Raw genomic sequence first — 117,038 nt, forward strand, 5'->3', positions numbered from 1 at the left:
GCAGAGGCGGTGAATCGTGGTTTGGTGCCCTGCTGGCTGAGACGATATACGGGGCGGCCTGAAGTTCACCAATCACACTGCGGCTGGAATCACGTGAGATGTCAGGCAGTGAGCCGATTCTACTAGGAGTGTACTTGCCTGAAGATGGTTGCCGGAAGACCCTCTCTCCTGATTCATACACATGACCGGGACTACTGTTGGACGTACGGTTTGAGCCTCTGCATTCACTCTGCAACTAGAATCAGAGGAGGTATCAGGAAGTGATCTGTTTGAGCTGAACAAGTACTTGCCTGAGGATGGTTGGCGGAAGACCCTCTCTTCTGATTCATACACAGGACCGGGACGGCTGATGAGCGTGGACTGGAATGGCTCGACTGTGATGAACGGATAAGGGTGTTCCTCACGGCCAGCGGCAAATATGCGTCCCGGTGTCCGATTGCACCAAACAGGCCGACTCTTTATCGTTCAAAACAACGCCTGCTTTGATGCGCATAGATCAGGGAAGACGATGCATTAATCGTAAAAGGCAAGATACAGTGGTCTAAGGTCCATGGATTTGTTGGAGAACCTTAATACAATCGTTTATGAGGCGCATGGTTTGCTTTTAATAAAATTGGCCAGCTTCCTCCACATGGCTGTTTAGCGTGTTTGACGCATTAAATCGTCTCCATAGATCTGTGCAGGAGCTCATCAAATTCATTCACCTAATGGATTTTGACTCTTGAGCGGGGTATTCACTCGAACAAAAGTTCATTTTGCGTTTGTTCTACGACCCGCTCAAACGTCACAATTGCATTTTGCATTGGTCTATTTAAGACACCTTGGACAAAGGAGCGTAGGATACCTTCCTAGCGGATAAAAGCTAAATTGCAACAACTGAGAAATCTCGTGACGCAGTTGATCAGTTTTTGGCCATAGCCCAGCTAAAACGCTGATTTTGATCCGTAACGCTGGGTAGTCACCTTTACGTGATATACCACGGTTGCATTGCCAGCTACAGGCAAATCCTGACCCAACGAATACCTTCCACATTATCCAACTACGTGGTACTTATGAGGGTGTTGCTAAGTCGGTGGCCTCTCGTTAAATAAGTACCACATCAACACTTCCTTCCTCTCCCTAGTTACGGTGAAGATGGGCGTGGACAGGAGTAGTAATCCTCATGCTTTTGTTATTTTTGTCTAAGACTGGAATCAAGGACCACTCCCCTTCTTGATTTCTGATAGCATTCTAGATAAGAATCTCAAAAGTAAAACATGAATATCACTAGGGTCCAATCTACGAATAACACCGTAACAATGCTAATGCTAATAGCCCAGCTAAAACGCTGATTAATCGAAATATCAATTAGGCATAGACCACTATTCCAACTGTGAGAAACCGGCACCAGTGGCTCCGTACCTTTCCCCGGATCGAACCAGTGAGCAAACTTGCTCCCGGAAAACTATCTCGTGCAAATCAAAAACAGTAGCCCTGGGTCGCTCGGGTTTTCTCCAACTGTGAAAACTCAGCACCTGTAGTTTTCCCTTGCCCAGTAAAGGAAGATCCATTAATTACGTAACGCAAAAATTGGGCATTTTTAACTTGGAATTCTTGGAAATTCTCTTTCAACTTGGGCTCTTGGAATTCAGGAACCTGCTCCAGTGGAGCGTGAAAATATGGTTTTCACATGATCTTTCGGACGGATCCCACTTGCTGCCTTCCGAGAGTTGTGTCTATCTTCCCCTGTATCTGAATTAAGATCACTTTGCACAGCACTGTGGTTTTGTCACGTTACTTATCTTCACTGATTTGAAAAATACAATTTGAAAATTGCTCAACAAATATTGTAACCGGTAGTAACGGATCTGCATTAAAGCACGTGGCTTTAGCGCCACTCCATTGAGGAGACCACGACCCAATTTAATTTGCCCGGATGAAACTCTCCAAAGTGCGAGTCCATTTAAATTTTTTCCAATGAGGATTCATGGATTGGTCCAGCCTGCAACAGCCTAACGAAGAGCATATTTGTTGTCCTAATTCTAACAGGGACTCATGTTTGTTTGGGGAATCTGTGTCAAAAGGTCGAAGGACAAAAGGTCGAAAGGACGAAAGGTCGACAGGACGAAAGGTCGGAAGGACGAAAGGTAGGGAGGACGAAAGGTCGACAGGACAAAAGGTCGAAAAAACAAAAGGTCGAAAGGGCAAAATGTCGAGAGGACAAAAGGTCGAAAGGACAAAGCATCGAAAGGACAAAAGGTCGAAAGGACAGAAGGTCGAAAAGACAAAACATCGAAAGGACAAAAGGTCGAAAGTACAAAAGGTCGAAAGGACAATAGATCAAAAGGACATAATGACGAAAGGACAAAAGGATGAAAGGACAAAAGGTCGAAGGGATAAAAGGTCGAAAGTACAAAAGGAATTAAAATTAAAGTTAATAAATCCTGGCAATACTTTGGTAAAAATATTGATTTGACAATACACCTCTAAAGAATACCCTGTGTTTTAACAAAAGAAAAATTCTAGAATGAAATGTTTTCAAGAGTTTTTGGTATTTCTTATGCGGTATAAAAATGCGAAACTTGAAAGAAAAGGTTATGAAAAAAACAAAGAAATATATCTACAATGAAAATAAGGTTCAACACAAATAAATAATAATGTGCGAAGCTCGAATGACAAGCCTTTGATTAAAAGAAGGAAAAATTCAACAATAAAATATAATCAGGTGAAACACAAATAAATATAAGTACGCTAATCTCGGCCTATGACTAAAAGAAGGAAAAATTCAACAATGAAATATTATCAGGTAAAACATAAATGTTCAAAATAATGGTTGATTAACTCTCGACGTTTTGCCTAATTTTTTCGACCTTCGACCTTTTGACCTTCGAGTTTTTGATCTTCGACTTTTTGGTCTTCGACCTTTTGTCCTTTGACCTTTTTACTTTCAACCTTTTGTCCTTCGACGTTTTTGACGTAAACTACGTCTAAGGAGAAGCCTCGGATACAGGGTGCAAAATGAAAATTTCCAAATTGGGGACCGTCACGAAATCATGTAAGATTTCAAACGGTAATAGCGTCTTTATCTTTCGATGGATTTTCGACATTTGCTTATCAATCGATTCGGAAACTCTCAAGCAATTTTTCAATTTTATTGATACTATTGATTATCAACGTTAAACTATTGAAAATGTTATTTCTTTCCAAACCGGGTGAAAAATTCAATCCCGTTCATAAATCCCCAACACGGACATCAGATTGCAGTAACGTACGGGCCTTTTGATCCACTGCTTCGTTTTCCCTGTGTATAAAAAGCCACGTGTTTCGCGTGCGCGCGTCATTTTCATTCTGCATGTCACGGAGAACGGACGATTTCGTTCGCACGGGAGGGCTCGTTGATTGAGATTTATGGTGGTGGTGGTGGTGGCGGTCGTGGCAACAGCAGTACATCTTTACATCCGTGTTCCCAACAGCATCGTTGAATCTGGCAATCAACGTCGTGCTGTTGATGAAGCACATAAGTGGAAATGAATCGGTTCTTTTCAGGACCATCATTATGTTTCGGAGGAAGGTTAAGTTGATATAATTTTTTGACGTAAACTACGTCTAAGGGGAAGACTCAGATACAGGGTGTAAAACCGAAATTTCCAAATTCGAGACCGTCGCGAAACTAGGATAGATTTCAAACGCTAATAGCATCTTTATTTTTCGATGGATTTTTAATCACTCACTCTGCAGAAGTCGAACGATGGATTGAATCTTATGAATTTTTGCGTTACTGCTGCCGATTTATTGCAATAATCTCATGAATTTACTCTCAGTCAAACCAAATTCCTCCAATGAAAAATTTAATGCCCTGAAAAGGACAGGTTTCAGATCATGCGGATTTCTAATCACCAACACAACAGCAACCATTCGATAGTCAGAATATCACAAGAGTATTTCACTCAAATGCAGATGCTGGTTCTATGGTTTTACCGCTACACTGCAACAGATTGCCATCGTTGGATTCTCTGTCGCAACGATCCTGTTACGAGCGCTACCTACGCCATCGGTGGGAACGAAGAGCGTGCGTCAGAAGGAGAAGCTGCAAAACTGAATTCGCATGGATGGAGATTTAACCTGAAACAAGTAGCAGTCTATCTACTAAAATAATAATCTTGAGGGGAAATTTCACTGGTATTGATGCTATTCATGCGAATAAATTTTTGTAGCGTTCCTAACGCACGGTCGTGATTCCGCCACCGACGGAAACTATCAGCCATCACCAAGTGATTAATATGAACTTCGATCAAAATTCGTCTCGCCTCAAATTATGGGCTTAAGAGCTGCTTTCACTGATGACACTTCAGACGCAACCGTTGCAGAAATAAACACCACCATAGCCGCCATCGTAGAGAAACACGCAAGAAAATTCCACCTGAGTGCTGTTGATGCTGACGACGACGACCGCGCGACCCACACCATCGCCGGGAATAAAATTTCCGGTAGGAGCGCCGCCGATGCCGAAGGTGGTACCATGGTCTGGTCTCCGCAACTAGAGATGTCGCAAATTAATCGATTACTTCGATTAATCGATTCATCGTTGTGATAATCGATTAATTTTGAATCGATTATTACCCAACGATTAATCGATTCAATAATCGAAAGGAATCGTGAGTAATCGATTAGTTACTAATCGATTAATCAGAATTTTACGACATCATAAGGATGTCGAAAATTAATTGATTATTTCGATTAATCGATTCATCGTTGTGATAATCGATTAATTTTGAATCGATTACTATACAATGATTAATCGATTCAATAATCGACAAGAATCAAGAGTAATCGATTAGTAACTAATCGATTAATCGGGATTTTACGACATCTCTATCCGCAACATCTCGAACGAAATGGCTCGCGCGCGCGGAAGAGCTGCTTTCTTGTAATCAATAAAGTTGAACCTGTAGCCACACCCCTTTGGTGAGTGTTTGACGGTTACACAATATTTGCAGTCATACCGGACAACAAAGAGGAGGGACTAATGAGCCATGTTTATTGGAAATAAGAAAACTGCTCTCCCCCGCGTGCGTGGCAGCATCCCCCAGTTCGAGACAGCAGCACGTACGGACGTGTTTTCTGCTCGCGCATTTTTGACGTAAACTACGTCTAAGGGGAAGTCTCGGATACAGGGTGTAAAATGAAAATTTCCAAATTGGGGACCGTCACGAAATCATGTAAGATTTCAAACGGTAATAGCGACTTTATCTTTCGACGGATTTTCGAGATTTTCTTATTAATAGATTCCGAAACTTTCCACCAATTTGCTAATTGTATTAAAACTATTCATTATCAACGGCAAACTATAGAAAATTTAAGTTCTTTCACGTTTGGTGAAAAATTTCAGAACCAACCAATTCCGTACATGCATCCCCAACACGGACATCAGATTGCTGTAACGTACGGACCTTTTGGCTCATCGCTTCATTTTCTCTGTACATAAAAAGAGTCGTGTTTTGCGCGCGCGCGTCATTTTCGTTCGAAATTCACGTCTGGTAGCGGTCTGGTAACAACGGCTCTTTGGCATTGGCGTTTGGTGGTGTATTTGGCAGCAGCAGCACGTCATTCACGGTTGAGATTCCACGGAGCGTGTACCATTCGGCGTCCGTAACAACGAATCATAGGACGGTGGTCGTGGTACAATTAAAATAATTCGGTCCTTTGTTAGGACCACCGTTATACACAGTAGAGAATTTGGTTTACCGAAAATGTCCATCAAAGTGAAATTTCATACAACAATGGCGACCAAAAAAGAAAACTCGTCGTCAGTAAGAACATCACTCGAGTGAATTCGTTGCTCACATGCTGTTAGTAATTGCAAAGGTGCACAATTAAAAAATCGGTCCTTTATCAGGACCATTTACTATACAATGAGAAGGGTTTGATTTGCCGTGTTTGAATTTTATGTTTGAATTTGCGATACAGACGATAGCGCGGCAAATATTTTTGACATAAAGGATTTTTCAAAAGAGCAACAGCTAGTGACCAGAAAATTCTTGAAGTCCAGTAAAAGTTTTTAGCATGATTTGAGTTCTTCATGTATCAACTATTAGTCGTACGCAATAATGAAAAACAAATTGGTTCTTTTCAGGACAATCATTTTATAAAAAAAAAAGATTGAGCGGAGACGAATAGTCTTCAAATCGCAAATCATAATCGCTTGGCGATGGAAGTAAGTTTCCTTTGGTAGCAGAATCAGAATCTCTGGCAAGGTTCGATAGTTTGATTATTGATTATGGTTGCGCATTTATAAATATAAACTCCCTTATATTTGACCTAACATTTTGCTATAGAGAGAATTGATTGATTTAAATGCAAAAAATTTATGCTTGGTTACTGGACAATTTAATCGCAAAGATAGCATCGATAGCGCCGTAATCGTGTAATTGACTCTTATAAATGTCTCTCTGAGAATTCATCTTTAAAAGATACGGTCCTTTGCAGTTAACACCAACAATGGAAGAAAATAACTCGGAAATAGGGGAAATGTTCCGATCTCCATCTCATTGTACATATATCCATCTCATCGCTAAACAAAGAAATACGGCACCAAATTCGTTGCTTCTTTTTGTCAACATGCGTGCTCACTGCTAAAAAAAATCACAAAAATAATAAACAAACCAAATTCCTTACCATTGCTTTGTTTTTGATGGGATGGAAATAGGAGCTATGAGATGAAGTGGCGAATCGTTCCCCTACATCAAAACCTCTCTCTCGGAATTATTGTGGCCCTGAAAGTGGCCCTACACTGCAACATATTGCCATCGTTGGATTTTATGTTTTGAATATTGCTCGAAACCAGTGTTGTCTCAAAAGTAACCAAAAGAACAATTTTGTAATAATCATGAATGATGAGACTTGCTAGGTTCTTCCTTTCACCAAACGGTTTTACGTAGTTTACGTCGGGCGGTCGTGTCTTGTACACAACCCTTAGGATTTTTATTTTCGACCTTCGACCTTTTGACTCAGATTTTTTGTATAGACCTTTTGTCCCTTCGGCCTTTTTTCCTTCGACCTTTTGTCCTACAACCCCTTTTGGCTTAGATTTTTTTGTTTCGACCTTTTGACCTGTCGACCTTTTCACCTTTCGACCTTGCGACTTTTGTCCTTTCGACCTTTTGACCTTCGACCTTTTGGCTCAGATTTTTTGTTTCGACCTTTTGACTCTTCGACCTTTCGTCCTTTCGACCTTTTGACCCTTCGACCTTGTGACTCAGATTTTGTGTTTCGACCTTTTGTCCCTTCGACCTTTTGACCCTTCGACCTTTTGTCCTTTCGACCTTTTGACCTTCGACCTTTTGTCCTTCGACCTTTTGACCTTCGACTTTTTGTCCTACAACCTGTTTGGGGATTGCGTTTCGTTCGTTTTACTGTTTGTTTTTATTCATTTCTTTCTATCTCCTATATGAACCATTGCATCATGACGTCCTATGACATCATATGAGGGCATTTTTTACCCGTATTCAAATGGCGAGTGAAGTTTCATAAGGGTAATGTTTACATTTTTTATATGGAGTTTTTGGTTCGTGCAATCGTCTTTAGTGTGCGGTTTCTCTTCCCTAGCTCTCTTCTCACTTGTGTGTCTGCACATTATCTCTTACGTGATGTCACGTTTTTCAGTCTCAGCTCCATGAAGGTATGCATTCCTGTTACGTGGGAAATTTTCATTGGTGGCGAAACGGATTCATGCACGCATTTTCACGGGTTAGTGATGGCGGACCCAAGCGGTAGTCGGCAGGAATTCCGACTCGCGAAATATAATGTGGCGACTCTAGTAGCACATTCGATGGCTCTTCATCCGAAATTTGTCAGAAAAATTCTTACGAGAATTTATTTACAAATTCCTTCAGAAATTCCCCGAAGATTCTTAAAAAAATACTCCACAAATTCATTAGGAATTCTTAAAGGAGTTCTTCCAGGAATTCCCCAGAAATGCACCCAGGAATAGAACCAGGAGTTCCTTCAGCTTTCCCCAAGAAATTTCTAACGGAATTCTCCCAACAAAGGTTCCAAGAACTCAGCCCGGAAATTCCCCATAAAATCACTAAGAAATTCGCCCGGAAATTCCTCCAACTTGGAGGCTCCAAGAACCCACCAGGAATTTCCCAACACTCCTGGAGAAAATCTCGGAGGAACGCCTGTAGAAAATTTATGAAGATTCCATGAAGTAAATCCGGGAGAAAACCCAAGAAGAAAACTTACAGATATAAGATACAAGAGGAAATCCTGAAATGCCTATAGATTCTTTTTCAAGAGTTACCGGATTCATTGTCGAATAATTGCTTTGATTCTTCCGAATTCCGAAAAAAAATCCTGGAGGTTATTTTCGAAGATTCTCTTAAAATCCTACCGATTATTTTATAGACCCTTTATTTATTTTTTTTGCCCATGCTAGATTTACTTTACTCTATATGATAAATCCTGCACATTTTTTGCTTGTCAATTTATGTCAAATTGCAAGCCGTAAGTGATCGAAACTGCATTCTCTCTTATAGTGCCTGCAAGGTGAAAGCAAAATTTCTACCATTTATATAATTGCAACCTCTCAACCAACTCTCAATGTTGAAAAAACGCCACTAAATTTTTATCACGAAATTACTTTTGCATATTTTCCGCCCAAAAGTGCAGCAACAACAACGCAACAAACCCGCAGGGCATCTTTATTCAGGCGCCTTCCATAGAACCGAGTGAGAGGAAGAAAAAAAGCACCACAGCCATTTCTGCACTTGCACTCCATGCCAAAGTTACTGGGGATACCCACCTCCTGCCAAGGACGCGGTCGGTGGACGATGTAAGTCACCCGCGAAAATGGCAGCGGTTTGCGATAAAAAAATCGATTCGCCACCACCTTTTGCCGTCGCGTCGCGTCACGCTACGGCGCGCGCTCTCGCTGTTACGACGGGTTCGCCTAAAGTTATGCTAATACCGAAATCTTTGAGGTCGTTCGCGCTCGATGGGGCGGCGACGTAGGAATCCGCGCGGGACAGCACGCGGTTTGCGATGGGGTAATTTTTCCGGCGAACGGGCGGGGGCAGGAAGGAAGCGCAAGGGCAAAAACGGAACTCTCAAGCCACACGCCATTATATGGCTCAATTTCAGGCTACCGCCCGTTGGCATTGGCGTCGTTGACTATTGGCGCGAGGTGGAACACAAAGCTAGTGGAAGGTGGCCGGGTATTTTGCTACCCACTATAGGTCATGTTCCGAGAAATTGCTTCTCATTCAAGCAACTGGAAGCCCGCTAATGAAAGTTTAATGCGTCGTCGTCGTTTTCTTCGATGTCGATGATGGCTAGGTGTGCAGATTGTGAGAAAATTTTACATAATTTGGTTGTCACCAATCGAAGTATGATGAAAATTGCTTTTAAATTTGTTTTATTATACTCGTTTTGAGCTGATGGTGTCGTTTAAATTGGAATAGAAATACTAATGTTATTGCCATGTACAATTGGGCAAAGTGGAGATGCCTTTCAAATCTTTAACAAAATTATGGTGAAAATTAGTAAAAGTGTCTTTATATTTTTCACCGTTATGAGTATTTTGAATGGAATAATGTTCTACCATATCAAACAGACACAAAAAAAAACTCCTTCAGTCGATTAATATATTTCTACCGCTCCAAATCAAGAACCTCTTGTCAACGTTCAATCCTTTGCATTCGTTCTCCATTCGAAACCACTTGCTGTCACAGCCAACCGACCAGCTGAGTGCCATCAAGTTAATTGGCTTGTCCTGTAGCTTCTGTACGTACATCTACTTGTCAGCATCATACGCACGCACCCTGCGACAGAACTGGCATTGTCACTATTGTTCCTGCCTCGAGAGAGCGAGACTGTCAGCTACGATTGATCACACAGCTAATTATCGTTATATTGAGTGGATATTGCTACTGATGGTCAACTACAAGTGTAGGATGCCGCCGTCAAGTTTTTGCATATTTAACCGATTGATGAAATAGAGTTACCAAATTATTTGCCACAAGAATATTCCAGCAATTCGAACTACGGCCGCACGGAACACGCTGGAAGCATCTATAGAAAAAACTCCCATTCAAAGCTAAATGACAAAGTTCCGTATTACAAAAAAAAATATGAATAATGACCTCCGCTGCGTCGCCGGCGACCCTGCTCGACCCCACTGGTGGACTTAACTACACCATTGGCCCGATTCTTGCTCGTACGAGTGCATGTACGACAATAGCCATCAATCAATTGATTTTCGTTGGCTACGCCTCTTCCACACTGAACATACGGATAGACACATAGATATGCTAAACTCATTTTCCGGAATGAGAGCCGCGATTGGTATTATGGAATTTTCGCACGTTGTCTGACTAGGTCAAAGTGGAATTAGCCGATGATCTATGCTAAAGTAATGGAAACGGATTACATCATACGCGGTATGGCATGATATCTAGCCAAGGATTTGTGATTACCACTTACCCGCCATTAGATTATAATAACTTATCCAATTAATTAAACCCTGCAGGACATAAGCGGTGTGCAGTTGGCCTTGGTAGGAAAGACACTGCAGTAACAATTCATGGGTGGCGAGTTGGATTCTCGGTCAGCTATGCTATTAGGAGCACTATGCTGCAAAAAAGACTTAGTTTAGGATGGAATGTACTGCCACAAGAACTCCATTTCTCTATCAGAATCCTTTTTATGTGGCGCCAGAGGTACAAACAGACGTAGGACCTGTTTTTTCTTGTATATTTAACATACGATACAATCCACGTTTACCTTCGGACGTATGCCAGTCCATGGAAAATTTTTTGGAATCTCTACGACGGATACTTTAAACTTACAGCAGGAAAATTATCAAACAAACCAATTTCAAACAAACGCCTAAATATACGAGACGCTCTTACTTATTGGATAATTGAAGGGCTATAGCTCCTACTTAGGGCTTGGAGGAATAAAGCAATAAAGATGAGGACAGATGCTTCAGCACCACACGGACAGATAAATCAACCCAAACTTTGAGTTCAATATACGCGCACTATTGAGAATATCGCAGAAAAAATTTACCCAAATTTGGGTAGTTTTCCCTTTTTTCCCATGATTGTTGTCAAAACTAGAGCAAGATGTAAACACCTCACCGGGGTTGCTCAGCCCAATAACCCAAATTTGAGTAAATTCAATATTCTCTATTTTGGGTTGATCAAGGTCCGCTTTGGATAAATTAAACTCAGCTTTGGGTAAATTGTTTACATGGGATTAAAGGCAAACTACCTAGTGCCAGAAAAGTCATTTTACTCAAATATGGGTTATTGGCCCAAACCACGGTTTTGAGTGCAAACAACCCACTTTTGGGTAGTTTTGGTTTTCAGTGCAGCATTATCACGAAGTGAAGAATTGTTCCGCACGCCATATGGCCATACTTGCGCATTCCTGTTGCCAGGCTGTTGGATTGGAATGAAAGTGGAAGAGAGAGGTATCTAGTTCTGACTCTCTTTTTCTCACTAACTTTTGTATTTACGCAAAGCACACTCGCGTCTGAAACACTGCCGATGATCGAAGGATGCTAGGCTCGCGACGTTGGGCATAAGTACGTTAGGCATAATGTACGTTAGGCATAATGAACGGTTGGCATAATTCGGCCTTCTTCATGTCATGAGCTGTTCTTTGGGTCATTTTATGCCTAGCGTCCTTTATACCGAACGTACATTTTGCCTTACGTCCGTTATGCCTAACGTACTTATGCCAAACGTCTTTATGCCTAACGTACTGATGCCTCACGGGGTGCCATCATGCCATCCTACTGAACGATGCCTTCTCGCCACTGGCTAGGATCTTGAAGATGCTACAACAAATACTTCGTGTTTTCTTCTTCCGATTATACCTACGACAATTCTCCGAAACCCAATTCTTCGAATGCAATTTCACACCGAATGTAACATTTTCGCGAATGAAACAATTCCTAGAAAACAAAGTATCTCTTGCGAATCATCAATGCAATCGACTGTATGCGCTCTCGTTGAAGATATCACACGCTGTGAAAAAATGGATTATTATCGAATTTTTATGTTGGGGAAATGACGGCTTTGGCAGGTTTTGTTCTATTATGGTCAGGAGGGTTTTTGCTGACCATATTTTATGAAATTTGGCCACAATATTCTTTGATATGCAAAGAATGTTGAGGCCAAATTTGAGCATAATTAGTTATAGAAAACCCCTCTGACAATATTAGAACAAAACCTGCCAAAGCCGTCATTTCCCCTACCTCTGATTTTTTTTTCACAGAAAGTTATGCCAGATCATTATAAATGAGGCACGGGGTGTTTTAAAATATTTCATAGGCGATTTTTTTTTAAATGAAAAGATGATTTTTATTGTTTTCTTCTCCAATATTCGATATAAGAAGGCAATTGATTCTTTCATTCTTGAGTTTATTTGTTTACCTCCAACTAACCTTTAGTGGTATACACTAAGCGATAATTTTCGACATCACACTACGAGCAATAATTTCAAGCCCACATCTCACAATCATCTTATTTTATACATAGGCTTCACAGATACAAAAATTGAAACAGACAGTAATTACATATGACAAATTAAAAACATAAATTATCACGGATTTAAATAATGGAAATATTAAAACAAACGATGAAACAGTATACAAATACAATGAAGTTAAATTCTAGTTGGCTTCCATGTTTTTCTGGGCTTTTCGACAAATTTTCGATACTTTATTTCAGTCGGCCACATATCTGACTGCAATGCAATTTGCTTATATCTATTGTCAAGCATGACTTTAAATGATACATAGTCTACGGTATCGTATTCTTTCCATTTGGGAACGAGTTTTTTCACTTTAATCAAATTATTATTTGCTATCCCGAGTGATTGCGCTACTAATAAATTGATCTCTTGCTCCGTTACTTGTCCATCGATGTTTGTCATAAATAATGAGAAACTGTCGTTTGCACTAATCACTTCAGAGTTAGGCTGCATTTCGGTATGCATTGCACTTGAACTTGTTTCACCTTCCTGGAGTATCGGTGATCGAATCGGGGTGGAATGAGGTGGCTTTGATTCATCTAATCGGAAGCCTCCTTTCAAGAGGCTCGGAAGCCTCCTTTCAAGAGGCTCGGAAGCCTCCTTTCAAGAGGCTCGGAAGCCTCCTTTCAAGAGGCTCGGAAGCCTCCTTTCAAGAGGCTCGGAAGCCTCCTTTCAAGAGGCTCGGAAGCCTCCTTTTAAGAGGCTCAGAAGCCTCCTTTCAAAGGCTCGGAAGCCTCCTTTCAAGAGGCTCGGAAGCCTCCTTTCAAGAGGCTCGGAAGCCTCCTTTCAAGAGGCTCGGAAGCCTCCTTTCAAGAGGCTCGGAAGCCTTCTTTCAAAAGGCTTGAGAGCCTCCTTTCAAGAGGCTCGGAAGCCTCCTTTCAAAACGCTCGGTAGCCTCCTTTCAAGAGGGCTCGGAAGCCTCCTTTCAAGAGGGCTCGGAAGCCTCCTTTCAAGAGGGCTCGGAAGCCTCATTTCAAGAGGGCTCAGAAGCCTCCTTGCAAAATGGCTCGGAAGCCTCTATTCAAAAGGGCTCAGAAGCCTCCTTTCAAGAGACTTGGAAGCCTCCTTTCAAGAGGGCCCGGAACCCTCCTTTCAAGAGGCTCGGAAGCCTCCTTCCAAGAGGCTCGGAAGCCTCCTTCCAAGAGGCTCGGAAGCCTCCTTTCAAGAGGCTCGGAAGCCTCCTTTCAAGAGGTTCGGAACCCTCCTTTAAGAGGCTTGGAAGCCCCCTTCGAGGGGCTCGGAAGCCTCCTTTCAAGAGGCTCGAAAAACACTTTTCAAGAGTTTCGGGAGCCTTCTTTCAAGTGACTCAAAAGCTTCCTATCGAAAAACTTGGAATCCTACTTTCAAGAGGCTCGGAAGCCTCCTTTCAAGAGGCTCGGAAGCCCCCTTTCAAGAGACTCGGAATCCTCCTTTCAAGAGGCTCGGAAGCCTCCTTTCAAAAGGGCTCGGAAGCCTCCTTTCAAGAGGGCTCGGAAGCCTCCTTTCAAGAGGGCTCGGAAGCCTCCTTTCAAGACGCTCGGAAGCCTCCTTTCAAGAAGGCTCGGAAGCCTCCTTTCAAGAGGGCTCGGAAGCCTCCTTTCAAGAGGGCTCGGAAGGCTCCTTTCAAGAGGGCTCGGAAGCCTCCTTTCAAGAGGGCTCGGAAGCCTTCTTTCAAGAGGGCTCGGAAGCCTCCTTCCAAGAGGCTCGGAAGCCTCCTCTAAAGAGGCTTGTAAGCCTGCTCTAAAGAGGCTCGGAAGCCTCCTTTCAAGAGGCTCGGAAGCCTCCTCTCCTTTCAAGAGGCTTGGAAGGATCCTTTCAAAAGGCTCGGAAGCCTCCTTCCAAAAGGCTCGGAAGCCTCCTTCCAAGAGGCTCGGAAGCCTCTTTCAAGAGGCTCGGAAGCCTCCTTTCAAGAGGCTCAAAAGCCTCCTTTCAAGATGCTCGGAAGCCTCCTTTCAAGAGGCCCGAATGCCTCCTTTCAAGCGGCTCGGAAGCCTCCTTTCAAGATGCTCAAGAGCCTTCTTTCAAGTGACTCAAAAAGGCTTCGAATCTTACTTTCAGGAGTCTCGGGAGCCTCTAAAAGTCCTAAATATATTGGAGGAAGCTTGATGTATAAACTTGTATAAATTTTAATTGGACAGTTCCACGGAATAACGAAAATTTCAGTCAACTTTTTGGAGAGCCATATATCTCGTTAGTTTTTAGGTTCGTTTCTAATATATCTAATATATCTGATCTACCCGATCAACCAAGATCTGAAACATGTTTTCGTGCATCGCTAAACATCCTAGCCAATCCATCAAGCTGATAGAATTGATTGCCCGGCACCAACGCCTCCTTAGTCACAGTCCATTCCCAACAAACATTCACTAGTTGAACTAACATCAGTGTGATGATTTAATTCAGCGCTGTGTTGAATAATGTCTGTACTATTTCTTATCACAACTTCTGTTCAAGCTTGGTTCACACAATTTTGGCAAAGTTATACAACTACAACATCTCATTTTGAAAAACAATTTTATTAACTGATTCGTTAAACCTTTAATAAGCACTTTACTAAGCCTCAATTCAGCTACATGTGAATTCTTCGAAAATAATAACGCATAGAAGGTAACATCAGTAAGATCTCCAATGAACGTATTTTGAAGCAATTGCTATTTTCATATATGTAATCATTTTAAAATTTTCCTAAATCGGGTCTCGAACTGCTGTCATTTGATCATCCGCCGGTAACGTTGTCATCCGCGCCATCCTTGATTTGTTAGATATGGTTCACTCAGTGCATAACATAAATAATCTTATTGCAGAATATGAATCACAATTGGACTCTTATTCAATAAGTCGATCTGTCAAACTACAGTTTGTTAATAACTGTACAAGATTTTTATTTCAACCATTGTTCAGCCAGTCATAACCATCGCACACTAGGAAAAATACGTAAAAATAATGTCGATAAACGATAAAATAAAATCCGTCTCTAATGCTATTTATGGATTTATGAAAATAAAATCAATGTATCTTCGGCCTTCCTCAGAATCTCTTGATAATCGGTTGCGATATGATTGTCAAATGCTAAGATTATTCCAATTTCGCAGCAATAAAGATCAACATCCATGCGATAATATTGGGATTCCACACATCAAAGATTCAATAATTTTCCGATGTTATTCAACGGCGTTATGTCCGGCTTTTAGTAAATTTAGTTTCGCATTAATGCATGATTTTTTTTATTGCTCTAGCAGTTTCATTCGTTATAATCTATGACAGTTTAATAAATCACGAAAATAAAAAGCATGTCTTGAAAATAAATCATTATTTTTCTATAAATTAAAAGATCTAGAATCCAGATTTTCTCTCAAACTGAAAAAGCATGTTTTTTTCCACTGTGCGATAGATCAGGTAAATGTGAAATCCAATGGTTAAGAAGGACAAAGGTAAAGAAGGATGTCTAATGCCTGCTTATTAACTTACTTTTCAAACTCAATTCGACCACCCTTTCAGAGCATCACATCATAGTCGAACAGAGAACTTTAAAAATCATTAGTTCAGTACATTGTTAAACTTCCCCAATGTGCTGAAATGTGATTAAACTAAAACGTAAGTTCGACTTCAAATAAAGAAAGTGAACAAATAAATAGGCCATGTCGAATATTAGTTAGATTAAATACTGAAATAAAATCTGTCTAGCAAATTATTCAGCATCCATTTTATTCAGCTACAAAGATCACAAATAAACAATAATTCAACCTAGATGCTTGTTTGTAGCTTGTCGTTGTTTGTTGGGTTGGTAGATAACTTGATATCAACTCAAGATCATTTTGGTGGACGTTGGATAGCTCATGATCATGGATATTAGGATCATATGCTGATTGATCCGGATGTATATGCCGATATTGAAGACATTACAAACGCCTTGGATGATCTGGTGGAAACCCTGGACTGAACTCGTCAACGTTTTGGAGAATCTTGAGCATCTTGTATTTCTGAAAATTGATCACTGGCTTAACGTATAGGGTAACAAAACAAAAAGTCAAGACAAAATTTTCAAAACGACTTATCTGAAAAATATAGCTATATAGCTCTTTTAGTGGAATGTATTCAACCGTCTAAGAGGAATTAAGTACTGTTCATTTAATTTCACCAGTTAATTTTCGTTATCTTTGCAGATACGTATTTCGACCACAACTGTGTGGTCGAAATACGTATCTGCAAAGTTAACGAAAATTAACTGGTGGAATTAAATGGACAGTACTTAATTCGTCTTAGACGGTCGACTTATCTGCTTTTGTAAACAAAGATTCAAGCGACGATTTGACGAATCTGATTGCTCTCCCACTCAAACCAACACCACCAATAGGTTGGTGAAGGTTTTCGCTACCTGTTGATGGTGTTGGTTTGTGTGGGAGAGCTATCAGATTCGTCAAATCGCCGTTTGAATCTTTGTTTACAAAAGCAGATAAGTCGTTTTGAAAATTTTGTCTAGAAGTTTTCAGAATGTTTAATTAATGCGGTATAGGATCCGAGCATTTCAGATTTATTTGCATGGTTTCAGAAGGGAATATTCCCATCGTCAAGGTTCAAACTTGACTTTCGATATTTTTCCGGTAAATCCAACATATTGAAGGACAATTTTGCTGTCAAAAGTGGGACCTAACTCTTTTCCGTGATTTTAAACGACCAATCTAAAACGCTGGGCGTATATGACCTAGAGGCTTTGATAAGAGAAACGCGGATAGAAAATGTAGCTCTGCCAACACTTCAGTTCATTAAATAACACACTTCATTAAATAACAACACATGAAAATGAGTGTGGGTGAGTAGGTGACGTGAACACGCGTTTTCTGGTGCTGTTTAGTTTTTGGTGATTTTTTGTGTTTTTGGAGTGCATAAATTCGGAAATATATAAAAAGTGGAAGAGTGTTGTCGTATATTTGAGAGGTCAATGAAGGATCGGGGCTTTTATCAAGTTGGGGTTACAGTCGCCTCTCCACATCTCGATATTGAAGGGACCATCGAGATAGGGAGAGATCGAGGAATGGAAGGAAGCCCTTACCTATTTCACTCACACCGCCACCACACAATACATATGGAAAAGGAAAATGCACTTTGTCGGCCACTTTCGGGTCAGCTTCAATTCGTTTAAAAATACAGTCGACTCTCTTCATCTCGATGTTCTATATCTCGATATCTCTCCTTATGTCGATGGTTTCTTTAGTCCCTTCGATCTACATACATTTGGGCTTTCTACATCTCGATAACCTCCCTATCTCGATATCTCTCTATCTCGATGGGTTCTAATCATATTTTGTTCAGGAATCACTCTCCTTATGTCGATATGTTCAAAATTTTAGGCTACTAGACCATCTTTGGACAATAACAAACACATCAGCAACAGGAAGCGACATTTGTTTCGTTGTCGTTTTTCATTGCAACGAACTTTTTTGGATCTAGTTTCCCATTTCAATTTTCCTTCCATTCCTCGATCTCTCCCTATCTCGATGGTCCCTTCAATATCGAGATGTGGAGAGGCGACTGTACGATCTTTTTATGGCTCGTAGGAAAGCTTCCAAACGCCAAACGTCATCTCAATAAACGTTCCAAGGCTCTGACATAACTTTGACATGAGCGTAGTAAAGGGAAACATTATAATATACCCAAAAGATTAATAATAGAACGAACATTGAATTTTTTTTCTAGATTTTTCTAGATATCAACCATACAATAGGAATAAATGAAATACTCTAAATATAATTAGCAATATAGCACCCTGTCCTACTACAAAGTAGAAAGCAGGATGTTTTGAAATAGAAGACTGGTCAAGGAACGGATTGCTTGTTATGAAAAGCTTTTTCGACTCATTCAACTGGAGGAAGCTTATATATTATTTCCTTTTCACTTTGCACTTTCTCTGAGCCTCGATGTTTTGCGCAAGCATAGACGTATTCAGGACTAATAATGTTATGACTAAGCAGTTATAATATTTCATTTCAAACAAGATTTCAAAGCTGTTTTATGTATCAATACAATACGTGTCATGAAGTTTATAAATGGACGGAATTTGTACACTACGGTTAAAGACAAGCAGCGGAAGGGGTGAATACTGGTTGATTTCGGCGCATTTACTCAGCTTGCGACGTGATTTCTGAAACGGAAATACTACTACGATATTCAAATAATGATACTATAAAACTTACCCCAGTCACTGCAGTCAGATTACTCCTGGTCATAGATATCTAACAGCTTCTTATTGAAACTATTCTTATCTAGTGCCAGCTCCTTCCACTGCTCGTAGGGCAGATCTACATACCGTTGCATGTTTTGCTGTATGGAGTCCCACCAAGTGAAGCTAGGTCGACAGGATCGCAGTTTCCGGGCCCTAAGCCGGGCAGCACAACGTAACGCCTCCGTACATGCCCCCACCATCGCATCTGGTACATGCGAGCTTTCTTGGTAATCCGACGTTTCTGCAGAAGTAGATACACCGATCGAGGAAGAGCGGAGTCATCGGTGCTCCTACACAAAGACGACATGCCTCTAACAATCTGAGTCTCATGTCCACGAAGGGAGCGGTGGCTGTACTTCGTCAATACTGCAACCTGCGTTCCATACAGTATGGCTGGCGCAATAACTGACTCATAAATTACTCTTCCCAGCTGCCAGGTTGGTCGATGTTTCTTTAGGAAGTCCATCACGGCCTGGGAAACCCGAATAGCGTTCCTACAGCGGGTCCTCACAGTCAGTGGCCTTTCCAAACACCCAAATAACGCAAAGGCTCGGTAGTTTTATAAGTTGTCCCACAGAGGGTTATCTCGGAGACAGACTCACCATTAGGATTACGAACCAGAACTTTACACTTAGATTTGTTCAAAGTAAGACCCACATAGGACAAATACTCTACTAGCTTCTCCAAAATCAACTCCAACTCTGCAGGATCTTCAACAACTATTATGAGATCGTCCGCAAATGCGAGAATTAGGGGCAGCGTGATACGGCTCGTCTGGTTTAGGCGCAGAGTATTTACTTCATCCGCAACAGATTCCAAGACCGATTCCATTATAAGATTAAACAAAAAAGGGGAAAGAGGACAACCCTGCTTAATCCCGCGAGTTCGCCTAAATGGACGCGACAGCTGTCCCCTCCAGATTATTTGTTGTTGCTCTCCTCTTAAACATTCTAGAATCCGATTGATAAAGTGATCAGGCACTCCTTTTCCTATAAAACAAATATAGTTTAGATAAAGTAGTAGTAAGCAAATATACTGGTTACCTCACCTCTCAAAATGGCAGACAATGAATCCAGAGACACCCGATCAAACGCTTTCTCGATATCTAAGGACATCAGGAGAAGCGATTTTCCACCATTCCACCGCTCTTGCAAGAGGCGCTGTTTTCAGGCATCCTGTTTTCCTCCCACACTTTTACCAATTAGGCTATCCATGAGGACATTCTGCGATGGGACTGACAATCGAAATCAAAACAAAATGTGTATGCAGTTGAATGCAACTCACTTCTGGTGTAAACCGCGTGTTCACGCCAAACGTAAACCATTTTTTGATCACACTGGAATCCCGACATAGCCCATAGTGCAATGTGTATCATTATTACCTCTCAGGATGAGGCATCGAATCTATAGGACACCGGCAACAACGAGACAATAGTTTTGTGAGTTTATTACTTCTCCACTGTATTCATTATTCACACCAATCATATATGGATATTGGATATATGAGGCAGAATAGTTAGATGCCTACTTCTGGCCGATCGTCTGCAGAGACATTGTGTCCCTCTCAACACAAACCTTTCCTCGCAAGCAACAGTCCTGGTAGCAGTAGAAACAACAGCAGTACTATAGTTGACCGCCGGCCAGTACGGTCCATTCGCATAGGCGAACCTCGCGCCGCGCGCGCTCGCTCGTCCCTAGTACCTTTAACCCATGGATCGGTATGGGTAAAGGTGCAGAATTGTGTACATTTATAAATATCGTCAGATGTGTAAATAAATTGTAAATGTGTAAATAGAATTCAAGAACTGTTTCCTTAAATTGTGCTTATTCCTGGCCATGAGTACGACCACACCATTTCGGCGTCAACACCGCGCTTAACATTTTTCTTTGGATTGTTCTGTCAGACCGGTCAGAATCTGTCAAAAAATCAAAGTAAACAAAAATGGTCAGCTGATCGCTGCTGTCTCATAGATTGCCTTATAGTTGATGTACATAGCTCGCAAATGGTTGTCTCGTCGCTATACTTCAGAAACTCAGCATGCACTGTATCGATTCCTGGAGCTTTGCCATTCTTCAGTCCGGCCAGTATCTTCTGCACTTCAGAAAGGGTCGGGGGGCAAGGAAGTTCAGACACGAGCGGTTCTGGCAAAGGAGGTATATTCAACAAGTCATCTTCGTTAGCGGGAATCCAGTCACCGAGACGAATAGAATTCCCACTCAACCTGGGTTGCTTCTTTTTCTTATATCTTTTCAAATATTTGAATGTTCGGTTCATTCGCCGGCGGGATACTGATGCAAGTCTTTAAAAAATGCCTCAATCTCCTTCTCTTCAAACTCCCTTCAAACGGTGTTTCCACTTTCGATGAGCAATTCGGCTGGCCCAGAATGTCATCTTCTTTAGCTTAGCATAAGCAAGACGACTCCTTCTATCCGGAAGATATGGTGAGGGTTTCGAAAGGACAGCACTAGCGGAAACCTGCACTTTGCTCTTAAGCGTTCGCCAGACATCCTCGACGTTATATCCAACATCCACAACCGTAGCGTGATCACGTAGTGCATCGTGGAACCTCTTCTGTACATCGACGTGTTGCAGAAGAGATGGGTTCACGTTTCTTTTCAGATGCGAATACACACGATTTGTTGGAACTGATTCCGTGGGTACTCGGTTCACAACAATATTGCACAACAGTAACTTATGGTCAGAGATATTTGCAGGCATATAACATTGCATTTTCCGTAGATATAATCCAGAATGAAGACGTGTTAAAATGTGGTCGACCTGACTCTGAATTCTCCCATTAGTCCAGGTCCACAGAAAGCTGTTGTTGGAGTTGAACTGGGTTGAGCGCACAGCCATAGCGTACAATCGCAGGAATAGTCTCATTTGATTACCATTTTCGTTGAATTGCTGGTGGCCAGCATATGGTCCAATAAACTGGGCTTCATCAGCGGACAATGAAACGCAGCTTAAGTGACTGTTGAAATCCCCAGCAATTAACAATCGCTGTTGATTTGGAACCTGTGACAAAAGCCGACCAAGACTTGAAAAAAATCTATCGGCATTGGAGTTCGGTCCGTGTACGTTGATAAGCGTCAAGCTTTAAGTCTGAGAATTGACCTATTAAAATATCAATATAAATTAGAGATTTTTTTTTATTTCTTGAAATAGCCACTTATATCAATTTTCTGCGCCTAGGGGCCATAATTACTAACTTGTTGTAGCTTTATATCGGACCCAAGCCGAATCAAAACCGCTAATCCACGCTTCCTCCTAGAGGCAGCATTTCCTCCCATAAACCAGCTATAATTCGAAGTGGTCGTTGACTGGCACCTAAGGTTTACCTCCTGTAATACAGTCAAATATACACACAACCGGCGGTTGTTAGATTTTCCAACAATTATGTATAAGAATCTACCAAAACCTGTATAAGAATTGGGCATATGCGAAATTGCTAGATTCTTATACAAATATTGTATAAGAATCTAACAATGTTGTAAGCTTTTCTTACATTTTTTATATAAGAATCTAACAATTTCTCATATGCCCAGTTCTTATACATGTTTTGGTAGATTCTTATACAAAACTGTTAAAAAATCAAACAATCGCTGATTGGGTGTACTCCCTTTTCCAATAGAACAGTGTCGATAGAGTCGCGTTTCATATCGTTCCTACATCCGTTGACGTTCCATGATGCAAAACGTAGTCCTTGAGATGCGGCGATTAACACACGTGGATTTTCGGTCATCTGGGAAACAGTCTGCATAAGTCAAGCTACACGCTGCGCAGCCGACAACTGTGCAGCTTCATCTATACCGCAAACGGGAACGGGTTGAGGGAGCTGCAAGGGAAGGAGTACACTTCCGTACGATATGTGCGCTGTCATAATTGGAATGCGATTCACGGGTCCGTAAAAACGGGAGCCTTCGACGACATTGTGTAAATGAATTTCAACATCCAACAAAGAAGAAAGCGTTGTGTATGTAAGCATAGCCTGATCAATGCGTCCCAGTTTCAGAAGGAATGTAATATGAGCCACTTCTTCTTCGGAATCATGGGGAAGTCCGCACTTAGAAAGTAAATAGGGTGTTATATACTGCACGTCGGCTACCAAGCAACGGAAAATATGCAACACTTCAATGGAAAGAATAGTACCACATATCTGTTTTACCAACGTACATATCGAGGCACTAAGCATATCAAACCTTACAACTTTACTTCCAGCAGGTAGGCTTACCAGAGCCATAGGATCAGTTAAGTACTCGTGTTAGCAGTTCAGCTCAACTGGACGAATGCATATTACACTGTCATAATGGGTCCTATTACACCCATTATCATCATCCAGATCGCGATAGTATACATGATAACGCGGCGGTGGATGGATTTCGGAATTAGCAGGCAGAAATTCGAATTCAGCATCGTTCCGGTGAACAGCAATAATTACTCCATAGTGATTAGAAAGAGCAGCCAATGATTCAGAGCCTCCCCAGTAGCCAGGCTGCTTCAAGCTCTCTAAATACATTCCTATTTTTCTTTCAACAGGTACATCCAAACGGATTAGCTCACACGCCATTGAGGTTAGGGTCGGACGATAAAAGTCTAGATCCGACAGCATGGCATCAACTGCAAACTACATATAGGGTTTGAACAGAGGATTTTGAGGTGTAATACCAAAAATTTTATGAACTAATGAACCAAACAAACAGTCTCCATCGAGTGGTATTTTCAACAACCAATATTGGGCACCTTTTCTATCTCGAATCGCGTCCATTGTTAACAAATTTCTGCACAACACGGTACTTTTCCACTAAACACATGATTGTAAAAATGAAAATTAGAGGTACATAAGTATGTGTGTGTAAGACACAATGAGAGATGGTGTATGTTACGCATTATGTTAATATTAGTTGAAGGCATGATTAGGTGAGGGAGGGGAATAGAATGATAAGGTTAGGACAGATAGACTGTATTTAAACGCATGATGGAATAAGCTCTATCATCCCCTCGTAATATTTCCAAGTGGATTCTCATTACACTCTCTTAGTTTGTATACACCTTTGCTGGGAAATTGCCCTTAAAATATATCTATATTTATTTTTATTGAATATATTTTGAACAATCGATGTTTCTTAAACCGACAATTATTTATTCTATCTAGTTCCACAACAAAGAGTGGGTTCAAATAGAGTAGTGAGTGGAATAACAGATGAAGATATTTCAATGACCACGCTTATTATAGCTTTCTTATCGCTTAAACCTTTTCCTATTTTATTTTTCACTCCACTGTTCCAATAATCACCACTGATATAGTTCTATTATATTGGTTCTAACACTCGCTAAACCGGAAACGGACGCGAAATCGTTTCCATACTCATTCCATCGCCTTTAATCCCTATCCTAACTTCAACAGTCTTTAAGCGGCAATCCGTTAACCAAGACGAACCTTTGCCATAAAATACCAACTTCCAAATCCATAAAAATCCGCATGAGTCCGCACTAGTGCAGAGGTATATTCGGCTAGTGGCCGCGGGCAAATGCATCATCAATTCCTTCCTTTTCCCTACATTGATCTGCATTCTGACGTGGCAGGCGCCAGCATTGTCAAACAATTGAGATCACCAGTACTTGTACATTGAAGATGAATGTTAATCCCAAGCAATCATCTGTTGGTTCCCTGTACAAATACAGCTGGTCTGGCAATAATGGAGTAGTAACTACGGGCGATCAATCAAGCTCAAGCTCTCAAGCTTCATTAAATAACAACACATGAAAAGGAAGGAAAGGTTTATCCAGGTCTTCTTCTTCTTCTTCTTCTTATTGGCATTACATCCCCACACTGGGACAGAGCCGCCTCGCAGCTTAGTGTTCATTAAGCACTTCCACAGTTATTAACTGCGAGGTTTCTAAGCCAAGTTACCATTTTGCATTCGTATATCATGAGGCTAACACAATGATACTTTTATGCCCAGGGAAGTCGAGACAATTTCCAAGCCGAAAATTGCCTAGACCGGCACCGGGAATCGAACCCAGCCACCCTCAGCATGGTCTTGTTTGGAGCCGCCACATGACAATATAATCCAATAAACAATGCAATTGCAATTCATAATCCATCATTGTTTTACATATATTATTAAAAACAAATGTAAAATGCATTCAAAGTTTGTTCATTTTTTTTTTTTTTTGTGTTTTAAAATTCAGTTTATTTGTCAGATTGATATTAGTATTTTACAAAATTTCGTTTTGGAAGCAATTCAAAAATCTAATTCTAAGTGAAAAACTAAAGCATCAACATCGATTCTATTGTTACAGCTATTAACAAAGCGGATGTAGTTAATAAAATATTTTAGTATTTTCACACGTGTAGTTTTCCGTATGCCTGGAAGAACAGGTTTCACGAGATCTTCAAATGACAGCCGTCTCCATCCGTCCATGACTTCCGTGAGCTTCTGCTGAAAAACCGTCCAAGCCGGTTCGACACGAGCACAGGAAGAGAATTTGTGTTGGAGAGTTTCCGTTGCTTGTATGCCGCAGTGTTGGCATTTTTCGTCCTCTACTCGTTGCATTACGTGCAGCAATCTTCGGTGTTCGATTTTACCATTTACCAGCAAAAAAAGTTGCGATCGCTGCGCAGACGACAGCTCCTTCATTGCAATGTTACGCCACGCGCGTGGCCAGTCAACTTCTGGACTGTTTCGTTCCACCTTTGGTAACTCCGTTTGGTGGACAAAGTGCTGGTGGATTTGATCGGCGGAGGGGTTTTGTCAGTTTGGATTGGAATTTGGGAAATGTTTGCAAGGATTGATTTTAGGTCGGGATTATCTATGGTAACAGGGCGGGGTATTGCGTGGAGTAGGAAGGATTTATAATAGGGAATGGAATCGATCTCCTTGATGTGCCTATTGGTGGCTAAACTGCGACTTTCCAGCGCCAGTGTATGTAATTCAAGCCGCCGTGCTCCTGCTTCCGAACCATCTGCATAATAGGAACGTGGGCTGGTATTCTCGCCATAGGAACGTTCCCATAGTTGTAGTGATCTTCTTCGCCGTGTGGATACCAAATGGAGGCAGCACAGATGAAAGGTACCACAGTTTTGATGTGCCGAATGTATTCAGCATTTGCACCTTTTGATGCAAAGTCAGCATGCGCAAGGATTGTTGTAGCCACATTTGCTGCGCAAACTTTCCAACCAATGCGTTCCAATTAATCGTTGTCATTAGCCGTATAGAGTTTGTGAAGCTAACACCCAGTATTTTGACTACATTTGCTGTTTGCAGCCACTGGGTGTTAATTTGATTTCCTTCGAAAACCCCAACATCCGCCGCAATGGTTTTGCGCAAATTTAATTTCGCACCGGCGGCAAGTCCAAAGCGACGAAACACTTCCCTCATTGCCTCGATTTGCCACGGTGACGTCACGATCCCGCTGATGTCGTCGGCGTAGGTAACGAAGGTCATCCCCACACACTTGCTCGAGCCTGCATACCAGAGGATGGAGATAGATGACGAAAAGGTGCATTGACAATGGGTCCCCTTGCCGCACCGAACGAGTAATTTCAAACGAACGAGAGAGGCGTCCATTCACAAGTAGCCGGGAAGTGGACCGACTTGCGATGCGCGCGAGAAGAGCGATGAGTTCCTCGTTGAACCCGAGCGACCGCATGGTTTCGAAGAGAAACGAGTGACGCACCCGATCGAAAGCATTCTCCAGATCAAAGCTGATTAGTTTGCCGGCGCGACGGTGATGGCGGAGACTGGCAATTCGCACGCTTAAAGTCAAGTACACATCGCATGAATAGCTTTCACACATCACGGCGACGCCTTGGCCAACTCTCACTATGAGTGAAAATTTTGTGTGAAACATAAGCAGTCGCTGTGTACTGTCTCACATGTGCATGATATGTGTAAGTGAGTTTGCCTCGAACTGTCAAAGTCCCTTCGGGTCGCTATGATGGTGAACGTGTGCAGAATGTGCTGCAAGAAATCGAACTTTTTCGGAGGTTTTTCATTTTGTTTTGATGGCGAAACAATGGAAATGTGCGAATATAATCATCGCACTTTGTTTTGTTCATCGAAACAATTGGAGAAACCTCCGAATAAGTTTGGAAAAATTGGTTTCTTTTAACATTAACTTGAGAACATACAATTGAGATTAGGTCCGATTTCCGACTGCTCTCTCACTGTGTGAAATGAACTCACCGAAAATCATCGGCCATCAGTTACACAAAATGAGTAACATCGTAGTTACTCATAATATGAGTTGTTCAGGAGAGGCCCGTTTTGTGTGAACGGAACACAAAAATATGTAAGTCATTTTAAGCGTGTGTTCTTCAGGATGCGAGAGAGTAATTTGTAGTCGCTGTTGAGCAGCGTTATGGGCCGGTACGCTCGTGCCGTGTTGTCTCCACCTTTCTTTTTAGCCAGCACGATGATGCCCTCCACGAAGGCATTGGGCAGATTGCCGGTGAGTGCTTCATTGAGAAGCAGGTTCAACTCACGGTGGATGACGTTGAACATTCGAAGGTAAAACTCTCGTGGAATCCCATCGCTACCGGGGATCGTTTCAGTGCGCTCGCTCTGATCGCAGACAAAATCTCTGCTGTCGTGATCTCCTCTGTGCATGCTTCATTCAGTGGATCGTCCGGTGGGATAACCCTCTCACAAACAAACCGTCCTCGTTGTTGTTTGTTGCTTCTTCCGAATATAGATTCGAGAAAAAAGCAAACAAATTGGTTTCTATTGCTTCTGGATGATCTGCAATCTCGTTTTCAGCCGTTTGCAGCTGCGCGATGATTGTTTTTTTACGTCGTCTTTCCCCCAGCTGGAATATCGACAAGGGTTCTCCCGCAAGGTGCGTCTCGTTGATACGCATGAACGCATGGGAAAAATTTCTCTGCAGAGCCAGCATTTCACCTCTTAGACGGTTTATGGTGGCCAACATTTCGGGATGTTGATAGTATCCGTCGTACGCTAGCCTCAGTTGTGCATAAAGATGCTGGTGCGCATCGTGAAATTCATCGTAAACGGCTCGTGATTTCCACTTGAAAAACGATTTTATCTTTGGCTTAGCGTACGACAGCCACCATTCCATCCACGACCCGCAATTTCTGCGCTGCCGAGTCCAATATTGCCACTTATAATGGAACTCGGCAACGTTTTCTTCTGTTAGAAGATGGGGCCGTAGGGCCCAAAAGCCGCGCCCAGGCTCATGTCCTAGTGGGAAGAGACAGAGTCTTACCGTCAACGCCTTGTGATCGGTAAAGCAACAGACGTGCGTGTATGCAGACTGTAGGTTATTTCGTAGGCTAGTGCTAACGTACATGCGGTCAAGTCGGGATTGTGCGTTCCGATTGACGTACGTGAATCCGGGGTCACGCGGGCACAGCTTTTCCCACGCGTCATGCAACTGCAGTTGTTGGATGGCTGTTTTGAGGGACGGGCTTGTGTTTGGGCTGGATGAGTCGCATGACCGCAGTACACAATTGAAGTCACCAGCTAGGATGACGTTTGCGGTGGAGTGACGGAGGTAGTAGGCCAGCGTGCCATTGAAAAGCTTCTCTTGCTGCTCGCTGCGCAGTGCCGGAGGGAGCGTAGACATTGCAGATGGTTGTGTCTTGCACTCTCAGTGCGATCAGCCGGCTGTCCAAACTCTTCTCGACGTGGGTTACCTGGATGTGTTCCTTCACTGCAACAGCTGTGCCTCTTCTCGTGTGGTCTACATTCGCGAAAACAACATAGCCTGGCAAGGAAAGCTGTTCGTTCTCTACTTCCTGCAGACACACGATATCGAGACTTTGGCTACTGATGAAGGTTCGGAGTGCGTTCAGTTTCGTTTGGTTCGTGATAGTTCCGATGTTTATCGACGCGAGGTTGTAGGACGTGAGAGCCATTTATGGATTTTCGTTCTCGTCCCGCTCGTCGTCGCCGTCGTCGCATCGTTGTTTCTTACCCGGCGGGCGGCCTCGGCTTCGGCTACTTCTAGTCGATGTAGACGATTCGTCCGTATCGTTGCCGGCGGTTCGGCTTTGCGATCGCATCGCATTTGCAGGTTTTTTAAAAATGTCAACCAAGACCACTTCAGCGCTCTGTGGTTGTGTGCGTGACGATGAACTGCGTGCACTTTGTTTTTGCAACTGGCTGGGGGACACCGTACGTGTGATGCTCACGGTCGGTTGGCTTGTTGCTTGATTTAGTGAGCCACGCGGTTCGGTCTGATACGTCGGCTGTGGCAGCTCGGGGAAAGCATCTAGTGATGTTGGTGGTGGAACGACAGAGCGCTGGCCGACCGGTTTGGCGTTCGGTGGTTTCACACCGTTCGCCTTATTCGGTGGTTGTCGTGGCGTAGTTTGCTTCGCTACGTTTGCGTAGCTCTTTTGGACCAGCAGCTTCTTGTTCTGCACACAAGAAATGCCTGTGTGAGTCTGCTCTTTGCAGTGTTTGCAGGAAGAAATCTGTCCCTTGTACTGGATATACGCTTGTTGACTATCGATCGTGACCCACGAATCGATGTTGCGTTTGATCAGCATACGAGCCGACCAGATCCCGAGCGGAATTCCACCAAACTCAAATCCATCACCCCACGTCAATTCGCGCAGCGAGATCACTTCCCCGAACGCACTGAGGAACTCAACGATCTTCTCTTCGGAAACGTTTTCCGGCAAATCGTGCACCTTCACTTCAACACTTCCATCTTCCATGGTTATTCGCAACTTGTGCTTCTTCCCGCAATATCCACTTCATGTTTTCGTCGTATTCGTCCACGATTTTTGTGCGAGCGTCAGATCATTGACCTTGACGAACGCACATTGTTCACCGCGGTGGCACTGGAGTCTCACAACATCTTCTTTCTTCAACCCAAGAACTGTGCGACAAAAGCCATGCACCTTTTCGAAAGACGGCTTCACCGGGAAGCGCGAGTAGTCTATACGAAAAGTGTTTTCGCGCCTCATCGCAGTACACTAAAAGCGCGCGATGCGGCACGAGCGGACGAAAAATAAACCACCGGATTTAATTCGCTTGACTTTCGGAGAGCGCAATCGAAAACACGTCTGCTCGTCTCATAAGCTGAGCGGTAACTCTCATTCATAAATGGTACTAACTCGTTTTTAGCCGTTTTCAGTATTTGAGCCAAAGTTTTGGCTGCTTTGTTCTAATTATCGTTTGAAACGTCTCTGTCCTCTCTGTCCGTGACTTTTTTTGAAATGCCTTTCACTAAGCGGCTAAGCGGCCACTGTGACCGACTCACAGAGCATGAACTTTATCTGCTTAATATCTCGACTGTGGTTATTTTGGGTAGTGAGGCGCGGCCACGTTCCGAGACGTGAGTAGGACAAAACTGGATTATTAAAACTATAGAATATTTTAATAGAATTTCAGTGGCTTTCTGCAGATCCTCTCGAATTTCAAAAGATTTTTTCGGACATCCTCAGATGAGTTATAAAACTCCCTATTAAGACAGTTATTGGATGGTTTTAAGCAATTGTCGCCTACTGTTTTTCTCCGAATTTCGGACCTTTTTCTTTCTAACTTCTAAGATTTCATCCAAACGTAGGTATATTTGTGCTTCCTACAGATTCCCATAAACTCTTAGAATATATTTATATTTCTGCGATTGTTCTCCCATATTCTTGTTTAGTCTTTCAACTTTTGGAGACGAGCTCGGCAGTCTAGTGACTACCGCTTCTGCCTTATAGACAGGAGGTCTGGCAAAAACTACAACACATAATGACTACATATACTACATCACTTTTCTAAGTGAATCCTCGATCTATACTTCTGTTCACCTACCTTACCGCGTTAACGAAATTTCTTTTCTGTGGTATTGTGAGGATGTAGGGGTTTTCCTGGTATCTGGAGCAATCATTGACAAGTACACCTAGTCTTAGCCAAGTTAAGCTAAGCTACATCCTTGTTGAGATATTCAACTTTTGATTAATCACCTGTCAGTATGTCAATTCTTATAAAATTTCAGAAATTCTGTGATCCTCCCTGGACCAGCAGAAATAATTACGTACTTTCAAAAAATGTTCAAAAATTTTATGGAAGAACAGAAACTATTAGAAGCCTCAATACTTCTTGGAGAATCCCAATACATACTTGAGCACTTTTTGGAATGAAAAAAAAAATCCTCATAGACACTGAGAAGCCTTTCGAAATAGATTTATAATTAACAATCCCGGAAGCCTCCACGATTGTCAGTCCAACCGCTGATAAGCTTTCAAACCTCTGATTAGTTTCGGAACGTTTTAATGATATTTTTTTAGATCTTGAAATTGAAATAGTATTAATAGTATTTGATCTTTTATTTATTCATTTATCTTTCAGTAATCCATAGGGTATGTTCTTAGCAGAATCATGGGTAGGACAATGCTTCGACTGTCCTACCCAGGCATTTTCATGCATAGGACATGTCCTACTTGTCCCACCCACTCCCGGCGCCACTGTTGGGTACCCAAAAACGTCATGATTACGAAACTCAGTTTCATATTCATTTTAATTTTCATCTGGCCAACTTACTTTTACTACGTTTTAATGACTTTAGAATGTTCCACATCTTCCAACTTATCTTCATTTCACGTGATTTTTTTATGTTTTTCAGTAATACTCAGAACATTAATGTTAGTTTATCCTCTGATTTTATTCGTGTCATGCGGAATGGAGAGGAATGTTTCTTTTTGTTGGAGAATCAATGCAGATTATCCAGTGTGACCAAACTTCGAGGGATCTTTTCCGATATCAACCTTTGGAGAGCTTTCGGTGGAATGTTTCATCAGAACCAAAACGTATACGGCAGTGATTGCATGTTTGTGATCCTGCTCATAATGATGCAATTTTTACTAAATAAAACTTCCTTCCTTCCTTCCTTATGTAGGTACATTATAATGCATCATAATGTATACTGCTCGCCTGAGATTGCCTAGTTGATGAACGCACGGCATCAAACAACCGGTGGTAATGAAGGTCTGTTCGAAATGGGGGGATTAGATTTTTGTTTTAAATATTATCAAATGGTTTCAAAACGACTTTTCGGATTTTGGCCTCGGTTAGAAAAATCTTTCAATACGAACATCATGTATGTCTTTACATTGTTGTTGAAATCTCAATCGATAGTCGAAGAAGAGCATCTACAGCACTTAACTAAAAGCCAACCAGAATCCTATAAGCCATTAACAAAATGGATGTAAATGCCGAGGAAAAGATGAAGAACATTGCATCCATTACCTACATTACCACCGCACTATCAACCCCACCAAACACGCTTCCTGGTGGTGATTTCTCGCTCGGCATGCACGGTTTGATAAATAAACCCCGACGTTAATTACTGCACCTCATTCCGTCGACGAGCACCGCCGCACAGACTTCACATCGTAATGCAGCCCATTCCTGACAGGTTCAATTACAGTATGTGCCATAAAAAGTTCGAGGGATTTCCGTTGTCGATTTTGACATATATAAAATGGCCCTTTTCATCCAGTTTTCCGTCCCATCCTTTGTACACTCAGAAATAGAACAAACCATTGTTAGTATAGGATCAAATCTTTTTATATATAAACGAAACTTATACTTAGCCTAGTTTAAGAAGTATTCTATGCAAGATTACCATTTAATCTATTATAGAATTTTGCGAAACTATATTTCAAAAGTATATTTGCGGCTCTGAAATTTGCTGGCGGTTACGTTTTTTGTGCTATGTGCTTTTTTAAATAGGTGCTCAGATCTCTGTCTTTTCGACGCTACGGAAACTACGGAATCTTTAAGAATATGCAGAGTTATATACGGTGGAGTAGGAAACGAAAGTTTGATGGTAGGTTTTTGAATTAATTTTCCGATGAAAATAATGCTTATGTGGTTTTGATTTTAGTACCGATACGATTCCGGTGGCTCTTATGATAAAGAAAAATGCCAACATTTCAAAGATGGAATGCCGGCAATCATCCCGCTTTAGCAAAAAAAGGTATCGGCAAAATTTGAATTTGTTTTTCTGACGTCAGAATAAAGGAAATGTGTTCGGATCGAATAGCAGCACAAGCTGTTGTCCCACAAAATCTGATAAAAGCAAATTATCGTGATCCAGAATCAAACTTTGATCGCTCAACAGCTCAGTTTGGGTACGGCAGCTGCATCACGTGATCTGTATAGTCGGATAATTAGGTCAAGCAATAACAGCTCTGTTGTGCGTAAATGACGACCGTCAGATAGAGCCGGCAACAAAGTATGGATGCCTTGATGGATGCGCTTTCCAATCAGTTGGAAGAATTTGGCAAAGCGGGTAGCCTACCCGCAAACAATGTCCCACGTCCGCGGGGCAACTTTAGACATTGACATACTAGAGCAACCAGACAAGGACATCGGCAGTACTGCTCAATGCTCAGTATCGTTTGTTACATTATGCTTAAATTAAATGAAATGAATAAAATAAAAAGTTTGACAAAAATATTTTCCTGCTTTCGTTTGTAAACACTGAATAATTCTAATCAACATTATATAAACTCAACCAATACTATTTTCAATAGTTTCGCTTAATACTATTTCCATATACATGAAAGTTATACTAACCAAGTATAACTGGCACTTAAACGAAGCTGGGGTCAACCAGGCGAATAGCCGATTAGAATGACTTTTAATCTATTTAGTATAGATTTTTCTCAGAGTGTAGTTTTTTGGTACACCCTAAATGTAGAGAAAGGCAAAATTGTGTTACTAAAATCCAACTTTGCAAGAAATGTTGGAAAACTTTTCAACAAAGCCACGTGGAAAAGTTCTGATTACAACAGCCACATGGATTTACTTTTCATGTGGCACACATTGTTGAGTGGTGCCAAATTCGCCAAACAGCCGCGCCGAGCCGGGTACTGTTGTGGCGGTGAATCGTGACAGCATGAAATTAACTGGCGTGACGCGACTCGACGTCGATGCCAATGGTGTCGTCGTGGGGCTCAAGCCAACTAGGCAAACTGAATTCGATGAAATGTTTGGGGACATATTGGGAGAGCTTTGCATGGGGCGGCATCCAACAGTGCGCCGGGAGCGGCCTCAAAAGTACTTATACTGAACGCTTATACTTACTTCATCCACGAAATTAACCGGGGCCGGGCCGGGATCCGGCGTGTAGGTAGAACGACTAACGTTTTCACTCGGGGGCTCATTCTCCACTTCATTTCAAAGCCATTCGACGGTGAAATAGCGAAGGTCACGCCTGTGAGAGAATGTGAAATGATTAGGCATATGGTATTAGGAATAGGTACGTGTTTGTTTATGATTACAGCGGGTCACGAAGTCATGGGAACCTGAGTCGTACTGGTAATCGAAAAGTCACGATGGAATATAGTACTGCGAAAGCAACTGATTATTGAAACGATCAATTTAAAGACGATTGAATATAAAAAGAACTTAGCTTAGCTTAGGCCCGTGATTGTTCAAAATAAGTGAAATTACCCAATTAATCAACTGCCAGCAGCTTCAGTGGTTCAGCAGCATAATTTTCATCCGGGTTTGGATTTACTACACAGTTCCCCTTTTCGTATTCGGGCTATTCCTGCCTTTGACACCACAGATGACTGCCTGTTGCTCCCCCTCCCCGAACAGACGTTGATCGTCAGATTACTATGCTGCCGTAATCTGAAAAAGTTCATTTTTCTGTTAAAGAGCTCGATAAGTACAACTCGTTAACACCATTTTTTTGAAAATGGCGTATACGTCACTTTATCAGATTACGGTAGTATGGGCCTGATTCATTTTTTGCGGGTGCGACTAGAACGTTGTCTGCAGAAATCTGAACCAACATCTCCTCTGTAAGCTGATTAACATTTCACAACAATAATTGGAGATATGCAGGGAGAGATCGAAGGCTACGGCATCGTTCATCAACGGCTCCGACAGCATACAATCAGGTGAGAATAAAGAATGTGGAAGCGACAATTGGAAACCGTGATGACCCAACAAATCCCAATTCAGATCTCTAGTGCAACAGCATATGGTGCATTCGTCTCCAGTGCAACAGCTTTCAGTGCAGCAGCCCGCAGTCATCGGTGAAGCAGTATTCGATGCAGCAATGTATGATACTTCAGCCTTCAGTACAGCAGCTTCCAGTGCAGCAGCCTTCGGTACGGCAGCCTAAAGTGCAGCAAACTTCGGTGCAGCGGCTTTCGGTACCGCAGCCTCCAGTCACTAGAGCAGCGGGCCACAACACTCAGTGTAGCAGCCGCACGAGAGTTATTAATAAACTTTTTTTTTTTGCAGACGGTTAGAATGGAGAAGGGTCGTTTGGCCGAATACCGTTCGGCCGAATGCCAAATATACCATTTGGTCGGACAGACCATTAGGAAAGGGTCAATTAGCCGAATAGGACATTTCACCGAATAGAACATTTGGCCACATTGAACATTTCGCTGAATAAGACATTGTTCGGCCAAATGACCAATTCGGTCAAATGTCCTATTCAACCAAATGTCCTATTCGGCCAAATGTCATATTCGGTCAAATGTCCTATACGGCCAAATGTATCAGTCGAGATGCTCAAAGCTGACCCCATGACATCTGCTCAACTACTGCATCGTTTATTTCGTAATATCTGGGACACCCCAACTTTCCTGGTCGGCTGGATGCAAGGTATCTTAGTGAAGGTGTCCAGAAAGGGTGACCTGACTGTATGCGATATCTGGCGAGGCATTATGTTGCTGTGTACCGTTCTCAAAGTTCTATGCAAAGTTGTCCTAGCCCGGATTCAGGAGAAGATCGATGCGACTCTCCGGCGGCAGCAGGCCGGATTCCGTGCCGGAAGATCCTGTGTCGACCATATTGTTACGCTCCGTATCATTGTGGACTAGGTCCAGGACCGTATTCATACGGGAGCTTGGCAGAAGGAAGGTCGTGTGATATGTGCCATCACAAATATTGCCCTCCGCTCGCTTTCAAATCGACTTCTATAAAAAACATTATTCATGCCTGCCGTATCCTAACGGAACTATCAATTCTATACTTTCGCCTCTAATTCTATCATGAACATGTGCGTCTAAGTTTGGAAGATGATATTAGCATTTCCATATCATTGTTAATAGTTGAAATTGAGAGTATTGCTAAGCCGAGGCCTTTGACATACCTACCGTTGGACTCCACGGAATCGGAAGCTTTGACGCCGAGTAATTGTCTGTTTGGAACCTCTAGTGAAGCGATGCAAGCCATTGTCAACGTTAGCGGATCCACGGCAAACTGAGGGATACGTTGAGCGGAATCCAGCGTAAGCTCGATTAGTTCTGGGAACGTTTTTTGGTGGAGCACCTACTCGTTTAAAGGAGGCAACCGAAATGGTTCAAGTCGGCGATCTTGTCTTGGTCGTTGTCGGAGGAAGACGCAGTGAATGAGTACGAGGTTGGTTGAGGTTGCCAAAGTCTTAGAAGGAGCCGATGATCGAGTCCCTCAAGCAAGTGCTTGCAGACTATACAAGAAATCTTCAAGTGTCCTACGACAAGGCTCGACATAGATGTGCTAGGTGCTTCACCCTAATAAATAGAGGGAAGCACCGGGGAGAGATTGCTAACACAGGTACCGTCGAGTTGGTCGCCCTGTCGCAAACGGTTCTTCCGCTTGACTGAAAAGACGTCATCTCCTATTCTATCGAAGTCCTTCAATCGACGTCATCGCTGATAAGCTTCCATCAGAGAAAAACCATTACATTTTTCCAACGTGGATTTCTTGGAATTTACTCAACTAGTAGAAAGTGACTTTATCCCATCAATATTAATCTAGTTTCTTAGCATGATTACAAACTAGAGCAGGTAATAGGATTGAATTAAATCCAAAACTGGATTCTAACTAATTAAAACTACAACAACTTAACTATAACCTAGAAAAGCTGACAGTGAACAAAGGCTAACAATTAGAAGGGCCACTGAATTGCAATGAGAACATAACATAATTTACTTTTTTTTAAAAGATGTTTAATTTTTATACACATAGTCAAGTTTGCCATTTTAAGGTGTTTTTATGAGACATTGCGAAAAAAAGATTTCGCTGCCGGTGGGACTTGAACTCACGCTATTCCATTAAGTACACGTACGTATTACCAATTATACAACAGCTGCCCTTGCGAGAAGTTGTTCCATAACCAGCTAATAACGATGGGATATCTTAATTTACAGTTTGGAGAAAATACAAATTTGACTACAAAGCTAATGTGTCGCCTTCTGTTCTGTTACTGTCGCAACAACATGAAAAAAATGATAGTTTTTGAAAAAAACAAAATGAATAATTTAATATAATATATAATAATATTGTCATTGGCGTAACTACCTCGGATGCCTAGGGGGGGGGGGCTATAGTCCCTTTATATTTTTTCTCGAAATTGACCCTCTTTTTGAACATTTTAACATCTCATCAAGTTATCAGCGATAATGTGACAAATGCAGTCCAAACACCTAAGACAATTGTGGATCCATCACACTCATTCATATTATTCTCTTTTCTCAAGCACGTGCACGTGTCTCACAGTCTATATTTAATTGGGCTCGACTAGCGTCAGACAGTGGATATATTTGCATACTTCATAAATATTCTATCTATCTCAAATGAAAAAAATAGTGCAACTTTCCATGGATTCCGCCGAGAATCTTCCAAGAATTCTGATGAGAATCCTTTAGTGATCCTGACTGGAATGTTCCAGGGACTCCGACGGGAATCTCTAGATATTTCGACATGAATCCTTCAATAATACCGTTGGGAGCTAGGGATTATGAAGGGAATCCACCAGAGATTTCGGAGGGAATGTTTCAGGTATTTGAAGGGGAATATTCCAAGGATTTCGTCGAAAACCCTCCAGGAATTCCAATATGATGGTTCCAGGTATTTCATGAGCAATGTTCCAGGGATGAAGACGCATATCGTCGAAGGATTCCGAAGCAATCCGTCGAAGGACTTCGAAGCAAATCGTCGAGCGACTTCGAATTAATCCTTCAGTTATTTCGAAAAGAATCCTCCAGCGATCCCGAAGGGAATCCTCCAAGCATGTTGAAGCAAATCCGAGGGATTCCGATGCAAATCATCAAAGGATTTCGAAGCAAATCGTCGAATGGTTCCAAAAAATTCGTTAAGGGACTCTGAACAACATCTATGAGAAATTCTGAAGCAAACCGTCGATGTATTCCGAAACGGAACGTCGAATGATTCTGAAGCAATTCTTCGCGGGATTCCGAAGCTAATCGTCAGCCAGATTCCTTATCGTCTAGAGATCCTAACGCAGATCATTTGCAAAACGTCGAGAGACTCCGAATTAAATCTTCAAATCGCCGAAGGATTTTGATTTGTCAAGGAATTCCTAAACCAATCTTAAAACGAATCTGGAGATATTCCGGAACAAATCAACGAGAGGAGAGATTCTAAAGCAAATCCTCCATGGATTTTAAAGGGTATTTTTCACAGATTCCCAAGGGTATTGCTTAACAATACTGGAGAGAATCCAGTAGGAATTCTTCTGGATTACGATTGCAATACTTCGATGAATCCGAAAAGAATTCTTTAGAGATTGAAGTGAGAATTCTTCTCGGATTCTGATGAGAATCCTTCTCGGATGCTAATGGGAATCTTTCTCAGAATTCAGAAACAAGCTAATTTTTCTTCCACTCATTTCATTAAATATGATAGAATGAATATGAGAGATAACTCTTTAGTCTTCAAACTTTTTCGGTAATTCATTATGCTATATGTTGCTAACTAACTTATCAAATCCTAGGGGGGGCTAATTTTTTTCTAGGGAGGGCTAAGCCCCTCCTAGCCCCCCCCCTTATTTACGCCAATGAATATTGTCCACAGTTATTAGCGACAAGATTGTCATGCAAATTGTTGAGACCAAAAAGAATCTAAATGCATCCGACTTGAACTGATTCAATTCCTCGTATCTTATTGATTAGGTACGGAGCGAAAGGACTCACTCCGTCCCACTCCACTATTTTAGTCATGCGCAACATATGCAGCAATCACTATTAAGCCCTACTATAATTTTGACCAGTACCCATCTCACAAACTAAAATATTCCTACGTTTTATATTCCTTTTTTCACCATAGGACACGGAACGGACTACCTGAATTTGGCCCTCCGAGACGGTGGTGTTTCGCTGACGATGGGCCTCTCGAACGGCAAACAAGAGATGCATATCAAACCGGCTCGGGTTCGCTTCGATGATCACCAGTGGCACAAGGTCACTGTCCACCGACGGATTCAAGAGGTAACAAAAAAAAAGCGGAAATCCATATCTCTCTATTCGGTGAAACGTGAATAAAATAATGATTTCAATTTCATCCCCACGCTGCTGCTCTCCACGATTCCGGAACCCCCTTTTCGAAAAACGCAGATCTCATCAATAACCAGCTTCTGCCGGGTAAGTTTTTAGTGCAAAGTGCAAATTATCTCTTTTTCTAGCGTCGTACGCCTACTACAGGAGTGTGTCTATAGTGTCTACCTACGATCGAAGATGATGGCACGGTAGTTGAAACGGCAGATAATGAGTTCGTAGAATAGAAGGGCAGAAACTTTCCTTAATTGCAACGATGAGTTGTTTTACTGCATTCACTGCGGCATAGGTAGTTAGCTTTGCAGCTCAACGGGGAAAACTTTCAGCACGGAAAATGGTTTTCTGTTTGCTGCATTTGTTGAAGACGTGGCAATTACAGGAAAACTCGAACCTGATCACGGCATTTTATTTGTTAATGATGACTGTTGATTTATTAGACACGAACATATTAAATTGGAGATGTTCTAATCATGCATTAATATTTCATTCGATCACATAGGTCCGAAGTATTTTGCAAATTATGTAGGTACACTCCGGAAGCTAATTCTTATCAAAATAGGATTACATAGGATTACAATTCTTTGTCTATGTATATAATGTGATGATTAACTGGAAAAAATAAATTGTGGCGTAAGAGCTTTTCTAATTTTGGTCTAAATAACAAGAATAGCATTCCGAAGAATATATGTTGGATGTCTGTTCTCTGTGTTTGAACTTTGTCACAGCAGCTGTCGTTCGACACCGCATTATTTGCCGAATCATAAGTTATCCCCATTAATCTTACTCGCAGGACATAATTTATCCCATTCTCTTGGATCCCACGTCAGCATCTTTCTGTCGAACCTAACCACCGGAACAATGCCATCCCTATACCTGCCCTACCCCGTTCGGCATCCGTCCTCACATTGAAGCATCATCATTATTAAGTCCTCGTTGGCAGCAGAAGCAGCAGCAGCGATGGCAGGCAACTACTCACTCAACGAAAATAATGAGTAAACTTAATTCCAATTAGCGTCTCATTAATTGCAAACTTCTTCGTCGCAGAGCTATTACCGGGCCCAAGAGCTTGACCCCCCTGACACCCTTGAGGTTCTAACATCGCTGCTATCGTTAAGGATGGTGGAAAACACATATCTGTTACACACGTGTACTCTGCCGGAAAGGAAATAAAACTGATAGATGCTGTTTCGATGCTGACAGCGATGCTGATAGATGATGAATATCATCTATAATGCAACTCAAACCGGTTGGAGAAGAGTGGCTTCTTTATTAGAAATTTGATATTTGACATCAGATCATCTAAAACAGTTCTGTGCTTATGCTCAGTGAAGTAGTAAAGCATTGTTGATTGTCCTTCAATTATCATAAATATTTATCTATTTACTTGTCTTCAAACTAATTGTACAGACAAATACTACTAGCTAACTATGCTACTTTTAAACATACACGTGGTCATATTATAATCAAAATAAACGCCGTCCACAAGTATCAAATGGGTTGGTTTGTCCAAAAACGGTGCGGTATGCTGGCAGACGTTGGAAATCTGTATGTCGGGTTGATCTAGCAGGAACGTTGATGTTGACATTACTTAGCAGGGTTGGATAGTCAATGTTGTGGGACAGAGTATCGAACATGACTATGAACAACCGTTGCTAGCCAGAGATGACAAATGAATTAATCCACAGCTATGCTCATAATGGGGGATGCGGGCGAGGTCATTCCACGGTAGTCGACGAAGCGCAAATCGAATGAAATTTCGCTGAATTCATTCGATCCGATTACTCTGCACTACATGATAAGGAGCCCCCACAAGGACAGCGTATTCCAGTGTACTGCAGACCCGGACACAGTAGAAAGTTTTCGAGCAGTATTATATGGCAGCAAAATAAAATTTCCATTAAAAATTAGAAATTTTCCATAAATAATTAGGAAATTGCCAATAAAGAGAGTAGAGAGAGGGTATGGGTATGAGCAATAAATAAATATAAAATTTCCACAAATAAAACAAAATTTCCATAAACAATTAAGAATTTTCCACAAAACAAAAATAAATATGCAAAAGCAAAATAGCAAATTATAAAAGAATAATTTTCCATAAATAAATTAAAAATTTTCCACGAAATAATCAATAAAGAGCAATAAAAAATAAGAAACGGTGCTTACCCTTGTGACACTGGCGGCAGACATATTATAATCGAAGACAGACGAACTTCTCGATCTCCTGAGCGATATTACGTTGCATTTTTTGACGTTGATTTCCATTCCATTGCACCGTGTACCAGTTTATCAAGGTGTCGATGTTAGCTTGAAGGGCACAGTATTCTACTAAAGACACATTCCAGCGGAACGCGACACCATGGGGAGCCGACTTTCAGCGAGAAATTAGGTCTGCACTTGAAAATTAGCTTCGGGACATAAAATTTAACAGGTATGAAATTATCCGTCCATGGCTTAAGCGTTGTGAGATATCGTAAAGGAGGCGAATGTCCCCGGTTGCGGCGGCTCTCTCTCATTCGTCGGCCAGAGAGTCTGCCCACGCTCGCTTATCCCGTCGACATGAGCGTTTTAATTCCTTCTCAAGAGCCGGGTATCGTTGACGGGCTAAGACTTTGGCTCCTCTGGTTCTCGATCGCTCTATCGCGACTTTGGCTTCTTTTCGCTCCTCTATCTTTCTCCAGGTCTCATCGGTGATCCATTGTTTTCTCTGGGTGCGTAGTTCGCCCAGATTGTTCTCGCTGGTTGCGATGAAGGCATTCTTGATGGCGGTCCATTGGTCTTCCACGCTGCCACCTTCCGGAATATCTGCAGCACGCGTCTCCAGTTCTTCAACGAAGGACCGTTTCACCGTGGCATCTTCCAGTCGGCGTGTGTTGAATCGTCGTCCAACTCTTTCCTCCTGCCGACGAATCCGCGCAATGCGCAGGCGTATTTCGCCGATGAGAAGGTGATGATCAGATGCGATATCGGCACTACGTTTATTCCGTACATCAAGAAGGCTCCGTTTCCATTTTCGGCTGATGCAGATGTGGTCGATTTGATTTTCTGTAAAGCCGTCACGGGAGTCTCACGTCCCATAATGCGCTCATGAATCGAGTTGTCGGATCCGATCTTCGCATTGAAGTCTCCCAAACAGATCTTGATATCACCCTTCGGAATTCTATCTACGACGGCATTGAGTTGACTGTAGAAGTTCTCTTTGTCTTGCAGATCGACAGCATCGGTTGGCGCATAACATTGGATTATAGTAAGGTTTCGGACCCGTGTTCTAAATCTGGCAACGATTATCCTTTCACTTATAGGTTCCCACTTCATAAGCGCAGAGTGTGCCTGAGCGCTTAGTAGGAAGCCAACTCCGCGATGCCGGGGAGCGTGTTCACCTCGTAAACCAGAGTACAGCAGAACTTGTCCCGACGGCGTTCTGTGTTCTCCAAAGTTTGGCCAACGGACTTCACTCAGTCCCAGGATCTCAAGCTTCATGCGGCGTGCCTCATTGGCAAGTTGTGTAGATTTACCCTGCTGGGCTAGGGTTAAAACGCTCCATGTTCCTATTCGTGTCCGTTGTTTCGCGCTAAGAGTCGTCGCCGTAAAATCAGTCCGTATTCTTTCATTATCGGATTCTCGAACAAATTGATGTTTCGGGAACAGTAGGTTGTTGGCCCAAGGTTCCCTATCCATCGGAATGGGGCTGCCACCTTAGGTATAGCTTCCGGGGAATAGCATTTCATACTCAGCCGCTGGATGCCAGAACAGACGCTGTTGGAGCCGCACCTCCTTGGTGGACAGACGCTCGATCAGTCGGGTCAAATTTGTTTAAAGTCCCACCCAACACCAGGACTAGGCTAGCGCGCTTTGAGCGGCACACGGTCGCTTTGATAGGGCTTGTTTGGGGACACACGCAGCTTTTTATAGAAGTTCAACAGAGCCCACTGTCGAACCCCATCACATCCTAGGCAGACCCCACAGGACGCATCCTCTCACTCTAGCTGATGTCAGAAGGACAACAGTGCCCAGGCTGCACTACCAGCTAAGTACGCAACCCTTAGCTGGCGGTCAATTGTCATCGGAAGACCCGTGGAAGCGTGAGTATTGGAACTTGTGAGGACCAGAGCTATGTTAGGCGCCCCTTCCCGGATGTCAACTCACCATTTCACAGCCCAACAACTTCTTACACCAACTTCTTACGGCCAACGACACTTTCGTCAAATGACCCTTTCGGCCAAACGACCCTTTCGGCCAAACGACCCATTCGGCCAAATGACTTTCAGGCTAATGGTCTGTTCGGCCAAATGGATAAATATAACGCGATTTATTTCGTAACGCGACACCATCGCTGAATTGCACTTTTTCGCGTTTTGCACTGGTATGTGGTTTGAAGTCTCAATTTGTTTTTATTTATTGAACGGCTACTCAGTCTTGCAATTATTAAAACGAGTTTTTTACTTACCCGACGTTTCGACACGGGGATTGTGTCAGTAGTCAGAAACCCCTCCCCCTTCTGGAAAGGGAGACTCCCATACAAATGTAACAGAAATTTCTGCATAACTCGAGATCTAATCAGAGAATAAACCAATTCCAGGCGAAACGAAGTTCGTCGGGTCTGCTAGTATTACATAATTAAAACCAGAAACGCAAACGTGTGCATCGTTTTGTTACAGAATGGACTTCTGTTGTATTATTGTTTGTTAAACAAGATTTTCTCAGAAATAGTTATTCATGCAACTGTTTTCTCAAAATTTCCAAAAAGTAGGACATTTTACTGCAAAAGGAGGACATCTAGTTTCTAATAAAAAAGGAGGACATTTCCTCCTTTAGGATACCATATGGTCACCGTAACTGAAGGATTTCTCCGGACATTCTTCAAAGAATTCCTCTGGATATTCCTCCATAAATTCAACCAGATATTCCTCCCAGAATTCCCCTAGATATTCCTCCAAGAACTCCTCCAGACAGTCCTCCAGGAATTTCTCCGGATATTTCTCCAGGAGTTCCAACGAATGTTCATCCGGATATTCCTCCAGGATTTCGTCAAGATATTTCTCTGGATATTCCTCCAGGAATGCCTCCGGATATTCTTCCCGTAATTCCTCAGGAAATTCCTCCAGGAATTCGTCCAGATAGTCTGCCAGGAATTCCTCTCGGTGTTCCTCCGGAAATTCGTCTAGATATTCCTCCAGACATTCGTCCAGATATTCCTCCAAGAACTCCTCCGAATATTCCTACAGGAATATGTCAATACATTACTCCAGGAATTCGTCAAGATATTCTTCCAATAATTCCTCTGAAAATTCATCAAAGAATTATTCTGGATATTCCACCAGAAAATCATCCAGATATTACCCAAGAAATTCCGCCAAATATTCCTCCAGGAATTCTTCCGGTTATTTCACTAGAAATTCATCCGGATATTCCTCCAGGAATTCCTCTAAATATTCCTCCGGATATTCCTCAAGGATTTTGTCCAGATATTACTCAAGGAATTTCTCCGGATATTCATCCAGGAATTCTTCCGGACATTCCACCATAAATTCATCCGGATATTCCTCCAGATATTCCTCCAGTAGGGTGGCTCAAATTAGTATGGGAACAACTTTTTTCATTTTTTTTTATGGGCCTTCTTATTCAGTTTTATTTGATGCCCTTATGCTCTGGACAAAATTTCAGCCAAATTGGTCAACGTTTGGGCGGTGCTAAACTCGTTGGAAGTTAATATGCAAAAATGTATGCAGAAACATCCAAAAACAGTGAATTGCAGTTGGACGGCACAACTTACGATGAAGAACTATGATACTCATTCAGATCTTGAAGAATTTAATACAGAATGTTATGCAGAAAACCGCGAGAAGATTAAAGTTTGCCCGGCTAAGTTATTAGCATTTCTCTGAAGTGGGTTTTGAGCAAATTTCGTTTCTTTTATCTTTGAAAAGAAATAAATTCACCCCTCTCCAGTAAAATGCTAATATCTTTGCCTAATAAACTCTTATCTTCTCGCGGTTTTCAGCATAACATTCTGTATTTAATTCTACATGAACTGAATGAGTATCATGGTTCTTGATCGTAAATTGTGCCGTCCAACTGCAAATCATTTTGATAAGAAAATTATTTTGAGCTTTTTAGTGGAAGTGGTGGAATTCAATGGGATGGTATAAACTCGTCTTAGGACAAGTGCAAATCACTGTTTTTGGATGTTTCTGCATACATTTTTCCATATAAACTTCCAACGAGTTTAGCACCGCCCAAACGTTAACCGATTTGGCTGAAATTTTGTCCAGAGCATCAGGGCATCAAATAGAACCGAATAAGAGGGCGGCCCATCAAAAAATTGAAAAAGTGTTTTTTGAGCCACTCTAACCTCCAGGGATTCGTCAAGATATTCCTCCAGGATTTCCTCAGGATGTTCCTCCAGGAATTCCTTCGGATATTCCTCCCGAAGATTGTCCAGATATTATTCTAGGAATTTCTCCGGATTTTTCTACAAGAGTTCCTCCGGGTATTCCTCCAGGAATTCTTCCCGATATTCCCCAAGAAATTTGTCCAGATATTACTGCAGGACTTTCTCCGGATATTTCTCCAAGAATTCCTCCGGGTATTCCTCCAGGAGTGCTTCAAATAATCCTGCAGGAATTCGAGCGGATATTCATCCAGGAATGCTTCCGGATATTCCACCAGAAATGGAGTTTCCGGTCCCTCCTTAGCCGTGCGGTAAGACGCACGGCTACAAAGCAAGACCATGCTGAGGGTGGCTGGGTTCGATTCCTGGTGCCGGTCTAGGCAATTTTCGGATTGGAAATTGTCTCGATTTCCCTGGGCATAAAAGTATCATCGTGCTAGCCTCATGATATACGAATGCAAAAATGGTAACCTGGCTTAGAAACCTCGCAGTTAATAACTGTGGAGTGCTTAATGAACACTAAGCTGCGAGGCGGCTCTGTCCCAGTGTGGGGATGTGATGCCAATAAGAAGAAGGATGTTTCGGATGTTTCTCCAGGAATTCGTCCAGATATTCCTTCAGGTTTCTGTATAGATATTCCTCCCGGAATTTCTCTTGATATTTCTCGAATAATTCCTCCAGGAGTTCCTAAGAATATTTTTCCAGGCATTCATCCGGATATACCTCCAAGAAATTGTCCATGTAATAGTCCTGAAATCTCTCCAGATGTTTCTCCAGTAATTCCTCTGGATATTCCTCCAGGAGTTCCTCCGGACAATCCTCCAGGAATTCTTCTGGATATTCCACTAGAAGTCGTCCAGATATCTTCCAGCTTCCAAGCCTCCTGAAACTAGGATCACGACATACGTGTCTCTTGCTAGGGAGTAGGTTCGTCTTGAAAGAAGGCTTCCGCGCCTCTTGCAAGAAGGCTTCCGAGCCTCTTGCAAGAAGGCTTCCGAGCCTCTTGCAAGAAGGCTTCCGAGCCTCTTGAAAGGAGGTTTCCGAGCCTCTTGAAAGGAGGCTTCCGAGCCTCTTGAAAGGAGGCTTCCGAGCCTCTTGAAAGGAGGCTTCCGAGCCTCTTGAAAGGAGGCTTGAGCCTCTTGAAAGGGAGGCTTCCAGGCCTCTTGAAAGGAGGCTTCCTGAGGCCTCTTGAAAGGAGGCTTCGAGGCCTCTTGAAAGGAGGCTGAGCCTCTTGAAAGGAGGCTTCCAGGCCTCTTGAAAGGGAGGCTTCCAAGCCTCTTGAAAGGAGGCTTCCTGAGCCTCTTGAAAGGAGGCTCTGAGCCTCTTGAAAGGAGGCCTGAGGCCTCTTGAAAGGATGCTTCTGAGCCTCTTGAAGGAGGCTCTGAGCCTCTTGAAAGGAGGCTTCCTGAGCTCTTGAAAGGTGGCTTCTGAGCCTCTTGAAAGGAGGCTTGAGGCCTCTTGAAAGGAGGCTTCGAGCCTCTTGAAAGGAGGCTTCTGAGCCTCTTGAAGGAGGCTTGAGCCTCTTGAAGGAGGCTCTGAGCCTCTTGAAAGGAGGCTGAGCCTCTTGAAAGGAGGCTTCCTGAGCTCTTGAAAGGAGGCCTGAGCCTCTTGAAAGGAGGCTTCGAGCCTCTTGAAAGGGAGGCTTCCAGGCCTCTTGAAGGGAGGCCTGAGCCTCTTGAAGGAGGCCTGAGCCTCTTGAAGGAGGCTTCCTGAGCCTCTTGAAAGGGGAGGCTCTGAGCCTCTTGAAAGGAGGCTGAGCCTCTTGAAAGGAGGCTTCTGAGCCCTCTTGAAGGAGGCTTCCTGAGCCTCTTGAAAGGGAGGCCTGAGCCTCTTGGAAAGGAGGCTTCTGAGCCTCTTGAAAGGAGGCCTGAGGCCTCTTGAAAGGAGGCTGGAGCCTCTTGAAGGAGGCTCTGAGCCTCTTGAAAGGAGGCTTCCGGAGCCTCTTGAAAGGAGGCTCTGAGCCTCTTGAAAGGGAGGCTTCCTGAGCCTCTTGAAAGGAGGCCTGAGCCTCTTGAAGGAGGCCGAGCCTCTTGAAGGAGGCTTCTGAGCCTCTTGAAGGAGGCTTCTGGAGGCCTCTTGAAAGGAGGCTTCCTGAGCCTCTTGAAAGGAGGCTCTGAGCCTCTTGAAAGGAGGCTTCTGAGCCTCTTGAAAGGAGGCTTCGAGCCTCTTGAAAGGAGGCTTCCTGAGCCTCTTGAAAGGAGGCTTCCTGAGCCTCTTGAAAGGAGGCTGAGGCCTCTTGAAAGGAGGCTTCTGAGCCTCTTGAAAGGAGGCTTCCTGAGCCTCTTGAAAGGAGGCTTCTGAGGCCTCTTGAAAGGAGGCTTCCGAGCCTCTTGAAAGGAGGCTTCCTGAGCCTCTTGAAAGGAGGCCTGAGCCTCTTGAAAGGAGGCCTGAGCCTCTTGAAGGAGGCTTTGAGCCTCTTGAAAGTGCTGGAGCCTCTTGAAAGGAGGCTTCCGAGGCCTCTTGAAAGGAGGCTTCCGGGCCTCTTGAAAGGAGGCTTGAGCCTCTTGAAAGGAGGCTGAGCCTCTTGAAAGGAGGCTTCTGGGCCTCTTGAAAGGAGGCTTGAGCCTCTTGAAAGGAGGCTTCTGAGCCTCTTGAAAGGAGGCTGGAGCCTCTTGAAAGGAGGCTTCTGAGCCTCTTGAAAGGAGGCTTCTGAGCCTCTTGAAAGGAGGCCTGAGCCTCTTGAAAGGAGGCTGAGGCCCTCTTGAAAGGAGGCTTCCGGAGCCTCTTGAAAGGAGGCTTCCTGAGCCTCTTGAAAGGAGGCTGGAGCCTCTTGAAAGGAGGCCTGAGCCTCTTGAAAGGAGGCTGAGGCCTCTTGAAGGAGGCCTGAGCCTCTTGAAGGAGGCCTGAGCCTCTTGAAGGAGGCTTCTGAGCCTCTTGAAGGAGGCTTCTGAGCCTCTTGAAAGGAGGCTTGAGCCTCTTGAAAGGAGGCTTCTGAGCCTCTTGAAAGGAGGCTTCCTGAGCCTCTTGAAGGAGGCTTCTGAGCCTCTTGAAAGGAGGCCTGAGGCCTCTTGAAAGGAGGCTTCTGAGCCTCTTGAAGGAGGCTGAGCCTCTTGAAAGGAGGCCTGAGCCTCTTGAAGGAGGCTTCTGAGCCTCTTGAAGGAGGCTTGAGCCTCTTGAAAGGAGGCCTGAGCCTCTTGAAAGGAGGCTTCTGAGCCTCTTGAAGGAGGCTTCTGAGCCTCTTGAAGGAGGCTCTGAGCCTCTTGAAAGGAGGCTTCTGAGCCTCTTGAAAGGAGGCTTCCTGAGGCCTCTTGAAAGGAGGCTTCCTGAGCCTCTTGAAAGGAGGCTCTGAGGCCTCTTGAAAGGAGGCTCTGAGCCTCTTGAAGGAGGCCTGAGCCTCTTGAAGGAGGCTTCTGAGCCTCTTGAAAGGAGGCCTGAGCCTCTTGAAAGGAGGCTTCCTGAGCCTCTTGAAAGGGAGGCTTCTGAGCCTCTTGAAGGAGGCTCTGAGGCCTCTTGAAAGGAGGCTTCCGAGCCTCTTGAAGGAGGCTTCTGAGCCTCTCTTGAAAGGAGGCTCTGAGGCCTCTTGAAAGGAGGCTCTGAGCCTCTTGAAAGGAGGCCTGAGCCTCTTGAAGGAGGCTCTGGAGCCTCTTGAAAGGAGGCTTCTGAGCCTCTTGAAGGAGGCCTGAGCCTCTTGAAAGGAGGCTTCTGAGGCCTCTTGAAAGGAGGCTTGAGCCTCTTGAAGGAGGCCTGAGCCTCTTGAAAGGAGGCTGAGCCTCTTGAAAGGGAGGCTTCCTGAGCCTCTTGAAAGGAGGCCTGAGGCCTCTTGAAAGGAGGCTTCTGAGCCTCTTGAAAGGGAGGCCTGAGCGTCTTGAAAGGAGGCTTGAGGCCTCTTGAAAGGAGGCTTCTGAGCCTCTTGAAAGGAGGCTCTGAGCCTCTTGAAAGGAGGCTTCTGAGCCTCTTGAAAGGAGGCTTCTGAGCCTCTTGAAAGGAGGCTTGAGCCTCTTGAAAGAAGGCCTGAGGCCTCTTGAAAGGAGGCCTGAGCCTCTTGAAGGAGGCTGAGGCCTCTTGAAAGGAGGCTTCCGAGCCTCTTAAAAGGAGGCTTCCGAGCCTCTTGAAAGGAGGCTTCCGATCCTCTTGAAAGGAGGCTTCCGAGCCTCTTGAAAGGAGGCTCCCGAGCCTTTTGTCGAGCCGTTTTGTCCTTATGATCTTCTGTCCCACAGCTATTCATACACTGCTCTGCTTGGGGTAGATAGAATTCAAAAGTCTTTGAACTACTGAGCATATTATGTATAAAAAAAAGTTTTGGAATAAGAATTTTTTTTTTGAATAAGTTTTTATTGGAATTGTAATACATCCGCCATTATGCATTTTTGTTCGAGGTACCCCCTGGGGTACATGTACCCCAGGTTGAGAACCGCTTATCTAATATATGCTTTCATCTCATAGACTAGGTGTTCCGTGTTTTCTTAACACTATCATCCTTATTTGCTATGTTACATATTTGTTATTATTAATACATTCCAATTGCCTCCGGCAATTAGGATACTTCCGCAAACAACAATGGTTTTCATGAAATAACTTTCACTGCGTGTGATTTATTATGAATCATTTCTGAGTACTTGTTAAGAATTTTGTAAACCTTCTAGACAATAAATTACGGGTTCTGTTCATGTATTTTAAAATTCAAAATAAATTTAAAATTGAAAATTATTGTTTTTCTGATTTTGTCACATTTCCTATTTTATCACCAAAATTCACCAGGGCAGTGATAAAATCAAAATATTACTGTATTTCGCAGAAAAATAAACTTGTCATTCCAATTAAATAAACTCTTTATCTTACATCTAGACATGACAATAAACCAACACCTACTTCAACAATGACCTCCTGGCAGCCATTATTGTCCATTGATCCTGTACGAAACGTGTGGTAGCGCAATACAATGTCCCATTTCCTTTAGCTTATGAAAGGATAAAGGAGTTGTTCAAGAACAAGAGCGAACACGACTGCTTCCAGTTGTGAATGCCATCATACTACTTCCAGCAGCATGAGTATATGTTGTATGTAACTATAGAACCACTCAACCGCCAAAGTCAAAGACCTTTCCGGACAAACAAGTGGCGATGATGGGATGTCATTCGACAACGACGTCCCCACATTTGGCATGAGGAAAATTGGTCTCATTTGTCGTTGCCTCCTATCCTATACTGGATAATGGGAGAACTATAGAAGGGACCTCTGAATATATGTCTCACTATGTGCAAAAGTTGTAACGAAAATCAACAATGAAAGCATAATTTTATTTGATAATACATATGTAGGAAATACAACCGATGGTCAAAAATATCTCTGTTACCCTATGAGCAAAGGATGTGCAAAGTGGTGGCTTACCCTAACAAATCGAACAATCGAATGCTTCTGCTGAGGCTGTATCTGAGCTCAGCTGATGAGAGCCGAAGGTTAAACTAATTTTCCAAATTCTCTTTTTCTGTGTGTTACCTCCCTAGGTGGGAGGGTGGCGTAAAAGCGAATTTGTCAGTTGTGCCACATTGAAATTTGGGACTCGGAAAACAATCCAATTTAGTTGTCAATTTCAGAAATGTTCAAGTTGATATCTCCAATCTAAACGATAATAGCGGATGGATAGAATTTGGAGATAGAAGTCTTCGTAATTACTAGGTGCCAGATTTAGCTTCCCGATTCAGGGTTATCAAATTTTATGTAGCGTGAAAGTGATTGACATTGCTAGTCAGCATTCGTTGCCAAAAAAGCATTTCTTCCTATGTCCAAAGTAAATGTCATGTTAAACTATGAGTCATATGCAAGTTCCTCTTTATTTGCCTTACAAAATGGACAAATCGGGTTTCCTTTCATGGTATAACGAATTGCGGGATGCCAACAGTTTGTGAAATGCGATTACTGCATGCCTCCTAAGTCACCACATCACACAGCACAGTCAGAGAAAAATATAGAAAAAAACGGCCGGAAACTGCAAATATAGTTAAAATCCAACTAGACCACCATCTGGGATCGGAACACTCCCGTCCCGGCTACCAGCTAGCCATCGTTCTCGTAAACCGAGTTAAATTACTCGGAAAAGATCCCGAAAGCGTTTGCAGCAGCGGCAGTGGCAAAGCCAAAGTTTGCTACTGCCTCTCTTACACAATGCTTCTGCTACACTTTGGACATTGCAACACACTCCCCGCGCACACATTTTCTATGATAAAGTGAACAAAAATGCAAATAGCGCCATAAATTTTCAAGAGGAGAAACGGGCGGAACAGTAGCAGAAACGCACAAATTGGCGAAACTTTCTGCGCTTCATGTATTCTAGTCCGGGGGTGCCGGGAGCTCTGCGTCGCTATGTAGGTTCTTGCGTGGAATAAGTATGGGTAAAAGGAAATAAGCTTTCCATAATGGGCCAGCTCGCATCATCGAAGGAAATCGAGGAATGCTAGTTTTGAAAAGTTTCAACTGAGATGGAGAGGCAAAAGTAACAATCACATTCACATGAAGTTTTTTCTTCCATCAAATGGCAAACAGCATCAAATCAGCATTTTTTAACTCTACGTTAGGTACGATTTTTACGAGATCTGTGGCAATGCATATACAAAATTTGTTGATTATTTTGCGAAAGAGTGTTATTTTTTCAACTGGCTTCGCATCCTGAAACTTCTGCTCACATAGTAAAAAGTGGGATTTTACCATGAAACGAATAAAAACATTCCTTTTAGACCGACGAAAGAAGGGAATGTGAGACTTTTTAGACAGAAGGTGTGGCAATGAGTTCTTGGTCACGTCGTTTTAGGCCAGATGTTAACTATGATAGTTTAATACATTCTAGTTCTACCGAAATTGCAGTCATTATCAAGTGGACATTTTTTCTAAAATACTATGTTCTTTCTTATCATTCCAGCTGGTTGCCGTCGTGGACGATGTCTACACCGACCATTCGCACATTGCCGGAAAGTTCACAATGCTTTCGTCATCCCGAGTCTACGTCGGTGGAGCCGTCAACCCTCGAGCCCTACTCGGCGCCCGAGTGCACAACAATTTCGTCGGATGTCTACGGAAGGTAAACTGCACCTTAGAACCGTTTGGTACATACGCAACTTATCTGATTATCATAACTTTTCATTTATCCAGGTGGAATTTTCGGCCGATACTCTTCGGCTGAATCTCATCGATTTGGCCCGAACGGGCTCCAAGCTGATACAGGTGGCAGGAAGGGTGGATTATCAATGCCCAAGCGGTGATCCACAGGATCCTGTCACCTTCACCACGCGGGAGTCATACTTGGTAAGTACACATGAGCATCGTCTAATTAAGGAGTCCTGGCAAAAAGTTGTTTATATTTTTGAACAGAAATTTTGAAAGTTGGAAAGCGTTGTTGTCTTTCACTGCATTTATATATTAACGAGTCGTGGCTCGATTTAATTCAAAAAAATATATTTATTTAAACACTTTTATACATCTTAACACTACGCGTACACGAACTGAACTGAATTTAATTAATAATTGTATAGACCTCGAAACCTCACAGCCTATTCTAAATCTGCTGACTCCAAAGGGTCCGAAGTTCGATGGTCGATGGTCATTCGATCCACTTGCTGACGCGGCATCCGTCCACTGGTTGCGTGGTGTAGATTGTTGTCAAGCTTAAGTTCTGGGTCAGCACATTGGTAATTGGTGCCAACGTAACTCCTCCGGGGGGTGAAAAAGCGTGTCCTCACGCGTCCTGGTTCTGCGTGTTGTTTGTAGGTGATGGCATCTTGGCTTTCTTTTTCCTTGATAGTTTAGATAAGACTTTGAAAAGAGATTGCCTATAATTTAGAAAAGAAAAATTGATATTGTAATGGTCAGTATCATTGATATGGAGATTCCTCCGAGAAGACTCCAATCCCATAATTTGTTACTGAATTGCATGAGATAGACGTGATCAATTTTCTTCCTGTTAGCTATCGTTAAATTGTTCATTGTTTCCAAGGCATCCTCTTCCGGATGTTGACTTAAGATCAGGTTATGCATAGCTCCTTGTATGATAGTTGTTTCCATCTCTCTGACATTCGACGAAAATGTTTGGTTTCTCCAGTGGATAGTGCAGTTGAAAAATGTTATTACAATATTTCCAGTTAGGTTACGATCATCTGGACCACAGTCGGAATGTAACAAGTCATTCTTAGCGTTGTTGATGAGTAGCATATTATCCGTTACAAGTTGTATTTTTGGTAAAATAGATGGCTTTGTTGTACACTTGCTTGTTTTTCCTTCTATTAGAGGCTCTACGCAGTCATCTGAGAATGATGTAAGGTACGTGCTTCTTTGGATATATTCATGTGGTTGTGTTGTTGAAAACAGTTTTTCTCTGATTTTATCAGAAAGTTTGGATATTCCGAAATAATTTGTCCTTTCTTAGATATTGGGATTAGCCGAAGAATTGAGGCTTCCGTTTGTTGCACTTGTGGTACTTTTATGATGTATAGAAGGCTTTTTCCATTCACTGCTATACTTGGTTTCACTAAGTTGATCATTTCGTCAGGGAGATCCGTGATTATTCCCTGGTCTTCGAGAATGGTTTTGATGACGGATATCTCGTTTGGTGCAAGTATTTTTTTTACTCAATAATGACATTTTTGATAGTGTGATAGCTTCTGCAATATGTTCTAGAAGTTTGTTGATAATGTCTATCTTCATGATGGTTGCTATAGTATCCATTCCGTTGCGTAAAATTTTGTTTTTGCTTTTATTTTCTATAATCTCGTTGATGGTTTTCGTGATTGCCTGTAATCGGTTGCCAATTTGCTCATTCACTTTGTATTGTTGGTTATTGTTGATGATTAGCTCGTTCATCGTTTGGTTGATTATTCTGAGGTCGGTGGCGTCCGGGCTACCACCTATCCACTTCCATGCAGTGCCAATCGACTCGATACTTCTTCGTCCACGGTGATCCCTAGGCCTAATTTCTACTAGGTTGGAATAAAGTTCCTTAATTTTGTGTTTTGCAATCTGAGTTAGGTAATTATTAGTTAGGTAAACTACATTAGTCAAAAGATTTACAGTAAGTTCAATATCGGTTATATTGATAGGATGAATTATGGTAATTGTACCTGTTTGTATCCTACATTTTCCTGCTAAAATGGTTAATAATGGTTGATCGTTTAAGTTTGATATTTCCAATTTTTGGCAATGTATATAATTCAATAGGAAGGTTGTTAAGATAATTTTCAAATACATTTTTCTTCTAAAGTTTTGACTTTCAGTTCGTGTTTTTACGAATTATGTTAATAGAATATGAGAATGTGATATGTAGTTCTCCTAATTGGTTTAGCTGGGGATGAAAAGAGCATAGGGTTTTTGTATTAGAGGATTTTCAAAAAAAAAATTGTTGTTTTTATTATTATTAGTTGATAGGTATCCAAGAGTTTTCCGTGAAAGGGTTTTCCTGAAAAAAGAAAGGTAATAGATTAGTGTGTGCTTCTTATACGTTTCATGTTATTTTGATTGCGTGTAACATTCGTGTGTTTTATAAAAGTTCGTTCCATATTTTTCAGACATTTTGTTTCTGAGAATCCCGGCTCTAGCTTTTTCTTGTATTTCGTTTTATGTAAACTTTACTATTTTCGTTCACTTGTGGAGGTTCCTCTTTAGATTGGTTATATTTTTGCATTTTGTTAGCGGCTTCTTGAAGATGTTCGACACATCGTTTTCAAAGATTCGATTTGTAACTACTGCAATTCCATCTGGGCTAATAGAGTTTCTCTGATTGAAGATAACTTCGTTAGGAGTGAAGGTTGTTGCAGAATGTATCGTGTCATTGTAAAGAGAAGTCATTATTTGGACAATTTCTGGGAGGAAATTTCGTTGAATCTGTGTTTATTTGTATTGTACAATTCAATTATTGTGCTATGCGCTTTCTCTATCTGACCATTTGACTCTGAAGAGGATGCAAATTCGATGTTTGTACCAAAGTTGGCCAAAAATCTCGAAGTTGGATACTAGTAAACGAAGCTTCATGGTCGCAAATAATTTTCTTGGGTGATCTGAACGTTCTGAAATATTGTGAGAGTGCATTTTAACGTCAGTTAGGTTCCTAGAATCAATTTGTATAAGCTGTAGGTGTTTCGAAAAGGCGCATATAAGAGACAAAAAGTAAAACTTGTTCATACTAAAGATATCCATGTGTACTCTATGGAATGGTCCATTCTCAATCGGACGAGGTGAAATCTTAATGTTATAGGGTTTGCGTTCATACTTATGTTGAGCGCAAATTGGACAAGAATTTATAAATTTTCGAATTTTCATTGCCATTCTGGGGAAAAAATACGAACGTTTAATTTGATTTTCTACTTCAGAAATTCCACGATGAGCCCGTTCGTGTTCCTTTTTAATGATCATATCTTGTCTTATTTCTAGGGCAACATCCTCTACCAAGTTTTGGGTAATTACGAAGTGACCTGCATCCGAAAAATGTTCTTTATAGACGTCCTGAATTAGTTGTAGCATATTCTCTGGAGCGAGAATTGCTGTCTGTTTTCCATTTGTATATGTTTTTAGGTTATTGGTTATGGATTCGAATGAATGTTGTGGGGAACAAATAGTTATTCTTCGGAAATTTTCGAAAGGGTGTTCGGTAAGAATACTATTAAAATTTGTTGTTCTAAATATAATTTGGTTTCTATAATTATTTATCGATCTCTCTGTGAAGTGTATGAAAAAATCATCTGATGATACTGCTGAATGGACAGTATCGTCATCGGATTGATTGTTATCATGGGATGTATTGGCATGTACCTCCAGGTTGTTATCGTTATCTTCGGTTTCTCGACTTAAAGCATCAGCGGCAACATTCGCTTTTCCAGGCTTATACGAAATATCGAAGTCGTATGTACCAATTCGAGGCGCCAGCGAAGTACTTTTGAATTTTTGGTAGCTGTTTGTATAAATGTTAACGGTTTGTGGTCCGTTACCAATTGAAATTTGTTTCCATGTAGATAGGGTTTAAATTTATCCACTGCCCACATGATTGCAAGTGCTTCTTTTTCGGTTGTTGAATAATTTATTTCAGTTTTATTTAACGTCCGACTAGCAAAGGCTATTGGTTTCTCCACTTTGTCCTGTATTTGTGATAATACAGCACCGAGTGCATAGTTGCTTGCGTCCGTGGTGAGGATGAATGGTAATTCGAAATCGGGGTATGTTAAAATTTGATCTGACGCGATAATTTCTTTTAATTTTTTGAATGCGTTTTGATACTCTACATTTTCTATGTCAACCGTGCTTTCTAATTTAAGACACTTAGAAAGGGGTTTTGTTATTTTGGAGTAGTCTTTGATAAATCTCCTATAGTACCCTGTCAGTCCAAGGAACTGTTTGATTTCCTTTTGGTTTCTGGGGATAGGCCATTCCTGGATTTTTTTCACTTTCTCTGGGTTGGGTTTAACTCCCTCAGGTGTGATAATATGCCCAAGGAATTCCGTTTCTCGCTTGAGGAATTCGCACTTATCTAACTGAATTTTCAGATTAAATTCAGAAAGACGAGCTAATATTTTGGATAAATTTTCAAGATGATTTTGAAGATTGTATCCTATGACAATGATATCGTCCAGGTATACGTAGCAAATGACTCCGATATAACCAGATAGTACATTGTTCATCACCCGCTGGAAGGTTGCGGGAGCATTCTTAAGGCCAAACGGTATATGGGTAAATTCGAAGTGACCCTATGCTGTTGAGGATGCTGTTTTTTTCCATATGGTCAGGATCCATCTCAATCTGGTGGAAACCTGATTTCAAATCGAGTGTTGTGAAATATGCAGATTTGCCAAGACTGTCCAATATTTCTTCGATTTGGGGAATCGGATACTTGTCGTCTATCGTTTTCTCATTGAGTTTACGATAGTCGATTACCACTCTTACTTTACGTTTTCCCGATGCGTCCATTTTCTTTGGGACAACCCAAACGGGGGAGGAGTATGGACTGATGGAATTTTGAATTATGCCATGATCTAGCATTTCTGCGATCTGTTCTTCTACATCTTCTACATCTCATCATGAGGATATCTGTATGACTTTGAATAGACTGGCTGATTGTTATGAGTAAGGATTTTGTGTTTGATTGCTGTTGTAGAAGTAAGTTTTTCATCAGATTTCAACAAGGTCTGTTTGTGTTGTAAGATCAATTGAGTTAGTTGGTCTCTTTCAAACTTGGATAAATGATTGGTTCTAATGAGGTTATTAATGGTATCAACAGAGAGCGCTTCGTGTTTATTTGTAGGGATTGAGCTTAATGTTTCGAAATTGTTCACATGAAGTTTCAAATTCTTGGTTCCAAGGTTAGGAGTTTCGTTACTGTTCGTTGTTACTCGTACAGTAGTTTTATTATCCGAAGCTTTATAGAGACCTGGGCATATTGTGATACTGTTGGACAATTTTGAAAAATTTGGTACGAACCAATCTCCGTTATTTTGAGTGGGTAAGGTTATGACGTGGTAGAAATTTTGTATTTTGTTTGGGTAGTACTTTTTGAATAATGTTTCTATGCCTGAAATAGTTATAGTTCCTTTTTGATAATTTATTTCCGACTTTGTTTTGGCGAGAAATTCTGATCCCAATAATCCATCAAAAAAGTCATGGAAATTAAGTTCGTAATAAGTTTGAGCTGGGATACCTAATCCAAGAAGATTGTATTTTCCTTTCCTATTGACTATATGACATCCTGTAACGTTCTTGATTCTTGTTTCAGAAGTTTCTTTGCGGTTTCTAAGAAGTCCTGGTTTGATTAGATTTTTATTAGCTCCCGTGTCAATGAGTAGCCGGATTTTTTCCTTATTTTCTTTGTTAAAACATTCTAAGTAGGGCAGAAAGTTCAGGTTGCTTGTGGTTTTGATGTTACAAGTTGAAAATTTGGGTCTATTTCAGATTCTGACTCGGACTCTGATTCCTGTTGATCGTCTTCTGTATCTGGGTTCTTGTAAGTTTCATTGTTGTGGATTATACGTCTATTCAGAGTTAGTCTTGAGTTTGTTGATTTCGTGTCCATCGGTTCAACAGTATTTTCCGTTTTCGGTTGATAGTTCTGATTGCTTTGTTTGTTCGAATAATGGGGTTTTTGTTGGAAGTGTTCATTTTCATGTCCTGTTTTCGAGAAAAATTTGGTTCTGTTTTGAATTTTGGTTGTGTAGAAGGGTTTTGAGTCAAGCTCCTGTTGGACTCATTTGAGGAGAATTTGCATAAGAAAGCGTAAGCGCTTTCTATGTTCTTAGGCTCCGCAGCTTGAACATATCCAAAATACGGTTTCTGTAGGCCGCTGACATAGGCCGCCAAGCAATACTCATCAATAAATTCATTGATGGCATCCCAATGATCATTATATTTAACTTTTTGTTTGGCCAAGGCTTTTATGCTTTGGACTAATTGCTTTGTGCGTTGGTAGTGTTTAGATATACTACCATCCATTTTGTTGTGCCAAAGCTGGCAATTATAAGTGGACAAGTCCTGTTTGTCCCCTAAGGCTGCTATCAATATCTCCTTGATATCTTTAAATGTGCTGGGATTGCCGTTGGTGCATAAAACATCCTTGGCATGTCCTTCAATTTTATTACTAACCGCAGTTAGATAGATTTGAAAAATTTCTGGTGAGACCAGAGGTTGGAAATTGTCAAGTGTTTTTTCGGCGGTTTCCAACCACCAATTTAATTGCTTCTTATTACCGTTGAAAGAAGGTAGCATTTTTATGGGGTCAGGGATTCTAAACGGATCGCCTGACGCTGTTCTCGTATTACTAACGTTGGTGCTACGGCTGGTCGATGCACCGTCATTTAAATGTGATTCGTACATGGTTTGTTTTGCGGTGAGGTCCGTTATCGCCTGCATCATCGTTTGCATTTGCTGGGCGAGAATTTCTAAGTGGTTCACCTGTGTTTGATGGTGCTCATTCATGTTGAGGCTTTCGACGTTTAGTGAAAGATTATTAACTGGTACGTGAGAGTACTCGTTGGATAATTCACTATCGTCTGAATCGGAGCTGGATTCGTTCTCCAAACGTCCGAGTAACTTTTGTGTCTTTCTTAAAGCTTTGAATTTTGGCATGAATTTAACCAAATTCGCTTTGACACGACAGAGTATGTGGAATATGAAGATAAACGAACTCTATCTTGTAGTGGTCCGAATAAATTTCTCCGAGAACCGTCTATCTTGTAGTGCGGTGGTCGGTTGCAATGTGACACCTCTTGAGTAATCGCAAAGCGTTTGCTCGTGAATAAAACAGGAGGATGTTTTATCACAAACACTACTCGGAAGGTCTATCTAATAGTGCCTCTCGAGGACGTGGGTAAGAAAAAGATATAAAACATAAATTAATTACTCACGGTTTTGTTAGGTTCCTTTCGTCTAGAGTTTTCCAGTGAAGCGGCGGCGGTACCCACAAATCGATCGGGCGTTGACTGCTTGTCCGATGATGATGTCTTCTAGGAAGCCTTTTCCTTATGAATAATCGGAGTACACTTTTATGGGAATTTTCACTTCTTCCCTGAGCACTGTTTGTTCACTTTAAACTTTTACACTAAACTCCGGACGGCTGCGCCATTAACGAGTCGTGGCTCGATTTAATTCAAAAAAATATATTTATTTAAACACTTTTATACATCTTAACACTACGCGTACACGAACTGAACTGAATTTAATTAATAATTGTATAGACCTCGAAACCTCACAGCCTATTCTAAATCTGCTGACTCCAAAGGGTCCGAAGTTCGATGGTCGATGGTCATTCGATCCACTTGCTGACGCGGCATCCGTCCACTGGTTGCGTGGTGTAGATTGTTGTCAAGCTTAAGTTCTGGGTCAGCACATTGGTAATTGGTGCCAACGTAACTATATATCTATCACAAACCACAAACCCTACTAACTATCCAGATTTCGTGACAACCAAATTCGGATAACATATTCTCTCTACTAATAAAAACCATAATAAAGGGGTGTGGGGTTATTGAGAAAGAAGGGAGGGATATTGTTGAGAAAATCCAGTACAACTTCTGAATTCCTGGACCGCTTTCCACCAAAATTCAAACATATATACATCTTTCTCCTAAGCAGAGGAATCAGAGGAAGTGGGACGGTCAATGAGTAAAAGGAAGGTGTGGAGAAGAGATAAGTGCGCGACACTACGCGTTAGTACGTTAGGCATAATGCAAAGATAAAGTGACTAGACGTCCCGGATTGTGCGTGACAGTCCCGGATTCAGCCTACTTGTCCGGCATTGCCAGCCGTTCCGGAAAATGACCCACATTCCATGATGAATCCGTGAAGTCTTGAGAATCCATGGAATCCGTAAGACATAAAATGCTTAGAAAATCTTAAACATTAGAAGAAAGAGGGAACTTGGGGAGTCAAGAGGGTGAAAAGATTTCGTCATAATAATGATCGAAGGGGCCCTCCTTAGCCGTGCGGTAAGACGCGCGACTAAAAAGCAAGACCATGCTGAGGGTGGCTGGGTTCGATTACCGGTGCCGATCTAGGCAATTTTCGGATTGGAAATTGTCTCGACTTCCCTGGGCATAAAAGTATCATCGTGCTAGCCTCATGATATACGAATGGAAAAATGGTATCCTGGCTTAAAAACCTCGTAGTTAATAACTGTTGAAGTGCTTAATGAACACTAAGCTGCGAGGCGGCTCTGTCCCAGTGTGAGGATGTAATGCCAATAAGAAGAAGAAGAATGATCGAAGGATCTGAGTCAGCTACAGAATCTGAAAAAAAATGGAATTAACAAAAATGTGTAAAATCTGGAGCATCTTTTCTCTATCAGGAGAATTGATACCTCTAGAAAAACATGTTTTGATAAAAATAGAAAGAAACATAGAAATTGCTTTCTGATTCTTTGAATACTTCTCTTTCAAATTATATAGATTTTCCGATTTATTGTGCGTATTTATCAACGAGTGGAAGTTGGGTTGGTAGGGAATTCAACAGTGCATACAATCTTGGAATTAAGGTAGACTTGATCTCCTTTTTATCATATCTACTCAAGAAATATTTTTTTCGAGCCAACTCACCGTAAAATTTCTTCAATCTACATAAATCTACAGACACCTGAGAATAAATTTATATTGTTTTAAATTATGTCAATAAATTTTTATATTGGGATTAAACAAATTCTAAATTTTTGTATCCCTAATGACCCCTAATGCCCTCATATTAAGTTAACAACTTAAAATCTAAAATATTCTAAAATTGTGAAGAAATCTTCGTATTTTTATTAGTATAGGCCATCGGTTCTCAACCTTGGGTACATGTACCCCTGGGGGTAACTTCACCGAGCCCAGGGGGTACGTCGGACAAATGCATAATGGAGGATTTTAATTAAAATACATATAATATTGTGCAACAAATGTCCCATAATAAAAAAAACTTAAAATTATCTAAAACCTATTATAAAATTTATTCGTTAGGAGTTAGGAAACTGTTATTGTTAAAAAAAAAAGATATTTGGTATCACCGCCACCGCCATCCCACTCCGACAGTACGAAATTGCCGAAAAAACGCAATGCCAAAAATGTTTGGGAGGTGTCTTCCGCCCGAACGAATGAAACTCGGTCTACTAGGGGGGTTCTGGTGGATCAAGCGAAAGAAGTTCATTCTCTTCTGTTCATCAGTGCGATAAGACGTGTAACTTCTAAAAATCTCGGTGGTCGAGTACCCTCAAAAGTTACTGGTGAGATCGTTCCGTTTCGTGACCGACGTGGCGTTCCCTAAAAGTAAAGAGCCCTCTTATTTGCGAAATGTCCAAAACCGGGGGTTTTATGAGACTAGTGTAGTGTCTAACGAAAAAAACCTCCATGCGATCGTCGAAGAGACTGCTTCATAGAGCGTTGTTGAAGATCCACGAGGCAGTGTCAAAAATCACTATAACAATCGCGAGTGAAAATTTCCCCTATACATCTCCCGTAGTGCAAAGCTGTTGTGAAATTGTGAAATTTCGTGATCTCTCGTTGTCAGAATACCTCCTCGTCCAAGGAAGAAACATATGAACGGGTCGAGTTTGATCGGTAGTGCGGAGTGACACGGTTACAACGGCAGGCGGCAGGAAGGAGAAGCCCTTCTCCCAACGTAGAAATTTCCACTCTGCAAGGAAAGCTAGATTGCCCATCTCATTCCAAAAGGTGAGTCGCATGTTCTATATTCCTAAGTAAGCTAAACTCAAACTTACAATATGCAAGGCGATCAGTAACTCAAATACAATTGAATCTTTCCCTCCATAACCAATGTAATGGATGTAGAAAAGATCAAAAGGACAGAACGATGAATGAATGAATTTTAAAAATCTTCTATGCTACCTACCTGATTGAAACAAAATGTTGAATGATATATTAAGAATATGCTTCTGAACTAAAATTTCAAGTCTACACGTTAGGAAGCCCCCATTTGAAAGGCATGGAGGCTTTTGCCGAAAAGCTCTGTTGCTTCGAAAGCCTTCTATTAACAGCTCGGAGGACTCTTTTCAAAAGGTTCGGAGGACTTCTTCCAAGAGTTTCGGAAACCTACACACTTAAAAGAAATCGCAGATTTCTGTAAAATTTCACCGAAATCTCAACTGCAGAACTGTTCGGTGATTATTTTACAAATTTTCGGTGGTTTTGACAGTTGAACAAAGGAAAAATCGCCGAAAATTTGGTGAGATAATTACCGAACAAACCTTCGTTGTGTTTGAAAACTGAAGAAAAATTCACCGAGATCTGTTAAATGATTTAAGTGTGTACTTTCAGAGGCCTCGAAAGCCTTTTTTAAGTGGTTCGGAAATATTTTTTCAAGATGCCCGGAAGCCTCCTTTCAAGAGGCCCGGAAGCCTCCTTTCAAGAGGCCCGGAAGCCTCCTTTCAAGAGGCCCGGAAGCCTCCTTTCAAGAGGCCCGGAAGCCTCCTTTCAAGAGGCCCGGAAGCCTCATTCATTTTTCTAGAGGCCTGAAAGCCAACATTCAAGAGGCACAGAGCCTTTCAAGAGAACCGGAAGCCTCCTTTCAAGAGGCCCGGAAGCCTCCTTTCCAGAGGCCCGGATGCCTCCTTTCAAGAGGTCAGGAAGCTTCTCTTTAAGTGGCTTGGAATTCATTTTTCTAGAGGCCTGGAAGCCAACATTCAAGAGGCCCGAAAGCCTCCTATCAAGAGGCCCGGAAGCCTCCTTTCAAGAGGCTCGCTAGCCTCCTTTCACGAAGCTCGGAAGCCTCCTTTCATGAAGCTCGGAAGCCTCCTTTCATGAGGCTTGGAAGTCTCTTTTAAGGAGGCCCGGAAGCCTCCTTTCAAGAGGTCAGGAAGCTTCTCTTTCTTCTTTCTCTTCTCTCCTTTCAAGAGACTCGGAAGCCTCCTTTCATGAGGCTCGGAAATCTCCTTTCAAGAGGCCCGGAAGCTTCTCTTCAAGGGGCCGGAAGCTTCTCAAGTGGCTTGGAATTCATTTTTCTAGAGGCCTGGAAGCCAACATCCAAGAGGCACAGAGCCTCCTTTCAAGAGGACCGGAAGCCTTCTTTCAAGAGACCCGGAAGCCTTCTTTCAAGAGGTCCGAAAGCCTCCTTTCAAGAGGCTCGGAAGCCTCCTTTCAAGAGGCTCGGAAGCCTCCTTTCAAGAGGCTCGGAAGCCTCCTTTCAAAAGGCTCGGAAGCCTCCTTTCAAGAGGCTCGGAAGCCTCCTTTCAAGAGGCTCGGAAGCCTCCTTTCAAGTAGACCTGTGCGCCGATCTACTTTGAACCGGCGGCGGCGTGAATGTATTTTTCTAACGGCGGCGGCGGTTTAGCCGGCGCCACGCCGCGATTGTTTTCGGCGGCGGCGGCTCAATCGGCGTGGTCTAAAATTTTCCCTCAAACAGTTCAAGCAATTTAAATGTCTTCATTTCTCATGCAATAAAAGCATAATACCTATATATAATTTAAACACTGTACACTAGCGAGAAAGTGTGCGAAAACTTTTGTTGTTTGTTCTAATTAATAAACATTTTAAGGTGAAATGGCCTCTTTTGGAAATCCCATAAAATTTCACAGAGATCCTACATGAGAAAAATCTTCGAAAGTTCCAAAGAATTTTTCTGAAACTACCAGCATATTTAAGTAAAGTATTTTTTCGAATCCCTCTAGAATCCCTCCAAGAACTTCTTCAAGAATTCCTTATAGATTTATCCAGGAATCCCTTCAGGAATTCTATGAGCAGATTCTCCTTAGATTCCTTTAAAACAATCAGGAATTTCTTTACGATTTCTTCCAGTGATTTCTACAGGAGTTCTTTATAAATTTTCTTCATGAATTTCTTCAATAATTCTTCCGGGAGAGCGTAACTCGTGATAAAAATACTATCAAACATTCTGAATTATGCCTTCTTTATCCTGGTGGCTACAAAGCAAGGCCATGCTGAAAGTGACTGGATTCATTCCATGTTACGGCGTAGGTTTTTTGATACTTGACTTTGACACTTTGACGATGACTTTGAGCATCATCATATTAGTTTTATTACACAGGAATGTAGAAATGGTGAATCGGCTGAAAAAACCTCGTAGTTAATAACTGTGGAAGTGCTTAATGAACACTAAGCTGCGGTGGCTACTACCTGTAAAAAACCTGGAAAACCTGAAATTATCAGGGAATTTCTCCCCACCTGGAAAATGCCTTTAGGAATATATTAGAAAAATATATCAAAGCAATTCCTGGAGGAACTTCCGAAGGAATTTCTGGATCAGTTTTCCAAGGAATTATTCAAAGAAATCAATAAAAGAGTGTCCATAAGAATGATTAGCAGTTTTCTAATTTATTTCTTGAGGAAATTCCAAGTTAAAAATCGAAAAGAATTCCCGGAGGAATTTTAATACGAATTTCCGGATGATTTTTCGTATGGTTTCTTTAAGAAATTCCAGAAAGGGAACCTGAAGGTATTTAAAAAAAGTGTAGAGTGATTTGTGAAGAATTTTGCTAAAGGAATTCTTGAAAGAATAACTGAAGGATTCCCGAATGGATTTTTCAAAGGAGTTTCTAAAGGTATTCTCGAAGTATTTCCAAAGACTTCTTAAAAGCAAAATATCCGGAAAAACTCCTCCAGGTGTTTTCTAAAGTTTTCCTTAAGATACTTCTGAATGAATTCTAAAAATCCCAAGGAATTCAAAAAAAAATATCCGAAGCATTTTCCGAAGGTTTTTACAGTAAAGCAGTAATAGAACGCTAGTGGCGCTGTAACCATTGAAATTAATATGCCAAAATATGCTTCGATAAGCTTACTAGCCTATTCAGATTACGATTAGCTTATTTATCGTAATAAATATCATGTTGAAGCGGAGAAAGAAAATTGAATGTATGGGAATGGCATCAGGTTGTTGTTTATCATGATATTCATGATCATAAATGGCGTAATTCTGAATAGGCTATAACTTGGCCGTTTGACACTTATAGTACCGGTACCTTGGCTGCTAGGTTCAAGCAAACTAGATGTTGGTCACAAACTAGAACAAACCAGATGTTGGTCACTCGAACAGGTATAAGAACGTTAGGCATGAGTACGTTAGGCATAAAGGTGTTAAACATAAAATGCCCCAAAAACAGCCCACGACATAAAGAAGGTATTATGCCTAACGTCATGGACCCAACAATCTCATATTTTTGCATCAACACATTTTCTAAAGGAGTTTTCGTAAGAAGTTCTGAAGGATTTCCTGAAGAAATTCCCAAACATATTTTCGGAACATTTCCTTAAGAAGTTTTCTTAAGTTTCATAAAAAAACAGCTGAAATAAAATTCAAAAAGATTTCCGATAAAAGTCTTAACCAAGTTCCCAAAGAAATTCCTAAAAAAGAATATCAGAAGAAATCTGCAAAGTATTTCCGAGGGATTTTCACAAGACATTTTCGAACAAACACCTAAAGGAATTAAAAAAAATCGTAGAGGAATCGCCAAATGCATCTCTAAAGGAATTTTCGAAACAAACTAAAGTTTTAGCAAAGAAATGTTCAAATTAAATTCTGGAGGAAGTTCTGAATCAATTCTTAATCTTTTTAATTCTTAATAAAATTCTTAATTCTGAATCAATTTTCCGACGGAATCTATGGAGAAATTTTCAAAGGAATACCTGGAGGAATTTCCTATGTGTTTCCTGAAGGAATTTTGATTGAATGGCTGAAGCAATTTCTGGGTGAACTTGCGAAGGAATTCCTGGAGGAATTTCTTAAGTTATTTATAACATTGTTTTGTGAAGCCATCAACACATTCTTTAAAATAATATTTTTTGCAATATTTACTTTTTTGAATTGATCATTTTTTGCTAAATACTATATACTAATGGCACGTTTGTTATTGCCTGGATATTAATGTAAAACACCTGGAAAAAACCTGGAAAATCAGGGAATTTTGTTTTTACAGATGAGTAGACACCTTGTGCGATATAGCGATCTTCAAATTAGGATGTAATGCCAACAAAGAATAGCAAAAGAAATTCACAGGACTTCCCCATTCAGGAATTCTAGGAAATGTATTATTAAATATTCAGAACTTCTGGACAAAGGAATCCTTAAAACTCCTAGAAAGGGAATTCTTCGAGTGAAAAATGTGAAATCTGAGGGAAAACCCAATTACATAACTCTTTAGGGGTGGGTGGGTATCTGTTTGAGCGTTACGGCCCATACACATTTTCAAACCTTTTCTTGCAAAAAGCATTACAAATAGGGGGGGGGAGTTGAAAATGACCAATTTTGCGTTATGTATTTTGTGAATGAACCCTTAAATTAGTTTATAAGCATATAGATGACAAAACCCTAAATTATGTTTCTTTCAAGATCATCCTGAAAGATAAGTGGAAAATGTTGGAGAGAGGAATTATCTCTATAGCATATCTGAGCTGATGTATCTCCCCGAATCCACAGATGAGGATTCCTGAAATACCTGAATAAGGAATTCCTCTTCAAGTCTGAAGAAGGATTTCCTAAAATTCGTAAGAGAGGAATTGCCCTGAACTTTTGTGAGGGCAATTCCCAAAAATGTTTGAGATTTTTTGTAGAAAGAATTCTTGAAGGTGGAATTTCCCAGAATCTCATAAGGAGGTACCATCAGAAGATAATACCACAATTCTTGTATAACGACTGTCCCGAATTTGTGACGAAGAATTTGTACAGAATATCTGGAGATTTACTGAGAATTCGAGAAAAAGAAAAACCGGTGTTGAGGGGGAGAGGGTATGCTGAAGTTCTTTAGATTATTTAGCCATGATTCCTGCAAAGGTAAGTCCTCAGAACTCCTTGGAAAGAATTTCCCAGAATTCCTAGAGATGGAAGAACCCAGAATGCTTGGATAATCAGTTTCCCAGAATTCATGGAGCAGGGAATTCCCAAGGATTCACAGGGAAGAGTTTTCTCACGGAATTAAAAAAAAAGATGAACCACTTTTTATTAGCTTTTCCTGTACCTAGACCATGATTTAAAAAATGCAAAATCTTATTTTTACTTCAAAGCATAAATAAACATGAGTTTGATTTTATTAATCGTTTGGGTTGTCATGAGTATAATCCGCAACCTCCAGCACATGCCATGCTTGTACTTTTATCAATTTGGAAGGGGAATAATAGCAGAGAAATGCAAATGTCTGTATTTGCGCACTATAATCGTGTGCATTTTCCTAAAACGCTTTAACGAGTTCTGGATTGGAAGGCATTACTCGTTAGTTGCTTTAATTTCGTGTCAGAAAAGGCTATGTATTTACTTCATATTGATATCAGCGGCGCAGCCGAAATTTTTCAAATTTTTTTGGGCTTCAACGGAGGTTTTCTTTGGGGGATTAACCCCAAAAACGTAACTACGTCAATAATATTTTATAATAAAAATATTTCAACGGCTCGCCTAAAATTTACCGGCGGCGCGGTAAAAAAAATCCAGCGGCGCGCCGGTCAAAAATGGTGGCGGCGGCGGCGCTTGAAAATCGTCGGCGGCCGCGGCGCGGCGCGGCGGCGCACAGCTCTACTTTCAAGAGGCTCGGAAGCCTCCTTTCAAGAGGCTCGGAAGCCTCCTTTCAAGAGGCTCGGAAGCCTCCTTTCAAGAGGCTCGGAAGCCTCCGTTCAAGAGGCCCGGAAGACTCCTTTCAAGAGGCCTGGAAGCCAACATTTAAGAGACACAGAGCCTCCTTTCAAAAGGACCGGAAGCCTCCTTTCAAGAGACCCGGGAGCCTCCTTTCAAGAGGCCCGAGAGCCTCATTTCAAAAGGCTCGGAAGCCTCCTTTCAAGAGGCTCGGAAGCCTCCTTTCAAGAGTCTCGGAAGCCTCCGTTCAAGAGGCCCGGAAGACTCCTTTCAAGAGGCCTGGAAGCCAACATTTAAGAGACACAGAGCCTCCTTTCAAAAGGACCGGAAGCCTCCTTTCAAGAGACCCGGGAGCCTCCTTTCAAGAGGCCCGAAAGCCTCATTTCAAAAGGCTCGGAAGCCTCCTTTCAAGAGGCTCGGAAGCCTCCTTTCATGAGGCTCGGAAGCCTCCTTTCAAGAGACTCGGAAGCCTCCTTTCAAGAGGCCCGGAAGCTTCTCTTTAAGTGGCTTGGAATTCATTTTTCTAGAGGCCTGGAAGCCAACATTCAAGAAGCACAGAGGCATCTTTTCAAGATGCTTGGAAGCCTTGTTTTAGGTGGCTGGAAAGCCGCCTTCCAGGAGACTCAGAAGCTTTTCTCCAAGAGTTCGATATAATGAAAATTTCAGCCAATTTTATAAAGAGTCATTATTTATTATTATTTATTCAGACTTAGGCCGAAGTGGCATGTGCGGTATATACCCAAGCAGCACGCGCAACATCTTTCAAATAGGTGTTTGTTCCTAATAAATTGCATTGAAGACACTGGCAATACATCGAGTCACATTAAAGCCACTTCCCAGTTTCAGAAAATCACAATGTTTCATTTCCGTTTAAGTGGCGTCGCAATATTCTACTCATCTGACTACTTGGGTGGTTTAAAATTCAATGTGTTCCATATCAGAAACAAAACAGATAAGTTGCAGAATTAATAACACTTCGGTTCATTGCTGTTACGACAATGTTTCTGAAATGTTGCAAAACACTTTGAGCTCCTGAGCAGTATTTTAGTTTTGACAGTCCCCTGCATGTTCCGTATAAGGTACAATGAAGTTACAAATGACTTTGTTGTTTATGTAGTGCACTTGTAGCAGAATCTCCAAATAGAACTGTTGGTGTGATGGTTATGGTAGAAGGTTGCAAATCTCAAGGTCCATGGTTTTCCCGGTTGGTTTTTGTGTTTTTATTTTCATTGTAGCCGCAAGATGTTGCAAATAGGCTCCACCTCTTGCGCTTTTTGTGTCACAAAGGAGTTCCAAATACGACGCGTTGTGCATACGTCAGACCTTTAGTAAGTCACACCACAGTTGTTGTTACTCACTGAGAAACAAGAGGTGTTGCTTGGGTAAGAGTCTTCTACATTCGGCTCGGTCCATGGCTACACGTCGCCAACCATGCAGTCTACGGAGGGTCCGCAAGTCATCTTCCACCTGATCGATCCACCTTGCCCGCTGCGCACCTCGCCTTCTTGTGCCCGTCGGATCTCCACGAGCATCGTCCAGGTCTCGTGTCCGTAGAGGACTACCGGTCTAATGAGCGTTTTGTAGATTGTCAGTTTGTTACGGCGGCGAACTCTATTCGATCGGAGCGTCTTGCGGAGTCCAAGGTATGTACGATTTCCAGCCACTATGCGCCTCCGAATTTCTCTGCTGGTATCATTTTCGGCAGTCACCAGTGAGCCCAAGTACACAAATTCTTCTACCACCTCGATTTCGTCACCACCGATGCAAACTCGCGGTGGGTGGCTCACATTGTCTTCTCTTGAACCTCTTCCTATCATGTACTTCGTCTTCGACGTGTTGATGACTAGTCCGATCCGCTTGGCTTCCCTCTTCAGTCTGATGTAGGCTTCCTCCATCTTCTCAAAGTTATGTGCCATAATATCTATGTCGTCGGCGAAGCCAAATAGCTGGACGGACTTATTGAAAATTGTACCACTCGTGTTAATCCCTGCTCTTCGTATTACCCCTTCCAAAGCGATGTTGAATAGCAGACACGAAAGACCATCACCTTGCCGTAACCCTCTGCGCGTTTCGAAGGGACTCGAGAATGCCCCTGAAACTCGAACTACACACATCACCCGATCCATCGTCGCTTTGATCAACCGTGTCAGTTTATCCGGAAATCCGTTTTCGTGCATTAGCTGCCATAGCTGGTCCCGATCGATTGTATCATATGCGGCTGTGAAGTCGATAAATAGATGATGTGTGGGCACGTTGTATTCGCGGCATTTCTGCAATACCTGACGTATGGCGAACACCTGGTCTGTGGTGGAGCGTTCGCCCATAAAACCCGCCTGGTACTGCCCCACGAACTCCCTTGCAATTGGTGCTAGTCGACGGCATAAAATTTGGGAGAGTACCTTGTAGGCGGCGTTCAGCAATGTGATTGCGCGGTAGTTGCTACAATCCAGCTTATCGCCCTTTTTGTAGATGGGACACCTTCCATCCACTCCTGCGGCAAAACTTCATCCTCCCAAATCTTGTTAATGACCCAGTGCAGCGCTCTAGCCAGTGCCTCACCACCGTGTTTAAATAGCTCTCCTGGTAGTTGGTCAACTCCAGGGGCTTTGTTGTTTTTCAGCCGGTTGATCTCCTCCTGGATTTCCTGGATATCCGGAGCCGGTAGAATTATGTCCTGCGCGCGTTCTCCCAGGTTCATCACCATACCGCCATCTTCGTCTGCCGCATCGCCATTCAGGTGCTCTTCGTAGTGCCGCCGCCACCTTTGGATCACCTCACGCTCGTTTGTAAGAAGGTTCCCGTTTATGTCCCTACACATATCGGGCTGTGGCACTTGGCCCTTACGTGAACGATTTAACTTCTCATAGAACTTTCGTGCGTTATTAGCGCGGTACAGTTCCTCCGTCTCTTCACGGTCTCGATCTTCCTGCTGGCGCTTTTTCCTCCGTCTGTTCCGCGCCCGTTTGTATCGTGCCTCGTTCGCCCTCGTGCGGTGTTGCAGCAATCTCGCCCATGCTGCATTCTTCTCCTCAAGTAACTGCTCACATTCGTCGTCATACCAGTCGTTTCTCTGATCCACCGGAGCCACCGTGCCTAGTGCAGCGGATGCGATGCTTCCAATGGCGGATCGAATATCCAGCCATCTTCAAAAGATGCTGCGCCTAGCTGCTCTTCCGTGCCACTTCCAGCTGCTGCGCGTAGTCTTGGGCTAGTCTACCGTCTTGTAGCTGCCCAATGTTTAGCCGCGGCGGACGGCTCCGACGCGTGTTGATCACCGTCGAGAGTTTTGAGCGCAGACATATTGCAACGAGGTAGTGGTCGGATTCAATATTCGCACTGCGGTAAGTGCGTACGTTCGTGATGTCGGAGAAGAATTTACCGTCGATTAGAACGTGGTCGATTTGGTTTTCCGTTACTTGATTAGGTGATTTCCATGTGGCCTGGTGATATTCTTGCGGGGAAGAAAGTGCTTCGGACTACCATTCCGCGGAAGGCTGCAAAGTTTATGCATCGTTGGCCGTTGTCGTTCGATATGGTATGCAGACTATCCGGTCCGATTACCGGTCTATACATTTCCTCCCTTCCTACCTGAGCGTTCATGTCACCGATGACGATTTTGACGTCCCGCAGAGGGCATCCATCGTATGTCTGCTCCAGCTGCACATAGAACGCTTCTATCTCGTCGTCGGATCTCCCTTCGTGTGGGCAGTGCACGTTGATGATGCTATAGTTGAAGGAACGGCCTTTAATCCTCATCTTGCACATCCTTGCGTTGATTGGATGCCACCCAATCACGCGTTGGCACATCTTTCCCAGCACTATGAAGCCGGTTCCCAGATCGTTGGTGGTGCCACAGCTTTGGTAGAAGGTAGCCGCTCGATGCCCGCTTTTCCACACTTTCTGTCCTGTCCAGCAGATTTCCTGCAGCGCTACGACATCGAAGTTGCGTGGATGTAATTCATCGTAGATTATCCTGTCGCAACTTGCGAAGCCTAGCGACTTGCAGTTCCATGTTCCAAGCTTCCAATCGTGATCCTTTATTCGTCGCCTAGGTCGTTGCCGATTGTATCGAGTCGTATTATCTTCTATGTCGTTCGTAATAGTTGTTTTTAAAGGCGGCTTATTGGGCCTGCGCAAACCTCCTGTCTCGTCGGAGGGCCGTCGTGTCAGGGCTGTTTAGCGTCCCTCCTTACACCAGGACTTGGGCTTGTGCGCTTTGAGCGGCACACGGTCGCTTTGGCGGAGCCTACTTGCGGATTCATGCAGCTTTTTATAGAGCCACAGCCACTGTCAAACCCCACCACATCCTAGGCAGGCGGCACAACTCGCAGATGGCCAGAGGAGGGATCGTCAAGCCCTTGGACATAGTCCCTGCTGCCCCCAAAAATAATAAAAATATGTTACTGGTAGTTTATAATTAGAAAGTGCTTTATGTAGACTTTTTTTTTAACTTTATTTGAGTTTTTTGTAGACTATAATGATAGTCGGAAACGTGCCATCTGAAGTTAATAAAATAATGTGTATAATAATAAAATAGAAGAAGATGTTGTATTTGCCTCGACTTCCAAAAACTTCTTCCATTAGACTTTAGCATGCAAAAATCTAACAAATATAATATTCTTAATCATATTAAAAATTTAAAATTGATCGATCTTTTTCATGTCCTCCTTTTTCCTGCCGAATTCGGGTGAATTGTCTTCCTTTGGAAAAAATTCATATGGTCACCCTAGTGCCAGATACCTGCGGTAATCAGCTGATACAAGTTTTGAAACACCTTGTATCCCTCACTGCAATTTAATTTATGTACAGTTACTTCTCTTCTACCAGAATAAATATTATGAATGATCGAAAAGCTTGGATTATATACTGTTTTGTTAGAGTTAGAGTCCGACAGAATATCTAGGTTCATTATTATGTGAATGATTTAATTAAAGCACCAGAGTCCTCCAAAAATTTATTCTCATTATGTAGTTATATTCAATGTCATTAATAAATATGTAAGTGGCTTCATCAGTACCATCTCATTTGGAGTATTTGATATATAAATATTCATATTAAATGTGAACATTGTGCAGTGAATACGATACAAGGTATTGCTTTTTATTTATCACAGATGATCAGATAATCAGATCACAGATTATTTACCAAGATGAATCCTGAATCCGTGTAACTATCTACCCCGCCCACTAATAAGAATCCCACTGTGGAGATGCAGAGGTGATCTCGGTCTCTAGTAACAACATATGTCACATCAACTATTGCCTCCATTCCCAGATGACCGTAAGGACGTGGCCGGCGCCGTTATTGATCATTTAATTACTGGACTCTCGGTCTGTGCACATTGAGGTTAGCTTTCCAATCCCAAGCCCCAACTATTGGTTCCCAACTCTTTCAACTGACAAGCGTTGGATATTGAAACGCATCGTTCTGTTGTTTCGTGAATTCGTGACGCTGGAGAGTCGCGCCCGAATATTTGCAACTACAAGGCAGTGATGCGAGTCGATGTTCGGACCTCTGAAGGACCTTACATCTATAACATCCGAGAATTGTCGTCCGTCGACCAGCACGTGGTCGCTCTGTCTCCTCTCGGATGTTGGCAGGTGTGTTTGCGGATATTCTTACGTGCGAAGTACACCCAACCAGGGGATGGCAGGTTTTTATACAGTTCTGCATAAGAACCTTACAGAAACTGTATAATAATTGGGCATATACAATTCTGTAAGCTTTTTATACAAATATTGTATTAAAATAATACAGATTTGTATTATTTTAATACAATATTTGTATAAAAAGCTTACAGAATTGTATATGCCCAGATTTTATACAATAATTGTCAGATTTGTTTTTTGGGTGTAGGTACTGCTTATTGCCATCCCTCTAGCAGCATCAAAGGTTACGCAAAAGTCGCAGACCATTATCGTTGGTAGCGGAATGAAGACTTTCCGTACCAATGACAGGGCGAGAGAAACTTTCTCTTTTGATCTGCACATTTGCATCCCCGATGATAATCTTTACATCGTGTGTTGGCCTTATCAAGGCTCTCATAGAGCTCATACTTCCCGTCATCAGGCTTCTCGTTCGCTGCGGCATAGATGCTGATCAGGCTATAGTTGAAGAAATTGCCCATCATTCTCAACACGCAAATGCGGTCGCTTATCGGCTTCCACCGGATAACATGCTTCATCTGCCTCCCGATCACCATGAAGCCAACTCATCGTTCTGCTCTGTCACCGCCGCTATAGTAGATGTACGGGTTCATTCAAAGTTCCCACGTTCCACGATCCGACTTTCCAATCGTTGTCCTTAATTCGTTGCCGGGTCTGTTGCCATTGAATCAATCCGTTTGATTTAGTTTTGCCTTTTTTGGTAACTATAGAATCTTCGGTAAGCTACCTTACCAGGGTTGCGCTACCTACAACGCGTTGAAGGGGCTGCCTTCTCGATGCTGACACGATGCAGCATGGTATGCACAGTTTTGCTTAGAGTCCCTCGCTGCCACTCGGACGATGATCAGCCGCCCCTAACAGGGGAACCAGACACTCGATCAGATTTGCACCTCGGGAGAGCAAATCCCCCTTCCTTGTCAGCAAACGACCATAGTTCCCACCGGGGTAGGTTACCCGATCTTCCCTAAGGTTGCTCCCAGCCAGCGCCACGAGGAGGTAGGGATAGGAGTTGCTGGGTAAGAAACTCAAGACCGCGAAATGGGGTCTATTGTATTCCTTCAAGTACGCATTACCAAGCATTTGCCATGCCAATATTATTATTATATTCTTAGACTAAGACCGAAGTGGCCTGTGCAATACTTGAGAGTGTTCTCCATTCAGCACGGTCCGCTCATCCTCCACCTGATCGAACCACCTTGCCGATTCACCGTCGGGTCGTTGTCGAGAACCAATTTCAACGGATTACTATCCGACATTCTGGCTACGTGCCCGACTCATCGCAGTCGTCCGATTTTCGCGGTGTGAACGATACATGGTTCTCCTAACAGCTGATGCAACTCGAGGTTCATTCGCCTCCTCCACGTACCGTCCACCATCTGCACCCCACCGTAGATGGTGCGCTGCACTTTCCTTTCGAAAACTTCAAGTGCGCGTTGGTCCCCCACTATCATCGTCAAGGTCTCGTGTTCGTAGAGGACTACCGGTCTAATGAGCGATTTGTAGATAGTAAGTTTGGTACGGCGGCGAACTCTTGCGGAGTCCAAAGTATGTACGGTTTCCATCCACGATGCGTTTCCGAATTTCTCTGCTGGTATCATTTTAGGCAGTCTCCAGTGAACCCAAGTACACTAGTTCTTCGACCACCCCGATTTCATTACCACCGATACAAACCCGTGGTGGATGGCTCACATTGTCTTCTCCTGAACCTTTTCTTATCATGTACTTCGTCTTGGACGTGTTGATGACTAGTCCAAACCATCGGAGGAAAGTAGTTACCTTCAATACATTTTTCAAATCATAATCTTTCACATAATGATACAAAGTAGGAGAATGGAACGGACCTGGGATTGAACCCACGACCTCCTGCGTATGAGGCAGAAGCAGTTGCCAAATGACTACCAAGCCCGTTTTATAATTTTCACGGACAGAATGTGAGAAAAAGTATGTATACTTTGAAAAAGCAACTTGTAAAAGCTATAGCCGTGCAACAGCTTAAACTTTTTTAGGGGTTGCCAAAATTTGCCAATTTTTTCGTGGATGCCGAAACTTACGATTTCCAGTGACTTTTGAGTAAAATCATCAGTGATTCAAATCGTTCGGGGCTGTCAGATTGAATTCCCCAGCAGCTGTTCTAGATTCATTTTCTTACCAGTCAACTGTCAACAAATTAAACCTGGTATAACGCTCAGTTCAATTTTCTGCAGATTTGAACCACGAATGAATCACGAGATTCGAATATTTTTTAATTGTTTTGGTATATGAATGCGTCATTTTATCTACGGATCAATCTACTTTGCAGTTACGGCATCTTGCTTGGCAGCAACATAATGATTTCATTTAATTGAAAAATTGAAAAACATGAATGGAACACTGCTGGGCAAACCAGCGAATTTGTCCTATTTTGCTCCAGATTCAAACTAGAATATTGGTCGAAAATTTGGAATTAAACTGAATCACTACTGTTTTCACTCTTTAGAGTATATCATTCTCTGAAATATGAGTCGCTCAAACCTGCATAAATAGAATCCGTTTCTTCGTGTCTTCATCAGCACTGACTGACAGCCGACCACAAAAAAGACCGCTACAACCACCGCAAATACCCAACTTCCCTCTGCCACAACCAGCTGCCAGCATTCAATGCATTCGCCATGAGCAATTTGCAACATTGTAATTCGAACCGTTGTTGCTGACGACGACGACGACGTTCCGAGCTTGATAGCAACAAACTGCCATCGTGGTCCTAATCATGTACTGAACACCAGAAGGATAAGTTTCAACTAAACAATGCCAGCGACAACAGGTTTAGATCGCTTTTCCATGCTTCCGTCCGTAGTTTGCCTGACATCGTTTGAATAATGCATGGCGCGCGTGGCTCTCGGTCGGCTCTGCCTGCACACAAAACCGCCGATGAAAGCGTGGAATGCGTGTTTGTATGTTTGTTGTAATTACCCTCAACTGGAAGCTACTGCATACATCGTCGGTCAACTCTCATGAGTCAGTAAGCGATAGAGTTTGCTGATGAGCTGAAACGGGATAACCGCGAAGCAATGAGAGCGAAACGTGTCGGCCTGGGGTTCGTGCGGACATGCAAGGCCAAAATGTGGAGCAATATATTGCCAGATTTTTCATTGGCGAAAGGAGGAAAAAACAGAACTCAAAGGCCAAAAGAAATTGATTTATGGGATCTCCAAAGATATTCTCATACGGAGTCTTAGAAATCCACGAGTACTTAAGGACTGTTCAGTTTATTGAGAGAACATTTTTACATGACGATATAAAACAGACAGAATGGTCAATTTCGATAGAATTTGTTTTATCGTATATTATAATACACTGCCAATCAACTGTTTTTGGAAAAAGATAGAACAGTTTTAATCGAACAAAATGGCGCCTATTGTCAAAGCTCTCGAATTTCGCGTAAACATAAGTTTCTCAACACTTTTTTATAAGCTGGCAGTTGTAATAAAAAATGTAAATCGAGATGGCAACAAAATCATCATGAAGATCAGAAAGAAACACACTGTCATTGATTTGTCGATATCCAAAAACATTAGAGCCTGTAACAGCCCGAAAACGGAATATAAACGTTATTGAAAATCCAACAAATTGAGATTGTTATAAATATCTCAAGTTTCTGAGTTAGAATTGTTTCGTTGATAATTGGATTTCATGTCTAGAAGGTCAGATAATATATTCAACGAAACAAAACTGATTTCTAAAAAGATTGATGGTTTAAAAAACATCGACAATACAAAGTGTCCTCTTTATAAACTGAACAGTTCTTAACTGCCTTTCTACCTATACCGTGCGGGACCGAAATCCGTACAGCACCGAAATCCGTCCACCTCATGAGATATCAATAAATTAAAGGGGGTTAAAGGTAATTAATTTAGAAATAATACATCTTATCCTGTTCAGATTCTTGGCAGTAAGCTTTTAGGGCATAGAATTGGAAAGAAGGCTTTGATAATAAAACAACAAAAATCAAAAACTAATCTCCACCCACCAAACGCGGAGTTTGTGCCGCCATTTTGTTTTCGGGTAGAGCATAATTGCACCAAAAGTAACTGTGTTTTAATTGCTAATTGCGAATCATTACATAAGATAAGCGGAATACAAATCGAAGGGATCGCTTCTCAAGGTGCGTATCGAACTATTTACAGTGGTAGTTTAGTCAATCAGACTGTTTCAATTTAAATATTTAGTTAAATAATAGCTGTACGGATTTTGATCCTTTGATTCGAAATCCGTCCACGGTGGACGGATTTCGAGTCAGGAGTAGTTGATTTAATTCATTTTTTTTTTTTTTTTAACTTTCGTTTATTTGGAAGGCTCATTTGCCGTGAAGCGTTACGGAGCCGAAATCAAGTTTAACAATACATTTCTTGATTCTTATACATAGTGTTAGTTTTGGGGAACCGAAAGACTCGCGGTTTAGTCGAGGTTAGGGAATACAATAATACAGTAGGAAAGGAAAGGATTTTAGGGTGCTTAAGTAATTACGATGCTGATATTCACAAAGTTGACATTCCTCGCATTTTTACATCTGTAACGGGACAAACAAACTTTTTTTGGGAGACAACGACGAGAGGAAGACATACGGAAGGGATTAACGACAGACATGGAAATGTACAACAAGAGGAAGACATTCGATATGGGGTACGACAGACAAGGGAATGGGCAGGCAATGATTACAGTTTTAAGTACATCAGCAACTTTCAAAAATTGGTGGACCAGGGACATGTACTCGAGATCAAGGCCCGACAACACTTCCCTAATAGGCTTTGGTTGTTTTCCTCGGCTCGGAGATGTTCAGTTAGCGCAGATCTGGGGCCACGATGCTCCTCGCACGCCCACACGACATGATCGATGTCCTGATAATCCTCGCCGCAAACACAGAGATTTCCTTCCGAGAGCCCCACTCTGAAAAGATGTGCATTTAGAGTGTAGTGATTGGACATTAGACGACACATGGTTCGAATGAAGTCTCGTCCCATATTCAATTTTTTGAACCATGGACGCTTCGACACCTGCGGGCGAATTGAATACAGCCATCTACCCAACTCCCCATTTGTCCATTTCTGTTGCCAGCTGTTCAAGGTTTCCTGACGAACTAATGTGAAAAATTCATCGAAGGTGATTTTCCGATCGTAAATATCACCTTCCATAGCGCCCACCTTAGCCAAAGAGTCCGCTTTCTCATTTCCCGGGATCGAGCAATGAGAAGGGACCCAAGCCATGGTGATTGTGTAAGACCGTTGTGATAAGGCACTCAAAGCTTTCCGTATCCCATTTAGAAGATACGCTGAGTGCTTAACCGGTTTCATTGACCGAACAGCCTCCAAGGAACCTAGACTGTCGGTGAAGATGAAAAAGTGGTCAGGAGGTAGGGATGCGATTTGCTCGAGTGAATAGTGTATAGCTGCTAGCTCAGCAGTATACACGGAACAAGGCTCTTTGAGCTTAAAGTAGGCGCTATGAAAACGTTGAAAACACCGAAACCAGTGGAGTCATCAATTTTGACCCGTCTGTAAAAAGCTTCTCTCCTCACTGGCGTGCCCGTATTTGCTTGCAAATAATGGAGGTATGACCTCCGCACACAGAAAGTCTGGTATTCCATGAACCTCCTGCTTCATGGACAGATCAAAAGTAACAGAGGAACTGTAAGAGTCTAAGAAGTTAGCACGATTGGTATCTACCGAAGAAGGGCTTACCTCCAGCGTTATGTACCAGAGGTAAATACTCATGAATCGAGATTGAGGGTTTTGTTCGAGCAGCTTCTCGAAGTTATCAATGACCAATGGATTGAGAACCTCACAGCGGATGAGGAACCGGAGCGATAATTCCGCGAAACGATCTGTTAGTGGCAGTACTCCCGCAAGTACTTCCAAGCTCATTGTATGTGTCGAATTCATACATCCTAACGCGATACGGAGACAGCGGTACTGAATCCTTTGAAGCTTCAGCATGTGTGTTTTAGCCGCGGACTGGAAGCAGAAACTACCGTATTCGAGGACCGACAAAATGGTTGTTCTATACAACGTCATAAGATCTTCAGGATGCGCTCCCCACCATGTTCCGGTTATTGATCGCATGAAGTTGATCCGTTTCTGACATTTTGTGTCAGATACACAATGTGCTTCGAAGGTACATTTCGAGTCGAACCAGACCCGAGGTATTTAGAAGATATGCTATGAGTGATTGTCTTACCCATCAGTTGGAGCAGGAACTTTGCCGGCTTATGTTTTTTGAAAAGACAACCATCTCAGTTTTCTCCGGAGAGAATTCGATACCCAGCTTCGTAGCCCAAGTAGACAAATTGTCCAAAGTATCTTGCAATGGTCCTTGCAGATCAACCGATGTTGGCCCCGAAACGGATACAACACAATCATCTGCAAGCTGTCTCAACGAGCAATTTGGCATGAGACATTCATCAGTGTCTCTGACGTAAAAATTGTAAAGAAGGGGCTCAAACATGAGCCCTGGGGAGACCCATGTAGCTAATTCGTGAAGTTGCCGAGTCACCATGAGAAAAACTCATACGCTTCTCTGACAACAAATTGTACAAATAGTTGTTCAAAATTGGTGAAAGTCCACACTCGTGGAGTTTGTCAGATAAGACATCGACGCAAACTGAATCAAAAGCCCCTTAATGTCCAAAAACACTGAGCCCATTTGCTCTTTTTTAGCGAAAGTAAGCTGAATTTCTGAAGAAAGCAACGCAAGACAGTCGTTCGTTCCCTTGCCCCTGCGGAAACCAAATTGTGTATCTGACAACAAACTATTCGATTCAACCCATTTGTCTAGCCGGAAGAGAATCATCTTCTCCAACAGCTTCCGAAGACATGACAGCATCGCGATGGGGCGATACGAGTTACAATCCGACACGGGTTTTCCGGGCTTCTGGATGGCTATCACCCTCACTTCCCTCCAATCATCCGGAACAATGTTGCACTCCAGTAACTGATTGAACAAGTTCAACAAGCGCCTCTTCGCGACGTCTGGGAGGTTTTTGAGCAAATTGAACCTGATTCTATCCATCCCTGGAGCGGAATTGTTACATGAAAGGAGAGCAAGTGAGAATTCAATCATCGAAAAGGACGATCCATATCATCCCTGTCTGCAAAAGCATCACGTAGCTCTTGCCTCACCGGTACCGAATCCGGACAAACTTTCTTTGCGAAGTCAAGTATCCACCGCGACGAGCTTTCACGATCTTCGTTTACGGACGACGCGTTGCGCATTCTTCTCCCGACGGTCCACAGAGCTTTCATTGAAGTCTCGCGCGATAAACCTTCAACAAAGTGCGCCAATATCCGCGCTTCTTCACTTTGACCAGTTTCTTGAACTGGATTTCGAGCGCAGTGTATCGTTTGTGAAGAACGATCGCCCGTGTTTCGAAATTCTTTGAACGCGGCGGATTTCTCGCGATAAAGTTGCGTACACTCGATGTCCCACCACGGACTGTAGGGTTTCCTACGAACCGAAGCTCCTGGCACCGGCCGACGTTGTGCCTGAAGAGCGCTTTCAAGAATCAACTGCGATAGAAACTTGTACTCTTCCGCGGGGAAGTGCTTCTATCGACTGTATGCCATCGCTGATGGCGTCCGCATATTGCCCCAATCGATGTGCTTCGTGAGGTCATATGAAAGATCGATGGAAGCAGATTGCTTATGTCCATTGGAAATCGAAACTTCGATCGGCAAATGATCACTACCATGGGGATCTTGGACCACCTTCCAAGTACAGTCCAACGATAATGAGCTCGAACAAATGGAAAGATCTAGACGGCTATCTCTTGCTGGAGGGGCCACTCGTGTAACTTCTCCTGTATTCAAAATTGACATATTGAAGTCGTCGCAGAGGTCGTATATCATTGATGAACGGTTGTCGTCGTGCAGTTCCCCCCAGCCTGTTCCGTGGGAGTTAAAATCTCCCAGGAGCAACCGTGGCTCGGGCATAACCGAGCAAATGTGCGAGAGATCTCTTCGAGATATTGCGGTGTTTGGAGGAAGATATATCTAGGCGATACTGAGGTCTTTTCCTCGAATAGTCACCTGACATGCGACAGCTTCGGTGCCAGACATCGGCGCAAGATCGAATCTATAGAAGGAGTGCTGTTTTTTATCCCTAAAATCGATTTGCCCGATCGCGGCGGATTATGTTGAAATCAGAAAAATGAAGGTTCACATCTGGTGTTAGCCATGTTTCACATAAAGCAAAAGCATCGCATTGTAATTTGTTAACTAAAAATTTAAAAATATCTAATTTTGGAAGAATACTTCGACAGTTCCACTGTAGAATCGAAATCATGTTACCCTTATTGACTAAGTTAGCCATCGAAGGATACAAATGACTCGAGGAGAGGCATTTTCGAAGCCAGCTGCTTCAGGAGAGGAGTCAGAATAGGAAGAACAGTTTTGACCATGTTCTTCACGGGGTCGGAAGCATCAAAGAAGTTGAGGATGAGCTCCACGATGCCAGAAAGTGTGAACATTGGAGCGCTCGGGAGTTCTTCTGCTCGCTCTGTATGCTCTCTTTCTGGCTGAGAAATCGCAAAAATGGGGCATCTGGGATTTTAGATGTTCCCGGAAGCGGTGGAAACTCTCGATCATCCCGATGTGAAACCACAAAGTTGATCGTTTTGAGTATTTCCTCCCGCTTTGAATTTGACCATGTTGGATTGGGGCTCACTTTGAGGCTGTTTTCTAGGCTTCTTCGAGGGTCGCTGGCTCTGTTTTATTCTCTTCCTCGTTGAGCCATTGAAAACAAAGGGAACCCCATTTCCAACCTCGGAGTCAGAGCTACCTTGATCGTCCAAAGGAAGAGACGAGTAGATGGTGTCAGAAACGAGTGGAGGAGCGGCCTTCCTCAACATTTCGGCGTAACTTCGCCGAGAACGTTGCTGAAGAGACCGCTTCTGGTGGATTCGCTGCTGTATGTACGTTGGGCAAGCTTCAAGAGCATGTGGAGGGCTTTCGTTACAATAGACACATTTCGGTGCCGTCTTGCACCCTCCACATGCTTCTCTCCGCATGATGCACAGCGAGGTTTATTGCAACAGTACTGAGCGGTGTGGCCCAGCTGCTTGCAATTAACACAATTCATCACCTTCGGTACATACAGCCGAACAGGTAGACGAAGTTTGCCAATCACTACGTAGTCAGGCAGTGCGGACCCGGAAAAAGTGACGCAGAAAGAGTCAGACGGGGAATAACTCCGCTTCTCTCCCTCCTGTGACACCGAATACATTTGTTTGCAATCCAGTATCGCAACAGGAGGCAAAGAAACGTTCTTGAAACGACCGAAACCTTGTTTCAAATCGTCGCATGTCATACTTCCCTCCGTCACCACCCCCGCGATCTCACACACTGCTGACGGTAAATACACCCTATATTCGAGAGTGAAAAGCTCACAGGTGACAATCTCGTTGGCCTGTTTGCGATCACTGACCGTGACACGGAGTTTACTGGACCCAACCATGTCAATGGTCGTGACAGACGAAAATCGCTTTTCCAGATCTTTGCTAATCTGGCTGATATTCAAACGTTTGCCTTTGGGTCGAAAGAAAACAACATACGGCCCACTAGAGTCGTGAGGGTAGACCTTGGGACGGGGGCTCGTAGAGGAAATTTTAGCGTTGCTGGTGTCCATTTCGTTTTGGTTTGGAACACCAATGCAACGAAACATCTGACATGGAATACGAAGTACCCCGCCAACTTCGCCTTCGCGCATTGCGGACACGAAATGCGCCGCTCCAGCGAGGCACAATCTCTTTTAAAACTAAACAATTATCACAAGGGCAGAAAAAAACACACACAAACAAAATAATGATTTGGGACAGAGGGAAGACGAGTAAAAAGGAAGAAAAAACTATTCCAATAGGATGGAGAAGAGAGGGGAACAATGAGAGGGAGCTCAATTAAATACTTGCGTTCACACTGCTGTGTTGCCGGCTAACAGTTCTGGCAGCACACACTAGCTCGATGGACACTCGCCGGTGGTGCGGTCGAAGCGAACCACGCTATTGTTGGTGTTCTCGCCGCACCCAACACTGCAACTGGGTGGATGGATGGTGGCAGGACGGCAGCGTCTGTGTTGGTGGAGACGCACGATGGATGATGACTGTCGGCGTGGGACGATGATGCCTGCGCCTGCGATGGACGCCGAATAAACTGCAAAGTTTTGCGTAGTTGCAAAACCAACGAAATGGCTACTTAACTGCTACAGCTAAGCACCACTTCCACTCAAGCACTATGCTTCAAAACACTTTCGGAAAAAAACCACTACCTGTACTTCAGGAAAAAAACCGAATGAGAAGCAGACCGTACGCGGACTTACAACCGTCTCGCACGGATGCTCGACGTGGAATGATTTAATTCATTATTTTATCATGCTTTTCGTAGTTTTGATTGAGTAAGTGTGGAACACTTCAAAAGTAGAAGCCTTCATGCTCCTGTGTCGATGACAAACGTTTTATTTACATTCGATTCCTATTTTCTAATGACTTTTTCATATACTAAGGTGCTTAAGTGTACGAATTTCGATGCCCACGGTAAATGTACCAAGCAAAACCGTGTTCGATATTGTAATCCGATTGGATAAATTGTTAATAAAAATCTTCATTTTATACTATTGTTTGTTTTCGACTGACAATTCCATTGTCATTATAAGAGATTTTTGAGTATCCCTATCAACATTTTGGTTTTATGCTAGTTTTATCGAAGTCATGTAGAGCAAATAATGGTTTTCTTGACCGTCATAAAACTAAAAATGTTACTTGGGATGTCCCCCATTTTTATTTCCTTGGATATTTGTCCTTCAAATTGATTCAAAATTTCATTCGAAATGTTTTTTTCCATAAATGCTTTGGAAGTTGCTACAAAAATCCTGCCCAAACTTTCCCGGAATGGTGGGAATTCCTCTGAAAATATCTTCTACTGAGTGATTCATGGCTTTGCCACTGTCCGTTTGGAGCTCCCGCAGACAAGTGCCCATCTTCGAGCCAATCGTGTCCCAGGAACAGGCGACGCCAACCAGGATTCTCTAGGATTTCATTCTGGAATTCTTTCCGCAATTACTTCAGAATATCCTACAAGAATTCTTCTTGAAATTTCTTCAGGAATTTCTCCAAGAATTCGTCCAAGTATTTACCCGGAAATTCTTCCATGTATTTTCCTGGGAATTCCTTCCGGTACTTCTCCAGGAATCTCTCCGGGAATTTTTCCGTGGAATTGTCCTTCCTTTCCTTTCCATCCTTCTGGTATTTTCCTGGTGTGCAAGAAAACGGTGTGTGGCGGCGAAGAATGAATCACGAGCTCGCCCAGCTCTACAGCGAACCCAGTATCACAGAAGGTAGCTAAAGCCGGAAGGGTATGATAGGCAGGGCATGTTGCAAGAATGCCGCAACAGCAATCCTGCAGAGATGGTGTTCGCTTCCAATCCAGCAGGTACGAGACGGCATGGAGCGCAGCGAGCGAGGTGGGCAGACCAGATGCAAAACGACTTGGCGAGCGTGGGGCGCATTCGAGGATGGAGAGATGCGGCCACGAACCGTGTATTGTGGCGTCAAATTGTTGATTCAGTATTATCTGTTTAGGTGTAAACTAAATAAATGAATTAATGAATTTTTCCTGGAATTCATACAGATATTTCTCCAGAAATTCCTTCATGAACTTCTCCAAGAATTATTTCAGGACTTCCTTGTGAGAATTCCTCCGGAAGTGCTTGTGGGAGTTCCTCCAGGAGTTTTTCCAAGAGATCCTCTGGGAATCCCTCCAGGAACTTCACAGGGAATTCCTGGGTGATATTAGGCAGGAATTTCACAGGGAATGGGATTTCGGAAGTTCCTCTAGAAATTCAACTCCGGGTATTCCACCGGCTGTACCTCTGAAAATTGGAGAATTTCTCTGGGAGTTCCTCCGGAAGGTCCTTTAAGAATTCTTCCAGAAGTTCCTCCTGGAATTTTTACGGAAGTTCATTTGGGAGTTCATGCTGGTGTTCTTACGAGAGTTCCTCCGGAAATTCTCCCTATAGTTCTGCAAAAAAAAATTTCCAGGAGTTCCACCAAAATTCCTCTGAGAATTTCTCTGGGAATTCCTCCAAAAATTACTCCGGGAGTTCATTCTCAGAGGAACACCTGGAGGAACTGCCGGTGAAACTCCCAAAGGAAAGCTCATAGAAACTACCGGTGGATCTCCCAGAGGAATTCCCGTAGGAACTGCTGGAGGAGCTCCCGTAAGAACTCCCGAAGGGAGTTCAGGAGGAACTCCTAAACGAATTCCTAGAGGACCTCCCGGAGAAAGAACTTCGGGAGGAATTTCCAGCTAAATTTCTGAAGAAAGCCAAAATGATTTCCTGAAAAAAAGCCTGAAAGATTTCTTGGAAGAGCTACTCGTGGAACTCCCGGAGAAACTCTCGGATGAATTGCTGGTGGAATTCCCCGAAGAACTCTTGGAGGAATTCTCGAGGAATTTCTGAAGTTACTCCCGGGAGAATTTTTAAAGGAACCCCCAGAGGAACTGCCAGTGAAACTACCAGAAGAATTCTTGGAAAACAAATCTTGGAGAATTAATCTTATGTAGGGATATGTAGCTGGACCATCATCATCATCAGAGGACCTCCCGGAGAATTCCTTGAGGAGCTCCCAAAGACATTATCGGAGAAGGTTGTGGAGGAATTTCTATACAAATTCCCGATTAAGCCTAAATGAATTCCAGAAAGAAAGCCTGAATGAATACCCGGAGGAAATTCTGGAGAAATTCCCGGAAGAATTTTCATAGGAACCCCCGTAGGAACTGCCGATAGAACTACCGGAATAATTCTCGGAGGAAATCCTGGAGGAATTCTTGGAAGAACTACCGATGGAACTCCTGGAAGATGGAAGAATTTCCGGAGGAACTCCCGGAGAAATTTTCAGAGAAACTCCTGGTGGATCTCCCAGGGGAAATCTTGAAGTTTCCACCGGAATTCCTTCAGGATTTCTTTGGGAATTAATCTAGGAATTCTTCCAAAAATTCCATTGTTGATTTCATTTTCGGTATAATTTTTGTACAAATTTTCGTTGGAATTCCTGGAGAAATTCTTTGAAATTTTCACAAGAAATTATTCGAAACTTTCACGGAAAATTTTATGAAATTAACACAAGAGCGAAATTCTTAAGAATTTTTACTGGCAATTCTGCGGAATTTCCACGGAATATTCTTAGAAATTCCAAGGTGCAATTTTTCAGATTTTTTATGAGAAACAGCACGAAAGAATTATCTGAAGAACTTATAAAGTAGTTTGTGGAGGATTTCTTGGAGTAAATAATGGTGGAATTTTCGGATCAAATCCCGGCTAAATTTATGGTGTAATTCCTGAAAAAATAGCCGAAGAAGTTGCTGGAGGTATTTCTAAAGAATCCCTGATAGAATTCCTGATGGAATGCCTGGAGCAATTGTCGAAGGAATTCCTGTAGGAAGCTTGCATAGTTTGCTAAAACTTATGGAAGAATGCAGCATTTTTATAATAATTGTTATAGCCGATTTTATATTTTTTCCGAATACTAAGTTCGTTAAGAATGTTCTCATTTTATTAAAAAATATAACAATAAATCATGCATTTTTAAATCCATTATTGTTGTTAAATAAACGCTCAACGCGAACGTTGTATTGTGGGTGTGAATGCGTCACGTTTATTGGCGTTGCGTTTTAGTACAAAACGCTGACTTCAACGCCCAGCGCGACGCAACTCGCAACGCGCTAATGTGATTCAGCCTTTACTGTTAGTTGTGGATTTAGTTTCAAGGTTTTTGGAACATAGAAGGAAAAAGTACCAAACACTAATATTCATGTGGTTACTATAAAACCACGATTCAGAAGACCTAAAAAAGTTGCCCCCTCCCCCCTAATCGAAATTCTGGCTACGCCCATGACGGGTTGTGTCTCATCCACAGTTTTGGTCCGGTTTCGAAGCGGCTCCAGAGCTCCACGCAAGAAATTATACAACGTGGATGCTTTTGAACAGTATCAATCTCAATGTCCCAACCAGAACAACTTGTCAAACAGATATGCTTTGGTTGTCTAATGTCTATACATGGCACCCCATTCGGATGAATGTTGGAAAGACTTTTGTTAACGAGTGATAAGGAGAAAGCAATTAATGGAATTCTAATTGAATGTAGAGGAAACGGGCTTTTCGTTCATTTCGAAATCTAGCAGTTACTGCTAGATTATCGTTCTACAGATCTAGCGATTCTAGCACTGCTCAGATATGAAAAGGAAAAACCTCAAGCATATGTGCACAATCAAGACATTTATTTAATAGGTATCAATTAAATTAATGTCTTGATGGATATAAAAGTCATATGAAATTCATCGTATGAAAATCACTAAGCTGCTACGAAGATGTCAGTGGTGGATAAAATGAACATATGGAATGACGCATCATGATGTGTAATGCGACGCAAATTCAAAATTTAATTCTGACAAAGCGGAAATTTGTTCTAGCTGTGGATGTCTGTTCTCTGTGATTTATGTTCCATCCAACTGGCAGCATAAACATCCTAGCTACCTTAGCTAGGAGAGCTGTCTCTTCTCATTTCCGCAAACGCGTCGGGGTCGCTATCCGGGCACGTTATCGGTCCATTATGATCGTAATAATTTATAAACTTTTCTGTCTGTGGTTGCTGCTTTTCTGGCTGAGCTATGCAGCCCCATACCATGAAGAGGGATGTTCAACAGCTTTTGGAGCAAGTTTTAGTAAACTTTCTGTCGTCTAATTTGTTGTACATTGACTGTAATTTTAATACACCCGATTCTTTTTTTACACGGGGGATGCGTTCTGTGAAAAAAAATTTCAGTTCAAAATTCGAAAATCCGTGTAAAAAGTTAAGTTTTATTATTTCTAGACAAATCATGCAAAATGGAGCAACTTTGCAAAAATTTTGTATGGGATTTTTTTACACAACCGTGTAAACATTATGCAATATATTATACGCCAAAGCACTTAAACTTTAAACTTTTCACCACCCTAGTTTCCAATTGCGATTCACGCCCCGCTTGTCTACTGCTGTGTTCAACGTCGTTTAATACCAACCGGATTAGAAATGAGAACCATATTTACTAATCTTAACATTTGTTGCTTCCTGTTCAAAGCGGACATATGGTTCAGTCACCGTTTCAAATGGTTGGCCAATAGTTTCCAAGTTCTTCACAATTGTGAATTAATCTTACCTCGATTGTTAAATCCGAGTTTTCACATGAGACTACATTTGGGCTTAATTTTGAGCAACAGATATGAAAGTCGGTCGATGGCTCTGTCTGACTGCTAGCCGTTTAGCAAGATTTGAATGAGCTGAAGAAGTCACATATGCATAGCTGAATTCATCAACAATTTCGTATCAGCAGTGCGCAATCAATACCATCGTCCATCGTTGATACAGTTGATACAGTGGCCCTCCACTCTATTTTATAATGTATTTCACTTTTACGCACGTGGTGTATGATATGAGCGGACAGAGGTTTGTTGGTAGGATCTTCAACACTCCTCCTCGATATGGAACCAACGCAATCGATTACCATAGTCCTAGTAGTCTACAGAAAAGGCAGTGCTTCACAAATTCCAATGTTTTTGTCAATTTGTCGGCAGTCATCGCCTCAATTGGTTAGTACTTAGTGGGTACTTTTACTGAAATAGTTCCTGGGCATATTTCTCCTAGGTGCTATGAGATGTTCTTTAGATGCGAGATGTATACGAAACTCATTCCGCCAACCTCTTACTTCTCGCTGTAGCAGTACAACTGGTACGTTGTACACTGCGAGTAGAATCGCGAACATGCTTGCGCTTAGTAGAGCATCACCCTCAGAAAGATGTTTAGTGAAGCTTCGAGAAGGAAAGTCGTTGCCTGACACCAAATCCGTGTATTTCTCTCGTTACGTGATTCTTCCGCATACTACTTAAAATTGACCATTTTACAGGCATCAGTATATTTTGGAACTGCAGTCTGGAGTTAACCATTGACTCTACTTCACACAGAATGGTTTGGAACACTTCTTCTGATGGTGCACGGCAATTGCCAACTGATTCCATTGATGTCTTCACTGTTCTGACCATCCTCTCCCATGCACTGCCCATGTGCGGGGAAGATGGTAGGATGAAAAACAACCGACTGTTGATATCGGTGAAGATCTCTGCTAGCTCTCGATTAGTTGCGACAAGCTAACTGGAACAAAGTTTGTTCCGTGATCCGTATAAATTTGTGTTGGTGCACCCGACGTGCAGTGAATCGCCGCAACGCTAGCTTACATGATTCCGTAGAAAGTGACGCAGCTACTTCCAAGTGGACAGCTCGTACTACCAAGCAAGTGAAAAGTGCTACCCAACGCTTCACTTGACTCCGGCCGATCTTAATCATATACGGACCGAAATAGTCGATGCCCACAAGTGAAAACGGGCGGACAAATGGAGTTACGCGTGCCGCCGGTTTGTATACAATGTGTATACAATGCACCAGTTACATCTTTTTATCACTCTTCACACAACCGCCCGGAGTGCTGGGATGTGGTATAGCTGGCAAATCTCGTTTACCCCAGTTTCCCCGTTATGATGACCATATCGTCTTTAGTACCAGTCCACTAAAGGTTCAGTGTTGATGAGTTTTTAGGCAGTATTATTGGATACTTCGCATTGTACTACACCAGGGGAGGCGCTTCTGTCCATCCATACGAATCACGCCAAACTCATCCAAAAAAGGCGATAGGTGTCTGCTGCCGCTGCTTGTCTCCAATTTCAGCCGTTCACCATCCGATGCTTTATTCTTCAATCGAACCATAATCTCTTCTACGAATTCTTGCGCCTGTACAACGCCTCCATAACATTCTCTCAGCTCGCACAAGATCCTCCTGCTGCAGTGTACAATCGGCTGGATTAGCATCTTGCTTGCACAATTTTTCGCAACGATCCCCAAACCAGCACACATACGCTGTGACCCGAAGCATTCATTCCCGCTTAGAGAACCTCTCACACTCGATGAATGGCTGCATCAACTGCACGCGGTGTACGTGTCAAGCACGAAGTTCTTCTTCGGTGTTCAAGGTAACCCGTTCTTGTGGCCATTCATTCTCCGAATTATAAAGGAAGTCCGGTCCGGTAAACCAGCGACCATCCGGCTGCAGTGGGGGTCCTTTTTCCCATTTAGTGGTCTCATATGCAACATTAAGTTTGGTGGGTACCCAGCGCCATTCCTCGGTTGGACTCTCCTCCAGAAATTCACCAATTCATATCGCCTCGTATTGGCGATATTCACGAGCATCCGAGTTGATCCACGACAGGACTGTTTAAGAGCCGCTCCACAAGAATCTTCGCGCGATCGGAAGAGTGTGGTATTCCGCGATAGATTTCGCTAGTTTGCTTCCAATAACCGCCGCCTGAAGCTTCAGCCTTGGGATTGACAAAGGCTTTAACGGTGCAATTTTGGCCTTCGAGGCTACCAGAGAGCATCGTCGACCTTGATCGATGATTCTTACGTAGGCTATACAGGCGAAGGCTAATTCGCTTCATCCACGAATACACATAATTCCAAAGCATGCAATGCGTCCCGATCGTAATCTGGAAAATAGCAACGTGGAATACGAACTTGGTTCAATTTGGAGAGTTGCACAATCCATCGCTCGCACTGTTCCGAGATATCTGTCGAAATAGTGTCGTCCCATCCTACTTGAGCTCTCCACAGGTCCTGGATAATCATCTTTCCTTGAATTAGTAAGTTCGAAACTAGGCCGAGCGGGCCGAAGATGCTTGAGAAAACATTGAACTTGCCGATCTTCCTTTTTAATTCTCACCTAATGATACATTTCACGGATGGCCGCATCTCCCCATCATCGAATACGCCCCACGCTCGCCAAGTCGTTTTGCACCTGGTCTGCCCATCTCGCTCGCTGCGCTCCACGCCGTCTCGTACCTGCGGATCGGAAGCAAACACCATCTTTGCAGGGTTGCTGTCCGGCATTCTTGCAACATGTCCTGCCCATCGTACCCTTCCGGCATTAGCTACCTTCTGGATACTGGGTTCGCCGTAGAGTTGGGCGAGCTCGTGGTTCATTCTTCGCCACTACACACCGTCTTCTTGCACACCGCCAAAGATGGTCCTGAGCACCCATCTCTCGAATACTCCGAGTGCTTGAAAAACCTCCTCGAGCATTGTCCTTGTTTCATGTCCGTAGAGGACAACCGGTCTTATTAGCGTCTTGTACATGACATATTTGGTGAGGTGTCGAATCTTTTTTGACCGCAGTTTTTTCTGGAGCCCGTAGTAGGCCCGACTTCCACAGATGATCCTTCTCTTTCTTAGAGAAGGATCATCTGTGGAAGTCGGGCCTACTACGGGCTCCAGAAAAAAAAACTTCCACGACTTCCACAGATGATGCGCCTTCGTATTTCACGACTAACATTGTTATCAGCCGTTAGCAAGGATCCAAGGTAGACGAATTCCTCGACCACCTCGAAGGTATCCCCGTCTATTGTTATACTGCTTCCCAGGCGGGCCCTGTCGCGCTCGGTTCCGCCCACTAGCATGTACTTTGTCTTCGATGCATTCACCACCAGTCCAACTTTTATTGCTTCACGTTTCAGGCGAGTGTACAGTTCTGCCACCTTTGCAAATGTTCGACCGACATTGTCCATATCATCCGCGAAACAAATAAATTGACTGGATCTGTTGAAAATCGTACCTCGGCTGTTACACCCGGCTCTCCCTCGGCTGACACCTTCTAGCGCAATGTTGAACAACAGGCACGAAAGTCCATCACCTTGTCTTAGTCCCCGACGCGATTTGCCCGAAATCTTCACACAGTTTTGCACACCATCCACCGTTGCTTTGATCAGTCTAGTAAGCTTCCCAGGGAAGTTGTTCTCGTCCATAATTTTCCATAGCTCCACGCGGTCTATACTAGCTTATGCCGCCTTGAAATCAATGAACAGATGATGCGTTGGGACCTGGTATTCACGGCATTTTTGAAAGATTTGCCCTGCAGTAATGATCTGGTCCGTTGTCGAGCGGCCGTCAACGAAGCCGGCTTTATAACTTCCCACGAACAGGGACGGGAATGGTTGACATTTCTTTTTACAATTCCTTCTTCTATGCAAAAAAATAAAAACAAAACCACGGCAGCCACAGCGGCAGCCACGCCAAGCAGCCGACAGTCAGCACATGCTTTTACCATTTTCTCTTCCCACAATTAATGTTTTCGTACAATAATTTCACAGCGTATAACCGTTTTTGGTGGGAAATATTCATTTCATTACTACTTGCTTGATTTAGAGACAAGAACGAATAAATCAGTACCTACGGATAGCACTCCTTCTAGGCTTTGCGCCACAGGTAATTGAACTCGATTCTGTGCTGTTTGCGCTGCGCACGAGCCGAAACAAAAAATCTCACGCAAATGTTGACCGCGCGCCGGCACGACTCTAACGTAGCAGCAAGCAAACAGTTTGCTTCATCGGAAAAATAAATGTCACGATGTCGCGTACATTTTTTTTGGCAAACTGTTTCGGCTTGTTTGGCGCAAGAAATTTGACTGAAAAAAAGATAAACATTCGCATAATCAAAGTGTTTTAATGTACATTTCCCAACACTGCCCACGAACTCATTCACTAATGGTGACAGACGACGGAAGATGATCTGGGATATTCCTTTGTAGGCAGCATTAAGGATGGTGATCGCTCGAAAGTTCTCACAATCCAGCTTGTCGCATTTCTTGTAGATGGGGCATATAACCCCTTCCTTCCACTCCTCCGGTAGCTGTTCAATTTCCCAGATTCTGACTATCAATTTGTGCAGGCTTTTCCGGGCCTAATGGTGACTCCGATAACATCCTTACCAGCTGCTTTATTGGTCTTTAGCTGTTGGATGGCATCCTTAACTTCCCTCAAGGTGAGGGCTGGTTGGCTTCCATCGTCCGCTGAACTGACGTAGTCATCTCCTCCGCTGCCTTGATTTTCACTGCCTGTTCCCCTTAGCCATTCAAATGTTCCTCGTAGTGCTGCTTCCACCTTTCGATCACCACACGTTCGTCCGTCAAGATGCTCCCATCCATATCCCTGCACATTTCGGCTCGCGGCACGAAGCCTTTGCGGGATACGTTGAGCTTCTGGTAGAACTTGCGTGTTTCTTGAGAACGGCACAGCTGTTCCACACTGCTTCTTCCAGGCGGCGTTTCTTCTCCTGAAAAAGTCGGGTCTGCTGTCTCCGCTTCCGTCTATAACGTTCCACGTTCTGCCGGGTACCTTGCTGCAGCGCGACCGCCCGCGCTGCGTCCTTCTCCTCCAGAATATGTCTGCACTCTTCGTCGAACCAATCGTTCCGTCGACTTTGTCTTATATACCCAACGTTGTTCTCCGCTGCGTCGTTAATGGCTGCTTTAACTGTATTCCAGCAGTCCTCAAGAGGGGCCCCATCAAGCTCACCCTCTTCCGCAACGCTGCCTCGAGATACTGCGCGTATGCAGTGGCGACATCAGGTTGCTTCAGTCGCTCTAGGTCGTACCGCGGCGGTCGTCGGTACCGAACATTGTTGATGACGGATAGTTTTGGGCGCAGTTTAACCATCGCCAGATAGTGGTCAGAGTTGATGTTCTGACGTCGATAATGTCGGAGAAGTGCCGTCCATCAATCAGAACATGGTCTATTTGGGATTCTGTCTGCAGTGGTGATCTCCAGGTGTACCGATACGGAAGGCTGTGTTGGAAGTAGGTGCTGCGAATGGCCATATTCTTGGAGGCTGCGAAATCAATTAGTCGTAGGTCGTTTCGTTCGTCAGCCGGTGAGCGCTGAACTTTCAAATAGTCGGTCTAAACTCCTCCTCGTGGCCAACCTGAGCGTAGAAGGTATGACTTCCAGAAATGATGCGCATTCGTAGTTCACGACTAACATTTGGACTTATTCTACGAGAGGAGTGAAGTGAGATTGCTCGAATGACGTGAGAAGAGTCGTATAGCCCCATTCGAATAACATGTTCACCTCACGTGAGAATTGCTAAAATCGACTCACCTCACGTCACTCGACTCGTATAATAAGCCCAATTATTATCAGCCTTTGGCAGAAATTCATGTTAGACGAACACCTCCTTCTAGCGCAATATTGAACAAAAGATACAAGGGTTTATCATCTTGTTGTAGTCCCCGGTGGGATTTGAACGAACTGGAGTGTTCGCTCGAAATCTTCACTTAGTTTTGCACACCAGCCACTTCCGTTGTTTTTATCAGTCTTGTATACAAGTCCTATAGGCTTCCCGGGAAAGCTGTTCTATGATTTTCCATTTCATAATAATATAATAGTACATAATTATTATATTTGTGTATTAGTAATATTTTTAACCATGATTATACGCCGTTTTTTGATTCAGTAGGCGCCAGACATGTTTTCATAATATGATTAAGTTCTCGCACATCCCTAACCCAACCAAATCTACCCAATCCAAACACGTGTGCATGTACAAACATCAAGTAAGGCTCTGTCTCATTTGGAGAATTAAACCGAAATTAAACTTAAAAGTGACATTTCAATAATTATCAAATAACCCTGCTCGCAGATCAAGATTACTTTTGACAGATATCGAATCATTTTTCATCGATGTCTTATTGGAATTGCTGGCTAGCACCAGCCATTATTATGACTGGGTGATTTTTTAATTTCCGAACTGTCACTTTTAAGTTTAATTCTCCAAATGAGACAGAGCCTTAGGATGATTGTCTTGCTGTGATAACAAAATCCTCCTCTATTTTGCCACCATCAGCAGTTTACCACGCCCTCGAGCGCCCGGTACTTCTGATTCACCTTTGCACAAGGTGATTTATATTCGGGGAAATCTATTTCGGGTGCGATGATGGTGGGTTGCTTCGAATTTTCCCCCGAACTATGTATATGGAACACTATTTAAACCGCAGCAGCTCACACGCGGAGATGAACCAACTGCATCGGTGTGGCTGAGGAGGATAACCTATCATTCGAGATGTCTGACATGTTGGAAATTTATTTTCCGTTATCATCCGTCATAATCACGAGAAATGTAGAATGGGATAACCCACTATCTTATAATCCAAAATTAAATTTTAATTCAATTCTAGGTAGAGTATGTGGCTCAAACAGGCTCAAGCCATAGCCTAATATGCTGTGGTTGAGCACATTTATCGATGTAAATCTTCATATACTGATGCTATAATCAAAATTATGCAACCAGACAGCTTGCTCGCTTTTGGTTATTACGTCAGGTAGTAATAAACAACAATAATTGTATACAATATCTTATTTCAGCCATCGAAAGTCTCGAGCGAAATGGACTTCATGTTAGCCAAATTCCTAATCTTAGATCTTGTGGTGGATGCTTTTTCAAATGAATATCGTATGCTGAGATTTGACATCGAGTGTTCCTAATATTGTCCCAAAAAGTTTTGTCCATAAGTTGAATCCATTCAGGATAATACTCAATTGAAAAAAGTGCAAGAGTCTAGCGAAATGTAAATGAAATATGCTTGATACACTTTTTTAAAGAAGCAATGATAAACATCACTCGACTAATCTTCAAGATACTTTAAAAACATGCAAACGGCATACGACTGTAAATATACACGCAAGAAATAAACTACCCAATAGTGAGTTTATTTCACCCAACCTCGAACATCCGTACAGGAAGCCAAAATTGAGTAAGTAGGGTCGAAGTAGTTTGCCTTTACTCCCATGTTAAAAAAGTACCCAACGGAAAATTTATTTACCCAAATGTAAGTTTAATTCACTCAATTTCGACCTCAGGTAATAAAACTCAAAATTGGCTTCCCGTACTGAACTGGCGCCGTTGGATTGTTTGGCTCTTTTGTTTTTGACAACAAAAGAAAGAGTGGATGAAAGAGAAGAGAAAAAATAACTCAAAAGTAAGTTTAAAAAAACTCAATTTTGGGTACTTTTTTTCTTCCGTGTATCCAATATTTTTGTTCTCGTTGACCGGATCGTCTCAAAAATACAAATCATTGCCGTAATCATTATCAACAATTGTATATTAGGTACATTTGATAATTTGATAATTTTTATTGAAGGATACGTAGATTGATTTCATTGCTTCCAGTGCTAATGAAAGCGATTTTTTTTATACGGATGAAATTACTCTTGACACCAACAATGTTATCGATCATTTAATAATCTGCGTTCGATCATTTAGTAGTTTTTCAATAACTCATTCTAGAGGCTAAATTTCAAAATGTGTTGTATGGTGGACTTTTAGTGCGAAAGTTTTTCTACAACTCTCCTTAACAGGTCGATGTTCGAATTCCACTGCTAAAGGAGTTACGGTGCTAGTTGCTATACTTATACTAAATGATAGCAAAATATGCAATCATTTAGTCTAAGTTACTACTACTAGCGCTATAGCTCCGTTATTAGTGAAATTCAAACAACGAACTGTTAGGCAGAGTTATAGATAAACCTTTGCACTAGAAGTCAGTCGTATAACACATTTTGAAATTTAGCCTCAGTAATGAGTTATTGAAAAACTACTAAATGATCGAATGCAAATTACTAAATGATCGAATGCAAATGACTAAATGATCGATAACATCCTTGCTTGACACATGTAGGGGAATTATTCCAATTACCATCTCACTGCACACATATTCATCTCATCGCAAAAGAAAGAAATGCAAGTGCCAATATCGTCGCTTCTTTTTGCTAATATGCTTCGAAAAAGAAATCAAACAAACAAATCAAATTTCTTTTCATTGCTTTGTTTTGATGGTACATTTGATGGTTAGTAGCTATGAGAAAAAGTCCAGAAGCAGTAACCTTATATCCTGGAAGTAATCGAATAGAACAAGTGCGTGAAACAGAATCGTCTTCCGACATATCTACTCTGTAGAAATTGCCTATACTTTGACGTATCTGGTCAGCTTTTACATCTGATGCACAGTGATGAAACGTGCTCTACATTTGACACACTTTCTTCCCACTTGCTCCCCGGGGACATATTTCTCCAATTCTATTTTGCCACCCCAGACCATTAGATTTTACTTCGAAAACTCAATCGTCCGACCTAGTTCAGGTTCGTTATTGTTTGATATTTTCGATGCCTAGTGACTACGGCCCATAGGCATCAGTGCCCAGTGATTTAAAAAAAAAGTATTTCTCGCTTAACTTTTCAAAAGGACCTAAGTAACATTTTTGTCATGAATTAATTTGAATAGCGCAATCAATAGCTTTCATGTTGTTCTGTTGATTGCGCTATTTGGTCAACGAATCAAGTTTACTTTAACCTTTAACGTCAGAATCGGTACAGTAATTTTTATCCAAGAAAAAATCAATGGTACAAAATCAATTTCTGCTATCTACATAGGTATAATCGTTTTGATGCCAATCATTTGGTCACAGTTAGAATGAGTCAAACTCTGAATAAATGATTGGATTGGAACCATCCCTGGCTGTAACAGCAATTATTCGATGATTTCTGTAGTTCACAAAACAAATTCTCCAACAGAAATACGAATTAAAACTTCCTTGAAGTCACTCCTCCCGTTTATATGCCACGATCAATATACGGTCAAAAGACATCCAAATCTACGACAGGTGACAAACCCTGAACAATCATAAACAACGCCACTTAAACTCACGTAGACTAACAGCCCACATTACCCGTGAGCACCAATAGTCAACAGCAGTCCGACATCACGAAAGGATTCCGAACTGAATAATTCAACCATTGCGCATCAGGTATACAATTTATCATAGCGTGACTTCCGGAAGGCCATCCCTTTCCTCCTTTTCCGTATACGAAATTCCTAGTGGCCACAAATTTGTGCCTCGAGAACGGGATAATAGTGCCAGTTGTTGACTCGTTTCAGCTCCAGCAGCAGTCAACAAAGCTAACGGCAGCAGTTTCTAACACTGCACGACACTTGTAATTGAAATGGGGCCTAGGGTTACCAACGAAATGCGGACCCCATGATTTCGATTCGTATCCATCGGCGGCACCAATTGACCAACGTTCCAAGTGATAACTGTTCGAAAATATGTTCTTGCTGAGTGAGCTGGTTTCCCTAATGTTCGTCAAGCTCTACACTCTCTGCGGCTTGACCAAACACGATAAGTGAACGCAAATGTTTATCGAATGAGAAATAATTGCCGCCATGTCCGCGTTTGGCAGTAAGTCGATATGTGAACAAAGCACAACAGGCGAAGCATGGCATAAAATGCACCCGCGCGGCATCACGGATCAACACATGGACAATCACTTGTCAAATTGTTCATGTAATGCCTTGACTTCCACTGAAAGATGGTGATTCTACAATTTTGTTTCCATATAAAAACAAATTTTTATCATTATGAAGGGTGCCGCTTTGCCCCACTAGGACTAGTGGAAATTGTACCATGCCCATTCCTAAGTACAAATTAAATGCCGTTAAAAGCCAATATTGCATGCTTTGTATGTATCCACATGTTGCAATGATTCCGTGTTTGTGTTTGTATCGCGTTAAACATAGATATTTCGGACCATCTTTCCTTGCAACCACTGCATGAAATTGAATGCTAATGATTATTGCCTGCCGGTTGGATTGCTAACTGAGTAAATATTTAATCAGTAAATCTCCTAAAGTTTGAACTACACGTGTGAATGCAAACATGTGTAGATTAGATGCCTAAAAACGGTGGTGTACCACTCACAGGAACTGGTCTGGTCAGTCATAGGATCCGTGTCGATTTGGAATTCATATCTACATGAAATTAGATAGACGATCTAGACAACTGTTCCTATCGAAATACCCGATTCGTTGTGTTTATAACTTAATTTCTTCCAATCGCACTTATTTATATGGCTGTCGCACTTATTTATTAAAAAAAATCGCCCAAACAAAAAGGTAGATAATTGTATCCTAGACACAATCGTCAGTTTCACGTAGAACTACGTAACATATAGTTTTGTGTAAATTATATAATTTTGAATTTCTGAATGTAGGTATTTTTTGACGGATCTTATGTCGAATTCGTTTTTAAACCTGGGTCAGTGCCAACCCGAACCCTGAATAAAAAAACATTTTCAGTTCCATCTGTCATTGGTTATGTTGGTGTGCGTAGCATCGTGTTTGTTTTGATTCGACACATTCGAAACATATGATCCAGGACATCCAGTGCACTGGCACTGGCACTAGCAGTGCGTTGGCGTTGACTAATCAGATCATGATAAATAAATATGTTTAAGTGCGTGAGCTGATTTTTGCGAATAGTGGAATTTACTTTTGGGTGAATATAAATAGGGAAACTTCTCCTGGAATTCATTTCATGGCCAACGATTTTTCGATATTCATCCCACCAAAAACAAAGCAATGGAAAGGAATTCGGATTGATTATTATTTTTGTGATTTTTCTCAGCAGTGAGCACGCATGTTGACAAAAACAGGGCGACGCAATTGGTGCTGCATTTCTTTGTTTCCCGATGAGATGAATATATGTTCAGTGAGATGGAGATCGGAACAGTTCCCCTATTTAATTATATTCAATAATCCCGTGCACATTCTTATACCAAGAATTCGGTATAGAATTCATGTAAAAGAGATATTCTATTCTACAAAAAATCATCTATTTCTGCAAAAGTTTTTTATCGGAGAACACTCAGAAGCATGTAATAAAAATTCTCCAGGATTCGCTAATTTTTTTCCTCGCTACCTCTACCTCCGCCGGATTTTGGGCCCCGTGCATTTTCAATTTTCAAGAATCTCCCGGTGGAACTGCTCAAGGTACTTCCGGGGGAATTTATGTACGAAACTTGTTTCCTGTATTCTAGAAGGATTTCCTGAAGTAATTATATTGTAGGAATTTCTAAATTAATTCCTGGAGCAACTTCCAGAGAAAATCCTGGAATAGTATTCAAAGATATTCCTAGAAGAATTTCATCTCGAGGATCCCTTGGAAAAAAAAGAGGAATGCCTGAAAGATATCGCCAAAAATTCAAGAAAGAATTACTGAAAGAATTTATGAAGCAATTTCTGGAAGAATTCTGAAGAAAATTCTGAAACGCACGAAAGAATTTTTGGAAGAATTTCAAAAGATATTCTGCATAAGAAATAATTCTATTCGGTATTCCACAAATATATTTTTCTGATAATTCTTAGCGGATTTTGTGAACGAGTTTCAGGGAACTACACAATTCCATCCACCGACCTAATTTAGGACACCATCTGTGAGGAAAACCTGAATGAACTTATGAACACATAACTTCCCTAACAATTATTTTAAAACTGAATCTAGACAACAGTACCGGAATAATTTCATTTTAAACTACAATAACAAATATCACAAAATTCTCGGAAAAAAGATTTTCGACGCGCATTTCATTTGAATAAACAGACAGTTTCGTTTCTCCCTTCTGCTTGTTTATTCCGCCCAGTACCACCCACCCACGTGGTTTTGACAGTTGTAGTACAGTTGTATTGGTGAACCCAGTGCGAAACCGTGAAACAACACAGTGCGAACCCGACAGCTTTGGGGTTGGAACTAGTGCGAACCTAGTTCCAACCTGAGCGAATAAAAAAACACTTTGACAGCACTTAGGTTGGAACTGGTTCCAACCTAGGTTGGAACTTTTTAAAAACGAATTCGACATTAGACTGTGAACGCTATCGATACCATCGTTGTAATCACAAAGCGGAATCACAAACACGTCGGAGAAAGACGCTGCATAAAAGTCATTCGCATGGTGACTGAAAAAAAAATATGGCGTCAGTATCGGTCCAGGTGGTGGCCGTGGCCGTCATCCATGCATTTTTGCATTTTTTGGAACGCCTCCCTCTGACGCGTGCTTGTGATTCTGCCATTAAGATTTGCACTCTGAAGAAAATTCGCCACGGCTCAACCTTATCGTGCTTAAAATGGTGGCCCTAAAAAGAACCGATTTGTTCTCAATAGTGGGCTTTTCCAATCACAAAAAGAAACAAAATCAGAATCTTGAAAGAATATTTTACATTAGCAACTAGCAAGTGTCGAGGTAATTGCTGACATTTGTATTTTGTTTCTATTGTATTTTTTTTTGATCTGAGAGACAGCGAGTTTTGTTCGAAAAATTGTTGTTAAATTTCGAGGCATTTTTGTCTCACGATGAATATGCACGATTTCTACACATTATATTATTTTATGGAATGACATCAAGAACGACGCTTTTATTTGTTTTGTATTTCATGATTAGATCTTCCATACCGAACTAAAGATAATATAGACAAGGGAGTTTTCATTCTAACCAATTGCATTTTAGCTCAACCACTTCAGCCAGTTCAATTTAAAAATTTATGTATAATATACGAAGTCATGATCGAAATCAAGCGCTTATCGGGACTGATATGCGTAAAATTACCAAGCAAATGTTCCGCTAAACTATTTGAATAGCCATGATAGCAAGTTCAATTTTCGTTTTCACTAGCTGCATTCTTGATATCCTCGGTTTTTGATCATGTGCCGTCCCTATCCAGTTTTCCGCGAGGGGTAATGGCCGCCAGCTAGCCTAACCTGATTTGACGTTTGTGGAGGTCAAATGCACCCATCGCTCCGAGCATTCTGACCAATGTGTCATATAAGAAAGTGCTGATGTAGTGAATTCAAGCCTTCTTATATACCACATTGATCAAAATGCTCGGAACGGTGGGTGTAGTTGATTTCCACAAACGTCAGATCAGAGACTAGCCCACAGGCAACTCGACGAACTGAGCACATGTATGTATGTGTGTGTGTGTGTGTGTTTTTTTTTTTTTACAAGGGTTAAAGGCCATCAAAAATCTGCGCGACAGACACCTCGAGCATCCACACTATGCTCGAAGGCGAACAGGGATAGGCTCCTCCCGACCTGCTAAAAATGTGCCTCCCGGATAAACCGGGTCCCTTATCCTTCTTGCTTCGATCCCCCCGGGACCACGGGATGCTGCGACTACTTCCGGGGGGGGCTGTGCTCATGCACTTCTTCTAAAATTCCGGCCCCTAGCTTAGGCTAGTTCGCCGACTGGCTGGCTAATCCACTGCTCTACTGCAACGTAGTCTCGATCCCTCGACGGTCATGCACCGAACTTCCTGACTCGAATCCTCCTGACTCCCCCCGGCGTCGAGGGTGGTCCACCAGTTCCGGTGAAGGAAACTTCCGCACTGGTGGTGCCCCGACTACCGGCGGCTATCGCAGGGGACGCTTTCACGCATTTTCTCGACATCGTCCTCAGGTGCCCTACGTACCCAAATCGCTTTCTTCTTATTTCTTCTGCAGGTTGGCTGTTCGAGTGCCGAGGTCGGTCCGACGATTCCGGTTGGCAGAAAACTTCCGGTTCACCGGCGCCGCGACGATCCGAAGCCAAACACTGCTCACTGCGCTGAATACTCCCCAGAATTGGCACTTATTCGCTGATCTCGCCTCCATCTACGCTGCAGCTCCGACAGTATTTGCGTCACGACTCTGCTTACCGAATTCCACGTGTTTTCCTCGTGACACATTTGCTCTGCGATATTATCCGCCCTTGAGACAGGCATTTCTCTACGAATTTCCGCAAACCGCGGACAATAGAACACCACGTGCTCCGGCGTCTCTTCAACATTCTCACATTCTGGACATAGCGGGGAATTGGTGTGTCCGAACCGATGTAAATACTTCCGAAAGCATCCGTGGCCCGACAGGAACTGCGTCATGTAGAAGTTTACTTCGCCATGCTTTCTGTTCATCAACGTCGACAGATTTAGAATGAGCCGGTGGGTCCACCTTCCTTTCTCAGTACTGTCCCACTTCTGCTGCCAAATCGCCATCGAGCGAATTTTCGCCACCTTTCTCATGTTTCCGGTGTCTCTGCACTGGTAGCACTCGATGTCTTCCGTCAGGGTGATGCAAATGAGTACCATCACGGCGATAACGCATACTGCCTCCGACGATATCGTTCTATACGCACTTGCAACTCGTATGGCCATCAGCCGGAACACACTTTTCAGCTTTTCCCGGTTTCGCTTGGTTTGCAGTGCTTTGCCCCAGGCAGGAACCCCATACCGCAGTATCGATGACGAGACACTAACTAGCAGACGCCTCGTGCTGCTTCGTGGACCGCCAACGTTTGGCATGATCCTCGCTATTGCGTTCATTGCCTTCGCCGACTTTTCACAGGCGTAGTCAACGTGGCTGTTGAAATTTAGCCGGTCGTCGATCATCACTCCCAGGTGCTTCAGTGATCGCTTCGAAGCAATCGCATGTCCTCCGACGACGATTTCCATCCGCTGGATAGCCTTGCAGTTGCTGACTAATAGCACCTCCGTTTTGTGGTGAGCTATTTGTAGCTTAACTCCATTCATCCAGCTCTCGATCGTGGCTATTGCCTCTGTCACAGACGCCTCCACTTCTTCGAGTGTCTCGCCCATCACTGTTAATGACACGTCGTCCGCAAAACCCACGATTTTCACTTTCCTGGGCAGCCGCAATGTCAGGACTCCATCATACATTCCGTTCCAGAGGGTTGGGCCGAGTATGGAGCCCTGAGGAACACCCGCTGTAACACGCATAGACTTTTTTCCTTGGTTCGTGTCGTACACCAGAACTCTGCTCTCAAAGTAGCTCTTCAGGATGCGGCAAAGATATTCAGGAACCCGCATTCTATGCAACGCAGCGGCAATGGCTTCAAAGCTGGCACTGTTGAACGCGTTCTTTACGTCTATCGTAACCACTGCGCAGTATCGATCTCCTCTTCGCTTCTGATTAGATGCTTTGTCAGCACTCTCGAGCACAGTGCGAATTGCATCCACTGTCGATACTCCTTTGCGGAATCCAAACTGCATGTTGGACAGTCCACGCTCACCCTCCATACACTTCGTCAGTCTGTTTAGGATGATCCTCTCCAGAAGTTTCCTAACTGTGTCTATCAGGCAGATAGGCCTGTACGAGGCAGTATGTCCCGGCGGCTTTCCTGGTTTTGGCAGCAATACCAGCTTCTGGGTCGTCCACATTTCTGGAAAGTTACCCTCGTCTAGGCACTTCTGGAGTACCGTTCTGAACATATCCGGATATGCCAAAATTGCAGCTTTCAGGGCCACGTTTGGTATTCCATCTGGACCGGGTGCTTTCTTCATTTTCAGGCGCTTCGCAGCATCTGCCAGCTCATCATTGGACACTTGCCGACCCTCGGAAATTGCTTCTTCTTCTCCGTACGGTATCGGTGGCCACGTAGTCGGATTGTGTTTCGGGAAGAGACCCTCCACGATTTCCTTCAGCATGTATGGGCACGTTTCAGCTGGCGTCAACGGGCCTTCGATCTTCGCCATTACAACCCAGGGATTGGCGTCTGCTTCTCGGCATAGCACTTTGTAGCAATCTGACTTGCTAATCTTGATTGCCCGTTTCAATGCGGTTCTAGCTTCCCGGAACGCCGCCTCTCTCTCTCACTGGTTCCGTCCTCGCTCTCTGTGCCCGCCTCCTGGATCTGAGACAAGCAGCGCGTAGTGCACTGAGCCTCTCGTTCCACCAGTAGGCTGGACGCCGATTGCTCCTAGGCTCCAGTTTTCGCGGCATTGCGGCATCACAAGCCGCTACCATCCTTCTTATCAGTTCGGCCGCATCGTCGTTCTCGAAACTGTTGGCCGGTCGAAGTGCCTCTATAAAGAGGTCCTTGTCGAAGGCTTTCGTCTTCCACTTCTGCTCAGCGGTCACTCTTCTCTGTGTTGTCGCATGGTTTCGTTGCCCAATACAATAGCGAATCGCCTGGTGATCGCTATGGGTGTACTCTTCGCTAACTCTCCAGTTCATGTTCGCCATCAACGAAGGACTGCAGAACGTGACATCGATAATAGACTCCCTCCCGTCTCTCCGAAATGTGCTTACGGAGCCTCCATTGCACAGTCGTACATCTAGCTTTGCCAGAGCTTCCAGGAGAATATACTCTCTCGTATTGGTGACTCTGTTGCCCCACTCCACAGCCCAGGTATTGAAATCACCCCCCATAATTACCGGCCTTCGTCCGATCAGGTTGTCGGTTAACCGCTCTAGCATCTGGCTAAACTGCTCCACTGTCCATCTTGGAGGCGCATAGCAACTGCATACGTAAACGCCACTGATTTTGACGATCACGAATCCCTCACATGAACTCTCTACCACTTCCTTGTGTGTGTGTGCGTGTGTGCGTATGTGTGTGCGTTACAAAAATCTCACATCAAGATCTCAGCCGTCCGTGGACCGATTTGCACGATTTTAACACTAAACGAAAGCTATGACTTTGTCATTGTACAAGTTAATTTTTTTTGCAATCGGACATTTGGTTCCAGAGATATGTGAGAAATACGAACATGAAGTGTATTTTCAGAAAACTAACAAAATAATGTCACATAAATATCTCAGCCGTCTGTAAACCAATTTGAATGATTTTATCTTTAAACGAAAGCTATGACTTTGCCATTGAACCCATTGTATTTTGTTTTTGCAATTAGACATTGGGTTCCGGAGATATCTCTGAAATACGAACATAAAGCATTAGACGTATCAACTTCACACATTGGTAAAATATGTCCCAACAAGATCTCAATCGTCCTTGGACCGATTTGTGCGATTTTATCTTTAAACGAAAGCTATGTTTTTGTCATTGGACTCATTAATTTTTTTCTGCAATCGGAAAATCGGTTTCAGAGATATCTGTGAAATACGAATATGAGACATATTTTCAGACTACTAATGAAAAATTGTCACACCAATATCTCAGCCGTCTATGACCCGATTTGAACTCTTTTGGGCTTAAACAGAAGCTGTAATATTGCCATTTAAGGCGGCAAATCAAATCTGCAGTCTATTTGTATTTTTTTTAAATTGTTAAATTTCCAGAAATATCCCTTTTTTATTTTGAAATCGATAAAAGCATGATAATATCAGTTATTTTATATTCAATTGAAGGTCATATGCATAGAAATTGTAATATGAACTGGGCAAACACAACCATCCAAAAGTGTAAGAAGGGTTGCGTTCACTGTAGGTGGATTAAGTCGGGTTTTTTCAATTAACTTCGCACTGAATGCTGGTCCGGAAAAGAACCAATTTTGACTTGAACCCACTTGACTACTACCGCTGTCCAAGGCCCTCTCTATCAGCGATGCTAGATTTGAAAACTTGTCTTCAATTTGAAGATATTTGAAACTCCGCAAGACATTCAATGTTTGAAGACATTTTGAAGATTGTTCAAAATATTTGAACACAAATAAACATATCAGAAGACAACCAGCTGGCAAGCAAATAAAAAATATAATTTTATTACTTACTTGATACAATTCTTCGAGGAACCTACGCCGAATGGAGTATCCTTCTCCACTGGACTCAATCCTGAGCCAATCGCTTCCAATCGCCCTGAACATTGAGCGCCCTTAGGTCCTCTTCAACTGCAAAAAGCCTTCGTGTACGCGGCCTTCCATCCGCGGCAATAGATCATTTTAAGCCAGCGGCGGTGGCATGGCACCGTCACGCCGTTGATAATCGGCAGCGGCGTGGGCCGACGCGAACTTATTTCAAGCAATAAAAATTTTCCGAATTTTTTTCACAAATTCATCCTTTAATTTTACCAAGAAGTACTCTGAAACTGCTACAAGAATTGCTCCGAAAGTGCCTCCAGGAATTCCCCCGAAAGTGCCTCCAGGAATTCCCCCGAAAGCTCCTCCAGGAATTTCTCCGAAAATTCCTCCAGGAATTCCTCCTAAAGTTCCTCCGGAAGTTCCCCAAGTATTCCTCCAGAAGTTCCTCCAGGAATTCCTTCGGAAGTTCCTCCAGGAAATCCTTCAAAAGTTCCTCCGGAAAATCCTTCAAAAGTTCCTCCTGGAATTCCTTCGGAAGTTCCTCCAGGAATTCCTTCGGAAGTGTCATCAGGAATTCGTTCGGAAGTTCCGTCAGGAATTCCTGCGGGAGTTCCTCTAAAAGTTCCTCCGGAAGATCATCCAGGAGTTTGTCAAGGAGCTCCTTTGCAAGTTTGTCCAGGAGTTCTTTTGGTTTCTACAGGAATTCCCCCAGGAGTTCCTCCAGAAATTCTTTCAAAAGTTTCTCCTGAAATTTCTTCCGAAGCTCCTCCAGGAGTTCCTCCAGAAGTTCCTTCAGAAGTTTCTCCAGGACTTTTTGACTTAAATTCGATTTATTTTCATTTTCTTTTTGTGTTCATACAATAGTGTATCAGTTTAAGTGTTTGGCCACCTGGCCCTTCATCTTCATTTGGTTTTTCTTGCTTGTTTTGTAAGGGTAATTGTTTTGTGTTCAATTTTTACATGTTAACCTTGAGGAGGCATTAGTTAATTTTAAAAGTTTCTCCAGGAATTTCTCCAGAAGTTCAACCTGGTATTCCTCCGGAAATTCCTCAGGAATTTCTCCGGAATTTCCTCCAGGAATTCCTCCGGAAGTTTCCCAATAATTCGTCTGGAAGTCCAGGAATGTCTCCGTAAGCGCCTCCAGGAATTCTTCCGTTAATTCCTTCAAAAAGTTTTCAGAATCCAAAAAATCCTATGTTAATGCTTTTGGATGTTTGCTCAAGAAAGTCCCGAGAAAACCTGTAACTTCTTGAGAAATTACTCATAGAATTTCTCCTGAAATTCTCTCTGGAGTCCCTCATAAAACCCCTCCAACAGCACTTTGTAAATTACTTCGCAAACTCCGCATAAGTTTCCACCAGGGATTCACAGATATTTCTTCTGAATTCCTTCTGAAATTAAGAATATTTTCCAGAAGTTCTTGAAGAATTTCGTATGGAAATTGTATTGCGAAAATATGATCTAGAAAATCTTACGCGCATACCTCTGGGAATTCTTCCAGAAATTCCTACCCAAAAATTCTCCCGGGATTTTCCCGGAAAGTCGTTCACAAATAAATTATTCTGGAAATTAATTCTCCGGAAATTTGTTTAGGAATTCCTCCAAAAATGTTTCCAAGAACTCCTTCACAACCTTCATGAATCTTCCAGGCGATTTCCACGGAAACTTCTCCAGAATTTCTGCTAGAGTTCGCCCACAAAACCTTACAGGATTTTTCTGGGAAATTCCCTAAAAAACTCCTCCGGAATACCATAAGGATAATACTCCTAGAATTCTCTTTTTCTTTAGACTTGATTAGAATATCTTCAAAAATTCTCTAGAAAATACCTATAAGAATATCCGCGAAAATTCCTTCAAGAACTCTTCCTTCTGCTCTTCTGAAAATTTCTCTAGAGAATTCTCCAAGGAACTGATCCGGGAATTCCTCATTCATGAATAATTCGCGACGATTTTTTTGTGGCAATATCCAAAGGAGTTCAAAAAATATTTTGATGATCAATGCATGCAGTATTTCTTGAAGAAATTCGCAAAGGAATTCCTGATTTGAATCTCATAAGAAATTTTTATATAAAATCGTTAATGAATTTCGTGTGGATTCCCGATGGGCTTACACAAGGAGTAAAAAATGTGATAGAATCAACCGTATTCTGCTTCAAATCAACAATATTTTTGATTTATAAATAACAACATTTTTTGTTGATACAATCACAAATAGGGTTGAATCAATCATACGCGATAGTTGTTTCAACTCTCGTGTATATTTGTTTCAACTATGCTTTTCAGAAAAATATATTAGCTCTTTTAGTGGAATGAATTCAACCGTCTAAAAGTACTTAATTCGTCTTACATGCTTTTCAGCTATCACTGTCAAATATTACATCAGAAATCAACAATATCCATGGTTGTTTTAACTTTCGAAAATACTACGAAACAACTTTATCGACTTTACGATGATATCAACAAAAGAGTAAAAAGTGCAAGAAACATAATCGAATTAGTGACACGGGGAGTGAGAGTCATCCACCTTACCACTGCTCCATGCTTACTTCATGTAGGTCGGATGATTTATATTGATCAGTTTATGCAGTTTTCCCATGTTATGAAATGGTTGTCGAAAGAACGATACTAATGTTGTTTCAATCACGCGATGCAGGATTGAAACAACAATAATATTGAATTGAATAAAGTAGTGAATCAGTGTTGAAACAGCAAATTTGGTGATTGAAACAACAATGTCCACGTTGATGGATGCAACCATCGAAATGGTTGTTTCACTCGTACAAGATTCTTCTGCGTGGTAAAGCAAGCGCCTGTAAACGCCCTACTGTAGGCAATTATAGTTGGAATCCTAAAGGCATCATCACCGCTAGGTGGAATTATCTGTACCAAAAAGTGTATAACACATTTCACACATACACGCACACACACATACAGACATCACCTCAAACCGTTCGACTGCGTCAATTGGCATGTAACATTATGTACACTATCAAAAGTTCGATTTTGGAGTGATCATATAGCCTTTATGCATACTCTGTACGCGAGAAAGACAGGAAGGGTTTATGTTTAGGCACTCAAAACGTTTATTTACATAGAAAAGAGGTTCCCAAACTTTTGGATATGCGACCCACCTAGCAGAATCCCATATTGCTTGCGACCCACCAGGTACCAAATGCATTGATTTTGTGAAATTAGATAAAAATGAGTTCGCGTAGGATTGGACAAATCATAATAGATTGCTTTTTATCCCATCATTGTAATCGTCATTTTTTTTAATTGGATGTGGATTGGATTTGGATGGGATTTGAATTGAATTTGGATTGGATTTGAAAATTATTCAGATTGAATTTGAATTGGATATCGATTTGATTAGAATTGGTTTTGAATTAGATTTGGATTGGATTTTAAATAGATTTGGATTTGACTTAGATTGGATTCGAATTGGATTAGGATTGGTTTTGGATTGGGTTCGGGGCTTAGATTTGGATTGTATAGGACTTCTTTATACTTGCCCAAATATCGTATAACAAAAATTACTTAGATCCTAATTCAAAATATGGAATAGATTTGTGGTACAAAATAGTAACAAAATTATGAATTAAGATTTGTCTTTCGCGTCCCACCACTGAACAGCCCACGAGCCCCTGCTGGGAAACTGCATGTTTCAGATTCGTCTTCAAAATAAATGCCATGAACAAGTTGAATCATTGCTGATTTAGTGCTTACAATAGCGGAATATCTTGCGTTCTAAAATAATGACTTTATACATGCCACCACCTAGCGGACAAATTCTAAAATAAACAATACCTAATGTCAAAGCATACGCAGCTAGCACAACTTACTTGAAAGGGTCAGGATTTACTGATATAAGTAACATAAGCATGCAAGAATGGTTTTGTATCCTTTTTACGAAAACCCCTCTCTACTAGGTACCCACATATGGTCGATCTTAGGTAACGTCCTAAAAGATGGTTAAATTTTAGTGCCGCAATCACCTTCACGAAGCAACTTCGGACCGAATATTGACAAACGTCGCATGACTATTCAAAACATAGAATGACTTACTCAGTTTTCTATTTCACATATTCATTCATTTGAACCGTACTGAGAATGGTCACTGCGTTTAATGAAAACATAATTGGCCTTGATTATGTTGACTTTTGGCACTGAAATTGTCCCTCAGTTTAACGTCGGGGCCAGATCTATGTGAGTAATTGTTGAAATCATCATTCAAGTGTTTAGTTTTACAGTAATTTATTAGTTCACGAAATCTAAATAAATACTCACTGACTGATATTTGATTGGAAATTGTCAATGTTCAGCCGAATATGAATATGTACGAAGTGAGGGTGACAAAGAAGGCCGATGGGCTTCACCAAAAATATTCGATTATTTAAAGCTCTGGCCGCAACTACAAAAAATCACTTAATTCCATCATCTATGTTAAGGTTTTCAACCTTAAATGGGCATTTGCTATCATTAGAATTGTACCACAACAACTGCATTGAAAACTGTGAAATCTGGATTTATAATAACGCCACTTTTTCTACTGCTAAATCTTTATGCTTTTTTGCCATTTGATAATCTCTTTAGCTGCAGCAATGGCTTTATGTTCATTGAGCTTTCCATATTGTGTTGCTGGGAAATCAAAATAACGTCACAAATGTATTTTATTATTGACATTAAAGGCACATATATCCTTGTTTTAACAGCCTCACCAAAGAATGAATCGATTATGCATCTATACCTCGGACGATTGATTTCTAGATATCTCCTCGGCTAGTATACAGTTGTCCTTGAGTGAACCCCAATCTATTTCTTTCCCATACTTAACAAGATCTTTCAACGATTTTCCAGCCAAATCGGCATCAAACATTCTGCGGAAGCTAAGCAAGTTTTCTGCTAATACGCATACATCGTTTTCGTCGGCATTCAGTTCCGATGGCTGGAGGAAAACTTTGCGTGCTCCAACGTGTTGACCAGAACTTGTTAGCCTAAATACAAGGTCCTTTGACTGATCCACAGATGGAGCTCACAACTTGTTTCTATAGCTCGACCAAAGTTGATTTCTGCTACGGGTTTATACCTACAAATTAGCCTAGGCGCTTCCAAAGGGTTGATTTCGATAGGCAGGAAGTTCAGTTACAGAAATCTAGCAAGTAGAAAAAATGGAAATACAAATAGTATTTTTTTTGGTTATTATGCCAATTTGTTTTACTTTCTTAATCAAACATGTTTCCCTTACACAGTACAGAGCATAAAATATTGCCGCAACATGGGTGCAACAATTTCCAGCACCTGAAAAGTGCAATCACAATGAGCTGAGAGGATCTCATCAGGGTCTTCCTCCAACGATTGAACAGCTGGTATCAGAATCCAACACTCAGCCGGTGGATCACATACTGTATAGAACCTTAATGTATTGGTTAATATAACTCAAGAAATTACAAAACAAATCCTTACCTTTCCAATAAACCACCAAACGCATTGCCACACTTCTTTGACTTTTTCGCAACTTTTTTAAGCTTTCGTATTGGTTTCCCGGTTGTCATTCCAATGTATAGAGCAAGTACATTTAGGCTATGAACCATTTCACCGATTAGTTTAACTTGTAGTTAAAATCTGGCATTTCGTTGGTTATTTCTCTGTGGTTAAAAAAAATAACCTTGCTCCGGAGCATGATTAGATTTGACCGTTCGATAGTTAAAATTTGTTCGCGAGAAAATTGCCGTCAAATCCATTTAGTTCCAGATAACTATCAATCTGTCAAATCACAAACGGGTCGGCTTCAGGGCAAAATTTTAACCACTATGGGAAAATAACCATTGAACTGTCAAATTTTAACTAAAATTTAAAAGAATCGGTGGAATGGTTCTTACAGCCTTAAACCTTATCATAATCCACACATAAAGATAATATTTTGGCATCGTAAGCAAACGTATGTGAGTTTGTCTTTTCAACAATTGTAATTGTTTTCTTTATACCGTTCTAAATCTTCTCTGGTAAATGTTCCGGTTTTTATAGATAATATTTTGCAAACGAGTTTGCGAATACTTATCTACTTTCTATATTTCGAGAAGATAGAAAAAAAAATCAAACGATGTCAAATGGTCGACTATCGGTGAAGTTGTTCCGCAAACGTCAAATCATTTGATGCACAAAAAAATTATGTTGGTTTATTTTTCCGGTGTGACGTTGATTATTGAAATCAAAGAGAATACTAAGATGTTCCACAAATAATTAGTCAACGCTGGAATTGATTTTTGCCGGAGGATACGCTCACGTAAAAAATCTATACAATGTAGACTAACCTCTCGTTTCCTTACATCTACTCTACTTTCAGCTCCTCCCACCGTGGGATGTCTCCAAGCAGGGCATGCTGTCGTTCAAGTTTCGCACAAACGAACCGAACGGGTTAATAATTTTGAACACCGTGATACGACAGCCAAGGGTAAGATAAAACTCTCAGAACGTTGTAGATGTAGACCCATCATGTCGCTCAAATGGCTCATTATCTTTGCAGCCGGACTTCTTCGCAGTTGAACTGCTCAATGGACACATCTACATCCACATGGAGTTGGGCTCGGGAGCGGTCAAGGTACGGGCCTCACGAAGGCGGGTAGACGACGGCGTTTGGCACGAGCTGTCGTTAAGGCGAAACGGTCGAGACGGAAAAGTGGGAGTCGATGGCCAATGGAATGACTTCCGAACGCCGGGCGATTCAACGCAACTAGAGCTGGACAGTCCCATGTACGTGGGCGGCATTGGACCTCCGTATGCGGATGTGGTTATTCCTCCAGCGATTTGGACGGCTACTCTGCGGCAGGGCTTCGTGGGATGTTTAAGGGATCTAGTGCTGTCGGGGAAACCGGTCGATATAGCAGCGTACGCTAGACAGCAGGATTCAGGTATGAAACAAAATGGAAGTCACGGCTTAGATAATTTTACTACTTCAATGATCTACAATCTACAGGAGCCATCAAACCGTCCTGCCACATTGTTCCGACTCAATGCGGAGGGTCTGTATCTCCCTGTCAAAACGGGGGCCAATGTACGGAAGGATGGAACCGACCGCTTTGTGACTGTTCGGCAACACTTTTCACCGGTCCCACGTGTGGTCGTGAATCGGCAACACTGGCCTTCAACGGTTCACAGCACATGGCCATCTGGATTGGTGGCACCCAGGGAACCCGAACACAAACCGAAGAATTGGTTATCCGGTTCAAAACGTCTCGCCCGGCTGGTCTCCTACTGCTCACCAGCGCCGAGACAAGTTCATCTGACCGGCTTGAAATCGGGCTGGTGGCTGGCCGCGTCCGGGCAAACGTCAAATTAGGCGAACGCGAGAAGGTAACATCCATATAGCTTCCATTTCATACCGACATCAGGAAACTCACACACAAGTAGATTAGAACCTGAATGAAATTCTCTTTTTCTACTTTATCTACTTTTCCCTCGAATTAATCGATAAATTAAAATCTTCTTTATCATCCGCTGTAACAAAAACAAACAACACGAAGAATCTGCTGGCTGGCCAGGGAGTTCTTAATGACAATAACTGGCACACGGTGAGATTCTCCCGGCGAGCGTCCAATCTACGACTGCAAGTTGACGGGGCACCTCCCGTCAGGGGTACGTTATGTATGTATCAACAGCACCATATTTTGCCCTATTACGTGTCGTGACGTGTCGTTTCTCTTTTTTGATGATGATGAAGAAAAAACGAAAACAAAGCGAAAACGAGGCTCTCGCCTCGAATACGTTTGATAATTCGCTTCGTTTCTTGAAAAGAGCAATAATAATGAAACACTGAATTGGTATCGATCGAGCGGAAGAAAAATCGGTGTAACTTTTCACGGTCCCTCTTGGTTCTTTGCTACGAAAAACGATAAAAGTAAAAATTAAACCAGAGAAAGTCGACCCATTGTTCCGAATCCCATCCACTACAATCCTACGAAAACAACCAGACAATGAAAGCAAGAAAAAACTCATTAGCTATCATCTTTCGTTACTTCACCAGCATTTGCGACTGCCACAATCACTATCAAACAGAAAAACCGAACCTCAAACAAAACAAACCGCCAACAAAAGCGTGTCAATATCAAACTACCCTTTTCGTTCAATTGAATACAACCATTTTGTTTCATTCTGTTTCGCTGTTCTGCTACTATCATGTCCCAGATTATCATCATCACCTCATATCGTGCAGCTGGAAAACAAAATCGTTACAATCAAACCAAATTGCGAAGACTGAATAGGATGTCAGGACAGCATCATAGTCGCCAATATGTACCCCATCGATTCACCACCCAGGGAAACAATTAGAAGTCATTATAATTTCCCATTCATTTTAAATGGAGCATTCTCAATTGATTCACTTTTGATTTTGTTCATTGAACATCATCATCTGATATTACAATCAAAGCAAAAAATATGATATTTTAACCAAACACGTGACTTCGAATTCAATCAAGCGAGCGACACAAAAACAATACTCATCACAATCAGCCGTCATTGAGCTGAAAAATTCATTCTCACCCACCATCTGTTCGATTCGAATATTGCGCTGCCGACGCGGGGATGATAAGGGATGCGTCGATGAATAATAACTAACTGACAAACATGGAAATAGCAATAGCAATTAACATAACGACAGACTTACTTCCAGTGAACGAGTGCGTGCATTCAATTATTTTCTGTCACGTCGAACGTTCATAATCGTCACTGCTGCACAATGTGCAATTAACTCGTGGTTTCTAGCTTTATTGGTTTCTAGAATTGCAATGAATCAGTTTCATCTAGGGCTAGGCTGGCCCTTTTCTTCGTATTATATGTATACAAATTGTTCAATATTTTGTTATGTCGTAAATCTCGTTCAACCTCAAAATTTTACTAAACAAATGTCCGCCGTGAAATTTTTTTGCGAATATGAGACAACTAACTGTGGTACGATCAAAATTTCTCATATTATCAGTTAGGTGTCACGCAACGAACAAAATTATTAGAGTTAGTTTTCTCGAAGTATTTCCGGAGGAATTCCTGACGGAACTTTCGGAGGAATTCCTGACGGAACTTCCGGAGGAATTCCAGACGAAACTTCCGGAGAAATTCCTGACGGAACTTCCGGAGGAATTCCTAACGGAACTTCCAGAGGAATTCCTGAACTTCCGAGGGAATTCCTGGTGGAACTTCTGGAGAAATTCCTGACGGAACTTCCGGAAAAATTCCTGACGGAACTTCCGGAAAAAATCCTGACAGAACTTCCGGAAGAATTTCTAATCGACCTGACGGACCTTCCGGAGAAATTCCTGTCGGACTTTCCGGAAGAATTCCTGATGGAAATTCCTAAGGAATTCCTGGCGGAACTTCCAGAGGTGTTGCTGGCGGATTTCCCGAAGGAATTCCTGGTGGAACTTCCTGGGGAATCCCTTGCAGAGCTTCCTGGGAAATCTCTGGCGGAACGAATTCCTGGCGGAACTTCCTAAAGAATTTCTGACGGAACTTCCGGAGGGTTTCCAGACGGAACTTCCGGTGGAATTCCTGACGGAACTTCCGGAAGAATTTTTAATCGACCTAACGGACCTTCCAGAGGAATTCTGACGGACTTTCCGGAAGAATTTCTGATGGAAATTCCGGAGAAATCCCTGACGGAACTTCCAGAGGTGTTGCTGGCAGCATATCCGGCGGAATTCCTGGTAGAACTTCCTGGGGAATTCCTTGCGGAACTTCCTGTGAAATCTCTGGCGA

At 42.3% G+C, this 117,038-nt stretch overlaps 1 protein-coding gene across 1 annotated transcript; it reads left to right on the forward strand.

The window, feature by feature from the left end:
* Positions 1–34,542: 34,542 nt before the first annotated feature.
* Positions 34,543–114,923, forward strand: LOC134204012 (neurexin 1-like; the record flags this gene model as incomplete). The annotated part of the gene is made up of 10 exons (XM_062678851.1): positions 34,543–34,604; positions 34,669–34,817; positions 38,770–38,930; positions 39,057–39,083; positions 52,238–52,396; positions 52,468–52,620; positions 113,635–113,742; positions 113,815–114,199; positions 114,265–114,641; positions 114,812–114,923. Coding segments are annotated over exons 1-10 (1,693 nt in total), but the record flags the coding sequence as incomplete, so codon positions are not given.
* Positions 114,924–117,038: the final 2,115 nt, after the last annotated feature.

This window comes from Armigeres subalbatus, unplaced genomic scaffold, assembly GCF_024139115.2.
Source record: "Armigeres subalbatus isolate Guangzhou_Male unplaced genomic scaffold, GZ_Asu_2 Contig330, whole genome shotgun sequence".
Classification (NCBI taxonomy): Eukaryota; Metazoa; Arthropoda; class Insecta; order Diptera; family Culicidae; genus Armigeres; species Armigeres subalbatus.